Below are 143,690 nucleotides of genomic sequence, written 5' to 3' on the forward strand. Positions count from 1 at the left end.
TCAAGTTCACTAGTATACTTTTTCAGCAAAAAAGAAAAAAGAAAAAAAAAAAAAACAGTTCACTAGCATACTTAGAAATCAAAAACAAGTTGGTTAGTAAACTTTTCCCAGGACGTGTACTTCAAAGCAACCTTTTGACAACACGGAACGTGGGTAGTGAACCCCTTTGATTTGAACAAAGGTTAAACTGTATTATTTTTCGTTTTTGCTCTGAAAATGTAGTTAAAAAGATCGTTGCATATCGTCTTGCATTTACTAATTACATTGAAAAAAAAATAATTCCCAAAATAAATGACAGAAAATTAAAGTCACCACATCCTAGCATTAACAATCACAAGAAAAATGTCATGCATTCCCGTGGATCTTCAGAAAAAGTTGACCAAGACAGGTCACAGCCATCAAAGGGCTACACTACACATCACGGTCTAACAAAATATTTCTTTTTCTATATAATTTTCAACCTTTTCCAATTTGCTGCAAATTTTCATGTAAGTTTCAAATTATTTGGTCGATTATCAATTTTTTACTTTCTATTTTCTCTTTGCTGAAAAAGAAGAAACGTTCATCAAACGCCACACAAAGGGTTAGAATGCGCCCAAGCAAACAGAGATAATGCTTTTCAATATATAGCTTCAAGCAATAAAAGGGGACTTGAGAAACACAAGCTAATTAAAAATTAAGGGGAAAAAAAAAAAAAAAAAAAAAAGGAGAAGACAGTTCGTCAACCATTCCAAAAACAAGAGACGAGAATTTGCCTAAATAAGAAAAAAAAAAGAAAAAAAAAAAAAACCACAGAATAACAACCCCAAATCAACAAAATGAGAGCACCTTCCCCCGTTAAAAACATTTAGAGGAGAAGTTCTTCCCTAAAATATTTGATTTCTTTTGTTGCCAGTGAAACTATGCTCCTCCTTGCTGTTCGTCATCACGTTTGGGTGCTGCTTCCTTGATCTCATCAGCCCCATCATCCTGATTTCAATTCCAAAATTCAAAACCCAGATTAAATATATATATACATATATATAATATGTTCTTGTAAAAGAAAAAATTACAAGTAAAAAGAGTAAGGTCCAATTTTCAATACCTGCATGTCAGAGGTCCAGAGGGTGAGGTTGTCACGAAGAAGTTGCATGATCAAAGTGCTGTCCTTGTACGACTCCTCGCCCAGAGTGTCCAATTCAGCAATTGCTTCATCAAAGGCCTGGATAGTTTTTTGCAGTAAAACCAAAGTCAGATTTAAATCTAATCTAACATTGGAAATAAGAAAGAAACAAAAACAGAATAAATCAATTGTTTACACCAATTTTCTATGAGCATAATCATGAATAGTTGGGATTCAAAAAGAGGATGAATTTCTAGATTCTGGATACCAAAGCACAAAGATTATATTAACTCGATAGCTTCTTGGATTTCAAGAATTTTCTCAGCCAGCTAGAAAAATTAAGCTGATGATTGATTACCTGTTTAGCAAGATTGCAGGCTCGGTCAGGAGAGTTCAGAATCTCATAGTAAAACACGGAGAAATTGAGAGCCAGTCCAAGACGGATTGGATGTGTAGGTGCCAATTCAGCATTGGCAATATCCTGCACAATGCAATAACAACAATAAATAATCCACATCAAATATGAAGGATTTATTCTCTAAATCATACAGATTAACTCTTAACACAACCCCCACAAATCAGTTACAGGAAAATTTTCGAAAACCAAGCGACATTTACGAAGAAGCAAAATCAGAACACAGATCTGCGTTCGTTTTCTGCAGGCAATACGATCCAAATAAAACAGACTGAGCGAGACTACGAAAAGTTAAACCACAAGCTCACACAGATCCGCATTGCACGAAGAAATTGAAATTCGAATACGCAGACCGTAAAAAACCAAAAGCAAAAATTTCCGATCAAAAAAAAAAAAAAAAAAAAAAAGCCTCACATGCAAAGGTAAGAACAAAACAGACAGAAGCAGGCACATAAAAAATGTTTTATACCTGAGCGGACTTGTAAGCAGTGAGAGTACTCTCAGCGGCCTCTTTGCGTTCGGCTCCGGTCTTGAACTCAGCAAGGTAACGGTGGTAATCGCCCTTCATCTTGAGATAAAAGACCTTGGAGTCGCCGGAGGAGGCGGAAGGGATAAGGCGAGAGTCGAGGAGCTTGAGAATACCATCGCAGATGTTGGAGAGCTCGGTCTCGATCTTAGATCGGTAATCGCGGATCACAGTTACGTGGTCCTCGTTGCCACGGCTCTCCTCCTTCTGCTCGATGGAGGAGATGATCCTCCATGAAGCTCGGCGAGCGCCGATCACGTTCTTGTAAGCGACGGAGAGGAGGTTTCGCTCCTCGACGGTGAGCTCCTCGTTGTCGACGGAGGCCGAAACCTTCTCCATGAACTCCACCATCTCTTCGTAGCGCTCAGCTTGCTCTGCAAGCTTCGCCATGTACACGTTCTCTTCGCGAGGCGAGGGTGCCACGGCCATTGTTGTTTCAGAGAGAGACGAGAGAGAGAGAAAGAGGGATAGATCTGGGGTTGGATTGAGAGAGACAGAAAGAGAGAGAAAGAGAGAGTGGGTTTTTGAAAAGAAAATGGGGAGGTGATTTTGTTTGGGGGTGGTAGTGGAGCGATAATTGCGTCGAGGGTAGCGAGGAGGGGATTTTTGTGGGATGCGATCTGGGCCGTTGGATCGGAGATGATTTTTGCGAGTTGTGCGTGTGGGTGTGCTGTTGTTGTTGTGTTTTTGGCAGGTACAGATGGCAGCTGGCAAACACGGGGGTTTTTTGATTTTCCATTTTTTTTCTTTTTTTGTTTTTATAAAAAAATATATACAAAATTTGAACTTGAATTTGAAACGAATATTATTATTAAAAAGTATGAAGCCAGCCTTTATTTCATTATTTGAATTTTCAGAACCAATTAAGAAGCACAGGCAAGAACCAGAACAGAAAAGAGCTGTTCTCATGAAAAAGTTGAATTGGATGCCCATATGGGCTTGTTTCCACCTTGGATTCGCCGTCATTTTCAATTGGGCTGACCCACTTTAATGGGCTGGACAAAATCTGAGTCGGACTATGAGTGCGTATTATGTGTAATTTTGAAACCAATAGAAATTTAGCTTTTATTTTCAACAATTAAGACGTTAACAAGGTTTTTCTACTTTATAAATTTTGTTATGTATCATATAATTGGTTTTCTTAGATGGTCAATAAAATTGCTTATGCACAGTTTCTATGGCCCGTCTGGAATAAATAGCTTTCTTTTGAAGCTTTTGATTTTTCTTGTGTTGCTTGGTCTCTTGATTGATTGGGACATGTGACTTGTGTTCTAGTTGAGATTTCTTTGAATTATGTTCTAATTTTGTAACTTAATGCTTATGTAAATGTCACTGCTAAGTTCTTCGTTAGTTTGTTAGAAATGAAAGCCATTTTGACCAATAGGGCAATTTTGTCTGGTCGGTGAAGAAACCATGTAAATTATCAAGTCCAAAAGGTTTGTCTCTTTCCTCAAAACTCAATTTTCGTTATTGCACTGTTTTGTAGCTTAACCTGATCTATTTCCTTCAATTTTGAAACTCTTTCTCAAATTCTAATCGGCATGGTAAAAGCCTCTTCAACTTCATGCATGCATAATGAGTAATTAACTGTAGACCTTTTCTTTGATGTTTTTGGGCGTAAATTTTAATATATGATTTTTAACTTTTTCATGCAAAAAAGAGGATTCAATGATTAATTAGTCAAAAGTTGTAAATTTTTTAATTTTAATTAGCCAATCTCAGCTCAAGAATCCACCAAATATGGACCTGCTTCTAGAATTTTGTGGGCAGTTTTTTGTGGGTCTTCCATCGACCGGCTTCCTCTTTGTGTGGTGTAATGCCACATCCTGGTGAGGTGAGGTGTGCTTCTTTCTCCGGCTCATATTCCACATTTCAAATGCAGAATCAAATAAATAAATAAGTGAATTATATAACATCTTATACACCCAAGGGATGGATCAAATGGAAAGAAGCCATCGACCCATCAAACTTGTTCGCTGATCTATTTATCCTTAAAATCTGAACTGATGATATTCATCAGGAGATTTTTTTTGCTTGAGTTAAAAATAATAATAATAATAATAATTATAACATCTTATAACCTAAAGAGAAAATGCCATTGAAAAATTTGGTGATGTTTTTTCAAATTTTTTAAGTCCTTGTCGATTCACTTTTAATAACATTAGACTTTTATGACTAATTCTCTATTAGGAACTACTAATAACCTTTTTAAGAAAGGAAATATATATATTTATATAAATATATAGATATATATATATATATATATATATATATATATTCCATTACACTTCATATTATTGAGACTTTGATTGTTGGTACGTGGAAGAAATCAGCTACATTAATATCTTATTTGAGCTCAGACAGAATATCTAAGAGATACACTCACTTTAAGCCCATCCAAGTGTCCTATAAAATTATAAATTATTAGTAAACGAAATTAATTTAATCAAACGTACAAACGTGGCTAATTTTTAATAAAACTTTGACAGATACAAAACCCGATTCCAGCATCCACTTTGTGCCATCGAGAATGATCGATGATACTTTTCTATGAACTGTAAGAAACTCCATTTGATATTCATAGACCTATAATAGTGATGTCAAAGTTGATTGGACACTTTTCCTTTCTATTATATTGTGTTATTATTCATATCTAAGTCAGCTGGGTCATTCCTAATTAATGAAGTAATCCAAAGAATAAAAGGATATCAAAAGGAGACCATTTGCATGCCAAGAGTGGAAATGTTCGTTCATATATAACACGAATGAAGGAATGTTGATCTCTCAAAAGTCATCTTAAACTATTTCATTTAATTTGAATATAAAATTAGATTATATGTGTCTGTTAGAACATTTCAGTAATTTTTTCTTGGACAAAAATTTCCAAATTCAGATTTTTACCCCTCCGCTATATATAAAAGGAATGTATATGAGCAATAAGGAACTTTGATTGTTCACTATACCATACAATACCTAATTAAAAGAATTAGATTTTCAAAAATTCCATATAAAAATTCCCAATTTAGATTTTCACAAATCACATATTTATATAATTAAAAAAATGTATATTACCAAGTATAGCACTTTGGTTGCTGTTTTCTTTTTTTTTTTTTTTTTTGGTGAATAAGCACTTTGGTAGCTCACTATACCATACAAAACCAAATTTAATTGTATTTTACATATAAATACCAGTTTAGTTTAGGGTATTCCATCAAATTCAGCATTATCATTCACTGCAAATGGTTTGCTTTATGTTGTATGTTTTCTGTTTTCAGCAATGCAAAAGATTTCTTTATTCATCTAAAAAGTACCCTCTTTTATATATTGTATGTCACTTGGTCTGGCAATTTTCAGTAGGAGAGAAGACTTGAAGACTTGTAATGCCTGTAATTACAAGTTGTTACACGAAGAAAATTTGCAGTTTCAAGCTGCCTAAATAAAGTCAGAAACAGGAAAGTTTTCTCCACTTCACAGTTCATACCAAAGGGAAATATCTGATAGGCCTTTTTAAGTTTTAGCCAAGCTCTTGCAATTGAGACCAGAATGGGTTCACTGATTTTGAATCACGTCTTGCGCACACAACCCAACAAAATGCCCCCTTAAAAGCCATTCCGATCATGCCACGTCATATGGAATCCAAACATGTGGACACAGATGCCTGATGTTGACAGGTTTCCACATTGAGTACGTTGTGTCTGGCACTGCACTTGATAATATTTGAAAAACAAGACCTCGTTTGCAAACAAAGCCTTTCAGTCTCTTTGAAAGGATTGGCCTAAACGAAAATTAAAATTTGTTTAGCAAAAAAATGAAACAGCCCGTCAATCTTTTTTTGACCAATGGTGGTAGAGATTAATGTGATAGTTTTATATAATAATAATTATTATTATTATTTCTTTTTAATTTTTAAAACACATCAACATTATTAGGTATCGAACATTCTATTGCCAGTTAATAATGAAAAAGGAACTGTTTTAAAGTTGAAAATCTCTGCTAAAAAATTCATTTACAAATTTTCATATATTGTCCATAATTCTCAGCCCATAATTAATACCATACGTAGGGCAAATGTTGTGTGCAAAAAAAAAAAAAAAAAAAATAATAATAATAATAAAATCAAAGCAAAAAAAATAAAATAAAAATGTTGGTACGTAGTAACTTTGGAAAAGTAGAAACCACATCAATTACAAAGGATAAGCCTCTGCCCATTGTAACATGTAAAAGTCAAAAAGCTTGGCCCCAGGTTTGTTGACGCAGTTTCTAATTCCAAATCTCCGTTTATATTCACAAATTCACAAAACGAAGGATTATAAGGAATTCTGGTGCTGCTCCTTTGTTCCTTATTAGCCATGGACGATTACTGTAATACAATGGAGAAAAGCAAGATACAAACTCTATATGATGCCTGTAATGCCATTTTTTCTCAGAAGGATCTTCCAACTTTCAAACAAATCCAGTGGCTAAAGAAGCTCATCGGTAAATCATTTTCTCTAGCCCTTCCTTATTGTTTTGTTCCTAAACATGTAAATTACTTGATTATATTTAGTGAAAAAGAGCTCAAAATTGAATCCTTTAACATACGCAGACTCATTCGAAGCCATTGATGTTGGGATTGATGAATTGGGATCTTGTGGATCTCCATGTAGAAGCCCAAAGGGATTAATCTGTGGGCAAGACATCTCTATCACTTACATTCACATTCATGAATGTGAGGAATTCTCTGTAAGTAGTAGAAATTAAATCCACATTTTTATTAAATACATAAAAATTAATTACTATTCCGCTTGCATTAATATTTTAATTATTAGTTCGTGGGTTATAATAAATTATGATAAATTCATATATGAGAATGCAGATAGGAGTGTTTTGCATGCCAGCAGGAGTGACATTCCCGCTCCATGATCATCCTGGAATGACAGTCTTTTCCAAACTCCTCTATGGTTCTGTCTACACCAAAGCTTATGATTGGATCAAATCCTACAAATCCTCTGCCTCCCAAAAATGTAATAATCATTTATTTTACATTTTTACCTTAACAATTAAACACAAAATTGGTGGGTGATTATTAATTATATATATATATATGCAGTTGGAGTGGCAAGTAAGGTTATAGATGGAATATGGACCGCGCCTTGTGAGACATCAGTCCTATTTCCAAGAAGTGGTGGAAACATTCATTCATTTACAGCATTGACAAGCTCTGCAGTTTTGGACGTTTTGACTCCACCTTACTCTGAGGAGCTTGGAAGGCCTTCCACTTATTTCTCTGACTACCCCATTGTTTCTCTTCCTGGTAATTAATTAATTAATTGTATTTAATCTTGTAATTTGATTGAATATGGTACTGATCGGATATTTGTGCATCAGGATATGCAATGCTTGAGGAAAGAAGCCTGCCAGATGATCTAGTAGTCATAGGAGCACCATATCTTGGTCCTCTACTTGATGATGGTGATGGTGATGGTGATCGTGATGTTGATGACAGTGGTGGGGATCATAACACTTTGTGAACTTGTACAAAACTTGGCTTTGGCTATACCTTGTTCTCTGTAATATATGTGTATCATATCTAATGCAGTCGTGTAGAAAAAGAGGCTGTGCCTAATGATGTAAAGGGGGATCAGTTTACTTTGTCACGTAGAAGGTAAAATTATCTGTCGAAGATCAATTTGTCAGTAATCCCGACCACCGTTTTATTTATTTATTTGATATTGACCACTGTTTTCAGCTTACCAAGAATTCTAGTGCGTGGCTTTGCTTGTTTTAAGCCTAAGTTTTGTGAAAAACAGGTGGACAATACGTAAACCTTAGGATAACCTAAATTTTATATTTAGAAATACATATATAATGAGGTTCTTTATTTTATTAAACTAAACAAATTTCACTGGAGTCTTAAAACTTAAAAAAAAAAAAAAAACAAAAAAAAAAAAATCAATAACAATATCTCTTTTTATTATTATTAAAATTAAGGTTATTCGAATCTAAAACCTTATACAAGAGATAACCAACTAACATTTTGAATACCTGACAATAGGCTAAAGATCTAGATATCTTATTTTTACAATATAGTCCAAGCTCTAAATGTTATTTGATAACTAATATCCTTTGACAAAATCAAAAAATAAAATAAAATAAAATAAAAGACTAATAGCCTTTTAACATTCTTAAAATTTGAAAGAGATGAATCCATTTGAACATTAGAACCATGGTACATCAATCACCCTACCTTATATGACCCATAGAATTTCTCCGATACCACATAAAAATATAACTACGCTAGGACCTTTTTTTTTTAAGCTACATATATATATATATATATATATATATATATATATATTTGCGCAAGAAGCTTAATTTTATTCGACCCGATCAATATTTGTTTTTCCTTAAGTCTTGCTCAAAATGATACTTTTACGCTATGATTGCCTTTCGGAGAAATAACAAATCTATAATTATTGTTGGACTGGTTATTTTGCACTAATTTGGTATGCAATTAGACGTATACCAAATAAATGTTAATATATACAAGAATTATATATCTAGTTAAGGAATTATACCTTACAAATCTAAGGTGTGTCAACCGATAAACATTTAAATATCTTGAATTTAATAAATTAGGTGTTCCAGACAAAAGGACTCATACAGCAAAACACAGCAAAAGCGTAATTAGTAATCAAACTAATACATGGCTATAGCCTGTAGCAATGAATATACCAAACATATTTAATACCCCAAAAAAAAAAAAAGAAAAATAATTAGAATACTTCCTTTAAAACTTACACTTTAATTTGCTCGACAGTTTAGTCTTAGGCTCTTGGATTAATATATGTGTGAGAAATAACAGAACATGACATATGGTATGACTGCAATTTAAAATCTTAAAATTTGTAGAGATGACTTGTAATTTGAGTCTCTTATTAAAAAAACACAAATATCTTGTTGTTAATATTGTATTGTTCTTATCCTTTTCATAATTTTAATAAATAACACTAAAAATTCCGCTAGTAGAGGCTATGTAAATTTCTTATACATGTATCCCTTCAATTTTATATGTGCTTTTATTTTATTTTTATTTTTGTTTTTGTTGCCTCTATTATTGACAAACAAGAATAGAGAAAAGAGGCTATTAAAAAAAAAAAAAAAAGAATCAAGGAAAGGGTTTTGAATTTATTTTATTTTATTATATTTTTTTTCAAAAGTAAGAGTTTCAAACTTCATGATACCCTGAATTTTTCGTAGATACATTTATATATCTACATAAAGGTTCTACTAGTGAAGTTTTTTAGTTTCTTTGCTGAATGGCTGTGAATTTTTATGATTCATTTTGTATTGATTTCTAATTGTCATAAATGAAGAAGCTTAACTTTTTCATTATTTTATATTTAATATATTCCTCGATAAATGCTGACATTGAAATGTATTAAATTGGTGGGTATAGTGTCTTTAGGCCATTTATTAGGTAGGCAAACTGTTACTGCTGCTTTGGATGGCTACGTATATACGATACTGAACCATCAATACGAGGAATTATAGAAATCCTCCCTTTTAACACTTTTCTTCCTTTTTTTTTATTAATCATTTTTTTTGAAGAAACAACGGTAAAGCCTCTGGAATGTGTCCTAAAGGACACAAAGAAGTCCAAGTAATTTGCCTATTATTCCCAGCAGGGCCTGTCATGCTCCCTTTCTTATGAATTGAAAATTTAAATTCATAAAATAAATTATTTATTTATTTATTTGTTATTTTGTTGATTCTTCAACAAAAAATATTAGATATTTTCGTACGATACAAGTGAAGGTGCAGTGAATCTTTATTGTTAATATATTGGAGATAATTTTTTTTTTAAAAAAAAAAAAATTAAAAAGGGACAAAAGAGAAAACGCGGTGCCATTTTTTTTTTTTTTTCAAAGAAGAAATTAACCAAAAAAAAAAAAAATCTGACATAGGAGAAACACTAATACAAAGACAAAATGTTAATAGTTGAAATGTGAGGGAATGAGCGACAACCAATATGGATGCACTGCGTTTGTACTGCGGCTAAAGCATCAAAAAATTACGACATTGCAAAGGACATATCCTAGATAGTAAACACTACACTTAACAGTTTTGACCAAATTGGGTAGGTAAACTAACTACCTAATCTCCATGCCAAGAACAAATTTACCTGATTTGGGTGCCCTTATGTGTAACATGATTTATAAAAAAATACATTTTTATTTTATTTTATAGAAGTCAATCCAGCTAACCTTTTAGGAGGATGTATTCAATTTAGAATTTGAAGGATTTTAAAAGTCTTTTAAAGTTTTGAGGTATTCAATTTAGATTTTAAATGAGTTCGTACAAATCTAATGATATTCAATTCAGATTTTGATGGATTTTATAAAAGTCCGTTAAAATCTAGATGTATTCAATTAGGAATTTATAGAATTCTTTTAAAATCTGGTGGTATTTAAAAAGTCATTGATTTTAAAAGACTTTAAAAAATGATGGATTTTAATAGGGAAATTGTAAAGAAAATTGTCAATATGAAATCCACCTTTAAATCCAAAGATTTCATTGGATTCTTACAAAATCTTTATGGAGTCTGTAGAATTCCATAACAATCCATTAAATCCTTTAAAGTTTATAATTCATTTTAAATCCATCAAACTCTAAATTAAATACATCCCTCTTAGTTTTGAACTTTCTTTTAATTATGAGAAAAAAAAATATATTCTAAACAAAAGAATGAGCTAAGACACTTTGGACATAATTTAGATGTAACCTTTTTAAATGCTCAACCAAATTTCATATCACACCATGATTGGTTGTTAAGTTGTTATAAATCAGCTTTAAAATCTTCTTTCAACTACGTATAAACAACACTTCCTTCAATTTCGGGCATCATATTTTCTGATCTTCAGTATACCTTGACCACTCCAAGTACAAAAGTATCATATTTACAAAGCCATTAATTTCCCCAAATATCCCAAGTAGCAATATCCTAATATTATTTTTCAATATTCGTTTATTGGCAATATTTACCACAACTTAACCAAAAAAAGGAAATTGCTTCAAATTGCACCATATTTTCTCAATCTCAAATTGACAATCTTTGGCGCTTGGCGATATTAGAATTAGCATATAATTTTTATATATTTTCTTGGAGACAGCATTGAACTTATTACAATTAAAAATAATAATTTCAAAATGCATTCTCAATAATTTTTACTATTAGACTGAACTTATAAATATAGCATAATATTTAATATTGCAGTATAGATATCCAAGTGTACAAAAGAAAAAGGGCTATGGAAGTGGTGAATAGGTCCACCGAACTTTCCCAAACAGGTGGGGGTGTAGAAAAACAGGCACATAGTGAGAGCCTTAGAGGCGGGTGACCATACACAGCCGCCCAAAATTGGCATGTGGCAAAAGTGTGAAGCGTCTATGGCTCAAGTCTTTTCCCTTTGGTGTGCGCAAGAATTTCAGTATGCCATTTCACATTCCCATTCTCATCCTTTTCCTTACGCGTGTCAACTCTCTCACTCTTTACTGCTCCAGCCAGTCACACACTCTTAACTTTAATTTGCCATTTTGGACTTTTTTGCCTCTCTATCTCTCTAAAATGACACTCAAGCCCAAACCAAACCCGGATTCTTGCCTAAACCTCTTGTTTTATTTTTGCTTCTTGTTTTTAGATTTTATGCTCTGTGTCTGTTTTTCAAAGTTCTTAGGAGGAGAACCCTGAAAGTACGGAGAATATAGATAGAAAAAAAAAAAAAAAAAAAAGTAAAAGAAAAGCTAAAAACTTTGTGCTGAAATTGTTAGCTTCTTTCCTGGAGAAATATGGAGCGGTATGAGATTGTCAAAGATATTGGGTCTGGGAATTTTGGGGTTGCTAGGCTGGTCAAAGATAAATGCACAAGGGAGCTTTTTGCTGTTAAGTTCATTGAGAGAGGCCAGAAGGTTTGCTGTTACAATCTCAATCTTATCTTGGAATTTGAATTGCAATTTTTTTTTTTTTTTTTTAATCCCTTGTGGGGGTCATAGATTTGTTTGTTTGGTTAATTTAAGGGGTTTTTCTTTTGGGGTTTTTGCAGATTGATGAGCATGTACAGAGGGAGATTATGAATCACAGGTCACTGAAACATCCCAATATTGTTAGGTTTAAAGAGGTGAGTTTTCAATAATGCCAAACTTTCCAGAACTGCTACTTTTATTTTTATTGTCCTAGAAAATCATGTGACAATTGCCAAATTCTCTGATGCTCCCATTTAACTGTGAATTCAATAATAAGGAAAAAATGGAAAGCTACTCGGTTTCAGTGCTGCTAAGTAACCCTGTCAGAATTCTAAGCTGACACAGAGACTTTATGATTGCCTAATTTATGAGGAGTGTTTCTGTGGTCAATTTCTTGCAGGTCTATCTTACACCAACTCATCTAGCTATTGTAATGGAGTATGCTGCGGGAGGAGAACTCTACGAAAGAATTTGCAATGCTGGCAGATTTAGCGAGGACGAGGTAATGGTGGAGAATTTTGGCAAAAAATTTCGAATACAAGAGAAAATATATTTTAGACTTATTCAGTCATTTGATTTTTGTTTAATTTGTACTTGGAAGACTTCGCTTTATCTCCTGATCACTTACATACATTTTTCTTTTGCTCCAGGCCAGGTTTTTCTTTCAGCAACTAATATCAGGAGTCAGTTATTGCCATTCAATGGTAACAACTTTGTTCTTTTGCTGTTGTCTAACTTTCCAATGCGTTTAGCGACATCTTTTCCTTATGTTCTATGATTCTGAAAAGAATTTACTTATTGCAGCAAATATGTCATAGAGATCTTAAGCTTGAAAATACACTTTTAGATGGCAGTACAGCACCCCGCGTAAAAATATGTGATTTTGGATACTCAAAGGTAAACTGAGTTCAAAGGGACTAAAATACAGAACCAAATTAGAGTTTCAGGTTGATTGGACTTTTGAGTTACTAATTGTTATTCTCTGTTTTGTAGTCATCTGTGCTGCATTCTCAGCCAAAGTCTACTGTTGGAACGCCGGCCTATATTGCACCTGAGGTCCTATCTAAAAAGGAATACGATGGAAAGGTAAGTACAATTTGTTTCCCATTTCATTGGTGTTTTTTATTCTTGTTGCTTAAAGATCATTTCTTTGTGGTAATGTAGCTGATCTTCAAAAGTATAGATTGCAGATGTATGGTCTTGTGGTGTTACCTTATATGTGATGTTGGTTGGAGCTTATCCATTTGAAGATCCTGATGATCCAAGAAACTTCAGAAAAACAATTGGGGTGGGTGATTTTTTTCATCATCTCATACTACTCTGATTTGTGCACCCCCTCTCTTAACAGAACAGAAATAAGATGGAAATACTGCATATGCTTATCTTTGCTTATCGGTTAGTCTGTGGAGTTATAATTAGAATGTTATGGTTTATGGCAGAGAATACTTAGTGTTCACTATGCAATTCCAGATTATGTCCGTGTTTCTATGGAATGTAGGCATCTTCTGTCTCGGATATTTGTGGCAAATCCAGAAAAGGTGAGTTAGCTTTGCATTCGATGTTTGAAGGTCTTAGATGTTAAGAGGTTCACAACAGGATAAAATCTCGGAACAAAAAGCAAAAAAAAAAAAAAAAGTCCAAACTTGTTACATTTAGAAATGTAGGCACCAATCCATTAACTTTGGTATACTTTTAATATGAGTGGGGAAAATGAATATTTTAGGTTCATTGAAATAATTTTCTTCTAATCAGCACAAATGTTGAATATTTAATTTGAAATGCGAGGTTTTAGATGGTACGCGATTTGTATCATTGACACTGATTTTGGATACGTTGTTATTTTTAGAAACAAATTTTTGGTTTTAGCTTTCTTGTCATGATTTCTGATCATCTCTATGCAGAGAATATCTATACCGGAAATCAAAAGTCATCCATGGTTCTTAAAGAACTTGCCTATAGAACTAATGGAAGGTGGAAGCTGGCAGAGCCGCGATGTAAATAACCCACCCCAGAGTCTTGAAGAAGTGCTGTCCATAATACAAGAGGCAAGAATATCTTTAGAGGTCCCCAAGAATGGTGGGAATTTGCTTGGAGGCAGTATGGATCTTGATGATTTGGATATGGAAGCAGACGTTGAAGATATAGAAACAAGTGGTGATTTTGTGTGCCCACTTTGAGGAAAACTGTACATTACCAAAACGTACTCAGCTGAGACACTTGTGTCTGATCTGTATATTTTTTTCCCCTTCTGTATTATCTCTCTCTTCAATTGGGCTGATAAAATGACCCTTATTACGTGTGCTACAAACTTTCATCAAAATCTAATTAGCTGTTTTTTCTTGTTTCAAGGACTTTGAAATAGCTTAATTATTTTCGATGTTGGGTATAGAGTATCAGATAATCCTTGCTTGTATTTATTTAGTATGTGTATATATATATAGATATATATATATATTCAGCAGTCTATACGTGTATTGATAGGAATTATGACATTGAGTCACTTCTAGAAGTAGCTTTAAATCTTATTTTATATTTTTATATGAATATAGTATTTTTGTTGATCTTTCTGCTAAAAGGAAATTCAACAGAATCCCTGACGTGTGGAAGAAACAGACATTTTTAATTTTGTAAATATTAGAAGACAAAAAAATCTCTCTTTTAGAAATGAAGGATGTTAGAAGGTTTGCGTAAGTTGAACAAGTCTCGGTGGCTTGGTTCTGTGCCACCAAGATTTTTCACCAATTGAGGCTTTATTTTACTTAGCTTTTGAGATAAAAATCTGAATCGCTTATAGCTTAGAAAAGTATCTTCTTTAGAAAGGTCTAATTAAGCATGCAAAGTAAAGAATTTGGAGATAAGGAAAATCATTAGAGGTGTGACAATTAATAGAAAGTGGCAATTTCATGACAACCCCATTTGTCACATGTATAACTCAGAGTGTGACAAACATAAGAATTAGTTGTCATGTCATTCTCAATAAAGAAAAGAGACATTCCAGCCACCACTAATAATAGAGTTTGTTTAGGTGACTAATGAGATTTACATCATTTTCAGTACTTTTCAGTTCTGCTATTTTTGACAAGAAAGAGTACTTCAAAAAAAAAATTAAAAATCAATGCTACCTAATTTTCTAGAATTGGAATAGGAACAATTCCCTCAAAAAAAAAAAAAAAAAATCAATGCTACCTAATTTTCTAGAATTGGAATAGGAACAATTCCCTCCTTGAGTTAAACCTATCTTAAGAACTCCTAACTCGATTCTCATGAGTTGGAAATGCATTATAGACAAGGTAGTCATCAAATAAAAGCATTTCTGAAACAAACACATAAACTGTGCGGAACAATTTATTTATTATTATTATTATTTTTTTTGACAATAATTTTGAATTGCCAATGGCAATGGTTATGATTGCATTTCCAAAAAAATCTTGCAAGTTGCAAGACAGACATGGGAATTGTATATGGGAATGGAGGGTAGCCTTGACGCTAGCACGTTTTGTGAGTGGTGGATACTAGAGCTAATAACAGGTGGATCAAAAAGCTCTGTTTTTGTCTATGCTTTTAGATTTAGTTTTAGTTTTATGTTTTTGTGATTTGTTTTTCTTTTTCCCGACAAGTAAATGCCAATTGTCTGTACATGAGTTTCTTGTCGCTAAATTGTGGGGTTGCTTCGTTGTAACTTAAAATATGGTGGTACCTCTAGCTCTGGCTGTCTATACCTGAATGCCACTGTTTGTGCGTGTTCAAGGTCCATATTAAAAACAGGTGGTAGTTTAGCAAAAAGAAAATCATTCAACCCATTACATTTGCAGGTTTGAAAGTTATGATTTGAGTTTTGGCAACATCTGTTATTATCTTAAAAAGTTCCATATCGAATCTCAAATCATAACAAGATCCGATATTATCTCACAAACTTATATATTGAACTTCAAACCAGATGTTTATGATAATACCAAGAATTTTTTATTTTTTATTTTTTCATAAAAAAGGAGTCTATAGTAAGGAATGCAATTAAAAAAACTGCATGCAGATTGGGTCCTTGCATTTGTGCTCATTGGATATGTGGGATGGATCTTCAATTTTATTATAAATTAACACAGAACTTTGTTGATGCACCTCCCACCTTTGGTTTTTTGATTCCTGAGTCCAAGATCCCCGAGTCCATAAAGGGGTCCGAAATGCCACTTTCGTTTACACCAATAGTAGTTCCAAGTCCTTGGCTATTTATATATTGCATATACACTCATCACTGGGGTCAATTTTATCCCTTATCTTGATAACCATAGGCTAGTCGTTTAAATAAGCATAATCAGACAGCAACATAGAGTTCATTGTTGAATTTGATTTATTTCCAAAAGCGAAGGATTTTCATTGTTGAATTTGATTTATGTCCAAAAGCGAAGAATTCATAATTATGTTTCTCCTTCTCTTTTCATTCTCCTTTCTCTTTTATCATGTGAGTGAGTTTTATTTTTCTTGATAAAAATAATGAGATTAATCTTATAAACTATGTGTTAACTCTACCAGGGATAGAGCCACTATGTCTACTGGAATAATCAAATTACATGTTTCTCATTATACATAATTTTAAATTTTGTAAGAAAAAAATTCAAAGAGTAGGAATAAAATTTAAGTTTATCATAAATTAATTAATTAGTGGAAGAGTTATAATTAATTATCATGAAAAAAGTATTAAAAATATATGTAGTAAATTAATGAACTAAGATACCAACGTCGGTTGGTTAAGGTGGTTCGGCACTTGTTCTCTTTAAATAAGGTTTCGGATTCAAATATCGTAAATGGAGAAAATTGACTCTAGGAGAGCTGATTTGGATTAATCGTGGTCTAATGACTATTGAAAAGATGGAATCTTGTAGTTTAGTGATTTCAGAAAAAATAGAATCTACTAGATATCAAAAGTTTAAGATTCAAAAAGAATTAATGAACTAAGATAAAACGAATGAATAGAGGTAGGCCACCAAACAAACAAAATGATGAATGACACTACCAAAGTTTTTGTATTTTTCTTTGAAATCGTACAAAACTCCACCTAGATAGCCAGGAATAGTATAAAAAGTAAAACAAGGAAGAAAATACTATAAAGAGAGAAGTGTTAAAACCATACGACAGAATTAGAACCAAAAAAAAAAAAAAAAAGCAAATTAAAACAATTAATTAAACCTAGATGGAGGATTAAGATTTGTGAGTACGTACCATTAATTAAGAGGGGAATTCTCAGATTACAAGATCATAGTTTTTTTTTTTTTTTTTTTTGGGTGAAGATTACAAGATCACAGTTGATATGTAGGAGCAGAACGGCCTAGTGAGTATTAAACTGAAGAATTAGGGTCCAAAATAGTATCCTAACTTCTTCTTCTTTTTGTTGTTGTTGAAAAAAAATGTTATAATGTTAGAGAGGTTAGTATATCTTCGCAATTTTAGAATGTTGGATCCATTCCTAATAACCCGGCAATTTGCCTTTTTGATTCACAATTCAAGTGTCTTATACCAATCCATTTATTAGCACTTCGGTATATAGTATCCTAATTGGTAATTGAGATAAGAGAGATGAAAGTAAAAATATTATTTTTCTCAGCTCCCAACAAAAATGGGGAAAATACCTACGATATAATGCATCTTCATTTTTTTTTTAAACCCAGACAACCAGCAAGGCCCATATAAAAATAATTTATTCTCAAAATAAAAGCCACTACCAGTTTGTAGTGGAATGCCTTTGGAATTTCATATTTAATATTTCAAAGTTTGGAAAAAGATACCAATTTAGCTCGTCTTTTTTTTTTTTTTTTTTTTTTGGGGGCCACGAACAGAGTACTAAAAATTGTATCTTCATTTGGCATTTCGTATAAAAGTTATTGGATAATGATGCTATTCCATATTTTATATTTAAGGTCACAGTCTTGGTTAAAAATTTAGTCCTAAAGTTGCATGACAACGTTCATAAATAAAAGAGATGAATTTTAGCTTAGTTGCTAGCCAAGTTGGTTTTTCTTTTGCAATAAAGGTTTTTTTTTTTTCTTTTTTTTTCTTTTCAAGTTAATTAGATTTTAGTCCCATTTAATTTCAAGATACTACAATTCCGATTACCAGTTTTAAAATCCATTACACTAGCATTTTATTTTTGGTTTGGTATATATTAAGCCTTCTATAATGCTTATTATAGTTTTTAACCACTAATGCAATCATATAGTATGCATTGTGATCTTTACAAATTGAATTTAATGTTTTTTTTATGTTAAGAAGTATTTGAACATAATTATTGGTTGGTTTATAATGAAAAATTTGATGATAATCGGTTCAATGTGCACTAAATTAATAGATTTCGAAATTAAAAGTCTAAATTGTACTATATTAAAAACAGAGAATAATAAAATGCAATTGACTTTAGTTTTTTAATCATTGGGATTAGGGGAATGATTATACAGTTGATGGTATGAATAGTATATTTTTGGTCATGAATGCTGTAAGCGATGTAATATTGTTTATATTTTAGCAAAAAATAAAAAAAAAAGGATGTAATATTGTTTATAATTTAATTTAAAAAATTACATATTTCCTCTGTAAAAGTATTACCAGCTGATCTGACCCATTTAAAACCATCAACTAAAGCCCAAATTTTAGGAAGTGTTTTGTGTAAATCGACTAGCAAATAAGAGTTGTTCTATATGCATACACCATTGAATAAACGGCATATACCCACAACTCATGATCACTTACAAAAAAAAAGAAAAAAAAAGAAGAAAAAAAATCCAAGTAAAAAATAAAATAAAATTAAACTTCCTATTATAAATTTCCTTTCCTTTTATTACTTTCAAATTTCAATTTTATATTCTCAGGAGGCTACCAAGAGCAGCTGTCTAGCCGGGGAAATAAAACTTTCATTTGGAATTCTGATAATAAATAGGAGTGTATTTATTGTTTTACGAGGGCGTATATGGAACATGAACAATAATGTTTTGGGCCTAAATGGGCCGATACTTCATTAGGCTCTCTGCTCTTACTGCTTTCCAGGCCCTAAGTTAAAATGACGAAAACGCCCCTTTGCCTCATATATATAAAATGAGGAAGAAGATTGTAGCCCAAAACCCTAATCAGAAGGAGCTTTAAGCCGCTAGTGCAAGTGTTCTTATCGGCCGCAGCAAACCTTCTCATTATCGAAGATGAAGGTCCTGCCTCCTTACACTTGAATTTCTCTCACTTTCTCTTTCACATCTGTTTGTGACTGATTCGTCTTGTGCGTTTTTGCAGTTCAACATCGCTGACCCTAAAACGGGATGCCAAAAGAAGCTCGAAATCGACGATGACCAGAAGCTGTAAGTTTTTTTTTTTTTTTTTTTTGTTGGTCTCCAATTGTATATGTGTCTGCTAGTGTATGCAATGGTCAATATCTTATTTTTATTCGATCCAGTTTGGAAATCTTTTGAGTCAGTTTGAAATGTTTGTATGGATACGCAGGAAAATCACTGAACAAACCAGTGTATTTCTTCGGCACCCATTATAATGGATTGAAGAGTGATTGGTCTATGGATGCATTTAGCTATTGAATTTTTAGAGTCTTTCGTTGTCGTGACGTGTTTTTTCTTAACCTTTAATGGCTGTTGTTTTATTCGTTTATGTGTCCACTGAAAGGAGACCTGCAAACCCATTTCATGATTTCGTGAAAAATTGCAATAGCGAAGCTGATGATCCTTTTAATCGAACCTTAGGTTATTATTGTTTAATTATAAATTTTATTATAGCTCTGAATTCTTTTAGTTACAATTCGTTAATAGGTTGCATCAAATCTTGTACCTGTGGAGTAGTATCCTGTGTCAAATGAAAGAGCTTTATTATGCATTGTCTTATGCTTCATGTGCCAAGATTTATCGATTAATCTTTTATTTTATTTTTTTGGTTTTTCTATAGCCGAGCATTTTTTGACAAAAGGATCTCCCAGGAAGTCAGTGGTGATTCTCTTGGGGAGGTATTAAAATCTAGTAATTTGTTGTCCTATGTTTTAACCTTAAACGAGTTGATTGTTTTGTTGAAGATTTTTTTACTGGTTAACAGGAATTTAAGGGCTATGTTTTCAAAATTATGGGAGGCTGTGACAAGCAAGGTTTCCCAATGAAGCAGGGAGTTTTGACCCCTGGTCGTGTCCGCCTCTTGCTTCATAGAGGTTGGTAAAATTCCTTCTTAATTGTAGTTGTACAGTCTTCTATAATTCTATCAAACAAAAGTCTCTAGGTTCTGCACTTGAACAGGATATGGTAATTAACCTTTTTGGATTGTCTGAGCAGGTACTCCTTGCTTCCGTGGTTATGGAAGGCGTGATGGAGAGAGGAGAAGGAAGTCTGTACGTGGGTGCATTGTCAGCCAAGACCTTTCTGTTTTGAACTTGGTAATTGTGAAGAAGGGTGATAATGATCTTCCTGGATTGACCGACACAGAGAAACCTAGGATGAGAGGTCCCAAGAGGGCATCCAAGATTCGCAAGCTCTTTGCTCTCTCGAAGGAGGATGATGTACGGAAGTATGTGAACACTTACCGTAGATCATTTACAACCAAATCTGGTATGGTTCTTATTCTTACCATTCACTAATTGTTGTTCTAAACAGCTTAGCTATGTATTGCTCTTTAAATCCTGTATTCAGGCTGGAATTTGTTTCTGCCATGAGTTCTCATTTAAGATTTTACCCTTTAGAAATTGACTCAGCCTTTCGTCTTTTATCTTGAACTCTGCTTGGTTGGTGTGTTTTTACTTTTATTTTCGATATTCTTTTTTATTTGGCCTTGGAAATATTTTGTTTAATATGGTTGTCTGTTCTGGTAGTAAGCTTCGTGTTCTCACTCTCTCTCTCTCTTATATAGGGAAGAAGGTCAGTAAAGCTCCCAAGATTCAGAGGTTGGTTACTCCCCTGACCTTGCAGAGGAAGAGAGCAAAGATCGCTGAAAAGAAGAAGAGAGTTGCAAAGGCAAAGGCTGAGGCTGTTGAATACCAGAAGCTCCTTGCCACCAGATTGAAGGAGCAAAGAGAACGCCGCAGTGAGAGTTTGGCCAAGAAAAGGTCCAGGCTTTCTGCTGCTTCTAAGCCATCAGTTTCTGCTTAGGTCCATTGAATCATTAGAATATCGTTAAACATGTCTGTCTCTGAATTATTTTTGATATGATTTTCCGTAATTTGAGTTACGAGTACTTGTTGAAAGTACTTAGTGGAACGATGTTGTTAAGTTTATTGGATGTTGAATCTTGACTTGGATCACTTTTTGTTTTCATTAAATGTACGAGGTTTTCTAATGGGAGAGATTTAATGATTTTTGGTATGGTTTTATATCTATAGTAATGCAGTAAAAGATCATTTCATGTGCATTTACGATTTTACAGGGTTGTGGCTTGATCCTTGCCTGTAGTCTAAGCCCTGTTTACGTGCCAAAATATAATTATTTCTGGTTATATTTAGACCGACTTAAACTTTTGGTGGCGTGGAAGTCTCCTTTTTGGTGGGTGTTTTGAACGCAATCTTTTTTCCTTTTAACCCTGAGACATCTTTTACGTCACCTAGGTTAGCAGCGTTTGCAAAACTGTGCTTTACAATCCAGATGCTTGATTTTAGTCTGAATGTCAACAAATAAAAAAGGGAAAGAGAAGAAAAAGGTTCCTTAGTCCGTCTAATAAATATATCAAGTCTGACAACAATGTGATGTTTCTTACAAACTCGGGAGTTTATTTTTCGTCTGTAAGAAGTAGGCATCTGCAAACTTGAATTGACAAACAATCAAATGGTTCATGACACAGGTGGTTTTTTCAATGTGGTATTGTGGTCAATTAACACTCGTTTATCATCAGCTACTACTAACTAAAAATTAATTTGATAACTCCATTAAATATATAAAACACTATATCCTGTGCATCATTTGTCTTCTGGGATTTTTTATAATACACGGATGCCAAGTGATGTCCAGCTTAGGCTTCAAAATGTACCCAAATCCAAGAAGACGGTAGAGATCATAAAGGAAAACCTTTGTAATTATTTAGCTCGCTCCATACTGCAAGTTCAACTTCTTCCCAAGATTCTGCCGTTTTAAGTTCTTCCCATATATCAAAAATAGCTCCCAAGATATTCTCTTTATGCAAAATACAGTAGCACCTGTGGACATGGAAAAATTTAAACCAAGGGGTGAGACATAAAAGTTGCAATACTGATATAACAGCGATAGTATTGATATGGGTAAGAAACACACACATACACATCTATAATTTCAATAAAACAGTCAACAGGAGCTGACGAGAGATATACTTGTTAATAAACTTTAAGAAACTACGCCAGATTAAATCCAACAAGTGCGCTTAAACAATTTCATACACATCATTAATCAGGGAATCTCTTTGCTTAGTTTACTCGACAAGAAAAAGATTCATTCAACAAGCTCTTGCATTCGAGCATAAAAGGAACAAGTAAACAAGTGACTTAGAAAAATTTATTTACATCCAAATTTATGTTCGTTGGTTTATGTTAACTAGACTGTTAAAAACTGTCAAAAAAGGGTAACAAAATTTCACAGGTACTACAAGGACTGCAGCGGCCAATATTAACAAGAAACAAGCGGGTAAGACAATGAACAAGCACAGTTGGAGAGCATTACTTACATGGCATGATACGAAAGGCGATTGAATTTGTCACTGTTATCCATTAAATTGTGCTGGGATGATGTTCTCACCAAAGGAAGTTTATAACTTTCTAAGAATCGCTTCAAGAGATGGGGATCACCTCTAAAAACATCCAAGTAAATGGGTATCAAGTCATAAATGGGGTCGCCTGCAAAATAAAAAAGGAAAAGAAAATCAATAAAGTTTGTCAAAATAATGATAGATCTAATGTGGTATTCTAACTAAATCATTTCATTTTCTTGAGGTCTTTCTTTGCGACTCAAATTGACTACTTACAAATTAGTACAAAAGAAATAGCATTTCAAATGCAGTAAATGTTTGCATTTTTTTCATCAGCGACAAGACCTAATAGGTCAAAACTAAAATTGATAATAAGAGGCAGCTTTTAACAAGCATCCATCACTTGTATGTTTGCATTTTTTTCATCAGCGGCAAGACCTAATAGGTCAAAACTAAAATTGATAATAAGAGGCAGCTTTTGACAAGCATCCATCACAGACAATTGCCTTGTATTATTTTATAAAAGACAAAGTAGACAAACATGCCAAAAGATGAATGTTAAACTCCAACTGATATATGCACCAAAATCTCATATCTCCAAAGTCCGAAAACATTTCCACTTTTAATTATCTATGCATCTTCCTTTAACCATGTAAAAGAAAATATAGAAAAGGAAACACGTTGCACCTACAGGGACACCTGATAGATACGGATAACAGAAAAGTCAAAAGCAAAAGATATTGCCCACAAACCAATGGCACCATGACATGTTTGCATAGAAAGATGGCAGCCATAGCAGAAAGAATATATAAATGCACCAACCATTGATGCAGTGCTATAGTCAACCTCAAAAGAGTTACAAATTCCATTACAAATTCTACAATCAAATTTAAGTATAGATCCTACCATATGTCATCAGGATTTTAGTAAAGTCAATGTCAATAATGACAGAGAAGCCCAAACAATTAATATTGTCAGTATAGACCATAACCAGAATAATATTTAAAGAAATCAAAACGCTAACCTAAAGAAAGGTCGCTGAAATCAAGAATGTGGCTAGGATGCCATGATTTTCCCTCTATAGTGTTACCACAACCATTCAAAGAACCATCGTTTTGCATGTGATCATCTTCGATGGATCCACTAAAGCAAGAGCTATTAGCATATGGCTCCATATGAATGTTGTCATCCATTATATCAGAGTGCACCCAGCAGAAAGGCTTACAAACTTTGCTTCCTTCATTTTCATCCTGAAACCAATTAAGTTGAAGACATTACAAATCACACTATACTCATTAATCAAACAGTACTTTTTTAACAAAGTAATGATAATCACATATATAGATGTGGAAGATACCTCAAACACATAAAGCAACTTGGCAAGATCATTTGGGATGTACTCATCAACTTTCTCAATTAGTGTGCTAGGTATTGGATCTCCCCTACAAAGTTCAAATTCAAAGCTTCAGAGGCATTACAATATTATTTTTCACAACTGAAACTTTATTTTAGCAATATCACCACTAGTAATATAATAAAGAATAAGTGGTAGTTATAATAGAAAACAAATCTGCAATACTAGTGATAAGCAACCTTGCAGATCTGAGCTCAAATATATAACATACATGCAAACATCCATTAAGCCAGCTAAACATTAAGGACTTTCTTAGATAAATTAAGCTGCAACAGAAGCTATTAAAGTCAAGAGAAGACAGAGATAGAGAAAGAAGAAGAAGAAGAAACATTAACTAATGGCTTTCTTAGATGATACTCACTTGAAGCTACTTGACAATGAGCAAAAAATAAAATAAAATGAAATAAAGTTACCACAGGACATGTCTTCTAATGACAACTGGTATGTGTATTTGACACTAAATACCAATTTATAGTCCACCAGAATCTGATATCTGTTCCAGAATTTTTCCTTTTCTTCAAGTAAGTTCGTATGAGGAAAAGAAATTAAATAATAAACATTTCTCTTCCCAGAAAAGTCGTAAAATAATCTTTTTTCTCATCCTTTTCTCTGTCCATGATTATTCTATGATATTAAGCAGGTCATGGATAAGTACTAAAATCCATCCACATAGACAAAAACTAAACTCCAGAACGTGTTCCCATGTCTATTAACTTTATATGACAGAAGAGAAACTATTTAATATCTGTAGTAACCTTGTCATAAATAAGCCTAGTTGAAAATATTTAACACAAGTAATACTCCTGTATAACAGGTTTAGAGGTACCATTTACTCAAGCGACTCAAGACATCCTTCTTCATCCTCATTAAAGTTCTGATGAAGGTATCCCATTCAGTTGGTATGCTTGATTTATAGGGCACAGCCTTCATAAAACCATTTTCTGATTGCTGTTCAATGTCTGAGAAAGTTGGAATACTACAAGGTGGATGGGGCAAGAGATGAAGGTTTCGTAGCTGCTCTCCCAAAAAGGAAGCTAAACTAAGCACATCATCCCATAATAGTCTCTCTCTCCTGTAAAAATAACTCAAATAAGCCAAAGGCAAGTTGGAGAATTATGATACTCCTCACAGATTTGGAATTCAAAACCTTGAACTGAAACAATAAACTTGAACACTAGATACTTACAACTGAGCAAATATTTTTCCTTTGCACCGTTTTGTTATTATATATGGCCATACCCTTGTAAATCTAGCAGAATTATTGGATTCATACATTGATATTCCAGCTTTTCTATATTCAAAATGTTTCTTGCTCCATATTCCTAAAGGAAAACCATCTACTTTGCACTTCTCTGGAAGAAAATTGCACTTAGCAATCACATCAGGAACACTGCTGCCATCCCAAGGGACAATTTTGTAAGATCCATTCTCACAATAAAGTATCCCACTTGCCAAAACTTGAGGAATGTGATTTTGCAGAGGAGAGTTGGCTTTACGTAGTAGACTGTAAAATTCAAGCTGTAAAAATGCACCACATAGATTAGATAAATGTAAAAAAGGTAGTCAGACCAAGCAAAAATTAAGACAATACCTCAGTGCCTAAACCATAAAATGAGGCTTCTGGCCCGTCTTCAACAAAAATTTTGATCACACAGTCAGACATGAGATACACCTACAGTGAACAATTATAACATGTCAATGTTACCACAAATAGACATGTAAATTTTGGAAAACCATGATAGTATTGCAGAACTTACAGGATTGCTACCCGTGCCAACAGGAAGCCTCTCAAATTCTGTAGGGGAAGGCAGGTTGTGGAAGGCAGAAATTTGTACTAGGCACTCCAACCACCTACCTGCATTTAGTGCAAGACTTGCTCCCTGCCGTATTACAAGCATAACAAAATTTTAAAAAATAATAATAATAACAAAACAAAATAAAATAAGGAAAATAAAAGCAAGAAAACATCACTTCAGTGTTTTTAAACAGGCAAGTTTGCATAACTAGTGAAGATAAATGCCATTAAGACAGAGGCAAAGAATAAACCTCTTTAGTCATAACTTTCATAAGAAAAAGATCTAATATACATGTTTTACAAAGATTCTGTATAATTTATTCCTATAAGGGAATAGATACAATGATTTGGACTACGAAGTCCACTGTCAGAAAGCTGCTAATCTAGCTACCAATGAAGGAACCAAGAATTATTTGTAGGTCAAGCTTCCTTAGCTATATATCACTACTTCTTTGTATCGGTTCAATATCCAAATTAAAAAGCATAGGCTAACAACAAAGTGAAATACCTTCCATATTAGCTCTCTCATTCCTGGTTTTCCAACCCAAAGCTTGTAAAGCCATTCTCTCATTTCACGTTGTCCCATGCAATTACCTGAGCTCCAAGGAAAGTTGTAGTGATCTCTCTCCTTATCCAGAAACATGGACAAGAAATTGATATCATAAGAAAAACCTTCTTTCCATAAATTATAATATTTAGAGACAGTATCCATAGCACTTCCAGATTTTAAATCCTCTCCTGGTTTTAGAATTTTGACCCTTTTCTCTTTCCTTGTCAGGTCTGAGTAACTCAAACCATCTTCATCATAGGATATATTCTCTTTGACGTCGTCAAAACTGCCTCCATCAAGTGCAAGCAATCCTGCCCGGCAAACTCCCTTATGAAGATAACCAGGTGCCATGTCCAAGCATACAAATTCAAAGTTTCTGGAATTTACAAAGTTTTGTGTAACAGCAATAGTTGTTTCCAGATTTAGGACACAATGCCACCATCCACTAGGAACAAAAATCGTCTCCCCTGGCATTTGGGTACACTCAATGGGCTTATCTTCATCAGGAAGGAGTGGATAAAAATCTAACCACCACTGGATACACGTACGAGGAACCAATAAGCATAACTTGAAAGAAATGCAATACAAAATCAGAGAAAATCAGAACGGACAAGAATGAATGGATGGAATACCTGTAATGAAGATGGACTCTCAATATTGACATCACCATCTTCATCATTTACATGTACTGTGACACCTGCTGGTACTTTTCCTGGAGGATATAATGCCCACCTGTAAAAAAAAATTCCAAATTCCTCCTAGATATAAGCTGTCTTACATAACAAAAGAAAAAACATAAAGAAATAAACTTTGCATAATTGATTGTGCATGGGTTTTGGTTCTATAACATAAAAGGACATTTTTGCAGTTGAATGGTAAAGGAGAAGATTGGATCAAATTGTCTGCATAGTCTTTGGTCTGAGCTATATAAAGAGTAATTGCTTACCAATATCCTCATTAGTTAGCAATAGCATGATAATTTAATATATCCCATCTAAAATTGAGTGTCCCAAATACAAGAAGCAAGACCAGTTGACTTGATTTAAACCAAAACCTAGCCTCAGCCTTTGGCTTTAGTGCAAAGCTATAGGCAGCCTAGTAGCCTTTCATTACTATATATCCTGATTGAAGATAGTAAACATAATAGTACCAAAACTTAGCATGTAAGAGAACAATCAAGCAGAAAACGAGGCCATTTACTTATTTTCCAACACCAACTTTTCTTCTCTGAAAATTGTTTCAGGCAAAAAAAGGGAAAATGTAAAAGTAGTTCAACTAAAAGCTATTTAGTAATTATCTGAGAGGAGCCTGGACTATAAAGGTGTAAAACAAAGTAAATTCTCACATTGCAAATGACACATTTACCAGCAGGGAAAGTTTGTACCAGAATATGTTACAACTCTAAATCATGTTCAACACGAGAGATGCAAAACACAGATTGCTGGTGCTTTTACATTAGTCTGATATTACCTTTTACGGCCACATAGAAGTGTATTCCAGGCGCTGGTAAGAGCTGGATCAACATGCCAAGAGGCACCAGACCTCTCTGGACCAATAATGAGCCATCTAAATGGTGGTCGTTGATCTCTATCAAGGATATCAAAAAAGTCCTCTTGAAATAGATGAGGTACACTGTAATCCTTCAATAAACCTGGTGCAATTTCCCCAAACTGCATAAGTGGGCAAAAAAAAATTTGCATAAGCATTAGATTTTTTAAAAAAAAGAAGAAATTTATAAACAACTTTATGTCTCTAATAAGCACCTTGTCATCAAAAATATATAGGGGATCCTCGTCATGCTGAAGTTTCATGTATGAGACATAATCCTTGAATTTCATCAAAATTTTACTAGAAATTCTCTGAGAAATCTTGAATTCTGTATCTCCATAATTCAGCAATAAATGCTCAACTGTCCATGTATGCCTTGCAGGCCAGGCATCAGCCAATTCAGTAAGCAAAACCTGTTATATAGTTCAACAGCAACTGGTTACAACAGGATAAGGCACGTAGTTATGATGATTTCACAATTTTCCACTTATAAAAGTTCAGAATACGAGAAGACCATCCATTATAAGGAAAGGAAAACTGAAACATCAAAGATATCAATCAGGTATAACATTGTGTTTCCCAACTCTTTTCATTTTATTCATCATCAGGGAAAGAACCCCCCAAAATAATTTCTCGTTCATTTTGAAATTCAAGAGAGCATTTTCGCTTCACATAGTAATGGTCAAAACTCAAAAACTAGTCTATCAATTCAATTTGAACGGAAAAGGCCACAACTCTTTGTAACAATGCGGTGAGAGCAGAAGTAGTGGTAACACCAAATTTCACAAGGAGGGTAATGATATTTCTAGATGCAAAAGCAGTAGCATACCCAAAGCATTGATAAAAGTAATAATATTCCATATCCAAAGGAACTGCTTTTGAAGCTGTTCTGCCATGAAAAGGCAGTAGGAGAGGTAAAATTAGGTATTGTTCCACGGTGCTAGAATGATCATAAGAGCAGTGGAAAAGTGGTGAAAGAGGTAAGAGTATTGTGGTAATAATGGGGTGGTGAAGGAATATAGTAAGAAAAGCCACTGTTGATTTTGGCATTGTGCCACAATGGCGGTGTTGTATTTTAGCACTGAAGGTGGAGGTGGGGATGCAGGCCAATTTCCTTGGTGGTCCACATGTAAATGTGGCATATTTAGGGTCATGGACGTGTGGCAATAAAGATGACAATGACATAGTGATGCAGAGGAATCAGCCATAGAGAATTTTCCATACTAAATAGAAGCCAAACAATTTTTTTTATTGAATTTTCTGCCATATGCCAACTGCCACACACTTCTAATAATATGTTCAGAATATCCAACTCTGACAAATAGGAAGAAAAATCACTATCTACTAAAACAATGTGATGGCATAAACTAATTTGGAAGAAAAGAGAAGCATTACTAACACCATCTAGATTCAGTCTAAATCATTGAATCCGAAAATAAAACAGAATTACTATACCGGTTTCTTCCCATCATACTCGCGATGAAACCCTTGCAAAGGAGGGTCTTTCTTTCTTTCCACGTTACCGTTGTCAAAACTAAAAGTATCCAGTGTGGTATAGCACCTGTACAATCTTCTATGCAAAAACCAAGAACTGAATCCTGCACGAAATAAATAGAAAATGAGCCATGAAATCATTAATAACAATGAATTTTCAGTAATTTCTTTTTCTCTAGATGAGAGAAACAAAAACTTCAATAAATGATATATCATAAAAAAGAGAGTTTTCTAGCAGGAAATTTAGTTAATATACATTACCGTCAAATTGCAGCGGTTTTCGGCACAGTTCTTTGCTTTCGCTAGGTGGATGCTCACTGCTTCCAAAATGGAACAGAAATAAAAACTTTGCAACTCGCAAGAAATAGAAAAAATCAACCAATGACACCAGCAAAAGAAAGACTATAGTGTTTGTGCTTATCATAGAGTGAGAAACATACAAATGCAATGCTGTTTTCTTCCAGGAGCCTTTGTATTGAAGTGGACCTTTTAGTTTTACTTTCTGAAGGCATAAAGTCATCCAGAGCGGTTCTTCATTGCACAATATGTACATCACACTGCAGCATATTCAACATAACATATATATATATTCATAAAAAGAAAAAAGCAAAAAATTATATAATTCAGCTACAAAAACAGAAAACCACATCAATTTCCACATTGCAGCTTCCAATGCATCACGTTTTAGATGCACATCAAAAGCTATTAGCAATCCAATTCCTTATAAATGCGATTCAAACAGTCTTCGGGCCAACAAAAAAAAAAAAAAAGAAATCGCAGTTGAAATCGAAAATGGAAGTCGGAAATTGAATATGGTGGATTGGATTTGGAAGCACCTGCTAACACAAGCAAGGCGAGCCACATCCCGAGGAGAGAGGTATTCTAAGATGGCACAGATGAGTTCGTCGGTAAGTACTCGGAGGTCTCCGAGAGCGCCCGGCCGGCGATCCGTCGGCCCTATCGGCTGGACTTCCGACATATCTATATTGCAATCAGATGGAAATCGATAATTGAATCAGAAACTATCTAACTATTTCTATCGAGTCTGTGTGCGTGCTGTGCATGAAATTCTCTTAAAAGACATTTGATATGCCGCCTCTTTTCCATACGCGCGTCGACCGTGTATTTGAAGGCCGCGGTTAGACCGTGTTCGCAGATTGCCTACGCTACCCGTTTTTCCCTTTCCTTTCCTGTCCATTTTTTTTTTTATAAAAAAAAGTATATATATTTAGGATTTCTTGTTTCAAAATAAATAAATAAATAAAAATACAGAATCTCTTTTTTCTTTTATAAAATATTGTTTTTATTTTTCAAGCAAAATCTAATGTTATTATCTATAAAAACAAAAAGTAAAGTCTATGGCTTGATTCAATTTCCCAATGACTCTGGTGTTTGGGATTTTTGATACATTTTTAATAAAAAATGAAGAAGTATTTTTCACAATACTAAAATAATTCATAAAGTATGATTTTTAATATATTATCATTTAAATATATAAAATAATTTTATATAATATTTTTAATAGCTAAAATAACAAAAATTTATAAAATCTTCAGTAAGTAAAAAAAAAAAAAAACACTTTTTTCCCAATAAATTACTTACAAATCAAATATCATTCCATAAAAATTTTTTACAACACGATTGCGAGAGAATGATATTCATGGTAATTTTAAAAAATTTTCTTTATAGTTTAAATATTTTTAAACAATAAAAAAACGTATTAATTGGAATATTCAATTTCAAAATAATGAATATTTTTAAAGATATTCAGGACATATTTAGTTATATAATTCTAAATATATTTATGGTATTCGAATTTAAAGAATTTCAATAGTATATTTTTAAATGGATTTGAATTGTATATTTCTAAATATATTTAAAATATTTATATTTAAAAATATTTAATAATATAATTATAAATATATTTAATACATTCAATGATATACTACTTTTTAACATATGAAATGTTTAATTGTTTATTTATGATAAAAAATTATATTTATTTAATAAATATTTTTAATAATAATTTTAAATATAAATAAAAATATAAATTTGTAATAAATCTGTAGAATACTTTCATAGATCAGCTACAACTTTTCTAATAAATATTAATAAGCAATTTACACAAGGAGGATTAAATTCTCAATGACTGCATTTTTTTCTTTTTTTGTTTATAATTAATTTCAATTGGCATTGTCATGGTATATCAGCCCCTTTTTCATTTTTTCCCAACAAAAATAGGCATAAATTAGGAAAAATTACTTGCAGAATAGAATATGAGAGAGACATCCAACTCTCAACTTAACGAGCTAAAAATTTATTAAAAGAACACAGGGAATGTAAAACTAAACTAAGCAAATCAGAAATGCCGATGTCCTAACATATCATCCAAAAAATGTCTAGTACAAATATCAGAGAGGTGGAAAGACCACGTTATATCAGCAGCCGTCATGGCTGCCTTAGAAAGAGCATCTGTCGTATCACCGTCGTCATACTGTCTTCTTTAACAATAGCATTATTATGTCATATCACTGTCTTCTTTAAAAATGGCATTATTATTATTGTGGTTTCCTAAACACTGTTAAACGACCCCTAAAACATTTTTTCTTTTCGTAATTTTATTCTTAAACTTTCAATTTTTTGAACACCATTCATCTTTTTGCTTAACTCTGTAAGTTTTCCTCTGCTAAACGCACATGAATAGCATGTTAATCCGTTTTAAAGGGCAATTGAGATCTTTTCACATATAACCACAACAAAATTTGAAAATAATAAGTGAAACAGAATTATTTATATATTGACGACATAATTATAATTATCTAATTTTGAAAAACAGAAAATTGACTGCGAAGCCAACGATGATCTTCTCCCCCCCCCCCCCCGGGGGGCAAGAGCTAAAATTTTGTTTTCTCGCATTTTCTCTAGAAACAAACGAAAAGCGAACAACAAGATGGACCAAGCCTGGAGTGTTTCTTTCATTCATACTAAAATTACTGGAAATAATTGCAAAAAAATCATGCTATATGTTCTTGATTTTGTCCTTTAATGTATAAATTTTTAAAAAAAGTTAAAATTATAGACAGATGAGCATATTTCTATGCATGGGAGAGCAATTGGCAATTGCACTAACACGGCGATACTGGTGACCTGCATAAGGAACTTCCGCAAGAACAGAGGACCGATTTCTGGCATTCTCAAAGGCTTTGTGGGCCTCCGCACCGCCCTTTTCACCTACCTCTGCTCCGCGCTCTTCCACGACAACCCTTCCAGCTTCCTCCTCATGCTCTCCTTCGCAACCCTCGCCATCTGCTTCACCGCCATGCTCTTCCTCTGTGAAATCCCTCCCTCCGACTCCGCCGCCGATGTCAACGTGGAGCCCCGCTTCTTCTACCTCTTCAGCGCCGTCGTCGTTGCTGTCGCTCTTTTCCTCCTCGCTTACGATTTCGTATCCAAATAAGGCATCCTCTTCTCCCGGAATGTCGCCGCCGTCCTGCTCGTGGCTTCGCCGCTGGTGATTCCTGCCTATGCATTCCTCAGGACCTGGTCCTCAAATTGGGTCGGGTCGAGTCATGGTTCGGAGGTGGAGGGCCCGGTAGATGAGCGGCTGCTGAAGCAGGAAATTGCGTCAGACACTTAGCACAAGCCGGAGTTTCGGCGAGGAATGGGGAGGAGGTGAGGCGAAAGTCGCCGGTGATCGGAGAAGAGCAACGATTGTGGAGGCGATGAAGAGCATCGATTTTTGCATCTCGTTCGTGTCGTTTCTAGGTGGGGTCAGGAACGGTTTGGCGGTGATGAACAATATGGGTCAGAATGGACTGGCTCTGGGATAGGCGGACGTTTCGATGTTTGTTTCTCTCACGAGTCAATATTCCTCCATCACATCACACGTGACATCTTATCTCGTGGCTATAATAATGGTTATGTGAAAAGATTTCAATTGCTTTTAAAAACTGTTTCATGTGCGATCCATTTGCATTTAAGGGAGAAAAGATTACAAATAATTAGATAATTTATTTAATTAAAATTAAAAGATAAAATTATATTTAAAAAAATAAATTAAATTAAATTCAAAAAAAAAAAAGTTAAATTAATTTTTTAATAGAATTTTCAGAATGATATATATTTGCAATGATCAATTTTACATGTTAATTTTTATATATTTATTTTCTACCGGTTCATAAATTTTTCTTCTTAAAATTCATCCAAACAAAAAAAAAATTTGATTTTTTTAAAAAATTTCAGATTACTATGACAACCGTTTTCAACTGTAAAATTTTTTCTTTTTTTTTTTTTTTTTTTTTTTTTAAGAATTCGAATCTCACCCAATAATAGGAAAATCAACAGAATAGTTAATACCAGCTCAAAAATACACTACTTGCCATTATAAATGCTTCCCTTTATTCCTTTTTGGGATGAAAAGTCTCAAACCATTACTTCCAGTATACATACAGCACACATCATAAATTTACTCTAAAAATCCAGTAAATTATATATTAATACAGCAACTAATAATTTTGGGGAGAAATAAAAAAGAAAGAAAAAATAAAAACACGAAAGACCATTTCAGCAGTCTTAAAAGCCAATCTACAGCCCTAAAGCGACAAGAGTTGCTGTGAACTGATCCTTCGTTTTCTAAGGCGCTCAGCAATGATAAAGGCAAGCTCAAGAGACTGAGATGCATTAAGCCTAGGATCACAGTGAGTGTGGTAGCGGGAGCTCAAGTCATCAAATGTCACAGTGCGAGATCCTCCAATGCATTCGGTCACATTCTGGCCTGTCATCTCCAGATGAACTCCTCCAGGATGACTTCCTTCTTGCTCATGCACGTCAAAGAATGCTCTCACCTCAGCCTGCACATGTACAAATGGCACTGTAATGATACTGGCTTTATTTTTTTAACAACTGCATAACCTAAATAGTATGCAACTTTTTTTAAGTAATCCAAATAATAACAATCAAATGTATCACAAATGGAAAAATTATCGACTCTTGCGCTAAAACTAAAAGTACATTTATGGCTTCTTATACTAAAGTACTCAGAATGCAAGAAAGTTAAGGACTCTTGTGCTGGAAAGCTCAAGAGATTTCTATGCTTCATTAAGTTCACAAAATATCTCCATCAACAGGGAAACTATCATCCATGATCAAGCAAAAAACATTCCGTTCAATGGAATTGGTATATAATCCTAAGAAGGGCCTAAACTTTGTGATCTTATAAAACTTAGTAAAGCTATGAATGCCTACTACTACTACTACTCAGTAAAGTTAATCTAGTTGCCAACCTCATGAATGCTCAAATGCCAATCATCAAACTATCTATAAAAGTTTTAGACATATGGACAATTTTCGCCTTCTCTTAATTGCAAGGATACAATGGTAACCTGGTCAATTTACTAAAAAGCAGCATCTAGTGATATAAATTGATGTTCAGTGAAATAGAACCAAAAATAATGCAGGAAAGCTAGTTAAGCTAGGCATGAAAACAAGACTTAATAAGTGGATTCTAAATCAAAACTTAAAAGACAATTGAAAACCACATGATTCTAAATCAAAACTTAAAAGACAATTAAAAACCACATGCAAAAATCAAAACTTAAAAGACAATTAAAAACCACATGCAAGTGGAACAGCTGCTATGTCCACCTTGCGTTTAAACTAACAAACTTTTGCACTGCTCGGACACTCTACTTCAGTGCCACATGTTCTAGATTTAAATGAACATTAATTGTCATTTATACCGATAAAGACAAATCTTATCCCCATCTTTCTATTCTCTATACCATGCAACACTTCATCCAGAAAGGGATTTTTTTCATCCATATGTTACAAAAAGACAAAAGAGGCGGTTCCGTTATATGAAGCATTCAGACATTGGTTACCAGAATAGAGTTCCCACGCATAGAAAAGAAGTAAAAGATAACTATCATACCCTGATGGCATCGAAGGGGCGTGTTTTGAGACCACAGGGAGCCTTGATGGTATTCCCATGCATAGGATCACTAACCCATGTGACAATTTGCCCAGCTCTGCGAACTGCCCTAATAAGATGGGGAAGCTTCACTCTCATGTTCTCTGCTCCCATTCTTGCGATGACTGTTATCCTCCCTGGTTTGTTCTGAGGATTCAAAATCTCAATGAGCTTGACTAGGTCATTGGGATTCATCTTATCACTCACCTGCATCAAAGAGAGTGATCAAGTGTCAGTTTCCTAAAATATAATTGCTTAACAAAGTCTTGCACATTAAATGACTAAAGAACACATATCCAAGATACAACAAGGATTACAATGATGATCTCCTTAAATATTATTGATTTGTAAAGATAATTAGACGAACAGGAATTATTAAAAAACATGTCAATTACCTTAATACCCAAGGGATTAGCAACTCCTCTCAGAAACTCAACATGGGCACCATCTAGTTGCCTGGTACGTTCACCTACCCAAAGCATGTGAGCAGAGCAATCATAGTAAAGGCCAGAAGTTGAATCCAATCTCGTAAGCGATTGCTCATATGGCAAGAGCAAGCACTCATGAGAGGTCCAAAATTCAGTAGTTGTCATGATTGGATGGTCTACGGTGAGCCCAGCTGCAGCCATGAATCCAAGAGCCTCATCAACCCGGTGAGCTAGTTCCCGGTACCTGCCATTCCAAAACCAGGTACCCACACAATCAAATTTATGTTTCAAAGCTTAGATCCTATGAAATGATAACGGTTCAATTAAGTTATAATTATCATGTAATATTTGAAGCAAAAAACTGCAAACTTAATAAAGTGATATAGACTTGGATGCTGTCAATTTTCAAGGTTCTATTATTATTGTTCAAACAATTAGAAACCATCCCATATGCGCATATTCTGCAAGGACAAATCATTACCCACACAATATAAAAAGGGGCACAAGGATTTTGCCCAAAAAACAAGCTTTGCTAGAGAATAGGGAACCAAAAAAAAAAAAAAAACAAAGAAACCTTGCTCATAGATTACGATCGAGGGTATTTAAGGCATAAATTTTATCACACAGTGTAACCACCATAATTTGAAACTATAATCAAAATATTTTCTGAGATTTTTCACCAGATGCAATGAAAACAAACCAAGTCTCTGACTCACCTATCTCCCTGCTCGCTGTGCTCGGTGAAATCCAGATTCCACTGGGTGACCCTCTGCATAGCCGCATATCCTCCAGTGGCGAAAGCTCTCAGAAGGTTCAGAGTAGCCGCAGATTGACAGTAGGCTCTAATCAACCTTTGAGGGTCTGGAATCCTCGATTTCGCATCGAAGGCATCTCCGTTTACGTTGTCACCTCTGTAACTGGGAAGCTTCACACCATCCTTCTCCTCAAAAGGATCCGATCTCGGCTTCGCAAATTGACCGGCCATTCTTCCCACCTAAACCACCAATCGCAACAGACCCATATTCACGATTTAGTACAATCTTAATCTAAAAAGCAAAAAAATAAAAAATAAAAAAAAAAACCCAGAAAACTTCCAAAAAAATCAAACAAACACCTTAATGACGGGCATTTGACCTCCAAACATCAAAACAGCACCCATCTGAAGGAGAATCCTGAAAGTGTCACGAATGTTATTGGCATTGAACTCCTTGAAACTCTCAGCGCAGTCTCCCCCCTGAAGAAGAAAAGCGTTTCCCAAGGCGGCTTCTCCCAAACGCTCCTCCAAGTTCCTGGCCTCTCCGGCGAAAACTATAGGAGGGAAAGCTTCGAGCGTCTTCAGAACCGTCTCAAGGTCTTCCTTATCAGGATATTCAGGCAACTGCAGCGCCTTCTTTGTTTTCCAGCTGTCCAAGGTCCATTTACCAGAAACCGCATTGTTGGTCGACGTAGTCGTCGTCGTCGAAGAAGAAGAAGAAGAAGACACCGTCGGACTCTGCTGCTTCGTGGGCTTATCAGAGACAACAGGGTTCTTAGCAGGTTCGGCGGCGTGGACCGCGACGATGGGGCCGAGAGACTTGGGCTTATTGATGGGGTTGGTAGAGAAAGATGGTTGGTGAGATTTAGAAGAAGATAACAGAGACTGACCCTGAATCAAAGATTTGGCGGAGACCACGGAAGTAGAGCCTGTGAGAGCCATTATTGTTTAATTGGGTATCCCTTAAAAATTCCTTCCCTCTATACCACAGAATGAGTAACAGAGAGATAGAGATCTCAAAGGTACCTGAGGAGGCTTTGAAGGACAAGGCAAGGGTTTTATAAGGAAATGACAGCCCAATGCCACTTATGTTTTTGAGGGTTTCGGTGGGAGAGAGAGACAGAGAGAGACACGGTCACGCGGGGTAGGGGAAACAAGGGAGAGGGTGTGTCTGGTAGAGACGTCGCGGTGGTAGTTGAGGCCTGAGCTTGGGTATTATCGAAATTTTGATGCATTTCGAGGGTGTTTCTGGGGAATTTTTGTTTCTGAATTTAGGGGATGGAGTCAAATTCATTGATCGTTTCTCACGGCTCTACCCACCTACTACTACTACCACCACCATTACTAATCGAGCCATGTGAAGCCGAGCCGATACTAGCCGAATAAACCGGTTTTTTTTTTTTTTTTTTTGGGGGCTGTTTCTTAGTGATAAAAACCACTTTCGCCTCACGGAGAAAATAAACGTGCTTTTTTTTTATTATTTTGTTTTTAAGTAAACTTGTTATACCGGCTGACAACAACGGGCTGTGAAAACCCGCACGTGAGAAATTATAACAACATAGAGACGGAAATAAATTATGGTTCAACAAAAAAGAAAAAAGAAAAACTAATTAAACACGAAAAAAAAAAAATCCTAAAATTTTATAAGAAAATAACAATTCTGCTAATGATTCTGATTGAAATGGACATGAAAAACTGATAAGCGGTGGTGGCGGATGTAATGCATATTTACAAGAAAGTGAGTGAAAGATAATGATTCACTGTCTTTTGGGTAAAATATTTTATTGGTGAGACATTGCATCAATATGCTAAATTTCTGACAAATATTTTATTAATAGTTGATATATCCTAAAATCAAGGCAGTGAATATAAGAAAAAAAAGAAAAAAAAAAAGAATGCTAGTTTAATTTGTCATCTCAGATTCATGTATAGAATGATTTTTTTTATAAATAGAAATATATATTTATAAAATTTAAAAAAATAAATATTTATGTTATATGTTTAAGTTATTATTCTAAATTATATTTAATATTTATTTTTTATAAATATTGTTTTAAAAAAAATAAATTTAATAAAAGTTAATGAAATATGTAATTTTAATTAGGATAATTAATTTTGATTTGAATATATTTTACATATAATCAGAATATTTATCTTTCAAATAAACAAATAGTAAAGAATAATAATTTTGAACTTCTTAAAATGAATAATTATTTTTCAAATAAAAAATAAGTATTTTTATGAAATAATTATTTTGAAATTTAAAATATATCAAATATAGTAATAGTCAATTCTATGAAATATTTATTTTATTCTTACATCTATTTTGCATATTAATTATGCCCTTAATCCGGTTTTTACTTTTTAAAATAATTTATTCAGTTATTTATTGAATTTTTAACTTTTTTTTCTTATTTATCTTCATAATTCTAAAACTTGTAAATTTTATACAAAATGCTGATTTTTTAATTTTTTGAACAAATGCAAAATGCTGGTTAAATTATTAGCTTTTGCAAAATTATACTTTATAGTTCTCCCAAAAAAAAAAAAAAAAAACTCATTCTTTTTAATTCTTTCGTTGATATAAAGTTCCAATAGAACCACATATACCATTTTCTTTTTGGGTAAAAAACTACATGCACCAAAATTTTATTTTTACTCTTTTTTTTTTTTTTAATTAACGCTGCATGCACCAAATTGTTCACAAAGTAATTGACAAAACAAAATGTTGTTATTTTTATGAGTTTAAAATTTAATATAAACTAAGACAGATAAGTGAACTTATAAAATTTATTATAAGCATCAATTCGGGTTTAGGTTGGATTCACTTGGCCCACATCCGAATCTGACGGGAAGAAATACAATGTAAGGTGGGGGGGGGGGGGGGTAGAGTAAAACTCGATGAGCAAGAAAATTAGTTGATTATTATCAAGTGGCGTCGAATTTCTCATTATTTAATTTTATCCAATCCAGTTGTCACTCCTAATATAAGTTAATAATGCAATGACATATTCATTTGGCAACAACTAAATACGTATAATTTTCATAAAGTATTCATCAAAATGTTCTAGGAGAATTTTTTGTTCAAGGTGTAATTGGGGTTGCTAGGTCCCGGATGATCTATGTGTAGCTTTTACATTTTGGGGCAAGTGGATCCTTCCCTATTCTAACTCCCAAAAAACAAATATATATATATATATATATATATATATATTTATTAAAAAATATATTTTATCAGAATAAATAGCATTTTTGATAAAGTTATTTCATTCATAAAAATAACCAAAGGAACAAACATTAAATATAATTGAATTTTCTACCGAGGTGGTGAGGGATTCTACTCATAAATTACTCGTTATGTTAATTCTGTTGCGGTTTGTTTGTTCTTTTAGTGTGAATTAATTATATCTCCAAAACTATATATGTGTCCGTACGAAGAGGTTTTTTGGGTTGAAATCCGTACGAAGAGTATTGGTTGTGAAATATTACAAATTTTGATAAAAAATAATTTATGAAAATATAATAAGGTGTGCTTAATGAAACAAGATAAGCATAAAGTAAGTGAGTATTCTTTCAAACAATTTGAAGGGAATTTATCCCTAAAAGTTGTTTATATATATATATGTATATAATAAATTACACAAATTTGATTTTGTTAGCTTCTGATTTTTATTAATTAGGAACAGTCTTATCAATTATTGACTGAAGGAGCTGAAGGAGGTAGCTACATAAGTATACTGCTGTAAACCTAATCTACCAACCAACTTATATGCATATACCATATAGTTGAAAATTAATAAGTAATGCTGGAAAAAGTGGCAATGATGACATCCAGGCAAAAGAATCAAGAGTAAAAGTACTACCACCTTCAAGTAAAAGATATCAATGTATACCATATTGGAAATCTAATGCAGGATGAATCTGATATAAATTAGCTAGTAATGGAGTTCATATCAATCTCAAAACAATAACCTTTTAATCAAAAGCATTTCAGGAGCAGCACATATAACAATGATAACAAATGTCAATTGGGTTAGATATATATATATATATATTATAATGCGATTTATTCGTATGTAAATATGCACTAAAATTAATATTTTTTAAAAAAATATCGATTTTGCTGTATACAGTGTTGTATATATACACAGCAAAATTAATATGTTTTTTAAAACACGTATGCGCATGTATATGTGAATTCGTATGCATATGGATCGTATCGTAGCCTTATTATATATATATATATAAAAGAAAAAGAAAAACAAAGTGTACTTGTTTACTTTTAATTAATTTTTTTTACCTCATTTTACATAAAACAAACACTAGTTGATATCATTTACTGATTATAAATAAATTCATTGTGGACCATGCAAAGGCCCTAATTGATCTTCGTAAAAAAATACATACTATTTTTATACGCCAAAGGCTTCATAATGAATCAATCATATGTTGAAGCGGAGTTAATTTGATATCCTAAATATGATTGATTTGGGGAATATATGTTAGGTTTATTCAATATTCGCTAAATTAATGTATTTAACTTTTTAACATAATATATACAAGAGTAAAAGAATCAGCCAAACAGATCACTTGCTAGTTGCTACAATGCTTTTTTTTTTTTTTTTTCTGAACAAACAGGAACAGTTGACGTTAAATCATCGCCTTCGAACACTTGTCTTCAGTTTATAAATAAAATCTCACCTTGACTTTGATCGTCGGAATTCAGACTATTCAGTCTTTTAGTCTTCATTGACACGAGGGAGAGATGACCTCTATTAAAACAACTATTTCGAGAAATAAAACTTATTTACCAAGTTATTTGCTATTTTTTTAAGACACCAACAAACTTTTTTTTAAAATTTATTTATTTAAAATTTTCAATAAACAAATTTGCTTGCTTCTAAACCCAATTCGAATAACACAAACGTTGTTCTAAGTAAAAAAAGTAAAAATAAAATAATCATGTACATAAAAATAAAATAATCATGTACACGGATTTGAAGATTCCACCAAAAAAATAAAAACAATGGGTTGAGTGACTTAATTTTATCTTAGAATACATATGAATTCCAAGACTTAATTTTCTTCCGGTAATGAGTAGAGTGACTTTAAAATCTTGGTCCAACAATTGTAAAAGTGACAGGTTCCCATAAGTAGTGACTTCACAAATGCTCACAAATTAGCACATATATGATTTTCAGAAAAATTAAAATAAAATAAAATAAAAAATAGTAGATATGATATGAGTATGACCCACAGGCCAGCAACCACAAAATTAATAAATAATTAAAGCCGAGCCAAGGCCAAAGGCCGCAGCCGAAGCATGCATATATATAATATAAATAAAAACCACAACAAAGCACAAGTTTACCTAACAAGTTATATAGCTTTATGTAGTCACAAAGCCTTGTTCAATGTCCATGGAACTAAAAAAGAGTGTCCAAAAGCAATTTACTGCTGGAAGGCGGAAGCTATAGAAGATTAAATACATTCCTTTCTTTTAAGCAGAGCAAACTCTTGTTTTAGATTTCAGAGTGTTTGGGTTTGTTTTCAACGTTGTTGGGTTAAACCTAAAACTCCTTTTTAAGAAAAATATATTAGAAATAATAAATAATAATCGTAATGATAATCTAGTCCAAGTCACCCATCTACCCCCTTCCACTTCCCACACTCTCCTCCTACCACCATCTGAAAAGGAAAATGCATAGGAGGAAAAAATAAAAATAAAAAATAACTCTCATTTTCAATGGACGCGTGTCGGTTGCATCAGTACATGACATGGCATATTTCTGTTTTTCTTCTATTTGTTTTTTGACAATGTTATATATATTAAATTTTTTTTATTAAAATTTTGATAATTAATTATATAATAGTTTTTAATAGTGTTAAATTTATATTGTTTTATATAAATAAATAAATTATTTAAAAATTATTAAATTATAAATATTAAAATTTTAATAAAAAAATTTAATCATTTTAAATTTATTCTTTTTCATTCTAGTGATTAATTTCATAAGTTAGGTGAGAGACCGGTGTTGATGATTAGGTGCGGCTGTGTGCTATTGATTTGCGTGTGTGATTGGTTAAAGTTGAGGAATTTTCTAAAAGAAGGGATTGACTTGTGATGATAACTTTGAAAATCATGGTATATTGACCACTTGGGAAGGCATATACTCTATAAAATATACACTGATGTCTCAGGAGACGCCTACCGTGTTCCTTTTTTTCCCACCAAATCATAAAAAGACGACTCCTATGAATTCTATTTTATCCTGTTTTAGATATTTATTCATCTATTTCCATTTATCGAAAAAATATATATTTTTAAAAATATAAAGTTCCAAGAGCTTGGTTAGATTTCTATTTTCTTGTGTTTAATTTTTCCAAAAAGTATGCGAGTATGAGTAGTCTATGCTTTTATGAGTAGTCTATGCTTTCTTGTCTTTTAAATAGACTAATGACAATATGCAGCACATTCTTTAGTCTAAAGTAGGAGGCATTAGAATTGAATCAAATTAATTTAATGGAAAGTGTAATTTTAATCATGTTGCTGATCAACCAACTTTAAATTCGTCCTATTTTTCTATGTGTTTCCTTTAATTTAGAAAAATTAATATTTTTTTTAAATCTACCAAAGAACATATCATTGATTTTCATTAAACTAACAAGCAAATCCAACTATCTTTCTCTCAAACAACCACCAAAGATACCCACAGCTTAGATGTCCGAACTTCTATATGTGACCTGTTAGTCAACCTAAACCCGAGGCACTATTCACCAAAAAAATAAAAATAAAAATCCCTAGGCATTAATTATTCGCACCCACCATCTCTGTTCCTAAAAAAACAAAAACAAAAAATGATACAATTTTCTTTATTCTTTTGGGGTGTTACAGAATTCAATGAGGTTCGTTGACTTTTGTTTATTTTATTTTATTTTTTATGATTTCTACAACGGTGCCGGGCCTCATCCCCGTACCTTGCCGCTCCATCCTATCCTACATTTCGATTTTTCTTTTTAACCGAACTGTAGCGGAGATTCCTCAATGGCGTACCTTGCCCCTCCTATCATATAATTAAAAAAAAAGAGTATATTTTTCAAATTATTTTTAACAAAAATGTATATATATATATATATATATGATATTTTCATAAAATATATTTATATTTACTAATATAATGAAAATGTATTCATATTTACTAATATAGTTATATTTAAATATGAAAAAATATAATCAAATAAAATTGATTTATTTAGTAAATCACTTGCACTTACAATTGAGAGGTGGTATGTTTAAAACATTAAGATGAAAGAAAATTATTATAAATGTTAAAAATAACATATAAAAAAAATAAAAAAATAAATAAATATATATATATATATATATATAAATGTAAATGTTATTAATAATATATATATAAATGGGTGGTAAATGTAAAGCCCAATCCTTGACTCGATTCCTTGTTTTATCAGGGGGTTTAGAAGTGGTTCCTTATGGATATCGGGATCGCATGCAAATTGTTATCGGTAATCATTTAGGATAATTTGTTCTCTTCAATATTTCAAACTTATAATTTTAATATGTAAATGTGAAAGACATTATCAACTAAATTAATCTTCTTTAATTAGTAAATTCTTTGGTTGACTTGGATGTTATTTATAACTAATCAAAATATAGAAAAGTTCTTTAAAAAAACTTGAGAAAAAAAGCTAATCAAAGTTAATTTTTAGATATATTAGCCATAAAATTATATCAATAATTCAATATTTTCCAAAACGCATGAATGATACGGGACTTCAAGTTTAATCATAATAATAATAATAAAGATATGGGAACTTCAATTATATAAAATGTTGAAGAGAAGTTTTCATGATACTCGGGATAACAAGGGGTTAAAATTACTTTAAATTTTGTTATATTTTTGAAAATTTTTAGGAGTACGCTTAATTGATTAATAATTTTGATTTCAAGTAATTGAATCGATTTTGATAGAAATTATTTCAAACTAGAACCAATTCCAATTATGAATAACGCCAATCTTCCATAAAGTATATGCGGAACTACTATTCGTTTGCTATGCATGATGGTAATTATCGATAAAGTCACACAAACTCTCTCTTTATATGATCAAACAAACAAAATTTATTAATATCAAATAAATCATCATAAAAAAACAAATATTATTTTTAGAAATTTCAAGAATAATATGGAAAACTTATGTTAATCCATAAAGCTACACAATATTTTCTTATCGATTATCATTTTTTTATTCCAATACTTTTATTATTCTATGAACTGAGCATTAGAGAGTTGAATGCATGAAAAAATTCAAAGAAAGAAGCAATTTGAAAGTCGCTATGTGTCTTTGACCAAAGACAATAATCCACTTTTTTTTTTTTTTTTTTTAAGTGCAATTAATAACCAATTCCATTAAACTCCAAAAACAAATTGGCTTCGGATGGGGCGCTATTGCTTTTTGAAAAATTTATTTTCCCAGTCACGACGAAATGATCTGCAGGACCAGATTAAGCTATCATGCTGTTTACATATTATAAACAAGTGTTGGCTTTCCCCAAAAAATAAAAAAATAAAAAAATGCGAATAAGGGAGAAGATGCTACTAAATAAATTTATAACTTTTTTTTATAGTTGGGACTATCCGCAATTTACAAAAAATAAATTGGGACTCTTGGAATTTCTCTTTTTCGACCAAAAAACAAAAAAATTGAGACTCTTCGATTATATACAAAATATTTGGTTGCTTTGTTGTGGGTTAAATACATCCGCAAATTTAACGCAGAATCACATCCTTAAAATAGGGTCCTCATAGCACCCACATCCAATTTGGGTTTCTAAATTTTGTTCCAATGGGCCGGCCCAACTTAATGTCTATGTCCAAACTTGCTTCAACTCCAGATTCTTCAAGCCCAATATCATAGCCACCTAGGTGATTGGTGATTTTTTTTGGGTAAATTGACGATGATGATTTGTGTGAAAACATATATAATTAAAGCACAAAAAAAAAGAAAAAAAGAGGGTGCTTACGTAATAAAAGTATAAGTGTCAATTTAGGCAGAAAGTAGATGTATTTTTTATCATTAATAGGAACATTATCAAATAAATAAGTAGATGTGTTCATAGCTGACATATTTTTGACAACATTTAAATAATATATTTGACAAAATATATATATATATATATATAAATGCAAGTTGAAAATCAACCCGTATTGGCAAATACTAATTGTAATTGATAAAATTTATTTTCCCCTTGAATAAATGAGGATATTATGATTGCAATAGAAGATTACTATCTTATAAATAAATTAAACAAACGGATTTTTTTTTAATTTTTTTTTTATTATTACAATAAAAGATGATAATAAGTTTCTCATAAGCTTGGGTAGTAGTTTTACATGTTCTTATGATAATAGAGTTTGTGATCGAGTAGCTCAAGAGCTCGGTCGTCATGCTTTAGCTTTACAGTCATGTATAGCCTGAATGGATGAACGATCAGATTGGCTCTATTTTTCAATTCAGGAAGATGTTTGTTCTAGTTAGTTTCTTATATTTCTTTTAATAAAAATAAAAAATAAAAAAATTACAATAAGCAATGATGTTTACATAATTTTTAATATTTTCGTGAAACACAACCTATTAAAAACAAGTCAACCAAACTCTTTAACCTATTAAAAACTAACTCTTTAACATTTCAAAACTAGTTTTCAAAAATTAAAGGGTTAGGTGTATTTTTACAGTCTATATTTTAGCCATCTTACACATTAAGTTTTAATTTTTAAACATTTTATATTAAATCTTTAATTTACAATTTGTTTTACATTATTTGAGTTTATATGGTTTGATTTTTTTTTTTTTTTTAATTTCCATCTTCAATTTTCCTTCCCTTCACTAGTTGAACTTTTTTTTTTTTTTTTCGGGTGCAACAGAGAATGAGTTAAGTTTGATAACTTATGAAAAGTTTTTTGGTTTTCCTTTGTTGTTTTGGCTTTTTTTTTTTAAAAAGAAGATGACTTGCAAGTTGCTATGTAAATGCCTAATCCCATTAACTTTCCACCAGTCAATTTAAAAAATAAATTTGAAGATTTAATTGACATGAAATCAACGCAAATTAAGATTTCAATGTGAAATCTTTTAAATTTAAAAGCTTAATGTGCCATGTGATGACAAAGAGTTATAAGATACAAGTAACCCAAAATTAAATAATGTAAACCCCTTTTTTTTTTCCCTCTATCTTGTTAACATTTTTCACTAACTTTTAATTTTATAGAACACATTTTTAATTAAATAAATTATTTTCAGTTTGCATACCAAAAACACCACTTTATATATATAAGTCTTTTGAGTGAATATATTTTATAAGTCATTTTAAAAAATCATATAAAATGAATAATCACATAAACAATTTATGAAAGAATGAATCAAAGGCACAATAAAATAGTGTATGCATTTTATATGGACCCGCGTTGGGTCATCGAGCTGCTCCGTCCGACATTAACAGGCTTTAATTTTTTTTTTTATTATTATTTTTGTTTTGTCTTGTTTTGTTTTTCAAAGCTTTCGAAAGTGTTAAAGATTTTAATTTTTGGTGGGGTCACTGCTCTAAGTGTTTTTTTTTTTTTTGGTCTACAGTGGGTCGCTTCTCTCGGTTGGTTTTGCACCCTCTTTTGCTTCAATTTTTTTTGGCAGCTATTATTTCTTTTATAGCATAACAAGATTCGACAACCAAAAAAAAAAAATAGCATACCAAGATTCGATAAAAAATATTTATTTATTTATTTTAAATCTTAAAAACATTTTAATTACACTAGTATTTGACAGAATCTTCCCAAGTTTTTGCACATGTTTATAAGCATATCATTTTAATTTGCTGTTTTGAAAAACGAAGGCATTATAGAGATTAAGGTTTAAAATATTTGATATTTTTTTAATATTTTTATTTTTTGAAAATATTGAAATAAAATTTAAGTTCGATATGAAAATTGATAGAATTTCTATAATATCTATTGAAATTTTTGAAATTTTTGAAAAATTTCCAAGGAAATTTTCATAAAATATTTATACCAAATCCTTAATAATTTGGTAAAAAATCTATAATTTTCATAGAGATTTACAAAATTTCCATGAAATTTCCACTGAAATTTTGAAAATATACGATATTTTAAAATTTTTTTTAAAAAAATTCATAAATATTATTGATATTTAGTAAAACTTTTTATCAAATTAACTTTAATGATAATTTTTTTACTTTTTAATTGCTTTTTAGACATTTAGTGATATAAGCAAAATAAAATAAATTCAATTAAATAACATTAGTAAGTTCTACTTATTTATTGAATATCAATAAAGTAAAAATACAAAAATTGTGGATTATATTTTTGAACCTTGGAAATATTAATATTTGAAACTATAATGGAAGATGATGATGACGAAGGCAATCAAATGTACTGATGGATTAGAGATGTTTATTTAGATGATCATGAAGGGAATTATGATCGAAAAATTGCTCAACAAGCTGAAAAAGAGAGAATAAATGTTCAAAAAGTGATTGCTGAAAAAATAAATTCTAGTAGTGGTGATTTATTTTAAACGCTTATGAGAGAGTCAACTAGAACTATTAGTGCTTCAGCTTCATCAGGTGGTACACATTCACAATTTTAGACTCTTAGTAGTCACTCTAGCTCCAGTGGTGATGAAGATAACTTCAATAAATTATCTGAATTAGAAGTTAAAAAAGATAGTGGCCAAAGGGAATCATCAAATTAAGAAGTTGGATTAAGCCCAATTACTGGTGACCAATATTACACATATGTAACACAAAATGAAGATCATGGGAGTAGAGATACAGGTTAAGGATTCGATACTGTTGAAAAAGAATATTTACGTGAAGAAAAATCTATAATAGAGATATCACAACAAGAAAAATATTCAATTTCTACAAATTTTGGATCTAGGAAGGTTGGAAGTTATTTTTATAATTCTTATTAAATGGATATGTATGGAATGTTATCAAGTAGTAATTCATGGGTACCGTCTCAAACTCAACCATCAGAGAGTAGTAGTTATGCACATAGTTAACCAATAATGCAATATGGTTGTCATATTAATAATTATATGCAAAATTATTTGGGAGATATATATTTTCATAACTATTTTTCACATTTCATATCTCAAAATCAAAATGAAAAAGAAACCGATAATTTTCAACCACCAAGAAGTTCTATGTGGTATTAAGATGACATTTATGAACTACAATATAATTATAATAATTGTTTTGTATATTTTAGTTAATAAATAATTTTACCATATATGTATTTTTTGATATATTTTTATTAATAATAATTCATCTATGGTCATTAATACTTATTATAATTCAATTTATTAAGAAGAATATAATATCCATTCAATATTTTAGTAAGTTTTATAATCAATTTGCTAATCAATTGATTAAATAAGTTAATTTTAAAGTTTCAATAAAAATTTCCACTTTTTAAAACAAATTTTCATCATTTTTTATAACTTTTTTATCGATATTCAATATTTTTCGGTATTTCCATGGAAAGTTTCGTATTTTAAATTTTTAATATTTCCATCGATATCGATTTTTTGAACTTTAATAGGGATAAGGTCCATCAAATGGTCTTTATACAAAAAGAAAGAAAGTAGACAAATTAGTTTTGGAGTTTAAAACCTTTTATTTTTATTTTTTATGTTCTCTTCATTTATATAAAGACTACAATCAAACAATATTTTTTTTTCTTAAATTTTAAATCTATCCCAACTTTCTTTTCACTAATTTTAGTTTCGTATTTACCATTTTTTAATTTACAGTGTAATTTTTTTTAATAGGCTTTTTATAATTGAAAACTATTGGTTGAATTCTATGCATGGCATATGAGTCAATATATGTGTGGGTTGCTTTTAAACCCTCAAAGATTTTTTATCAAATGTAGTATTTAGTATTCCTATATATTTTAGATTCTTCAATAATTTATCATTTTCAAAAATTAAAATTTGAGGATCAGCTCGAAATATAGTTTATTAGATTTTCTTTTTAGCATCATCAAAATTTTAAAATTAAAATTATTATTATATTTTTAAATTAATAATAAAATTTCTTTTTACCTATTTATATATAGTATTATTAATATATATATATATATATATTAGACAAATAATCATTCATATCTATTTTGATTATTATATACAATTAAAATAGTTAAGTAGAATTTTTATCAAACATTCATATTCTAATTTCGTAACTTTTATCAATTTTAAAATTAATCAAATTCTTAAAAAAAACTAATTATTACTTCAATTAAGCTTTTCTAATTCTTTTATTACCTACAATAATCCTATACTAAGCCTTAATTTTAGAAATAATCATAAAAAAATTAAAATAAATTTAATTGAATTTCTCCACCAGGTCCAACATGTATCAAAATCAAGAACATGAAATTGGCTTATAGCTGCATGGTTGTTGTTCATCATCAAATTAGAACTTCATAATCAAAAGAAAAGAACAAAAAAAAATAAAAATAAATTGGGAGATGTAGGAAAGTGCAATGGGATAGTAGATCAACCTGGTGATGATTATAACTTCTTTTACCCTGTGGCAGTAGCTCAGGACCACCATATATGAAACACTTTCTAAACTGGACCCCTCTACAGTTTTCCTCTAGATGGACATGGAATAACCAATTGTTTCTGATACCATCTTCCCCTTTCCATACAAAGAGAACAAGGCAAATTGGGTCACTGTCTTTCTCTACCTTTTCATTTTATCCCTCTTTCTCCATTTTTCTGTTCTTCCACTCGCTAAGCAAACAAGGTTCATACTCTATGACTGTTAGCCCTTTTTTTTTTTTTTTTTTTTTTTAAAGAAAAAAGTGAGTTAAATGACTCAGTTCTATTCTGGGGACCACAGTGGTAGGATTTGAATTTATATTATATGTTTGTGGGTATATATTCCCATTCTTACTCCTCAAATACACAACAAAAGCCCAACCTTCTAGTCCTGTGGTCAAGTGGATGAGTTGTGTCCACCATGTTATACAGGTTCGAGAAGAGGCAGGCACAAACAAAACAAAAGTTCAACCAAATTTATGAGAGCACAGTGCTTCAATATTTGGTGGACAGGTACTGTGAAGTCTGAATTTTCATAAGTAGCTCTAGCCAGCTATTCCAGTTAGCCGTGTCTGCAAGCTACTTCATTACTTTTCAAAGGAAAATTGCCATTACCAAAGTGAAGGAAATAAAAAAATTCAAAATTTGGAGGTGTTGTTTGGCATAACTTTCCCTTTTACTTTTTTGGGATTAATTATTTAAACACCACTAAAAACAGTTTCTTCAAAAAACCACACTAACAGGCTAAATAGGTCAAAATGGGTTTTGCCTAAATTCAGCTGGTTTACGTCAAAAACTCATGAATGAAATCTAACAGGGTTCCCCACGTGCTGACGTGCAACTCCTGCAGTTGTTTCTTGGAGCTCCCAAAATTTCATGCCCAAATAATCAAATTTCTTTGCAAGTTTATATATAATATATATACTTTACAAAATATTTGGTATTGACAATCATATTGGTCCAACAAAAATCTCATAGAATGGGGATTTTTGAGTACAAGATCCTAAGACTTAAATCACATGGAATCATGTGAGTCGGTAAGTAGGTAGAATAAAATATATTTACAGCTAACTACCAAACAAAAGTCTCAGAGAACAAATATATTCTTGCCGACCACCACCAGTTTGATGAGCAGCTCCAAACCATATCTCTGTAAGCCTTCTCTCTCTAATGTTGGATCAGTTTTCTTATACTTCATTTTCCTAACTGGGTACAGAAACAGGTCCCAGGGTCGAACCTATTTATCAGTCATTGACAAACCAAAAAGAAGAACAAGTGGGGATACCGAAGAAAGGCAGAGTTTTACCCAAAAAAACAGAAAAAGGAAAAAAGAAAGAAAAGAGTAGATGGGTTTCGAACCTTTTCATACATTAATGTCAATTCAAATTTTTTGTTTGTCACGGGAATGGATATGTATAGCATTTTTACTGGTGTTTGTGTACAAACTTTTCAACTCCATATGCATCATTTACCTCTCGTGAAAAGATAGCGCTTCTTTACAAAACCAAAGTGAGACATCATGTAGATAAACAATTTTGTATTTGAACAGTGAATTAATTTAATGATTCCTCCTGAAACACCACAGCATTCAGCAAAGCTAGTATTTCTCAATTCTCAGCCATTTATGCAAAAAAGAAAAATAAAATAAAATTAAGAGGTAATTCAAAGTGGTATCTTTTAGTAGGATCAACAAGACAGGTTTCTCATTTATTATTGTCTATTATGGCTCATGATGAAGCTATGATGGGACCTTGGAGGAGTAGAGTTTTCTACAAATCTGCAGTGAAGTGAAGGCCATGAAAATTACATCTCAACTCCACTGTTTAATGTCTGAAAAACATCAATTTCGTACTAATCATTTCAAACATAATGTTCAAAATCGTATAAAACAGTTGCCTTGTAGGTAATTCAAGATTCTAAACCTATCTTGGTACATTGTGCTTCCAATGATTAATTATTACTGAGCCTTTTTATGTTTTAGTTCAGTTTGTTTGTTGCTGTTTTGAAGCCTGACAACACCCAAGTTTGCAATCTTAATTTTACTAATGGAAATGGCATTCTCTATGAGCAATACCTATTAAAATTTATGTGCCCTTACATGAGAAAATGAATATGTATTACTAATAGAAGTTGGAAACAACATATCAAACTTCCACTCCATGAAAACATTTACATCCATAGAACATATAGAAGTTCTAAAGCAGAAGCATCAGCAGCTACATACACGAAATTAAAAAAAACCAAAAAAAAAAAAAAAAAAAAAAACAAAACGAAAAAAAAACAAAATACCCAAACAGCTTGACAAAGAGAGAAACATAACTTTCTTATGGAGATGGAGGCCAACCATAATCGCCTGCATCATCGTCTATACCTTCATAGAACCTCAGCTCAAGCTCCTCCAGTCTTCCCTCGTAGTCCCACATCCCAGCATAACTCTCATCATCAGAGTAGCCTTCCATTTCACCCGCGACAAATTGCCAAGCCAAGTAATCAGAAGATGCATCGGACAAATCTGAGGAATCATCCCAGTCATTCCTCTCATAGTAGTCAACAACAAGGGGGCCTAAAACTTTCAGTTTGGGGTACTTATCCTCGAGAAACCTGTCTTCAAGTGCTACACTCCAACACCCTCTCAAATCCAAAAATTCAAGCTGGGGACAACCAGAGAGTATCCGAAGAATACTCTCTGTGGTGATAAGATGGTAAGCCATCTCAAGGTGCTTGAGTTTAGGCATTGTGGTAGCGATTGCATGAGCCTCGTCGTCACGCAAAGGCTTACCTGCTGTATCCAATGGATGCATATTCCGGCATAGCCCACTAAGCCATTTGCAATTCTTCCCTATGGCCTCTAAACCATGAGAACTAAGTTTACTGCAGTAGCTGACATCAAGGAAAGTGATGGAGGAAAATTTTCCAGCAACCTGCTCAACTATTGAATCGCTGATCTCGCTTCTTGGCAACCGCAATGTCTGAAGCGAACCAGCACTTTCAGAACCAACAAAACAAGACACACATGGCAACAATGTCAATTGCTCCAATCATCCACAATGACAGACCTCGTTAACCAATAAGCTATTTGCTACTTAAAAAAGTCGAAATGGACTAATATTTCAATTCACTTTCTAGCTTGAATTGGTCTAGCTAACTACAAAGCATACATATTATACGTAGGATATGTTTCTATAGAATAATAGTAATTGGGGTTTTACATGTCATGAAAAGTTAATGATAAACAAATTGGACTTGTGCTTACTGTTCTGCAATGAAGGAAAAGAGCGCATCCTCATGGAGACCCGAAACAGAGAGCTTACGGATTGATCCGCAACTTCTCGTAATCAACATTCGAAGCATTCGATCGAGGAGATCAAGCCGGCACCTATTACTCCATTCCTCAATATTTATCTCTTGCCAGCAATAGGGTCCCATCACTGCTTTGCCCCACGACTTGCAAACTCTGGGGATCACTGTCAGTATTTCTTGGAGAGAAAGTTTACTGAAAATTAGCCCCAATGCATCTGGAATCAATTCGTCCCATTGCCGGAAATCACTACCCTCTTCCATCTTTTTCTTCAGAAGCCTCTTTTTTTTTTTTTTTTTTTTTTTCAGTTCAGATACGAGAAAAACCCAATTTCACAGAAATTCCCTGCCATTTAAATTGGAAAAAAAAAATTATGGAAATCCATTTCTCTATATAAAAAGATTTGTGGGTTTCATCAAGTATGATACATATGGGCAGAAATTTACAAAGAAGATCTATGACTATTTTTAGCGGCCATATTTTATTAATATATATATATATATGTATATATCATTCTAAACCAATAGAAAACAAAATAAAGTAAAAAATGACCAAAAATGTTAATAAAAGAAAGCGCAAGACCAACACAAGAATTAAAAAAGAACTCCATTATAAGAAATATTTATACAAGGTAAGCACTTTCCTGGGATATATGTGAACATAAGCAGAAAAAAGAAACAAATTTTCTAAACTTTTTTTTTTTTTTTTTTTTGGATAATACCAAAGCAAGGGACAGAAACTGCGGCAGTACAAAAGAAGAAAAAGAAATCAAAGAATTTTTAACTCTAGAAACGAGAATACAAGCAAAACCAGTAATACTTTAGGCGAAATAGATTTACAGATCTCAGCAACAGAGAAGATTAGTCAGCGGAGAAATTAACACAAATAAGGAAAATAATGAAATTAAAACAAATAAGGGAAATAAATAGAGCCTCGAAGATAGTATGAATGCAAAGAGATTACCATCAGATGGAAGAATGCAGTAAATGGAAAACCCAGCAAAGATTCAAAAACCCACAAGCTCAAAGAAAGAAGATGTGCATAGTTAAAGATATTGCATGTCTATAAACAGAGCATACCGTTTCTAATCAACAACTTCAGAGTCTGTATAAAGTTTAAAAAAAAAAAAAAAATCAAAATTTTCGTTCGGTTGCACTGAAAACTCGGTGAAAATGAAAGAAATTCAACTTCTAAGACTTGGGTATTCCATAATTTCAGAACCCAGAAGTAGAGAAAAAAGCAATGAACTTTGCACCAGAACAACAATACCATCCAGCTGCTTTGGAATAAAAACAGAAAGAAAGAAAGAAAAAGAAAAAGAAGAACAAGAACAAGAAGAAAAATTCAACATTAAAACATAGCTAAAGGTTAATTCCTTCACTGTCAGCTCAGTTTTTCAAGCAAGTTCAAGGAGAGTACAGATAAAAATGAAATAAGAAAAAATAAAAATAAAAATAACACACACACACACACACACACAAAAAAATAAAAATAAAAATGAAAACTGAATACACCGAAAGCAAGGGAGATAGTTTCGCTTTTAGAATTTGGATTACGCAAAAGACTCACCGGTTTATCCGCCAGAAAGGCAGGGGAGGGAGAGACACTTGAGAGAGAAAGACAAAGAGAAATTAGAAGTTAGGAAAGAAAGCAGGGAAAGCTACAAAACTAGACACATCTGCCCACCTACCCACAAAGCTTCAATGCAACCAACAAGAAGGACGACAAAGGTGAAAGAAAAAAATTAACACAAAAGCGTAAAAAGGAAAAACAAAAATGCTTACGGGAAGGTTAAATTAAAAACTTAGAGAGAGAGAGAGAGTGTGTGTGTGTGTGTGTGTGTGTGTGTGTATAACACCCAAAGTCCAAACTTGGGGAAGAATAAATGAATAGTGTGAAAATAAAATTAAACAGAAATAGGGGTGGGGTTTAAAATGTGTTACTTTTTTTTTTTTTTGGATAGAAATTTAAATTGTGTTACTGAGAAAACTGCCAAAATGGGGTTTTAATGAAAGTTTTTATTTAGCATCAGTATCTCTATACATTTAATGGTATATCTGAAAGATAGGATGTGAGGTGACCAGGCCAGTACTAAATTCAGAGAAAACAAAAAACAAAAAACAAAAAAATGAAAAGAAAGTCTTCTCAGTGGGATGCGTGGTGTGGGGAAGAGAGGCACCGACACGAGTCGGTGGCTTAGAGGAGGAACAGTGGGGTGGTAAAGGCTTAAAAATGAATTTAAAAAAAAAAACTGAAAACCAGGCTCTACCAGTTTGCAGTCCTTTGCATTACAATGCGCATGTGAATTGTGATGTTTGCGAAAATTTTTGACATTTTTCCAACACTCTTTGAATGTTTGAAAAACTTTTAATCATTCATAACTCTTCCTATTGACCATAGTTAATTCCAGAGTTTGAACCCCAGGTTCCAAAGCTATCTTATTATCATTATTAGTTTGGTTTTTGACTGGTTTTGAAAAATGGGTTTTTTTTTTTTTTTTTTGGTTGGATTTTTAACATTTATGGCATTTAATTATTAAACATTTCCATTTTGATTTTTTTTTCTTACAATTTAATCCTTAAAATTCAGGTTTCGATACACCCCATATATATATATATATATAATTTTTTAAGAGTTTCAAAAAAAAAAAAGTTACAAGCACTTATTATAATAATAAAATATAAACAAAATTACAAAATAAAACACTATATTGTGCAAAATTAATAGTCTTAATACACTATACGTTTAAAAACTGCTAAAAGTAGAGATTAAAAAATGATTTGGGAACCAAAGTGTTAAAAATTAAAGTTAAAAGACTAAAATGTAATAAAAAAATAAAATAAAAATCGGGTATTAAAATAGAAAAGATCAAGGGTTATAGGTTGTAAGTACACTTTATCTTTTATTATTTATTATTTTGGAGAAAAATGTATCATGTACATATATATTTATATATATATTTTCTTTTAATATTGATATTATGAGTGAATTGGAGTACCTAGCACCCGCGGATTGGCAAAAGGGAAATGGATTTGGGGAAGGCAAAGTTCTCGAGAATCACCTGTCAAAATTTCAATAATGGTCTGAAGTGTAAAGTGCTAGGTTACAGTTTACAGAGTTTTCTTTAAGCATAATAATTCCAGCTGTGCCCTACCTTTTTTTTTTTTTTTACTGGGTTTCACTTCTTTTGGAGCAGCAGGTTTTTGCAAGCTTACTAGGTTACAACAATAGAGCCAAGGTTTTCATTCAATGGGATGTGCTAGGTTTATTAACCACAACCAATTGTACCTACCAATCTCCCAACACCATAATAAATGTTTCCACTTATAACATCATATTCACCAATTGGTTTTTTTTTTTTTTTGTCTTTTTTCTTTTATATATATATATATATATATTTTATATAAACATTAGCCTCTTTCAGATATTTTATATTTGCCCTGTTCTATGAGTCCCTTGTAAAACTAAAAGAAGTTTTACTCAACTCCATGTAATAATATAATAAAAAAAAGTGAGAAAAGAATATAATTTTATATTTATTTAACAAAATTTGGTTTACGTAGTGGAGTTTGAATTCTATGTAAAAAGGAATAAAAACAAAAGAAAAATAATAATTCTTACATATCTTTATAAAATACTTAAAATTGTTTGCAATTCTATCACTGTGTTTATTTTTTCTTTCGTTCATGTATAATTTTATTTTGATCAAACAATGAAATTTGAAAATGTTCATGTCTTTTTCTCGGTAGTTTCCAAACACCAATTCTTTTATTTATTTATTTTTATTTTTATTTTTGCCTAGATCCAAACACCAAATTAATATACACATATATGTATATATATATATAAATTAATAAATAAATTTAGAGTAAACTCAAGTGAATTTTTTTTTAAAGATTTTGTGTGTTTTCTGCAGTAACCGTTCATGTATTAATTGAAAGTCCGTATCTGACAAAAACACTCAGCTCCATAACAGTCACAGAGGCTTCATAATAATTTAAGATTTTCTTTTTCGCAAATAATTGAAGAATATTGTACTGAATTTTTTGATAATTGCCGCGAAACTTACCTTTAAGCTGCTATATGTCGGTTTGTATGTCTGAATTGAAATATAATAATCTCTATCTCCATCTAAATCCGGTCCTTGGTTATGATCCTGTAGAAGATAATATTATTTACGTTGATAAAAAAAATTAGTTTTCACCCCAAAAAAAAAAAAAAACAAAAAGTAAAAGAATATTAGCTGATCATTTTCACTTTATCAATGTCACGAATTCCTTTAGTTTAGAATCTTAAAGTTAGACTAAACATAAAGCTTTTTTAGGTAAAGCTTTGATACATAATTTTTCAGTGTAATTACATTTTACTCCTTGATTATGTTTTCTTTTGCATTATACTTTAAAAAATCCTCACATATTATTTTATTATTGAATTAGTCTAATTGATTATGGAAGTTTATGTAAATAAAAAAAATTAGGGCTACAATGTTAGAGATTGTTTTTTTTTGGTGAATAATGTTAAAGAGTTTGTTTTGTTATATTAATCTTTAAGAAAAAACAATATTTCAAGAGGTAATTTGATGAATATTCTAATTTGAAGATAAAGCGCAAAATATGGTATGGTTCAAGAGCGAAAGATATGTACCCTTTACTTTTAAAGTATCATTATTCAGTTTCTAAAAGAATCACAGGCCTTAGACAACTTCTACAATTATAATCTCAAGAAAAAAAAAATATTATTAGTGGAACCAATTTTGTGTTGTCAGTTTTATAACATTAGAAAATATAGCCTTTCAAATTTGATTTCTATTGCAATGCCATCTTTTTTGCACCTTTTTGAATGATCTCTCTTCCTCTCCCGGATGAGAAACTAAAAACTCTTTTTTTTTTTTTTTTTTTTGGTTGGGGGGGGGGGGGGGGGGGGGGGGGGACGTCAAATGATTAAAACATGTTGGTGAAAGATGCCAAAAAGGACCTACTGGTTGATTCCTGCTATATATTCCTCAAGTCTAACTAATTCGAACTTAATAATCAGATTACCCAAATACAAAATCTGATCTCTACATGCTTATATTACTGCCATCCAAACCATATAAATTGGTTAAAAGGAGACAGTTTTATAAAACCACTAGATCTAAAATCTAACATATAAACTATTCAAGCCTCAACACTACTTAAGAGGAAACTATCCAGTTTCATCATTTTTTTTTTTTCGGAGAAACTAAATTCAAACACAAACATTGACACTGACTCTGTAACCAATTAAACGCAAGTACAAAATATTCATTAAAAAAAAAAAAAGTACACAAAGCAAGAGAAAAAACCAGTGGATTAGGCAATTATAAGATCCAGTCATTTGTAAATTTAAGATTTTGGGTTAATCAGATTCGGAAAAATAAAAGAAGAAGAAGAAGAAGAAGTGTGAAGAAGGGAGGGGCAGAGTGGTCAGTCACAAGTTGGAGGTAGTCAGAGAGTACTTATTTCCCACAAGGACAGTAAAAGACGATAGGACTGTCCTTTTTATTCCTTTTCCTGTATGTGCAATTTATGCGTGTGGCAGTATCAATATTGACCCTCCCCCTCTCACTCACCATATGACCCTGGACCCCAAACCCCCACCATTAACCATTTTTAGAGAGAGCTACTACCCATCCAAAATAGATAAAAGATAAAAAGTAAAATAAAAAAATAACCAGAGGAGAGAAAGCGAAGAAAGGAAAGCTGGAAACCATCTAATTCCACAGCTTGGGTTTGATGGTAAGGCAGCCTTAGCAATTTGAGCCTCCATATACCCCCTTCTACCATGAGATGGTGGCTTTTAAATCACCATATCAATATACAATTGAGATTTCTCAATGCCTATTGCTATAATTCTCAGAAATTGTAATATTACTTCTTCTCCTTTTGAAGAGTGATATAAAGAGAGAATCTTGATCCATATATATACAGTAATTGTACATACAAATTAGTCTTTATATGGACCATATCTAAATTGATATTTAAAAAAAAACATATTAATTTTATCGTATATACTATGTACACATACACAACTAAATCGATGCTTTTTTTTTTTTAAGCATAGACTTAGATATAACCTCCATACAATCGGTCTGCATCTTAGAAGTTTCTTACATATGTATATATATATGTTTAGAACTAAACTTTGATCAATTTTACTAGCATAAACTAGCATAAACTATCAACAACAATATTAATTGCGCTTATTTTTAAAGGATGCGAGGAATGTATATCATCGTTTATCATTATTATTTTTTATCTATGGAATGAAGGGGAATTCAACACTCAAGAAAATGGACAATCGTTGAATATCTCTAAATAATGCATATTTCATTAATTTTATTCTTTAAAATGAGAAATGAGATATGATGCTGTTTAAAAGAAACAAAATTAAAATTTACTGTAAACATAAATTAAATATTTTATTGATATAAAAATACTATATAATTCAAAAGCCCAATATTTCTTTTTTTCGCTCTTTCTTGCCTAGAAGTCACAAATAAAGTTACCGTGGCCATTCATAACCTATGTATTTGCGTCCATCCAACTTAGAGAAAGAAGAAACTCGCACTTTTCTCCCACTCTTTTCATGTTTCCCAACTTCTTTCAGAATATATTCAAAACTCAAAAAAATGCAGTGATATCACATCATAACTGCATACTCTGTAAACCATAAGAGCAACCAATGTATATTAACTAGCAGAAGCACTCCAATCTAAAAATTCTGTACTCTTATGAAGCCCTGTAGAAAATACTCTCTTGTTTCTAGCCTTCCATGGAAGAAAACCCACATATTACTCCCTGAAAAGGAAGGAAGGAAGAATAGTCACTTCAAGAATAGAAGGATGAAAGCTACGATTATCCATCACTTTAGCCAAGCAAACATCCAGATGCATTTGTTATCCAATCATGATAGAATCGGACAAAAGCAATACATGCAATACCAGAAAGCTACTCTACCACGTTTATGAAACAATTTCTAAAGTTGTTGTGTCAAGTCCAATCAAAATAGTTGAGCACAACGCAAATAGAAGTCTAATCAAAATAATAATATGATAGCGACAATTAATTCAGGACCAGTACTCTCTACCTGATATGTGTGCACAGCCCTGCATTTTCAACAAAAATATTTTGATAATCAGTTACCAAAATTATCTGCGTAAAGTGCTAATAGTACTAGGGTTATTTGCCCATGTTACCGAAAATAGTTAAAAGGGCAGGGTTCTACACAAGCAGTGGCTCCAAAAAACTCACTAGAATCCATAACTCTAAGATGACATTGGTAATGGCTACAATGGCTTGTCTTTCAAAATCTTCACCGCTGGTCTCATATGACCTAAACTGCTTCCCATCTTGGGTAACGTTTTTAAGCCACACAGCAGTTGAAATAGTAGTGTGCAAAGTTTGTTCCCAGACCTTTAACGCATACTTAACAGCAGTGTCAATCTGAATAACTAATTCTAAAATCCAGTACGATAGTCTTATGATAACAAAAGGTATCAGTTCAGATAAGAAGCCTACTCCTAAAAAGTTCTATCCCACAAAACATATTACAGGCTTTGAGCATGGGACTTTTCAGAACTGATTGCCTAAACATTCATATTCCACCTTTTTACACGATACGACAACATAAAATCTTTGGCTCACTCATAACTGCAAGTCAACATAAACTTAAAAGTTCAGTTCTGTTTCTGCAGAGGCAATTTAAATGTCCATATAAAGCAATAACGGAAATAGATGGATTTGCTACAATCGGCTCTCTATAGCTATCATCCATATCACACAGGCTTCTAAACGAGATAAAGAAAGAGTCACCACAATATGCGACATTGGAAGAAGGCAAAAGGCATACAAATAAATCAGGCAACAAAGCTGTAACCTAGACATCATGAGAAGGAGAATGTGTGTGAAAGACATATTTGCAGATTGGGAGCCACAACGGTTAACAAAAATTCAAAAAAGAACCAAACATTCAACTTATACCAATATTAAAGAATAGTTATTTTCATATTTAATCTGCCATTCCAAGTCTAGTTGCCTTCACTAGATGTGGAGCCAAACCAAGTTCTTAACTCCTCTACTTCTGAGGCTGCTAAGGCAAATTGTTTTCCTAACACAAAACAGCCGCAGAGCTGCTCAGCCAGATAAAGGAATGATCTAAGTCGAGTTGACTTCAAACAGCAGATGTAAACTGCAACAACGCTCGAACAATACCACTAGGCCAAATTAGAAAATCAGAGACAGAAACGCATCCAGCTCATAGATGTACTAGAATATTACTATCTATTCTAATTCTTTGTTTCTTAATAAGTTTTTTCCTCAGAATAAATTAAACTGCCGACACTTACTACCACTGCAAAAACCATTTTCAAATAAGTCATCTACACTTTTGGAAATGATTTCTAAACAATCCCGATTCCCAACTGATTAAACACGACCAAATGGCATACTATAACACCTCGCACATTAATAAGAACTCACATAACTCGGTACCAATTTTAATATTTAAAACGAAGCAAGAAAAATTCAACAAGCCCAAGATTTCATATTCATACATGTTAAACTCAATCTGACAAAAAGATAAATTAAATAGGGTTTGGTCATACTTAAGAGAAAAAAAAAGACAACAATTACCATCTAATGAGCCAGCCAAAGAGAAAATGCTGCATAATGGGGACTTTCTCCAAGACCTCAACTTTATACATCTTAAGCAACCCACTATTCACTTTGTTCCATGTAGGTACCCCACTGATATCATCTAGCAGCGGCGAGTGCTCGGAAAACGGACCCTTCTTCACCTTCCTTATGAACGAAATTCCCGCTAGGTAAAGATACTCGTTCGAGAAATTCTCCAAAATATCCTCATTGTGAATCGACTTGGGCTTCATGTACTTGTGGCCGATCAACTGCGACGAACCGAATATGAAAGGCATAAAATGGTAGTCGTCCAGACCCCAAACGCCGTGCGACCCAGCTGGCTCCAAGCTATAAACCAACTGCAATTTCCTCATCAAATCCAAGTACTTCACGAACACTCTGGCCACCACGGCATGGTAATCTTCCTCCTTGATCACCCCCATCCTCGCAAGGCAATACAACCACGCAGCGAAATTGGTCTCGTGGCCCGTACCGAAATCGATACGGCTCGAGTTCCCGAAGCTATCGGTGAAGTACGGAACAATCTCGATCGTAGAGGATTGGAGATCATCAGGAAGGAATTGGAGCATCAGGGCCTCGCTGTTTTCCACCAAACGGGCATGCCATGTCCTGTAGGCGACGTTTCCGTAGCGAGAGGCTAGTTGGGCAGGTGGGATTTCGTCGACCCATTGGATTAGGGTTTGGAGAATGGAAAGCAGAGTGTCTATGGTGGAAGATTGGTGACATGGGTCGGAGATCTTATGGCCGCGAATCGACTCCGAAAGCGCGACGACGAAGCCCAGGAAGTTCTTCCCGGAATCCGAATCGTGGAAATGGCGGATATCATCGGGAGATTGGATTCTCTTGGATGGGGTTTGGAAGTGGAAAGGTGGGGTAACGACAGGAACCTTCTGGGCTTGCGGGACGGGTGCGAGGATGATTGCTTGCTGGGTGTTATTGTTTGGAGGGAGATTGATGGCCGGGGCTCTGATGGGTCGGTAATTGGGTGGCGGAGAGCCTTCCGACCACGACGGGGGTGGGGCAGCGAAGGCGGTGGGGGCTCCGCACTTGCAACAGGTCGGGACGTTAATGGTGTCGGAGGAGGGTGATCGAGGAGAGTGTGTTTCGGGGGAATTTGGGCAGTTGTCCGGGTGGTGGTGATGGTGATGGTGATCCTGATCCATTATTGTATTTTATTAAGAGTGGCGCAGCAAGTTGGAGAAGGAAGAAATGGAGGCTGTCAAAAAAATGGCACAGTTATTCATCAGAGGTTTCTAGATGAAAATTAATGTGGACTTGTATGCCATGGGCCTCTCTCACATTTTAGCCCTTTTGAAGATTTTAGAATCCTGATGGCCCATCTAAATCTATGGATTGTCCTGTCCTCATTCATTCCCTTGAGGAAATTTGTTAAACTTTTAAGGGAACGATACCAAAATGCATAAAACAATAAAAATTATAAAAGAAAAAAAAGAAGAAGGATGAGATGGAAAATTTCACTATTAAAACTTTAAAAACTACCAAACTTCCTTTATTTTCCTCTTTTTCTTGTAAGTCATTGTTTCCAGTTAGACGCTTTAATGTAGCCGCATGACAGCCATTTTGTCAATCTTAGCAATCAACCCTGGATGGTGAGTAATTTTCTCCATGGGTTATGGGTAACAAAAAACTAATAACGTGTAAGACATTCTGGGACTGCTTATTAAATTGGGGAATTTAGCCCAATATCCTTATTTAAAACTTGTTAATGAAACTGCTTATTAAATTGGGGAATTTAACCTAATATCCTTATTTGAAACGTGTTAATGAAATCTACCCACTTTGATTGAATTTTTTTTGTTTTACCCTTTCATTTTCATATATTCCCAGATTATCCTTTTCAAATATCAAAAAGGAAAAATCAAGCCCTAAACGGAGCATGACGAAGAAGGAGAGGAAGAGAAAGTGAGAAAGAATGGCAAAATGACTTGGGATGACCAAAGAGTTCTTCAGGAGGAGGGATGGAAGTCAATAATCATGGTTTAGATGGTTTCTTCCTTGTCGAATCTAAGATGAAAGTGTAGGGATTAAAGTGTGGAACTGAAAGCCTATCTAGAAATTTGCAGGTGATGTATGCTTTGTCGCTAGACAAGTCAAATCTGGCTGTTTCAAAGTATCAGGCTGAGTGCATGGATGCTAAAGGATTAGTAGAACCAAACCATCAAACTCTAGAGGTAAGTTGCTGTGAAATATGTTTATATAACTTATATTCTTAATTTTATTTTATTTTTCTAAAAATAATTAATTTCACATCAAGATTCAATGTTTTGGAACTTCTAAATTACTCCTTCATTCATAGTTTGTCACAATTAAACAAAAGATAATGGCAGTACCTGGTTTTTGCTTGAATTATTCACTTCCTTATTTGGTAGGCCGATAATTCTCAAGGAAAATACTTTATAAAGGAATATGACTTTGTAAACTGTAATGTCTTTTTTTTTTTTTTTTTTGGAAGCTATTTGGCACATGTTGAGAGAAGTATTTTATAATTCAAATTTGTCCCCAAAAAAAAAATAAAAAAATCCCAAGTTTCATTATCTTAGATTTTTAAAATTTTTGTTCCTTTTTATATTTTCCATGCATCAAATACTAACGAATTTTCAAAATCAATTTTTGGAAAATGATTCCTCATTGAAATAATGTAATAAACATTTTAGTTTGTTATTCATACAAGCAAAACATTTTCCTTAAGATTTCTTATTGGACTACTAAAAAAAAAATTATAATGGAGTGAATTATTTATCATTCTTGTGTTGTAAATTAAAGTGCTTAGAGTTTGGATGTTTATCTCTAGGCAATATATCTTTTATTTGAATTTCTTATGGATTATTTGAATAGAATGGCTTCAACCATTTGAAGGTTTCTAAATTAAAAATGGAAAGTTAAAAGGACATTTCTTTTTCCTTGACCCATAATTTCTATGGCTCTAAAAGTTTCTTGACTAGATAATGGAAGACAGCTAAATGTTAATGTAGACCATGTTGTGATTATATACCTTAAATTAATAATAAATAAAAAGTTACAATGTTGATAATGATTTATGTTAAGTTTTACATAGCTTTCTAGACAAAATGCTTGCTAGTTTGTTTTCAGAATTTATAATGATAAAAACTAGGGCTTGAGGTTTTGTTTATTTGCCATAAATGTTTGGCATGTTCATCTTATAGTTCATCCAACAAAGAAAAGTATGAAAGCATTACCATCAATGGGTCCTAATATGTTGCTGGATGTTACCTTGCGGAAAGATGCCCAGCTTCAAATATTATGCAAACTTAATGAACCTAAAATATCCTAGCCTTGACAGGATTTAGTCTCTCAAACAATAATTTAAAGTTAAATACAAATTCTCTATTATTGTAATAAAAGCATTAAAACAATCTTTGGCTGTTTTCTTCTATACATGGAAATTAAATTTACAACCAATGGAGTACCAAAAAAAAAAAAAATGATAATGAATGTAAATGACCATAAATTTTCTTGCTCCCTATCTATTTGAGAAGATTTTAACAAGAAAAATTTGCATGTGTTTGAAGTCATGAACTGCCTCTGATAGTTACTAAAAACTAAACAGACAATTTATGTTGGTGTTGCTTGTCTTGGGACAATTTTGTTTGGTTACCATCTCGGATACAATTTACTCTAGCAATTAATTTAATTTTAATATTAAAGTAAGAGGTAGTACTGCATAATATTTATTACAGGATACATGATATAATTACAAATCTCAAGTCCTTGTTACTTTTTTCTTTAGACGCAACCTTCCAAGCCTTTTAATATAAACTTATTTCGTGCATGAGGTTTACCATAGTGTTCTTGTTTATTTGCTGTAGGGTTGTCAACGTCTCTCTTGAGTACCCTTTCAAGGATCTTGGGATTGCTAAAAACATTATATTACAAAGCTTGAGCAATAATTCTTACCTTTGTTTTTTGTATTTGGTTTTTCCCTTTTCTAGTTGTTTTGTTTTTTTAATCACAATTTTCCTTTTCTTATTAGAATTTAGAACAGCTTATATATCATATTAAATGAAGTAAAGTGCAAGAAACATTTATCATTTTACATTTCTAGTTGAAATTCGAGATATATTTATTCTAATTCTGATATACTTTTCTTCCATTTGATGTTCTTACCTACCAGAAGGATCACAATGATAACTAGTGTACCTGCTGGAAGTGGCAAACTGAACTATGGAGTGAGTGACTTCAAGGAAAAATGTTGTAGAAGATCTTCATGGATCACCAGCATGACTTTTAGCATATGCATACATAAAGAAATTTCATGATATGCTACGGATCTTAGTACTAAAAATAGTTTACATGTACTAAATCTTACTAGCTGGGGGTATGTTATAGATTAAATCTTAAGCTGGATGTGTGTTTAGTTTATCCACTTAATCATGCTATATAACAACTATGCAATGTTCTATATATGTTATTAGTAGTCCTATTGATGATGGTGTGCTTTTATATTTTGCTTATGCTATCTTAGTAGTCCGTTGGAAAAAATATTAACATAGATGCATTGAAGAAATGTATTAGTACAAGACAATGGTCTCATATATATTATGAAATAATTGCAATAACAATTATGGATAGGATTGCCTAAAGGTGATATATAAACCTATTCTTTCATCTTGTACTTTAATTGGTAAAAAAGTAAATTTATGCCCCTGTTTTTTATTTCTTTCATGCACAGACTATATATATATATATATATTATATGCATCGGTAACAATGGGTTATAATGTTTTTTCAAAGGATAATTCATGGGCTTGGTTTATCTTAGGATTGCATTTTTCATCTTGCCATGGCATAATAAGTTACTGTGGAGATTGGTGGCTCAAAAAAGGAGGTATAATATTAAACCAAAAATATATTTCAATGAACTTTACACAACTTTATTATCAATTAAAGATGTGAATATTTGAAATATATTTCTATTTCATTCACATTTACATACTTTTTAGTCATGATTCTTTCAAGAAAAAAGGTATATATTAAATCATAATTTTAGTTCTTGGGTTGCTGCAAATACATATCGATGGCAGAATATGATGATCACATATTAGAAAATTTTAAGGTCTATTTCATTTTTCTACATTAAGCCCACTCAAACTATCCCACTTGCAAATTTTGATGATCCAATTGGAAATTTCTCCAATAATCATCAAGAAGATTATATATTTTGGAGTTAATATTCTTTGCCTTGTGGTATTGGATAAGAGTCAGACATTATAATCCATTTGTTACTCAAATTAATATTCATATGTTTTGTACATTGAAAAACATTTAATATTTTTGTGGTTAGGTTGAGATACTAGTTTTGTACATTTGAAATTTGACTCCTAACAAATTCTGCAAAATGCCTGCACCTCAGTTGAAGAATTTTGAAGGTCTTTTATCGACTGCAGTAAACTCTTGTGAGTGGATTATTTAAATTCTGCATAGAGCAGGTAATTCACCAGAAGAATTCTGATAGCAGTTATATTTCTTGGTGATAATATACCTAAAACAAATTTGGAAAAGGAAGGTGTATTTGCTATATGATAATAACAATTCCGATACATAGCTGCATTAGCCATTCCTTACGATAGTTACTTGGTTACATGGATGACTTTCTTTGTTTGTTTTTCCTTTTATAAACAAAGAATCTGACGATAGTTGCTCTCTTTCTTTGTTTGACAGGTTCAACTTAAAGAAGCTCACATACGAAGAAAGGAAGAACCAATTAATTGAAGGATTGACTAAATTTGGGCAGTGGCATAAATTTTCAAAGGTACATAGCCTAAATTTTTCTCCCTAGTTTTGTCTTTATTTTTGATGAAGTATGGAAGAATGTGAATTTTTTATGTTGAGGAACGTGGATTTTGTATGCTGGAAGAATTATATGTTGTGTTTTTTTGTATGCTAGAAGTATGGAGATTGAAGACTGAATTGTGGAGAATAGAAATTGAAGTTTTGGAAGAATTCTATGTTTTGTTTGGTTTTTTAATTGTATATTCTATTTAACTTGAAGTTTTATTTTGTTTATTTGCATTATAAGGGCATATGAATGGTGACATTGATATATTCTCCGTCAACTAGCTAAAGCAAAATTCTAAGTGAATTAGCTCATAATGTATATCACGTGTGCAATATCTTTGTCCCTAAAATTCATATTTATGTAGACTCACATATAATGTGCATCATAGTTTTGTTCACATATTGTTTAATATATTATGTAAGTTGTTTCATATATTCAAAGTCTAAATACACTACTATATCTTGGTTGTTTACTTTTTTTTTTTCAAAAAAAAAAATAAAAATTTAAAGCATATTATTCTCCTAATGCAGCTCTCTTATGTTAACTATGATTTGGAGGAAATGGATTTTATTATGTCCATGAGATAAAATAACTTGATGACCTTTTACTTTATTCTTTTATATGACATTCTCTAAATTATTACCATGTAGTTTTGTATGTTATCGATGTTTGATTTGTTTACCTAAAGAGCTTTCCTTTTATGTTGTCTAACCATATACTATAAACTTTTCTTTAGGAACATGGATACAACCTTTTTTCTTTGGGGACATGTTTACAACCTTTCTTTATCATAGTGTTGGGAATGAGGAGTGTACTTGATTAGGCTGGTAAAATTTTTGTCTGAAAGTCTTTACACACTTTTCAATTTATTAGAGTTGATTTTCTCTAGATTGCATCATTCATTCCATAAGCACCCTTATTTGGTAGTCACTGAAGCATATTATTCATTTAAATTTGACAGATAATGCACATGTCGTATAGAGAAACCTGGCTTTCCTTGTGTCCATGCAATTGCAGCATGTAAGTATCAACATATTTCTCAAGGAGAGAAGCATCATCAATATAGATGCGGGAGGTGCAAACAGATTGGTCACAGCAGCCGATCATGCTCAGCCGCCATATCTTTTGATAGCACTGCCAGCCAACAGCACCATTCAACTGAAGGACCATAAATAGCTCTACGCTATATTAAGACAATGGGGGCATGTTATGTGGTATGCATGTGTTATGCAATGTAGTAAGGAATGCAATTAGTAGCTCAACCGCGTAACGTGTGTTTTGGCATCATAGATGTTGGTTTTCTGTTGTTTTGTTGGAAAAAGTCATCTGTCGTATTGTATTGATGGAATATCAATAACTTTAGATAGAAAAAAACTCCAAAAGTTCGGAAAAAGTTCTCAAATTGGCAAAAATATTTGGTTACCGTAGGTTTCATCGGTAATTACCAAAACCCTTGTGGTAATCATATTTTCTCAATTTTTTGGCCCCCACAAGTTTCCTAATGTGTGTTAAATGCAAAAACATGTAAAATATACATTCTTCAATGATCCTAAAGAGAAAAAACCCCAAAAGTTCTCAAATTGGCACAAAAATTTGATTACTGTAGGGCCTTCGATAATTACCGATGAAACCTACGGTAATCAATTTATACTTGCTGGAAAAATTATCGTAGAAATTATCAGTAATTACCGAAACTTTTATGATAATCACATTCGGCAACTTTTTTGGCCCCCACAAGTCCTTTAATGTGTGTTCAATGCAACAACATGAAAAATATACATTCTTCAATGATCCTAAGGAGAAAAAACCCCAAAAGTTCTGAAAAAGTTCTCAAATTGGCACAAAAATTTGATTACCGTAGGACCTTCGGTAATTACCGATGAAACCTATAGTAATCAATTTATACTTGCTGGAAAAATTACCGTAGAAATCATCGGTAATTACCGAAACCCCTGTGGTAATCACATTCGACAACTTTTTTGGCCCCCACAAGTCCCCTAATATGTGTTAAATGCAAGAACATGCAAAATATATATTCTTCAATGATCCTAAGGAAAAAAAACCCTAAAAGTTCTGAAAAAGTTTTCAAATTGGCACAAAAATTTGATTACCTAGGGCCTTCGGTAATTATCGATGAAACTTACGGTAATCAGTTTATACTTGCTGGAAAAATTACCAAAGGTTTCATCGATAAATATAAAAACTTCTGTGGTAATCATATTTTACCAATTTTTTGGCCCCCACAAGTCCCCTTATGTGTGTTAAATGCAAAAACATACAAAATATACATTCTTCAATGATCCTAAGGAGAAAAAAAACTTAAAATTTCTGAAAAAAATTTTAAATTAGCAAAAAATTTTGATTGCCGTAGGGCCTTCGGTAATTTTTTCAGCAAGTATAAATTGCTTACCGTAGGTTTCATCGGTAATTATCGAAGGCCCTATGGTAATCAAATTTTTGTGCCAATTTGAGAACTTTTTCAGAACTTTTAGGGCTTTCTCTCCTTAGGATCATTGAAGAATGTATATTTTGCATATTTTTGCATTTAATACACATTAGGGGACTTGTGGGGGCCAAAAAATTGGTAAAATGTGATTACCACAGAGGTTTCGGTAATTATCGATGAAACCTTCGGTGATGTTTCCGGCAAGTATAAATTGATTACCATAGGTTTCATCGGTAATTACCAAAGGCCCTATGGTAATCAAATTTTTGTACCAATTTGAGAACCTTTTCAAAACTTTTGGGATTTTTTCTCCTTAGGATCATTGAAGAATGTATATTTTGAATGTTTTTGTATTTAACACACATCAGAGGACTTGTGGGGGCCAAAAAATTGGTAAAATGTGATAACCATATGGGTTTTGGTAATTATCGATGAAACCTACGGTAATTTTTTCAGCAACTACAAATTGATTACCGTAGGTTTCATTGGTAATTACCGAAGGCCCTACGGTAATCCAGAACCAAAGGATGTTGCTCACCATTAAAACAACAATTTAAGATCTACCAAAACCATCATGTGGACCAGAATTGAAATCTAGAACCAAAGGACTAATTAGGAAGCAAAACATATTCTGAGCTATGGCTCCTAAAGCCCCAAAGAGAACATTCAATTGGTTCTCCAACCTCCTTGATGCAGATTTTTCAAAAGAAACCTTGGCGAGCAACGTGAAAAACTTAAAAACACCCACAAATCCTAGTAGAATCAGAACAAAATTGCCATTTGCTAAAGACCTAGATTCTTCCAATCCACCATTCAAGTATTTCTGAAGCAACAAAGAAGAAATAACCACAAGCGAGAAGGTAAAAATATTCCGATACTCGTAGAAATAAAGGCGAGATTGAAGATGGGCATCGTCGAGCATTAGCCTAAAGATCTGAGCATTGCTTTCATCGAACTCAAACTTGTTGTCCTTGGATTTGGTCCTCTTTCTAATCTCAGCATTGGTTTTGGATGAAAACCCAGAAGCTGAATCGAAGGAGCCACAAAAGATTTTCTTGTATTAGATCTAAAATAAAGGACATCCAGGTCTTTTAAAATTTTTTTAAGGGTTTAATGGATATTAAAGGGAAAAATAAAAAAATTCATCAATGCAAGGATATATATCGTCATGGCCCTTCTAAAGAGGGCATTGGGCCAAATTCCCCTATTAAATTTGTAAACTTCATTGGGCCTCAAATAGATAGGCTGAGGTCCAAGTTTGGTGGAAAGGGGATGGGCTAGTTCTATAAAGCCTAGCTAACAAAATATTGGATTACATTCATGTTTAACCATAAATACCCAAAGAGAAAAAAATAGGGGAATTTGGCCCAATGGCCTTATAGGGATGAGCTTAACGATTTTTACTCCTTCATTCGATTTTTTTTTTCTACCCTTTCAGTTTTTAATAATCCCAAAATACCGTCATATCCAAATTAAATATTTTTACTTTTTTTTTCCTGTTTTTTCTTTCTTTTCTTCACCTGACTTTTCTCTTCTCCTTCATCACCCTTCCCCCAAAGCTGGCTCATCTCTTCTCATTCATCAAGCTTTTTTCACTTTGTTGCCCTTTTGCCAAACAGCCCCATTTCATCTCTCCGGTCACCAAGTATTCAAGGTCTAAAATGTATCATAAGAGAAGACTTTGGGCTATCAAGGACAAAAAAGGCGGCATTTTCCCTCGCCATGATCCGAAGCCTGCCATAGAGAACCCACCTCAGAAACCTCCCAAGTTCTACACTGCTGATGACGTTAAGAAACTACTTGTCAACAAGTGCAAGCACAAGCCCACCAAGCTCAGGTTCAATTCCAAAATGGTTTTTTTTTTTTTTAATAATGTATTTAATGCGTTTTGGCTACATGTTATTTGAGTTTCATTGTTTTGTTAATTGGGTCTGTGAACTTTTCAGGACGAGTATTACTCCAGGGACGGTGTTGATTGTGTTGGCTGGGAGATTTAAAAGGAAGAGAGTTGTATTCTTGAAGCAACTTTCATCTGGCTTGCTTCCGGTGAGTAAGACTTTTTTTTTTTTTTTTTGGTGGCTTCCAATAAATTTCCAAATGGTCTTGCTTTTGTTTTTGTTTTTTTGTGTTTATTTTCCCCTGATTAGAAATGAGTATTCAATTGCTATAAATAGGAATTAAATTATGTGTTTTTATTTTTTATTTTTTATTTTTTATTTTATATTTATTCATTTCGACTATTCTTAACAGTTCGGTTCAAAATTTTCTTTCCTAGATAGTGGAATGTGCATTTTTGAATTGAAATTACCATATGCAAGTCCTCTCTTTAATAGACATGTTGTTGATCTATTACAATTGCTATTATATGTCTTGCAAAATTATGGAAATGCTAATTTGCAAGAATGAAGGTTCTTTTTCAACCATTTTGTGGGATCATATTGTTTTTCTCTTTCCAATGAGGATAATGGACAACAGTTGCATCTATTTCTTTTTCCTTTTTATGCTTCCACCCTGCATTTAGGAGATGAAAACCAAAAACCATTTCATATTTTTTCTTCTATGGTAACAACTACATGCTTTTATCTAGATGTATTTCACAAGATAATTCCATTATGCTTTATGTATTAGTGAAATTTAGCTGCTTTTAGTCATTGATATGTTTGCTCCTTTCAGATTTTTAGCTAATTTGTGGTTTGTTCGAAATTTTGCATCATATTATTCTTGACTGGATTGCATTGATATTTATGTACATATCTGGTTAATATTCAGCCAAATATCTCTTGCTGGTTCCTCTTGAAGTTTTAGTTTTGAACTTTCTTTCCAGGCAAGACCAATCCATATGTTATTTTAAGCCTAGGGGACCAAGTCATACGCAGCAAAAAGAATAGCGAAACCACAGTCATTGGACCTCCTGGTGAACCAATTTGGAATCAGGTAAAGGTCCTTGTAATTCTGCTTCGACGTCTGTGTTTAAATGAAGTTGTAAAATTTTTTCTAAATGATCATATATGTTTATATATATATATATGTGCTTGTTGGCAGGATACAAGCAACTATAGAACATTGTCTGGTCATATGCATCTTCTATCAAGTCATATAAGATATTTGGTGATGTAATGGTGTTTGATACCACTCATTGCTTGACTGCATTTGATATGCCACTGGGGACATGGGTTGGAATGAATAATTATGGTATGCCTTGCTTCTTTGGTTGCTTGCTTCAACGAGAAGAAAATCTAAGGTCTTTTTTATGGGCATTGAAGGTAATAGAGCGAAAATAGAATACAATACAAATATATTCTATTAGTCATTTTATGTAGAAAGGAAGTGGGTTTATTGGTGGTTTTGTGTAGAAATTATGATGATACAAATTTTCGGTAATTATGATAATATAAATTTTTTTGTTAGTCAAACCATCTATTGTATGGTTTGTGGGTGTAATTGCTGAAGCAGCAGGTGTAATTGCTGTTTTGAAGGATAAGACGTAAGGTTGGTCATGCTCATGACTAAATTTTATATTTATTACTCATATAACTTTATGGAACTAGGTTAATTGATCTCTAGACAAGCATGTATTCTATCAAACTGTTCTAATAGTATCATCATCACTTTCTTATTCCCTTCTCTTTCTATTACGAAGAGAAAACTAATTTTTACTTACACATTTGTTATGTCATTTAATTTTATTTTTCTAAAGCCTAGTTGACAAGTAATCTGTTTTGCTATTTGTATCTTTGTAAAAGTCATAAACTTCATATTTAATCTGATTATTGTTACATTTTACGCTTTGATATGTTATTTTGCAGTTGGGCTAGACATTGTTGATTAATATTTATCATTCTCTTGTTTCATTTTGATATGTTATTTTGCAGTTGGGTTAAATATTATTGATTAATATTTATCATTCTCTTATTTTTCATTGGATATATTTTAGTGTTGACAAGTTATGGAAGCTTTTGTCTGACAAGGATGCATACCATCAATTTTTACTTTCACTCAATCAAGTTAGAATTCAAAATAATGCACGTACGTAAGCATTTTCTCTCAGTTGGGAATCTGCCTGTAGTACTTAAGTACATAAAGTGCATGCATCAACCCCATTTTAAAACGCTTGTTAGTGAATATTTGGTATTGTGCTAATACAATGACTTTTGTGCTTGATTTATATGGTTTATTAATGAGCATGGTGGTTTATGCCTTCCCAATATATAGTAGTTTCGCTATTGTGATACTTAAGTCTATGTTCTTATTATTTTTCCTAGATATTTTTTTGCAATTTGACAATTATCAGCTTAGAGATGAAATTCACAAAGAAAGACTGCAGCTAGCGAGTTATTCTTTTCTTGTTATCTACTAGTTTTTGCGATATTAGTCATGCACAATTGGATTACGCATGGAGATATCTACTAGATTTTTTTTTAATTATATATATATATATATATCAGTCGAGCACAATTGAATTATGCATAGAGAAACAGATCCTGAATTTATTTAAACTTACAGGGAGAACTTGGAAAAGGAATCGCGCATTATGGAGCTCAGAAATCAGCTAATATTTATCTTGCTTTCTTTAGGTGGTGTCAAAATTATTGTATTGATTGTGAAACATTTTCTCCTGTTTGTATGGTACACGGTGCAGAATTATGAGAACAATAGAGTTGGCTACTGCAAAGGAGAAGCTACATGAGCTTGAGAGAAAAAAGGAAGAAATGTTAAGGTTTGGTTCCCCTGCTTCCCTTCTCCAAAGGCTTCAAGGTATAGAATATGATAATTTATAGTTGGAAATTTGAATTACGTAGTTTCTTTGTGCTCAAGCTTAAGTTTCTTTGTGTTGTTTTGTACATAGTGGCTGTGCTTAAACACGAAAGAATTAATGTGGAGAAGCCAAATTTGATAATAAGCTACTTTATCTTAATTACCTTTAACCTTTATTTTACTGGTGTTTGTATGCAGACACAATGAACATGACAGATGAGGAATCTGAAAATCTGCACAAGCAGCTTTTTGTGCAAATATACAAGAAGCTTCGCACCACTTAAGCGAGCACTCATTCATCTTGCAGCTAAAACAAATTCACTCAGTTGAATTGATATTATAGAAAGATATATACTTGGAACACATTGAAATCTTACTTCTAGTTTCAATGCATTGGCTAGATAAACGTGATTGTCTATGTATTATTTGGTTAAATATTTTCTCTTTGCTAGTATATCAGTTTTGACAGCACCTGTTCATGTACGTTCAACATTCATCGTGGTATGGTATTATATAGTTACAAGTTTATCATTTTTTGCCATAATTACATTTACATTTATGATTTTTAACTTGAAAATATTGACGGACGTAGTCTATGCTTTTTAGGCTTTATTTGAAACTAAAACTAGCCTTTCATTATGATGCACTGCTTCTACTTGTTTTTTCTTTGATTGGACAGTAATCTCATATTGGCTAATCTGATTATGAATCGACATAAATGTGAGTATACCTTCAATGTAAAAAGCTCAAAGCAGTTCCGTGTTTAAGGAATAATACCACTTTAAACAATTACACCATGGATTTAATACTAACACAGCCTTTTGTAGGAGTTGTAATATTCTCTAGTTTTTTTATTCATAAAACACTTATACATTTTTCGCTTGCTAATTCAAATTTAGTTTTTAGTTTTTCTACATGATTCTCATGTCAAGATGAAGTGTAAGAACCCAATTTCATTATTAAATTCTCCATATTGTTTGAGAAGTGGAAAAGCAAGAAATAAGAAGGATGAGAATTTAAATGGATGGTAATTGAGTTCTCAAATATTGGCTCTCTATTTTGAGACGATTTGAACTTGTTTGAATGGTATGCATTGAAATTTAGTTAGTTTTAGATTGGAGACTATTCCTAGCTTGAAAGCTTCTTCCAATCTCTTTTAAAATGCGACTCCATGGTAGTATGTCCATAAGAGAGTAGTCAGGAGGGAATTGATTGTGCAGTTGTGGAAAATATTTAAATAAATGGATATGAAAGATGAATAAATGGAACCATTTCCCATTTCTCATTAACTGTCGAATAAAGAGGAAAATATTTAAACAAATTATCTTACCATCTCCCATTTCTCATCTACCCTCGTTAACTTCTATCCCTCTCTCTTCCTCTCCCTGCTACCACATTCAATGAATCCTGTGTGTCTCCCTCTCTCTTTCTCTTTTGTTGGTTACGTACCTTTCTGCCTTTCTTCACACTGACCAACCATTGCAGAAAATACAATACCACCTTCAGTGTAGTTCAGTCTTCTTGCATACCCCCAACCTTTTGTGATAACAAAAGACTGAAAATCTTCATTGTGGAGCTCATAGACTTCAAAAATATATAATTAAAGTATACGTTCGTGTGCAGCAGAGTTAAAGATTTTTGGTATGTGTATATATATATATGTACATATACGTATATATTTTTCCCTTATATTGGATTCATTGTTTGTCACATTTTGACATGATATAAAAGTGCAAGTTATATGTTGGTTTGATTTTATGTACAACAAACCATAAATGGTTTGGAAATTTCCATTTGAAAATTACAACCTTTGTTCGTTACATACGGTCCATCTGTAATTACGAAACACTTGGTTGTTGGAAAATTTAACGGTGGTTCCATTTGTAATTAACGACATTCTATCGGTATATTTAATTTTTCTATTTTTTGAAAGCAAACCACCTCAATCGAATTTGACAACTTTGATAATGTTATTGTATATGAAGAACATGCTAAATGTAACTATATTTATGATCGTGAACAAAATAATCCACAAATCACCACAATGTCAACATTGCATCCATTCAAGCTAATGTTATGTTATGATTTAGCACATGTGTCACAAACTTGACATCTTATTCTACTTGATCCACTATGTCTGTCAGGAGTTATGTGGAATGAACTTTTTTCTCTTTAGGGTGAAAGGAACTGGTGGAAGATTATTCACTCAATTGTATTTATGTTGTCAGCATATTATGATATGAAGAAGCTCTTTTACTTTATGCTTCTATTCAAAATTTTAAGGACCACAAGGACCACACCTGTTGTGGTTTGGATTATTGGTAGGTCCATGGTAGGAGCCGCATTTGATGATTATTATCTTCTTGGGGACATATTAAATGTTTTCTATAAGAAGTCTACTTACTATTGATGTTTTGTGATATCTAAATATCCACAGTTATAGTCTTTAGTTAACTTTTAATGCTTTTATTATGTGATTACTGTGTTTAATATTATATTGGTTTTGTTATAATTTAGCAGTTTTTTTTCCTTGCGTTAGAAGGCTTGGTCTGCTATAATTATCATGAGGAGGAAGGGCAATACTAGAGTTTGTAATGTTTTTGAGCTGTTTTGTCTACAGACATGATTGAAGAATTAATCAACAAGGGGCATGAACTTCGAAATAATGCAGCTGCAATGCAAACTCCTGTTACTAATTGGTTGGAAAATATCATGCAAGAGCACTCAAATAATGGCAGAGGCTTACGTGTTATTCCATTGAACTTATATGGGTTTCAAATTGTTGGCTATGGCGTGTTCATTGGAGTAGTCAACTTAGAAAATAAGACGTGCTCATGCAAGGAATTCGACATTTTGATGGATTTCCTTGTATCCATGCAATTGCAGCATGTAAGCATCGACATATTTCTCCATATATCCTTTGCTCGGCGCATTACTCAGTTGACTCACTCCGTGACACATATTCAAAAACCATATATCCACTTGGAGATTAATGTCAGTGGCATGCTTGAGATGATTTCATAAACGAGCTTGTACTTCCACCTAAGATTGGCAAACAATCAGGAAGACCAAGAAAGAAGAGGATTCAATCTCAAGGAAAGGAGCGTCTTCAATATAGATGCGGGAGATGCAAACAGATTGGTCATAGCAGCCGATTATGCTTGGCCACTGTACCTCTTGATAGCACTACCAACCAACAGCACCATTCAACCAAAGGACCATAAATTGCTCTACACTATATTAAGACAATGGGGGCATGTTATGCGGTATGCATGTGTTATGCAATGTAGTAAGGAATGCAATTAGTAGCTCAACCGCTAACATGTGTTTTGGCATAATAGATGTTGGTTGTATGTGTTGTTTTGTTGGCAAAGTCATCTGTCATATTGTGCTTTTAAAATATCATTCTGTGCTCAGTTTTTCATAGGTTTCTTACTGTTTCACAGATGCTATTACTACCCAATGGTAATTACTGATGCATCGTCGATAATTGACATATGTCCACTATTGTAAAAGAATCACCACAATTCCATCCGACAACTTCAATCATGTGTGTTTCCACCAAGAACATGCTAAATCTAGCTTTATTAATGATAACTATTGGCAAAGTAAGAGAAAAAACGATAGTAATAAGTGAAAGCATTCAATTTGTAGTTGCTGGAAAAGTTACCGTAGGTTTCATTGGTAATTACCAAAACCCCTATGGTAATCACATTTGACCCAATTTTTTGCCCCCACAAGTCTTCTAATGTGCGTTAAATGCAAAAACATGCAAAATATACATTCTTCAATGATCCTAAAGAGAAAAAAACCCAAACGTTCTGAAAAAGTTCTCAAATTGGCACAAAAATTTGATTACCATAGGACCTTCGGTAATTACCGATGAAACCTACAGTAATCAATTTATAGTTGCTGGAAAAATTTCTGTAGGTTTCATCGGTAATTATAGAAACCCCTATGGTAATCATATTTTACCAATTTTTTGGCCCCCACAAGTCCCTTAATGTGTGTTGAATGCAAAAACATGAAAAATATACATTTTTCAATGATCCTATAGAGAAAAAACCCCAAAAGTTCTAAAAAAGTTCTCAAATTGGCACAAAAATTTGATTACCATAGGACCTTTGGTAATTACCGATGAAACCTACAGTAATCAATTTGTAGTTGCTGGAAAAATTTCCGTAGGTTTCATCGGTAATTATAGAAACCCCTATGGTAATCATATTTTACCAATTTTTTGGCCCCCACAAGTCCCTTAATGTGTGTTGAATGCAAAAACATGGAAAATATACATTTTTCAATGATCCTATAGAGAAAAAATCCCAAAAATTCTGAAAAAGTTCTCAAATTGGCACAAAAATTTGATTACCGTAGGGCCTTCGATAATTGCCGATAAAACCTACGGTAATCAATTTATAATTACTGGAAAAATTACCGTAGATTTTATCGATAATTACTGAAACCTCTATGGTTATCACATTTTACCAATTTTTTGGCCCTCACAAGTCCCTTAATGTGTGTTAAATGCAACAACATGCAAAATATACATTTTTCAATGATCTTAAGGAGAAAAAATTCCAAAAGTTCTGAAAAAGTTCCCAAATTGGCATAAAAATTTGATTACCATAAGGCCTTCGGTAATTACAGATGAAACCTACGTAATCAATTTGTCCTTACTTGCAAAATTACCGTAGGTTTCATCAGTAATTACCGAAACCTGTATGGTAATCACATTTTACCAATTTTTTGGCCCCCATAAGTCCCCTAATGTGTGTTAAATGCAAAAACACACAAAATATACATTCTTCAATGATCCTAAAAAGAAAAAACCCCAAAAGTTTTGAAAAAGTTCTTAAATTGGCACAAAAATTTGATTACTATAGGGCCTTTGATAACTACGATGAAACCTATGGTAATCAATTTGTAGTTGCTGGAAAAATTACTGTAGGTTTCATCGGTAATTACTGAAACCTCTATGGTTATCACTTTTTACCAATTTTTTGGCCCCCACAAGTCGCCTAATGTGTATTAAATGCAACAACATGCAAAATACATTCTTCAATGATTCTAAGGAGAAAAACCCCAAAAGTTCTAAGAAAGTTCTCAAATTGGCATAAAAATTTTATTGCCATAGGATCTTTGGTAATTACCGATGAAACTTGCGATAGTCAATTTGTAGTTGCTGGAAAAATTACCGTATGTTTCATCGGTAATTACCGAAACCCCTATGATAATCACATTTTATCAATTTTTTGGCCCCCACAAGTCCCTTAATGTGTGTTAAATGCAAAAACATGCAAAATATACATTTTTCAATGATCCTAAAGAGAAAAAACCCCAAAAGTTTTAAAAAAAGTTCTCAAATTGGCATAAAAATTTGATTACCATAGGGCTTTCGGTAATTACCGATGAAACCTATGGTAATCAATTTGTTGTTGCTGGAAAAATTACCACAGGTTTCATCGATAATTACCAAAACCCCTATGGTTATCACATTTTATCAATTTTTTGGCCCCCACAAGTCCCCTAATGTGTGTTAAATGCAACAACATGCAAAATATACATTCTTCAATGATCCTAAGGAGTAAAAAACCCCAAAATTTCTGAAAAAGTTCTCAAATTGGCACAAAAAGTGGCCTAACATTGTCTCATCTAATGAGACACAAAGAGATATATATCTTGTATAGAGTGTTGAGCCTCTGCTCAAGCCCAATTGCCCAGGCTCAATTGAGATTTCAATATAAAATTAATTGGTTCTGGATTGAAACCTTTCTTTGACCAAGATAAGTGTGCTTGGGCAAAGGCTGTAAACTCTTTACAAATGGTATTATCTGGTGGATGGACTAATGAATTGAATGGTTGTAGGCCATATGGTGATCCAGATGGAGGAAAATTCTTCGCTTAACTGTCAAAACTTGATGATAGAAATTTGTGTAAATGTGGAGACTCCTTAATAAACCACGTACAACTTCTCTCTCTCTAACCAATGTCCCACCTCCCACACTTCAAATCCAATTTCCTCTTTCTCTTACCAGTAACTCTTTAGTTTAACAGCTTTGCCCCAATTATTTTTAGCTGTCAGCTTTGTAAAAACAGAGGCTCGCATGGTGAAGAATAAGAAGAAGATGAGATATTGGAAGTTTCCAGAACTCCTAGGTTAATATAGGCAAGTGTGGCACATGCTTCCTTATCCCACGCGACCCTACTCTATACACACTCTTCTTTTACTCTTCCTTCTACAAGAGTTGTCAAACTTGTTATTGGCTTTACTTCGGCAATTTCTCTTTGTTTATCTCTGAGATTCTTCAATGGTGTCCACTTTCGTCTCACTTCCAAGACCTTTAATATGCAAACCCAACTCTCCTTTCTCTAACCAGTAATTATTATTTGATAATAAGCACTTGGAAATTATTGCCTTCGAATTTTTGGTTTACTTATCATTTATGTTTGAATGGCTTGTTTGCTGTGGATAAGCTTGAAAAGAAACTCATTGAGAACCTCTGCAATTTCTAAGAAATGGGAACCCACTAAGGTATCTTTCTTTTTTGTTTAGTGGAATACAGGACACATGGGGAAGTAAGTTCCTTCTTTCCATTCCTTGGGAATGGTGTCCATGCTACTAAATCCCCCATTAGAAGGGCCATAACAATATATACCCATTCATTGGTAAACTTTTTTGTTTTACCCTTTAATATCCATTACACCCTTAAAAAAATTTTGAAAGACCTATATGTCCTTTATTTTAGATTTAATATAAGGAAAACTTTTGTGGCTCCTCCGATTCGGCTTCTGGGTTCTCATCCAAAACCAATGCTGAGATTAGAAAGAGGACCAAATCCAAGGACAACAAGTTTGAGTTCGATGAAAGCAGATCTTGAGGCTAATGCTCGATGATGCCCATCTTCAATCTTGTCTTTATTTCTACAAGTATCCAAATGCTTTACCTTCTCGCTTGTGGTTATTTCTTCTCTATTGCTTCAGAAATACTTGAATGGTGGATCAGGAGAATCAAGGTCTTTAACAAATGGCGGTTTTGTTCCGGAAAAATTACTAACGGTTCAATCGGCAATTACCAAAACCCTATAGGTAATTAAAATTTGACCATTTTTTCAAAGAAAATCACCACAGTTCAATCTGACAACTTCGATAATATGTGTTTCCACCAAGAACATGCTAAATCTAACTTTATTAATGATCCTTAACAATACAATCCACAAAAAGTTTGGAAAAAGTTAGACAATTACACTCAAAGTTGATTAACGGCGGGTCCATCGATAATTATTGATGTAACTGCCTGTAATCTGTACTAGGAGTGCGAATGTTTGCTGAAAAAATTACCGCGGATCCATCGGTAATTACCAAAACACCATCGATAATTTAAATTTGACCATTTTGTCAAAGCAAATCACCACAATTCAATCCGACAACTTTAATAATGTGTGTTTCCACCAAGAACATGCTAAATCTAACTTTATTAATGATGCTCAACAAAAGAATCCATAAAATGATCGGAAAAAGTGAAAATTTCAAATAAAGTTGATTACCGATGGTGCATCGGTAATTACCGATACACCATCGGTAATTTCAATTTGTCATTTTTTTAAAAAATCAAATCATCACAATTCAATCCATGCCATTGAAAAAAATGACAAATGGAAATTATCGATGGGGTATCGATAATTACTGATGAAACCATTGGCATCGATAATTACCGATGCACCATCGGTAATCAACTTTATTTGAAATTTTCCCACTTTTTTCGATCTTTTAATGGGTTCTTTTATTGAGAATCGTTAATAAAGTTAGATTTAGCTGTTCTTAGTGGAAACACACATTATCGAAGTTGTCGGATTGAATTGTGGTGATTTGCTTTAAACAAATGGTCAAATTTAAATTACCAACAGGGTTTCAGAAATTATCGATGGACCCATCGGTAATTTTTCCAGCAAGCATTGGGACTCCTAATATGGATTACCGATAGTTGCATCAGTAATTACTGATGACCGTCGGTAATCAACTTTGGATGAAATTTTCTAACTTTTTTCAAACTTTTTTGTGGATTGTATTGTTGAGGATAATTAATAAAGATATATTTTGCTTATTCTTGGTGGAAACACACATTATCGAAGTTGTTGGAATGAAAAAATATGCAAATTGTAAGTACCGATGGGGTTTCGATAATTACCAATGAAACCGTCTTCATCGGTAATTACCGATACCCCATCGGTAATTTTAATTTGTCATTTTTTTTTTAATAACACGGATTGAATTATGATGATTTGAAATACATGACAAATTGAAATTACCGATGAGAATTGTGATGATTTGCTTTGAAAATACATGACAAATTGAAATTACCGATGAGGCATCGGTAACTATCGATACACCATCGGTAATCAACTTTATTTGAAAATTTTTCACTTTTTTCGATCTTTTTGTGAATTCTTTTGTTGAGGATCATTAATAAAGTTAGATTTAGCATGTTATTAGTGGAGCCATACATTATCTAAGTTGTTGGATGGAATTGTGGAGATTTCCTTTGAAAAAATGGACAATTGTAAATTACTGATAGTGCATCGATAATTACCGAAGGAAACGTCAGTAATTTTTGGCAAACACATGGACTTGTACATAATAGTTCTAGCCATACAATTTTTTTTTTTTTTTTTGTTGACAGCAAATGATCAAATATACCTTATATGTTGAAAAGGCTAAAATATAAATATAAATATTTAGACAAACATACGTATATAGGATATAAATATAAATACTACCAACAACATAGTGGCCAAAAAAGCAAAATTTGAAATTTAGCATTATAATTAAAGAAGAGAAAGAATACAGTAGAATATATATCTTTCTTTTGATACATTGAGCTTTTCTTTAAGAAGGTAACTTTGATACACAAAAGGTTGTATAAAAATAAAAGTTGCTCAAATATACATCATGTGCTATAGTTAGTTAATGCTTCGAAACCAAAATCAAAATGTTTGCAAAGTGAATGTAAATGAACATCTATAATTAGATAGTCCAGTCATCCAATAAAGCTCAAATATACAAAGAATTACATATGATTACTCTCACAAGACAATTAGTTTTCAGTATGAATTGTGCACTAAATTCCACTATTAAAAGTGAAACAACATCGGAAATGGATAACTTGCTCTAAAATAAATATTTTTTAACAATTGTGTTGGTAATTTTTTTTTTCTTTTCACCTAGAATGAGTAAACTAACCCATAGTAGAAACCAAGGCATGCACCAAAGTAGAAAGCAACCATGAATCACTATGAACTGCAACTAGTGACAACCAATCCTTTTTTTGCATCCCATCCCTAGCGTGATTTATACATAAGGTTGATTCTGGAAGCTCAGGAGGCACTTACTTAACAGATAGATTAACTTCCCATGTCTCGTTTGGAAGTCCATAGAGACACAAATTCTCTTTCTCTATAAGCACAAGAAATAAGAGCATAGTCAATTAAAACCATAGAAAAGCCTTAATCTTACATCCATTAAGTAACACTTCAAATAAGTAGAGACTCAAAACTAGAACAACGTTTATGTTGATAAAAAGAATATAAAAACAAAAATAAATATATGAAAACACACACTAAGGAATGACATATCATCATATACTTAGCTTAAACAGATAATATGGCCATAATATTTTCTATTAACTTGCTTATATAATATATAGATTGATTCATTGAATAGTAACAACAGAAATGACCCCCAACCCTTCAATGTTGTAATGATAGTGTATTTACACCTAAATTTATGAATCCAACTTCATAAAATCACGAATTACATTCAAAATCTTATAAGATAACACAATACACATTCTTTATCTAATTTTAACTTATCTTTCATATATATACAACAATAATAGATATCATATTGAAATATCAAAATCAAAACTAAACAGGCCATGTTACAATAACGGGATCAAACACTTGGTTCCAAATTGTATTACTCAACATAATGAGTAAGTCTACCATTATGTTGAACTGGGAATTCACGTTTCCAATCTACAAGATGATACAGAAAATTTAAAACCTTTTGTCTAGATAAATTTCAAACCTTCTGTCCTCTAAGCATACAAACCTTGGATGTTAATGTACCAAATCACCAAACTAGGAGTTAAACCAAAGCACATTTGATCTTTCACAAATATATATACATATAACATGCACATATCAACACAAAAACACACATATATACGTAAAGTGCTTCCCTGTAGATATAGTTATAAACCGCATATTGGTACTTTAGAAATTTGAGGAAGTCAATATACTTTTTAAGTAATAATTCATATTTAAAACTGATTATAAAGTACACGAAAACAAGTAAATGACAAATGATAAAAGACCAACCAGCAACCACTAAGAAAGGATTAAACAACAATTTCAAAGTCTATGCCACAAACAAAACTAGCTAAGACTGCACATTTCCTCTGTCCATGTGGACTTGTGGACCAACAATGAAGGATGCAGCAAAAGAAGAAAAAAGTAAGCTAATCAGCTAACATAAAACAAAAAAATAGAAGAAAACTGGAAAAGCTTGTGTTTTGGATTCTAGAAATACTTATGTAGTGGAAATATTGCTGTGTACAATTTCATTTAGTCAGAACAGGATCCCATGGCTATTCATCTTAGATAAAGAGAGAGTGAGAGGGAAAAATATCATGTGGAGAAGAAGGAAAACAAATGGAATGGAGCAACAACAAAAAACTTAAAAATAAAAATAAAAATAGATAACAAAAAGAGAGGTCCGGAACCACAACCACCTAGCTTCTAGCTTAGTTACACCCTCTGCTTCTCTCCTTGGTGACTACTGCTTGTTCCCTATCTTGAAGAAAACCCAAACCCTCTCTCTCTCACTCTCTCTCACTCTCTCTCTCTCTCTCTTTCCACTTCTTGCTCCCCATCTTGATGGTCCACCATGTCACTATCACCCAATTTCAAAATGAAGTCCATTCTATAAAAGTAAAATTTATCAACAATTGTTTATCCAATCATCCTTAAAAGCTACACAATATTTATCTTACAGCACAATCTATACTCACTAAAGCTTCCATAGCCAAGCAAAATCCCAACTAAACTGCAACTGAATTATACAAAATTAAAACCACTGACCTTGTTAGAAAATCAAGTAAAGCATCAAGTTCTCATTAATGGTCACTTCAAGTAACCAATAGCAATACTACATCCAGGACAGCATTCGAACTATACTAGACAAATCAGATTTCTACTTTTGACCTTTTTGTACAAGCAATTAAATGGACTATAACTGCTAACATAATCAAGAGCTTTAAAATCACATAAACTAAAAACTAACAAAAACAAAATGAACTGTTTATATGGTTTGCAAAACAAGTATTTACATAGAAAAAGAAGAAAATAAGCAGAACAAGTATTCATACAGAAAGAAGAAGAAAATATGCAACCTCGTATGTGACACTGACACCGGTAGATGCAAGCTACCGTAGACTAACTGATGACACAGTACCATTGCCTGACAAGATGCAAAGAGCTCTTGGCCTTTGTTGCACATAAAATAATAGTTTTGCTACAATGTCCTACAATGACCCAAAACAATAAATGAAAAAAAAATAAAAATGAAAACCTATAATATAGATAACAAAAACCTCAGAAAAACAATCAAATTACAATTAGTAAAGCATAGATCACTTTCTCATCACTGGCATAGAAAATCAATCAAGTTACAATTACTCCGTTTCTAAGAAGATGTGGATGAACCCTATGTGAGGTTAGGAGGAGTAGACATGGGTGACAATCCCAAAGAAACAGGCCCATCAAGACCATATTTTCTAGGCCTCCCCCTTTTCTTCTTGACATGCTAACTAGAGGGCATCCCCCGAGACGAACCCTAGATTTCAAATCTAGGGTTTTGACAGGGGAAAAAAAATTACAAAGAGGTGGTGGAAAAGAAAGGAAAAAAAATAAAATAAAAAAGATAAAGAAGTGAGGAAAAAACAAAAGAAAAGGAAAAAAAAAAAAAGAAAAGAAAAGACTAGTAAAACGTTGATGAAGGAGAAGAGAAGAGCTGGATTTTGACAGGGGAAAAGAAAGAGAAAAAAATAAAATAAAAAAGAAAAAGAAGTGAGAAAAAGACAAAAGAAAGGAAGAAAAAAAGAAGAAGAAGTAAAATGTTGATGAAGGAGAAGAGAAGAGCTAGGTTTTGACAAGGGAAAAGAAATTGCAGAGAGGTGGTGGAAAAGAAAGGAAAAAAGAATAAAATAAAAAAGAAAAGGAAGTGAGGAAAAGACCAAAGAAAGGAAAAAAAAAAAAAAAGAAGTAAAACGTTGATGAAGAAGAAGAGAAGAGCTTGGTTTTGACAGGGGAAAAGAAATTGCAGAGAGGTAGTGGAAAAAAAAGGAAAAAAATAAAATAAAAAAGAAAAAGAAATGAGGAAAAAACAAAAGAAAGGAAGAAAAAACAAAAAACAAAAAAAAAAAAAAGAAGTAAAACATCGATGAAAGAGAAAAGAAGAGCTGAGTTTTACCCGGGAGAAAAGAAATTGCAGAGAAGTGGTGGAAAAGAAAGGAAAAAATTAAAAATAAGTTTAATTTTGATACAATGATATTTTAGGAATATTAAAAAATGAGGAATAAAACAAAAAGATGGAAAAAGAATAGATATAAATCATTAAGCTCTTGTACAAAGGGGCAACGGGCCAAATTTCCCAAAAACATATCATTGTTCGAACAATTCATTAAAATCATTAAGAAAAACAACCCAACAGACTTTTAATGATTCATTTCACAGTCTAAACATCCCTTCTTTCCCTATTCTTTCCTGCACATAAGAAGAGAAAAAATCCAACAGAACCTTGAAACCTATAAGCAGGAAGGAGAACTTAACACATGAAAGAAAAAAAAAAAAATATATATATATATATATATATACACCAAAACCTTGTTGGAGAGTTATACATACAACAGCCTATGAAGAATAACAAGTGGTTGATCATCAAGACTCATACAGAACTCCTGGCTTTCTCCTTAACCCCCTTGCATGGTTTCAAACAGAAAATGATACTAGATGATTGACGAAATTGAAAATTTAACGACTTTGGCTAAATTTTTCAAGTCTTCTACAAAGCTTAATGAGTAGTTGGCGGCAGATTTTAGGAGATGTGCAGGGTCCAGACATGAAATAAATGACATTACCGAGAGCCTTGTGTAAATTACATCTTCACGCAGCTGCTTAGGAAGAGAGCTTGCATACATTGACCCATACCTACAGAAAAGCTTACACACTTGAAACAAAAACCTTTTGAATGAGGGGAAATGAAATAAAATATCACAACTCATGCAGGGCTAGTAAACTTGAAAGTGATTAGTAGACCGTCGTGCTTAGCAAAATCCAGTAAATTAGTCCCTTGGTGGAGTTGGGTAGCAAAGGTAAATAGCAGCATATTAACTGTTTAAAAGGTGAATAAGATGGATGCAATGACCATGAGAGAAGGGATCAAACCACGAAGCATTTCTGCTCACGGGGACAAGATACAGTTTTATGCAACAATGAATTCAAAAAAATAAAAAAATAAAAAATATGCTGATAAACACAACTTACAAGTTTTTTGAAACCTTAGTCTTGCAACAATATGTATAGCATAGCACTAATAGAAGATGAATTAGAAATAATGTGTATATGATGCGGTAATTATCGTTTTCCAAGGTTAATTTTTTGCATTAAAACCTCTGGACTTGTTAAACAATCTGATTTGAGCACGTAAGCTGGAAACAGCAAAAATGTAGAAGCACAAAGTGTTGTTGCATGCTGATGCCTAGCTAACTGTTACACAACTCGTAGAATATAGAAAAATAACCCTATGCACAAAGAAAATCATGAATCGATACCCAGCAATAGAGCCTTCTGCTCGAAGTTGTAGAGCTCATAGGGTTCCCAATGCAACTGCTCGTTTAACTGCAGGATGTGAAGATATCTCACCCACCATTTTTTCATCCCACAACTGCAAGTTAAATTAACATTTAAGGATAAAGGATTAATAACAAAAATATCTCATGTATTCTATGTCAAATCTCAATGTGGTCTCAGGACATATTGTTAATTCCAGTTTTGGTGTTTGACTAAACTATGACATATTTTTAATTCCAGTTTTGGTGTTTGACTAAACTATGACATATTGTTAATTCCAGTTTTGGTGTTTTCCAAGTATGAAATTCAAAGCACATTAAATTACACTTTTTGCAATTCATTATAGGTTGAGATTAGTATTTTATTAGAAAGGGCTGGAGTTCTGAACATCTCGCCGGTTTATGATCAATGCAATTATATCTAGTGAATAAAAGCTTCAGACCTGAAATACTCCATCACACCGCAACCAACTGGGTAGGCATGTCAAACAAGTACAAGTGGACCACAAGAACAAATAATTCACATACCTCCTTAAGCAAACTTCCTCCAGAAGTGATATTATTATTTGCCTGAGGATATGTAAACCACTTTATTGACTTAGCAGCTGCTGTGCACGTGTCTGTGCAAAAGGGCCATCAGCTACACATACAGTATACACATTAACATACATGTATCATTTCAATTTTGATAACACTCAGATATACACAAGCAAATTATAAAATCATATAAAAAAATCTGTGGTATAGGAATAAAATCATATTTGCATTTTGAAACTGATATTTATAGTGTTTAGTCAACAGAAAATGAAACTTAAACAAGATTCTGAAAAATGTTTAATATTATTGGCTTCTCTCTGTTGGCAGAGAAGGGACTTCTTTTCTGAAACATTACTCAACCATTCTCTAAAGAAATGTTTGAACATTAAAGTCAAAAATAGGTTTTAAAAAGCCATCCAAAGATGGCCTTAACTCAATCCAGTATTAAAAGTTACCTTGGAGTCTCCAAGAAATGAATCAAATACAGCACTTGTAGCCAGTGTGGCAGCTAAGGGTTTGGCTCCACCTGTCATCAGCTTCGCAAAGCAGGCTATATCGGATACACAATTAAATAGTTCAACTGCAGTCTGTTAAATTTCCAATCAATTGTTAACATTCTTTGAGACAAAATGAAGAAGAGGAAGAAAGCTGGAGATTCAGGAAACTTGACCTCTGTTCCCAGGCGCCAGAAACCAGTAAAGACCTCATCAAAAGTAATTGGCATATTTTTGTTCCGGAAATGATTAACAACAACTCGCTGGAAAAGTGGATCAACCATATGCATTCTTCCAGCAGCTTGGATAACTATAGAAGAATTTCCAAACATCAGATGATGTGATTACCAAAATCAGATTGGAAAAGCATGCATTATAATAGTAAAATATTAAAATCTTTTTAAGTTTAAGAATCTCAGCCCAATCTGAAATTAAAATAGCAAATACATGGCAGGCATGCATATTTACTGTTTCGTTGAAGCAATATACCAAATATTCTAAGCTTTCAAATCTTCGGTGCCATGAACGATCATATAGGTGTTCATGTACCAATTTTACCAAATTTCCTATAAGATAATGAACTAGTTAAGGAAACACCATATGACAATTCATAGAAACAAAGACAAGAAAATAAGCTCATCACACAGGCTTCTAAAGCGAAGTACATCAAAGAAATAAAAGAAACAACAAACAAGTGAGGGCCCCAGAAAGGCCAAAAACCTGAGGACCAGACAATTTAATGCACCAAATCTCACATATAGGATAGATATACAGAATAAGGAGGTCTGTCATGGGAACTAATTGTCCCTCTTTCATATTTAAGAGTTGAACAAATTATTCATCATGTCAAAAGAAACAAGCTTTTTTTAAATAGAAAATAAAATCATCTACAGCATATAGGGTAAAATATAATTGTAACAAATATAACAGAAAAGGGAAAAAAAAGTTATTAAAATCAAATGTCTTGCCTGGCTCCAAAATCAAAGCTCCAATAATCCCTTTTGATTCAGGATATCGATCTAATGTATCTGATATATATATATATATATATATATGATGGATATATGTCTGCAAGATTTGACTTATCCCTTCTCAAATTGAAAACTTCACTTCTTGAATTGAACAACGCAATAATGTTAATTTATGTAAGAAGATGGAACATTACAACATTTAAACAAATAAAAATTTGATAAAAATAAAAAGTACCAACTTGTGTTTCCATATTTCAAACTGTGAGATTGCAATCCTTCAGGTAAGGAAAGATTGCATTTATTGTTGCACAAAAAGACAGTAGAAGGATCCAAAAAAAGTCCTCTTCCAGTTTACCTGCAGTGAAAATTCATAATTTTACACTCAACAAAGAAAGTTTCTTGCCCATTATTACTCTTTCCCATCCTGAGACAAAAAACAGAAATATAAATAAACTATCACTTAGCAAAAAAGTTGAGACATAAAATAAACACCAAAGCAGAACTATAGTTTTTCTGATACACAATTTTGTCACACATTTATATGATTGTTGAAGGAACCTGTATAAGATGATGGTGCTTATGCTTCCATAGCACCCAAAGTATCACCATGATAGGATCCATTAAGAGCTAGGACCTGAAATAATAAACCCAACCCAAAATATGTTTACAAGTTTCAAAAGTTAAAAATTATCACACTAACTTTTAAAAATGCACTACATATTTCTATTGGTGTAACATCTATGACATTGAAGGCAGTAACTAGAAACTCCACCTTCAAAGGCTAGGGTTATCCCAGGGCAAACAGAAAGTATGACCACCAAAGATGGATCCATAAGTAAAAGGAAAAGTAGGTATTATGATATTTTAACCAAACCATGGGAAACTTTACATTACCTTAACATTTAGGTACTAAAGAATATGTGCATACTGCAAAATGCATAAAAAATGACACAAACATAATTCTAATATTTAAATAATAGGGCCCCAGCTAAAAGTATATGCTATAAGAAGAAGATGCTAGTTAAGTAAATCTACAATAGTATGAAATGCATAAAAAAATGCATAAAAAATGACACAAGCTTTCTTGGAGGTTAATATGAAATGCAACCTATTAATCAAGAGCAATATAAGGATTAACATTGCCCACCATTAGCTGAGCTCGTCTTTGAATTGAGTCGTCATTCAAAAGATCAGAAATGCTGCCATGATTAAAAGTGAATTTACGAAATACCATTTTGAGTGCAATTTCAATTTGCTGTAGAACCATTATCTGAAAAATATGTCCGAGAAGCCCAGCCTGCAAAAAGCAACCAAAAAATAAAACAGTTGATACAACAAACAGTTTTTCATAAAATCATAACCCACACATTCCTTCCAAGGCCCCAACCATTGACAATATCTCTTGTTTACCCCAGGACGCAATATAAAATAACTGAAAGAGTCAAAACGCTCAAATAAAAATCTATAAATCACACAAGAAGCCTTGAAAAAGTGGATACATAACACATAGCGAATGAGCGGGAGTGGACCTTATTTGCATTGCATAAATTATAAGAAAAATATACGAAAGCTACTAACCTTTTCCAACATCTTCAAGCAAAAGTTCAGCACATTCTAAGGCTGGTTCATTCACATTCTCAAGAAACATTACATGCCAAAATCTTGTAGCAGCATAACCCATATCCCTTGCAGGCTCAGCCTGAAACCACCTAAACGAAAAAATCACATTAAGAAAGAAGTTCAGAGGTTTTATTTTTTTGTTCTATGTTGAGTACATTAGCAGCATAAACTATAAAATTACACAAGTTAACCGTAAACTCTTCACATGCATATAATAATGTGAAGAACGAATATGCTAAATTCAGTGATATAGATAATAAGGTGTTTTATCCCTCCAAAAAATAAAATCCATGTTAACAATGCTTTATCGGCTAAGAACTATGCGTTCGCTCTAATGCATTAGACAGTCTCAACTTAAACAAAATGCAAGAACAACGATTTTTTAATCACCAAAAGGATACTCATAAGGATGACCTGTAAAGTAGCATCGGGTCCTTGAGTCCACCAACTAGCACATGCATCAAATTGTTGAGTCAAGACATCATTGTTTACCGGTAAGTGAATAAAAAACAAGATTAGAATGGCATGACACAAGCCAGTCAATTACTAAACAATTTACCAGCTTGAAAGAAAGCATTAAGTATATACATAAAAATGGCACGCCAAAAACTAAGCAAAATGAACTCAGAAATGAGATCAGTATGTAAATGTATGAGATCAGTATGTAAATATATATTGTTCCACAAATCTGCAACCATTGTATCAAATCATCAAGTACCTTTTTTTAACAGGTAACACATAACATGCATAGATTAAAAGTGAAGGGGGAAAAACAAAGAAAAGACAGTGACCGAATTAACACAAAAATCTTATAATTAATAACCCAAAACACATCCAAAGATACAAACCTTGAAGACTGCAAAATTCTCACCTCAGCCTGAATCAATTACCATAACACCTTCTTCTGGTGCTAATTTGTGCTGAGTGAATGGCCACCAGACAACCTCCCCTGCCTTCTTAGGCATGTCATACAATCTCTTTGACACGCGCTCCGAGTATGATGAGAGCATTATTTGAAAAAGCGAATCGAATACACTGTGTGTTTGGAGCAGTTATTCAAAGAAGCTTGAGAAACAACTCTGTGTTTGGTTCCCTGCATTGCTCTGCTGAATATATGTTGTTGAGTTAGCGTCTTTCATTGTTTTCTGTGTCCTTTGTTTGTTGTCCGATTAATTGTAATCGGCTAGCCCACATCCTGTGTCAATGGGTAGCCAATCTCAAAGCTTCAGTGGCGACTAGGTGGTGTTTAGTTGATGTGATGGAGAAGAGAATGGAATGGTATGTCCCGCTTCAGCGCAACTTTCTTTCTTTCCTTTTGACTAACGTCCCACTTCAAGTTTCCGCATGAGTTTTGTCCACCACGTGTCCTTCTTCTTTTATTGTTTTTATTTATTTTAGATTATTTTCCACGTGTTATTTTATAGTTCATGGGCTTTTTCATTTTTGGATCTCCTACCGTAGCCCATGTCGTTAAGAGTAGCTTATAGCATTAAACAAAGGCAGAACGAACGGGGTTTAGCATTTGCCTACTCTATCTTTCAAATTTGTACTATTATTATCCTTTGGATTTTAAAAAATATAGACCATAATCACAAAATGTTAACTTTGTTACCCTTTTTTTTTTTTTTTTTTTTTATTAATATCATATGGGTATAAAGAGGCGAAGTACCATTGTGGTAATTGAGACAGGCGAGTACGTGTTGATGAACGAAAGCCTGTAGATTTCGTCTTGGCTATTCTAACGTTTAGTTTAGGTAGGCCTGACATTTAACTTTATGAGTTTTGATCAGGCCATGTTATGGTAAAACAAGGCCCACCAATTTGACTGTGAGCAAGCCCACTTGACCATGTGGTATGGCATCCCCCACGCCGTCAAGTTGTGCTCACTGACAGTATGAACCTTATATATGGTAAGCTTGCATTATATTTGTTAACGTATTTGATATCATTCCTCTTCGTGCTTTATTACTGATATTGGTGGTTTAAATTACACTCAAAAACAGTTTAGCGGGTACGAATAATTAAAAACTAAACACTTATATGAGAATGTGAAAAATCAGTTCACAAAAATAAAAAAGGAGAATGTACACCTTCTAAATTATGATCCTTTTTTATATAAAATAATAATAATAATAATAATAAAATAAAATGAAATATTTTTTTAAGAAAAAATGCAGTAAAAATTAAAGCCCGGACCGGAAGGAGACACATAAATATATTGGGAGTGGGGAAGATTGTGACGGAAAGCACCGCAATGAGTGATGAGTTTGAGAATGTCAAAGGGTCGGCAAGCTGACAAACCAACACCAAACGCAATAAGGCACGGTTACCGAGCATGTGAACCCCGAATGGTGGTCGGCGCATTGCTGTTGACATTGGGAGCATGCATCAATTATGAATGAATGTGTATGCCCAGTCCACTCACTGTTTCCGCGTGTGGTCTGTGGAGTGGGTGCATCTTCAAACGCGAACTTGGCGTCCAAGTTGCCTATCCTCTCAACTGCACCAACGGATGACTTATGGATAGGGTTGGCTTTTGTGCAAAAAAGCTTATTTTATATGGTTAATTATAGTAGGGTTTGGTGCATTTTCTAGCAAAACAAAAGAACACACACACACACACACACACACACACACACACATATATATACATATATATATATATACACACAACCATGGATGATAATATTTAGTTTATATTGCAAGTAATAGTAAAAAATATTTACAAAAAAAATAACAATAGTAAAAATTAATATGGAATGATATAGTATATTTAATTATTATTTTGTTTGACACAGCATTTTAAATTGTTAAAACAATTTTTCTAAAGTGTTTTAGATCTTAAAAAACATTTAATAATTAAAGTCACTGAAGAATAACTTTTTTATAAAATATTTTTAGAAGGAAAAAAAATAAAAAAATAAAAATAGAAGTAAAAACTATGCTCAACAATACCTATGTGTAGTGCATACTCTCTTATGTGTGATTATTGGATGTCTTTGACAATTTGTTTAGTGTTTACCCAAAACTAATAGGTGGGAGAGGGTAACCCGTTTATAAAATTCTATAATCTGCAATTTCTTTTTAATATTCAATTTTCAATTTGGTTAACCCACAAAAATTTCAAATTGTTTAATCATTTGGATATTTATCAAGTTCTTATCCTGTAAAAGTTAAACTTAAGGATATATATTTTTTTTGACGAAATTGGTTAACTCAGTGATAAAGCATTCATATTTGTACTCATGAGAATATAAACTCGAATCATATGGGAAACAGAAAAAATAGGTAGTTTGTATTTAGATAATTTATTAAAATATATATATATATATATTTTTTAATTTTTAAGTACTCAAAACTTTTACATGACACTATGACAGTTCACATACTGCTGTAAAATAGAAGTTGGTATACATTTTTATGGGTTTCATTTGACTATGTGTGAGGAAAACATAGGACATGAGATTTAGGATACACCACTACTTGGAACTTTCAATAGAGAGACCAACGTTTTTCAAAATATATGATGTTGCCAGGAAACTCCATTTACAAGCATATTCATCCTTCCATCCATTGTAATTGCCATTTACTAAAATTATTATCACAATAATAATTCCTTACACGTTTATTTATTGCATATTTAATAGATGTAACATATCCATTATTACATAAAATGAAAATAACTTATAATAAATTACATAAATTAATGCAACTTCAAAATTATTTGAAAAAAAAATCTACATATTTTTGTAATAAATATAGTGATAATCATAAATGAAAATTATATCATGCTGATATGTATAATTCTAATTTACCTTCTAATTTATTAGACCATATGCTTTTTTTTAATATGTTTTTGTTTTGAACTTAGAATCAGTATCGTTTTATACATACTTTAATAGTTGGCAGCAGTATAACATTGCTGTTGAAATCATATGCAAAGATTTGAGAACAAGATTAATAAAAATACGAATAAAAGATATTTCTTTTTATCATTAAGAATAAAAATATAATTGAATATGACGACAGAGACAAATGTAACGAAAAATTAGCATTTTCATTTATTGGTTGGATACAAACGAATAATCATAAAAAGAATATATATATATATATATATATGTATATATAAATACTATCTATGCATATTGAGATTTTTAATTATACACGATGTGTAAGCACGTCCTCATACTCTGTTAAACCAAAGTGGAACAAGTTGACGTGGAAGGGTCAAACAGAGCCGGAAGCAAATATTTCCTTCCATTAGAACCATGAGCGTTGTAGCTAGCACCCGATGTGGGGTCCACGAGAAGATTTCCAGGGTATCCAGGATAAGCCCCTTTGGCATAGATCCCAGGACAAGCAGAGGCAGCCTCCAAAGGAGCCTCTTTAGGACCCTGATAGTATCCATTTCCAAATGGGTTCGTAACGGTCCCGGCCAATAGGCTAGCCAAGTTTATCACAATCCCATCCACACCCACATCGTTGTTTGGTGAAACCAACGCTGGAGTCTGTGGGCCGTAAATGGGCTGGTGGAATGGCCAAGCGCACTGACCGGGGCACTGAGTCTCCGAGTTACCGACCCAGATATAAGCGAACTTATTGTAGCTCTTCCCTCTGATTGAAGTGGGTGTGACGGAAGATCCGTGCCTCCCGCAAGTACTGGAGCAAAACCCATCCACGGTGACGTTGGATGATGTCAATACCACGTTAATGGAGTCTTTCTGGCCTCCTTTGGATGCCAATTGTACAATTTGCTGACTGGTGAGCGATTTTCCCAGAGAATACTTGTCGTCGATTATCTGCGAACCCAATTGGAGAGAAAGAGAGTAGGATTTCTTGGACTTGGAATTGACCAGATGGTAGTATTTTTCGATAGATTTCCACCATGTGGTAACGGAGGGCTGTTCTTGCTTCGGTGTAGAAGAAGAAACGGAGGTAATGAAATCTGAAACAATGGCTTTTTGGGAGGGCTTGAAATTGCCGTACCAAATAAGGTTGATGGAAATTTTGCCACCGAGAAGAGGCCCATTATGGTACTGGAAGAGCAAAGGCTGGTCTGACTCTGACTCTGCCAGATTTCTTGCAGCAGAGCTGAAATGGAGTAAAGAAACGAAGAGTACAAAATGGAGGAACAAATCAGTGAAGGCCATGATAAAATGTATTAATTTGTGAAAGAAAGTCAATGAAGAGAGATAGAAAGAAGGTTTAGAGGGTTTGAGTGCGATGAAGAAGTAGTGAGAGGTGGATATATTTATACTTTGGTTGAGAAGGTAGAAGAAGCTGCTGAGAAAGAGAGTCATAAAGTTGAAAATTAGCGAGTAAGATAACGAAATTAGCATTGCCAGCGGGGATACCGTGTTGCATAAATAAATAATTAAATTTGTTTATTTTTTTTTTTTTTATGAGCGTGTGATAGTCGAATTTAAATAAAGACAGTGTATGGCCAGCTATGGCGAATTACGACCATTGAGAAACCAATAAAAAGTATGAGAAAAAGGGGATAATGACAAAACTTGATTGCTGTTTTGAAAGGCTTTATCTAGGGACGGGACACTAAGTATAGATTGGGGCAACAAAGACCTGCCCAAAAGACAGTCGCGACGAGCTTAATTAGTACTTATCCCCATAGATATATTGGTTGCTAGATTTACAAATTAGCACATAGAATATAAACTTCTCTCATATCCATTGCAGTAGAGGCCAATAAAGAATTGGTTTGGAAATGAATTATATCAATTTGGTTGGGCAATACTAAAATAATTGATAGACCATGCAATCAAAGTTTCATCTTCCTTTTCCTATTTTTTAGTCGGTTTTTAATTAAATGTCGTTATAAAAAATGAGTGGACTCCAGCATGTAAGTAATTATTTCATCTATCCATAAGATATTGCTAAGGTCTTCTAGATTTTCTTTTAAGATTGTATCATGACAAAGGTGATAATTTCCTTCTGCTACCGTCCAAAAAGAAAGTTGAAGTTTTATTTAGAAGTTTGTTTCGATCCAGAAATATTTTTAGAATTTCATTAAATATTTGTGGCCTAAATCTTTAACACTACTCAAAAAACAAAAAATAAAATAAAAATAAATATATATATATATATGGAAATTTTATGGTGAGGGCAGTTCGCATGAAGACCGCAGTATTAATAACGGTTTTTTATAGTATTAACGATGATTTTTTAAAAAATCATCACCAATACTATAAAAAAACTATCACCAATATTGGTCATTTTCAATCTTAAACGCAATAACTTTAAATTTATCAAATTGAACGAGGATAAAGTTTTGTCATTTGCCTAATTAGAATTTTATATTTAAATAGTTAATTGAGGTATGATCTTTTTTATATTTAGCACATCAACACATTTAAAAATGATGTTGGAAAACATGTTCCCAACAGAAACATAATTCTCTATATACATTTTGGAATTAACAAATTTTTTATCAAATTATGTCTACATATTAATATAATGGTTGAAAAAATCATATAAGTTAAAATTAAGTAAATACACTAGATAAGCATAAACCAGCACAAACTAAATAAAAATTGTCACATTATTTTTCATGGCATTGGATAAATAAGTTTTGTATCTCTTACTATTATTGATATAATATAAGATTGGAAAAATATTATGTATGCCTGAAAAGCTTAAAAACGCTTGCAAACAAAGCAAAGGTATGAAGGTGGAGCAGGAGGCATTTGAGTGAATGATAAGAAGTGGTGGGGTTGGGTGGGTTGCCTGTGCGACATTCTGATTGCGTGTCATGGGTGGCGCTGTATGTATGTATGTATGTGTGGCATCTTGGCAGATTTGCAATGCAAAGTCATCAGTCATGTCTGAGTATTGTTTGGAATTATGGGTTTGCGGGGTCTTTAACTTCTCGGAATAAATTGGACAGTGGAGCTCCAAAATCCGTTTGACCCGTCTCAAATTAATTGGCCTTTCCCGGTTGGTGGGATGCAAACTTCACACGGTTTTATTATTCTTTTTGAAACCCACCCAGCTCCATCGCTGACTTCAAAATCTGGATCATTAATTTTCGAACTTTAATAAATCGGACCATTGGAAAAAAAAATAGTAATACATGCATGTTAAAAAGTTGAAACATTTTTTCTTGGATCAAAGTGACAATTAATAGTTGACCAACAAAAAAGTGATAGCAAACAATACTACACATTACCAATAGCCATGATAGCTAATCCAAGTTTGTTAATCTAAATTTTTAGAGCATATATATAAGCCAGATTAGCATTATTAGAAAAAAATATAAATTAAATAAAAATTTATATTTTGAAATCAGTGTTAATAAAATCAAAAATTTTAAAAATTTTGCGTTCGAAATTTAATAATTCTATCCAAAATAAAAAATAAATATAAAAACCGACAAAAGCAAAAAAAAACAAAAAAAAAATATCTACATTTGAAAGAAATATTAAAAAATATATAAATCAAATAAAAATTTATATTTTATAAATTTAAATTTTTAAAATAAATAATAATTTATCAAACATGAACTTTATGATCAAAAGGATCTTATTCCCTTCCCTATTTTTTCCCCATTTCAACCAAAGAAAAAGGAAGAGAATTAGTTATGCCATTGCTATCGAGCTAGATGTGATATACAGGAAGCTGGCTCTTGAAAGCTTGGTCGTATAAAAATATCTCGAGTAATCCGAAGGCGCTATTGAATCTATGGCTAGCTGTTACTAAAATTTTTTAGATGTCAACGGTTTTGATTTGAAAGACGAAGGATACTTGAGCGATGTTCAATTTGTACTTTTGTAGTGAAAAACTTGGATACCCATCAAACATCAAATTCAATGGCTCCAACGCCACGTAAAAAGCGTTACTTTTTATATGTAAATAAATGGAAAAAAAACGAAAAATTAACAAATGCGGTTGATAATATAATTTTAAATTCACATTATGCTCCAACGCCACGTAAAAAGCGTTACTTTTTATATGTAAATAAATGGAAAAAAAACAAAAAATTAACAAATGCGGTTGATAATATAATTTTAAATTCACATTATATATATATATATATATATATATCCTCTGATCCTTTATTAGTTTACCATTGCAAACCTACGTTTGAGGATTGAAAGGAACCCTGTTTAGTGTATAAAAAATAATAGAAAAAAAAAATGCTAGTCAGTATATAGAATCATCCTAGATTATCATTTGATCACTTGGCAATTTAACCGATCGTCCAAAAATATTTATTTTTTTAAATAAAATTTTTATAATAAAAGATTATTATGAAATGCTGATATTAAATAATTATCATGTCAACAATGATTTTATTCATAATCTTCATTATAACTAAGATAAATATAACAAAACTCGCAAAGGAAATGAAAGAGAATGAAAAGAGAAAAATGTAATGAAATTCTCAATCTTATTACTCAAATGGAATAATGAAATAAAGAATAATTAAACAAAGAATTTAATCTCTCTACCATCGTTTTACAGCCTACATACATATATTATAATTTTTATACATAAACGTGTAAGCACGTCGCAGCAACGAGATGGAACTAGTGTCTCCTCCGATCAAACACTCAAACAAGAGGAGAACAAGTTGAAGTTGAAGGGTCAAACAGAGCCGGGAGCAAATATTTCCTCCCATTAGAACCATGAGCATTGTAGCTGGCACCAGTCATAGGGTCCACCAGAAGGTCACCGGCATAGCCAGGGTATGCTCCTTTAGCATATATTCCAGTACAAGCAGAGGCAGCCTCTAATGGAGCCTCCTTAGGACCCTGGTAATACCCATTTCCAAATGGGTTCGTTACAGTCCCAGCCAATAGGCTAGCCAAGTTGATCACTATCCCATCCACACCTACATCGTTGTTTGGCGCAACCAGCGGCGCAGTCTGTGGGCCGTAAATTGGCTGGTGGAATGGCCAAGCGCATTGACCGGGGCACTGAGTCTCCGAGTTACCGACCCAGATGTAAGCGAACTTATTGTAGCTCCTCCCTCTGATGGAAGCTGGTGTGGTGGACGATCCGTGCCTCCCGCAACTACTAGAGCAAAACCCATCGACGGTGATGTCGGATGATGTCAATACCACATTAATGGCATTTTCCTGACCGCCTTTGGATGCCAATTTTACGATTTGCTGATTGCTGAGCGATTTTCCAAGTGAGTACTTGTCGTCCACGATTTGGGAACCCAGATGCAGGGAAAGAGAGGACGATTTCTTGGACTTGGAGCTGACTAGATGGTAGTAATTTTCGATGGATTTCCACCAGGTGGCAACAGAGGGCTGTTGTTGTTGCTGTTGTGGTGGTGGTGGTGGTGTTGTTGGGTTAGAAGAAGAAAGTGAGGTGATGAAATCGGAAACGATGGCTCGTTGGGAGGGCTTGAAATTTCCATACCAAATTAGGTTGATGGAGATTTTGCCAGTGAGAAGAGGGCCATTGTGGTACTGAAACAACAATGGTTGCCCGGATTGCTCTGACTCTGCAGCCAAATTCCTAGCAGCAGAGCTAAAATGGAGCAGAGAGATAAACAGGGCTAGCTTTAGAAGCTGATGAGCGGAAGCTACAGAGGCCATTCGGATGAGTTTTTGTGGAATTGAGAGAGAATTAGTAAACAACTAAACAAGTCAGTTCTTTGTGCGGGCTGAGGGTTGAGTGAGGAATTAAAAGGAGTGGAGGTGGTTATATATACAATGCCTTGGTGACTAAGAAACTGCGAAGAAAGAGAGGAAAAGGTGACAACAAACAAAAAGGAAAAAAAGAATTAAACCGAAAAAAGGAAAATGCTTTAATGCCAGCAGGCAGAACGCGTTGAAATGAATGCGGGTGAGAGAGAGAGAGAGAGAGAGCTGGTTTCGCTTTCAACCGAATCTATGACTATCTGACAGGGTTTAGCCAGCTAAGGTGGTATTAGTGACAAAAGGACAGCCCACCGAGGATGAGAAACGACAAATGTGTCAGCCTCCCCTTTTGTTTTTTTTGAGGGAACGGAACAGTGTGGCACATATCCTCCTCCTACAACGCAAAACTTTTACTTTTTGCACATTGCATGTTGCGGCAGGCATATGTGGCGAAGGGTATGTATACAGTGATTTGTAATTTTCTATTTCTTATATATAAAGTCGTAATGCTTATTTTATTTTATTTTTTTCTTTATTAATTTCAAATTGTACATGTGTTTGTTATACGCTCCACCAATAGGTCTTTGCACAAGAAGAAAATGTTTTTTCTTTGTTTTTCTCTCCCGAATTTTTGTAAGTACTAACAAACGACAAACTAGTGAAAAGGAAAACATGTGAATTCGCACTAAAACGGAGTGAGTGAGAGTTCTTTAATAAACATTTTTTATTATAGACTTTGACTTTAGAAATTTGAAAGAAAATCTGTCCATTTAACATATATTTATAGTTTTTGTTAAGAGATCAAAAACTTTGTCGAAATGGATTGCAAGTCAAAATGTTTACTGTACCTGTTTTGATTCATAATGATGAATTTTGTCAAAATGATTCATAATTATGAATTTTGATCTTAATTATGAATTTTGTTCCTTTTTAGAACCTTATAGAGGCTAATCGGTTGGACATCTCATGCCTTATCCAAATGGGATGTTAGATCAAAACTTAATGGGATTTTTCTTCCATGAGACGTTTCCTTAATTTTGCCATCATTGTTTTCTCCAAGTCGTTCAGGCTTTTGGATTTTGTTGTTTATCCTTTTCTTTATTGGAAGTTTTACCAAAATATAAATGGTTAATTTTAAGAATGTACATAGAAATTGTTGTTAAAATTTGATGATTGATCATCGACTATATATCACTTAGGAACTAAGTATTCTTATTAGTTAGACGTTCCAATCATGACCATAATATCACGGAAAGAACTAGTCTTTAATTGTAATCTTTTTCATGGTGTTATGCATATTTATGGTTCTGGTTCATAGAATTCACACTTTTTATTTGCCGTCCATTGATACAATATTAATTGACTGCGGTTATCTAGTAAATGAGTCCAATAAATGGACGATGCCAGAGTTATAGTAAATAGATGGGCGGCAACCTTGGTATTCTTCAATACCGCCCCAATAGGTTCTGTGAAGCTATGCCATTGCCAATTTATATTACGTATTATTTTATAGTTTTATAGGTGTTTTAAGAATACATTTTTATTTTTTAATTAAAAAAGAGTAAATTTTGATTTTTATTTGGATCAATTTTTAAAATGATAAAACATCTCTTTTAAGAAATAAGTCATGTTATATTTTTTAAACTTTCTAGGACTTAATTTAAATTGCAAAAAATTGCAATTGCCCAAATTGATTAGGCCGAAACACTGTTATGTCTGTTGGAGCAGCGACACGCTGAATACAAATTGCAAAGCTCAAAGCTTCAAGCCATTGTACTGGGAGATGTCAGGAGTGTTTTAATTCGCTCAACGGTCGACTCTCTTTTTAAATGCTTACACAATTTTTCATAAATTTTTGCGATCCAGCTGACAGATGAAACAGGATACTTGATCTTCAATTATATAACGTCAGCTGATATTATCTTGTTTAATTAATATACATATCCTTTTAAACCCACATTTTGCAATCAGTATTAATCTCATTTACTACAGAACACCGAATGTCAGTTTCAAATACCAAGAAAAAAATATGCACAATTGAGGTACTGCAGAGTCTTGAATTTGAAAAAAAAAAAGCAAACCAAACCAATTTGCTTTTTCTATTATTATTAATCCGCATAAGCAAATCCAATAAACAAAATAAATGAATTTATCTGTTTTCTACATAGGTATACAATACATTAATCTACTAATACTTGGTAAAATACTACTACCCCGATTACATTCCCAAATCTCCATTAAATCCTCAAACCAAAGTTGAACAAGTTGATGTAGAAGGGTCATACAAAGCCGGAAGCAAGTATTTCCTTCCATTACCACCATTTGCATTGTAACTAGCACCAGTAGTACGATCCACCAAAAGGCTCCCAGCATAACCAGGATAAGCCCCTTTGCCGTAAACTCCAGGACAAGCCGATGCAGCCTCCAATGGAGCCTCAGCAGGACCTTGGAAGAAGCCATTTCCAAATGGGTTTGTAGCTGTACCGGCCAAAAGGCTAGCCAAGTTGATGATCATACCGTCCAGACCCACATCGTTGTTTGGTGCAATCAATGGCTTAGTCTGGGGTCCATAGATTGGCTGATGGAATGGCCAAGCGCATTGTCCCGGACACTGTGTCTCTGAGTTCCCAACCCAAATGTAAGCGAACTTGTAGTTCTTGCCCTTGATGTGACCTGTTTTTGAACCCAAAGCAGAACCATGAGTTCCACATCGGCTAAGGCAAAAGCCTTCCACGGCTACATCGGAGGATGTCAGAACCACATTGATTGCGTTTCCCTGATCACCCTTCGAAGCCAACTTTACAATGTGCTCGTTGGTGATAGATTTCCCCAAAGAGTAGCTCTCTTCGAGTATTTGCTTGCCCAAAGACAAAGTGAGAGAAGAGGATTTTTTAGAACTTATATGGTAGTACTTCTCAGTGGTTTTCCACCAGGTTGCAACCGAAGGCTGGTTACTGTTTGATGAAGAAGATGAAGTGAGAGAGGTAATGAAATCAGAGACAATGGCTCTCTGGGACGGCTTGAATTTGCCGTACCAAATGAGATTGATTGAGATTTTGCCAGAGAGAAGTGGGCCGTTATGGTATTTCAAGAGCTGGGTTTGGTCTTGTACAAGCTCTTTGAGATTCCTAGTAGCAGAAGAGATTTGGGAGAGAAGTGGACTATCATGGTAATTTAAGAGCTGGGGTTGGTATTGTACAAGCTCATTGAGCTTCCTAGTAGCAAAAGAGATCTGGAAGAAGAAAGAGATAACAAAGAGCAGCTTTAGTATTGAAACAGAGAGAGCCATTTTTGAAAATAGAAGTTTAGAGAGAGATATCAAGGAGAAAAGAAAAATCTTAGAAATTTTCACTAGATGCTAGCTGAGATGGCTTGGCAACTGTGTGTGAATTGATAAGTAAAGCAGTGGGAGATCCTATTTATAGAGCTGAGATGGAAGGCCTTTGTGTTACATTGTTAACTTAAAATATTAAATTAATGTGTTTGCGAGAGGCCGCTAGGAAATTGGACAGTATAAAAGCAAGAAAGATGGTTTGCCATATTTGCAAGTTGAGGGACTTTTTAGCCAGTAAGTAAGAAAAAATGAAAAAGCGACCCAAACGGTACTATCCAAGCGCGTTCCTTTTAATTTTTGAAAAAGCAAAAAGATTTTTCCTCCACGCATTTACCTTGTACATTGTTGGCACGCTCTAAACAAAGGTTTTTAAATCCACAGGAGCGTGAACGATACGCTTAATATGAGGGTGTTGTCGTTTTATTCGGAACAAAATGTGTTTTACAGCAGAGGGACTAGTTCCTTTCTGGAAGTAAGTGAGGCTTTTTTTTTTTTTTTTTACTTTTTTTTTTGAACTAGAAAACAAAAGCTTTGACAGCTTAGTTACAGAATGCAGGAGTTATTGATTTACCAAAATATCCTGATTCATGGGTCGGAGAGTGGGTAAGAGTAGGGGGTATTATGGGAAGATAGTCAGATGAGCGTTCGGAGTATATAGGGAAGTGTGGACTTTAAGCCAACCTGACAGAGGTAATCAGTGAATGGCAATGAGAGTAGGAATAAGAATCCGAGGTGGTTCAGCACGTGACGATTACGCGCGTAGACACAAAAGGCTCGTGAGATAGTCATCTACAGCTGGATCACGCTAACAACACGTCACGCTTATGATGGCCCACAATAATACCTGCTGCGAAATAATAACATTTCTATTTTTTTCAATAGAGTTGGTTGCTGGATGTTACTGGACTTTGCCAGACTGACATCCAAATAAGTAGGACTTTAGGGAGGTCCATACCCGTTTACTATCATACTGAGGCATTCAATGCCTTAAAATAATGTTATCTTTTTAGCTTCTAAGTGTAAAATAATCTTAATTTATAGAATTTAATTGTATTTAACTCATATTTGTACAGATTAATTAAGGTCTTTTACCAGTTGGCACTTTAAAATTCTCACATAGAGCTTTTTCTTTTTTTTTTTTTTTTTTACTTAAAATATTTTAAGGAAAAACTAGAGTAATGTGTGTGAGAAGATTGTGATGTGGATCCAACTTTTTAATTTATTTAAAATCTTATACATTTTTTTTTTCTAAGAAATAAGTCTTAAACAGTTAAAACACGTGAATTTTAACCAAAATTTTGCAACTTAATTAAAGTTTTATAAAAGTTTTGGTCCAGATTATGTGATTTTGTTGATGGCCTTCATAAAGGTGGGCCTGAATATGATGGTGTCGTTCTCTTCCTTTTTCCTGTTTTTTTCCCCCACATTTTATAGGACAGATAAATTAGGAATAGTAAGGACAAGTTGTTACTTTAGTAAAAATAAATAAATAAATAAATAAGGACAAGTTGTTACTTTCTTGTCACAATATAGATGATTAAAGCAGGAACTAGCCACCCCCTTTGCCCAATTGGTTAGGCTCTTTATTTTCCTTCTAAATTCATTCCCTTTATCTCTTATCCTTCTGGTAGCTTGTAATATCCTTAAATATTTGCATTGCCAACAGAAAAAAAAATAATAATAAATAAATAAAAAAAGGTCCTTAATTGTCTGGGGTCATTAAATTGTAACAACTGTAAATTGGTAGTTATTTAAACTCAGTTAATTTATTTACCAAGAAAACCTCCAGTTAATTTGTACATACATGCATTATACTTTCAGTCAAAGGTTTCCAATTTGAATCCCTACATTTAAAATTAATATAATATTATATATATATATATATATATATATATTGGATGCATGCATGTGACTGTGAATTTAATGAAATAATTATATAATTTAATTAACGAAATATTATCCTAGACAGGTTATTCAGAAAAATCCGTGATATTCGTGCAATCATTGTCAACTCTTAGGACTATCAATGCCCAATATTCTGTAAAATTAATATTTCGTGTTGGAAATTCTTGTGAAATATGATCAATTTAGACATTAAATTGACTTGCCGTCTTTTCTATTGGGTATATATAATTTTTTCTTCAGCTTTTGTTTTTTCTTCTGTTTTTCAAAAATATTCCATGAGGGAGTTATTCAAAAAAACCATATATATATATATATGTCAATCTTTAGGATCTTAGCTAGGCAGAACCTTATGAACATCGTTAATAGTTAAAATTGTTCATCATTTTTAAATGACGGAGAACCTATAGCAGCTACTCTCCATCCGTGAATCGAACATTTAGCGTTTTGTCCGTGATTTGCATAAACTCGATTCTTCGTGACAATTTTTTTTTTTTTTTTTCTAGATAATGAACCATTGCTATATAATACTAATTTATACTATATTCTAATTATATTAATCGTTTCATTTGGTAACTCAAAGTTAGGAAATAGGTCTACTATCTACTGGCTTCAAAATAATTAGAAATTAAGAACTAGGATCAGGATCATGTACGAATTTCTTTAAAAGCAAGGTAGAGTGAAGAAACATTATATATATATACATGTATGTATGTATATATTCCAGTTAATTAAAAAAATGGATCACATTAAGCTACATATGAAATAGCTTTGCATGGTCAATAAAGTACCCAGAACCTAATTTCACGAGCTTTGAAGGAACTAATATATTTAATTAGCAATAAACACAAGGCACACAGAGAAATTAAGACTAATAATTAAACTATGGCTATTTGTTAATCCAATATTATCAATTCATAATGCTCTGCAAGTCGTCCACTTGCAATGTCCTAAAGTCTTGATAGACACGCCAAAAAAATATAATTAAAAAAATACAAAATTCCCTGACCTTGTTTGAAAATTAATTAAGGAAAGATATTATATATAGCTGCCTTGTTTCATTCCTGCACACATGTTTGTGGCCAGTGAAGCTGTACTGCGTAGCACTAGTTCTTTTTATTTTGTAGCAGCATGGGCGAGGTCCCTCGTATCTAACCTCACTTTTTTCTAATCAAATGCTTTCATTCATTAAACATTGCAATAAGATTATATATTATAGCTCTCCTTTTCTTTATTATTATTATTATTATTATTTTTTTACAGAAAGAGCTTCAGCTTTAATTAATTAATTATCATGTGCATATCCTTCTTGGATTCTCTAATTTGTCTCTCTATTCTAAAAGCCTCATAGCTGTACTTGTCCTCGTGTTTCCAATATTTTTATCACATCCACAGATGGTGGCCAACCAAGAACATATTGTCAAAAAACCAATGAATTTATGCAGGCAAAGAGTTTGAGTTTGAATCCCATATTGCTAATACAAAAAAATTAGTTTCTTAATTTTACATAATAAATTATTGATTAGCAGATAACTAGACATAAAAATTTTATTTTATTTTTTCCCTTACAATCGAACAGTTTGGACTTGAAAACTGATACTATATATATATATATATATACACAAAACAAGTTGACACTTTTAATTAAATTTGGGGACATCCCAAATTTTGAAGGTATAGATATTTTGGTTAATGGTGTATGTTAATCAAAATACCAGCATGATATTACAGCCGATATGGTTGTTGCTCGCTTTGACTCGCAGTGTTCGACAAATTGTCATTCATTTCATTAAATTTATCAACTGTGAGACGGCATGGAAAGACGTACTAGTGGTGCTTTTAGCTATAACATTATCATACTAGAATCCTGGCCCACTGGATATATAGGCCCATTAAGTATACGCATCAACTCTAGCAAAGCACTGACGATGAAAAATAATAATAAAAAACTGTTTTATTAATTATTTATCCAAAAAAATATTTTTCAAAAAAATAAAGAAAAATAAAATATTTTTTTTAGACGAAATTCCATAATAATTGTGGAAGAACAGTGACATTTGAAAAGAGAAGTTAACCCCTGTTTGTTTTAGCTTTTGAAAAGTTGATTTGTAAACTAAAAATGTTTTCAATTTTAAAAGAGCTTTTAACTAAAACCAGAATAGTGTAGGTTTTTTTAAAAAGCTATGTTGAAGGAAAAGAATAAGAAGAAGAAGCAAAAGTTATTCCTAACATAAACTTTAAAACAAATAATGATGATGCCACCTTTCATTGTTTTTTTCAGAAAAAATTCCGCAAATGTTATTAGAGAATATATAAATTTGTTTTTAGAATTTTGAATAACCAAATATGGTATTGTATTGTTAGATTCATAATTGTTGCACTGTTGGATCAATTAGCCAGTATTTTTTATTTTTGATAGGCAATCAGCTAGTATTTTTATCTTTGGTAAATAAATTTAATGACCATTTAGTTTTATATAAATATATACATGTAACCTTCTGAACACAATAACAAATAAAAATGCTCACAACAGCTCTCGATCTATGCATATGACTCTAACCAAATATAAGGACAAATTTAAATCGGTTTTATGAGTTGCATTTTAAATTCTAAATTAGTCATGATCTAATTGCAAATATTATGAAATCAAAAGATTATAAAGTTTGGTTGCTGCGTTTTGAAAGATTCATCTTACATAGTCACTAAATAAAATACACATTTGAGAAATTATTTTCCCAATTCTAAACCAATTCTTCACAATCCTATAAATGATAAATTTACCGAAAAATTATATATTTACCAAACACACTTCACTTACCTAACTTCTCCTTATTTAATCAAAATTAATTTAGCCAGTATCCAAAAAAAAAAAAAAAAATCCAGTTATTAAATCAGTGTTGGGTGGCCAAAATCATCAAAAAAAATATCATCTGAATTTTTATTTTTTATTTTTAAAAAAAAAAAGAAAAAAGAAAAAGGAAGAAGAAGAAAAAATTGAACGAGAGAGATACAGAATTGGGGATCTATATGCCTTTGGACTTCAATGGAGTTCTCTATAGATCTTGAAGTCATTTCTTTTTATTGAATGGAGTTCTCATATAATTATTCCGAGATGCTCCTAAAATACGGGCAGCGTGCGGGTTAAGTTATTTTATCTTGGGACAAGGCTTTAATACGCAAATATATATATATATATATATATGCATATACAGAGCTAGTTCGTGTCTAGTGAATTGAAAATTGAATAGAGGAGTACTCAACTTTCTCTTCTCGGATGCCACCAACTCCCTATGAGAGCCAGCAGAGGATTATTAGGCTGTCTCATATATAGCCGATGTCTTAGCGTTTGTAGCTATGCTTGCAAACAGGGTTGCCCAATGCTAACTCTTGCACGAGTGCTCTTTGCTTCTTGCTTTGTTGGATGTCTAACCCTGCTTAATTTCCTTCCATTAATTGTATAAGTTTTTTTTTTTTTTTTTTTTCCTTTTTTATTTTTGGAACTCTTTCTACATATAGAAGTTTCCTAATGGACACGTTATTCAGCTTAAGCTGGAAGTCTAATCCGTAAAAGCGCTGATGAATGCTACCAGGTGCCTATTAGAGCTTCTATGCCCAGTACATAACAATTACTCCCTCTCTCTCTCTCTCTCTCTCTCTCTATATATATATATATATATATGTATAAATAATTCAGATTTTGATAATATATATAAAATAATTCAGATGTTAATTTCTTGTAGTACTCTTGTGCGTTATTGTCCAATGGCTACTATATATAAACTCGGAGAATAATCTAATTTACCATATCTAAAATAAAAAGATGATAAGGATAAAGAATTTTATTATATGGTATATAAATGGCTGGGCATTGATAGAACTTAATCACCCCTTTAATTTAACGGCATTAAGCCGGTGGATGTGGGTTTATATATGAATAGTTATGAACTCCTTCCATCAGCTATACCTGTATATGCTACTAAATAGCAATCAGTTCATTTAATTACAATCATCAGCGAATATTTATACAAAGAAGAATTTATATATATGTATATATATATATATTTATATTAAATGAAGGTAGTGGTGACGAGTGTGGTGACCACACCATGAGGGTATGGAAGTTTGCTTTACGAGATATGGTGTGTGTGACCCCACGAAGGCATGGGTGAGTGGCTAAGTACCTATAACATTATTCTTTCTTTCTAATTCCCTGTCCTGACGAAATTTCTGAAATCCCATACATGAAATTAATGTGCATTGCACTCTTTGTGGTGTATTAGGTAGAAGCTCTTACTCATTCAAGCATGGAGCTGTGGATCTCTAACTAGCTTAGCTGTAGCTACTTCCACTAAGGCATTGGACACCTTCCTATTCTGATTCCTTTACCACCTACAAACAATAATTTCAACCGCCTTTCTATTCTAATCAATAATATAAAGCTACAATATTTTATTTATGTTTGCTCGGGCATTTCCTTTTTTTGTCCTATTTTTCGCTTTTCCTTCTTTCCTGGCATGGGTAAGTAAGAAGGATCCATCATTTTTACATCGGGAAAAAAAAGGAAAAAAAAAAAAAAAAAGGATCCATCACCCGTCTAGAACCTTGAATGTAGCGGCATTCATCATTAATTAATTATGTTGTTTTACAATTGCTACAACAAACCAATTTATAGGATTGTTTACAAAATAATATTGGCATTTTTTTTTTTGTTTGTATTTGAAATTCATTTATCCCTAAATTTTTCTTCCAATAATATATATTGACAAACTATTTTGCCTCATCATTTAATAGGAATCTTTATTTTATTGGGAAGGTGATAAAACAGAAAATTATATATTGCAATTTGTTGATAGACAGGTTTGTTAGTAAAACTTCATTAAAAAAAAATAAAAAAAAAAAATTGTAGTAAAGCATGGTGAGCTGAGCATCGATGGAAGAAAAAGCTCAAACGCTGAGGTATAATTTAGAGTAAAAGAGGAACAAAGTTCACATGCAGCGCATAGTTCACATAATTTAGTATACCATCCGTTTGCATGCCACTTTGGTAGTAGCTACCTAGCTAGCAAACCAATGTTAATTGGCGTCAGCAAGAGCTAAGCTTTATTAGTTCCTAATCTCCATACAAATATAATTATCGATTAATTTAAAGCCTTTCTCAAATTCAAATAGAGATGATAGATTCTCCTTATCTTATCTTTTTTTTCCACATTCTCGTGATCTCTGTATTTTTTTAAACTGCCCTAAAAAAAAAATATTGCTAATGAAAGCTCCAAGGCAACCCCCCACCCGCTCAGTACATGCACCAAATCCAATTCCACCTATATATATACACTCTTACTTCATATCGCTCACTCACTTCAAACAAAACAAATTTTATACTCTTTCTATACATTTCAAATCTCTCTGACAAATGGGTTTCTCGCAATTTTCTAAATTAGCCTATAATTTTCTTGTTTATTTTGTACTTTCGAGCTTATTAACTAATTCGTGTCTCAGTGCTAGAAAACTAACCTCACTGTACAAACCACCACCAATGGCTCTAAAATACCATAATGGTGCTTTGCTCCAAGGAGACCTTCCCATTTCTATTCTCTGGTATGGAAATTTCTCACCGCCTCAGAAATCCATTGTTGCTGACTTTTTTCTCTCTCTCCATTCTTCTTCTAAACCACAGTTATTATCCGATCATCATCAGCCTTCAGTCTCAAGCTGGTGGAATACCATTCAAACCTACTTACAAAAAGCTGGCAAAAAACCAAGCCGGATTGTTTTATCAAACCAGTTCTCGGATAAGAACTGCTCTCTCGGTAAATTCTTGAAGAAGTCCCAAATTTCCGAGTTGGCTCACCGGGTCAACTCGAAACCCGGCGGGTTGACTCTGGTTTTGACCAGCCGAGACGTGGCAGTTGAGGGATTCTGCGTGAGCAATTGCGGGTTTCACGGGTCGGATAGGAAATTGAAATCCGTTTTCATTTGGGTCGGAAACTCGGTTGATCAGTGTCCGGGTCAATGCGCTTGGCCATTTCACCAACCCATTTACGGACCACAGACTGAGCCGCTTGGAGCACCCAACGGGGACGTGGGCGTGGATGGCATGGTCGTAAATATTGCGAGCCTTCTGGCCGGAACCGTGACCAACCCGTTTGGGAATGGATATTATTTGGGTCCGGCTGACGCACCGCTTGAAGCGGCGTCGGCTTGTCCTGGTGTGTACGGAAAGGGGGCGTATCCGGGTTATGCTGGGAAGGTTTTAGTGGATTCAAGCTCCGGAGGGAGCTATAATGCGCTGGGTGCCAAGGGGAGGAAGTACCTATTGCCTGGATTGTTTGACCCATCTACTTCAGAGTGTTCAACGGTTGTGTGAGAGGGAAGTGCTGTTATAGAGACACGTGTGCCTTAGAGTTGTTGCTCGTGCATATATGTGTTTTTTTTTTTTTTTTTTTTTTTTTTTTACCTCCTCGCTCAATGGTTGTATATATATGTTGTGTTACTAATTTAACCAAAAAAAAAAAAAAAAAAAAGGAAAAAAAGTGGTGTTACACAATACTCAACTTTCTTTTTTTTGGCCAAAATACATCTTAATATCTATTATTCCCACAAAATTACATTTAAAGGTTGTATAAAATTTTTTAACATTTCATATTTTTTATTTTCAAATCTGTTAAAAATTAACAGCTTCTATTAGAAAAAATCACATGTCCCGTTAAAAATTAACAGCTTCAGTTAGAAAGGATCGCATGTAATTCAGTTACTTTTAAAATTATTATTTTTTTTCTAATTTTTGCAATTAAATTTGAATAAATAAATAAATAAATAAACTTGTTGTGTCGAGCTCTCTCTCTCTCTCTCTTTCTCTCCCTAAACCTCGTCTTTTTTATCTCTCTCTCTTATCCAAGTTCCATACCTAGTAGGAAAAAAAAAGACTTCCCTTCATACTTTCTTCAGATTATTCTGTGTTTACATGGTATAGAGCTAAGGTTTTTCCAAAAATCATTTGTTTATTAGTTATTTCATTTTTGTAGGTATTTTTCTGGGCATTTCGATAACTCATTCATCATCGCCAACCATCTTCTCTAGTGACCACATTCCCAGCGTGTCTACAAATACCGCTATAAGCGCCTGACTCAGCAGCCGATGATCTTTGGGTGTGAAAATAATTAATACGCCATATGTTTATTGGATTTGTGTATCTATATATACAAGTGAATTGGGTAAACATGACTCGTTAACTTAGGATACTGCAGTTAGCCTTCAACTATACGCTAACAGCGGGTAATCGGAAAAATTGATTGTAATTTTTTAATTCCTATTTTTTTTCCCAAATTTAATTGCAATTAAAAAAAAAAAAAAAAACAATTTTAGGGTTTACTCAATTCCATGTGATCCTTTTTGACAAAATATGTTAATTTTTACCAGATTTGGAAATAGAGAGTATGAAATGTTAAAAAATTTTGTACAGCCCTTTAAATGCAGTTTTGTGAAAATATATTTTAGCCTTTTGTTGGCAATGAACTTCTTATCAATGTATGATATATATATTTTTTAAAGTTCTTCTGTGGAATATATGATTGATAGTTGAGAACCTTTTGTTAATGTTCGTGTTTTGTAGTAAAACTTTGTTAAAAAAAATAAATAAATAAAATAAAAAATAAGTTCAAGTCAATAGTTTATTTTGGGACAAGTTTGATCTTAAATTTTACAGCAGGCAGATCAATTTTTTGAACCTTTCAACGTCATCTATGAAATTCACCTAGTGGTGGGCCTTCGGGCTTCGTGGGAAACAACACTACTGGTATCTAAATATGGGCCATAGATATGGGCTGTATCATTTACACATGGTTCTGGGTCCAGACCTACAAATAAAGTGGATAAGTCACATTAAGAAATTAGTCATCATTCCCAATTACGGCATTGAAGAGCACTGTTAACATCCTCATGCCCATATGAACAGGCTAGTGACAATATATATATATATATATATATATTTTTTTTTTCTAGTCTCCAATAGTAATATATATATATATATATATAAATGTTAAGGTGATGATAGGTAACAATCATCTATCATCATTTGATTATTATAATTATTTGTAAACGGATAGTAGTTGCATATAATCAGATTGTTAATTTAAACTTCCAAATAATGAAAGATGCATTTTCCCAAAATCTAACAGTAGTCCAATGGGCTCCTACTACAATGTTTGATTTAACAAAACAAAAGAAAGAGCATTAAGAGGCTTCGTCAACCCGTGCTAAGATTGCAAGGGCAACGATCCTCTTATGTCATGTATTATCCTGGATTGTATTATGTAATAATATGTTTGACAGTTAAAAACACGTGAAGGATATTGTATTACATAATACTTTTCTTTGTTTTTTAACCGAGTGAAAGTGTATTATCTAATACACTACTTTTTTCCTATATAACATAATACCGACCCGCAGCTTCTTCTGGTAAGTCTTCTCATCAATTCTCTCTCACTCTCTCTCTCTCTCTCTCTCTCTCTCTCTCTCTCTCTCTTTTTTCCTCACTCTAATCTAATTTTTTTACTTCTTTCAATCCATCAATTACAAGGGAAAAAGAAGAATTAGGCCTGATTTGTCTTCTCCCAGCCTCTACACATCGCAAGTAAGTCTTCTCATGATCGACTGGGTGCTTACTTCTTTGCTTGCTGATCTATGTGTTGTTTGCTTCTTTGCTTGCTGATTCATGAGAGTGTGTGTGTGAGAGAGAAAGAGAGAAAGAGAGAGAGAGAGATGGAGACCGACCCAAAATCAGCTTAAAACAAATTTGTCCCCCTCAGTCATTACAATAGTTAACACAGTATCAACCCTCTCTTCCAGATCTTCGCTTCTATGGGCCATATCACTCTCCTCGGGAGTTATCCCCCTGACTACACCCTTCTCGGCTTTGTTACCCAGACACTCATCCTGAGCAATCTTTCAGCTTAAAACACGAAAACCCATAAAATCTGCTTGCTGATCCGTGAGAGTGTGTGTGTTTGCTTCTTTGTTTCCTGATTTTTCAGTTTTTTTAACAATTATTTAAACACAATCAGCTTAAAACACAAAAATTGACTCAAAATCAAACTAATGCTTCGATTTGATCAATGTAAATTAGTTTAAACTAAGGGGTGGGTTAAGGCTGACTGGGTTCCTCGAATTGTCTATGAACTCCCTCTGCAATTGTTTTGCCCTTTGGCTTCATTTTCATCCTAAGCTTTTTGACATTGATGACTCTGGTGAAGGTATTGTATAGATATAGTTTAATATGGCAATCCAAGACTTGTCTAATAAAAAATTTTTTCCAATAAAAATGACATGGCTAATAAGGCTGAAAAGAAAGATAAAGTAAAGAACATCCAAGCCTCTATGATGGTAGAAAGCTAACGGTCTTCAGTTTTTTTGTTTTTTTATTATTCCTTCCATTAGTGTTCCTTTGAGTCTTTTGAAGCTCGTAACATAAAGAGGGTGTGAATTTCAAATTGATTTTTTCGTTTCCTTTTTTTTTTGGCCCCATTTATGGAGATTTCTCTACAACCAAACAGAGAATGGTTATGGAAAATTTTGTAATATAAGTTGCTTGTACTTGAGTAGTTTGATTCAAATATGCTGTTAAAATAATTGGATTGGATATTAGTTCGCTTTTTGAAAAGTGGAAGTTCAAATCTTTGTGTTTTCAAGTTGTATAGAAATTTAGACACATAGCATGATTTTAGTTAATTATTTTTTTCACCTTTACAATAATTTTGTTTAATTATTTTATTTATGATAAGATGACTTTAGGTGGTTTTGATATATGTATAAGTGGATCTTCGTTGTGTTGTGAATTGGTTGCTGGCGAGTTTTGGTGGACTTGGTCAAATTAGGCAGTTCATTTATGAAAATACTGTTAATTGAGTATATAAAGTGTTAGAGCAATATAAAGTATTTTATATATATATATATATATATATATGGAAATTCTATGGTGAGGACGGTCCGCATGAAGACTGCAGTATTAGTGATGGTTTTTCATAGTATTAATGACGGTTTCTTAGAAAATCGTCACCAATATTATGAAAAATCGTCACCAATATTATGAAAAACCGTCACCAATATTACGGTTCGCATGAGGAACGTCCGCACTATAAACGGACTGTATATATATATATATATATATATATATATTTTATGTTCAAAACCATTTATTAGGGAGAGAGTAGAGGAGGAATTTTCTTTTAATGGGGGAAACTTGTTGATAGTAGTTGTTTAATACGAGGGGTTTTATTTTTTTTATTTATTTATTTTTGGGTGAATATATGAGCCGCTTGATCTCGGATTAAAAGGATTTGTTGTCTGTCTGAAACAAAGACATAATCTATTCATTTATGTTTTCCACAAAGTGCACAAATTTTACTCAGGTTTTTATAAAAGCGAGTGATTGTCAGGATTTTATGATGGTAAAATAGCTCAACTTTGGACTTGGAAAAGGCCTAGTATCACTTATTTTTTTCTTTTTACATGAAACCTACTTTGTTTTTTGTACTTTTCTTTTTTCCTTTTCGTTTCTTTTCTTTTTTAAGTTTTCTTGACCCAATTTTACATCATAATTCATGCATATGATATAAATGTTAGCCGAATAGCTTTGATCTTTTCTTTTTGGTCTCTGCAACAAAATTAAATAGAGAAATCATAAACTCATCCTCCATTGATGAATTTTAATCAAAATTTAGTCATGCTCCATTGGCTTTTCTTCTCTCTCAAAAATAGGAAAAAAAAAATGATCAACTCCAAACTCATTTTAGATTTTATATTGAAAATTTAAAATGTGGTCGTGTGTATACTTTGATTATACAATTATATAATGGGGCCGTGTCAATTATAGAATTTGAATGGGGCCATGTGTCTATTTTGTATATTTTTACTTTGATTATATAATTATATAATAAGGCCGTGTCAATTATACAATTTGAATGGGGCCATGTGTATATTTTGTATATTTTTACTTTGATTAAACAATTATATAATGGGGCCCTGTCAATTATACAATTTCAATTATAGAAGAATAAATAATATTTATTTTTATATGTTTTATTTTAGTTTTGCCCTATAGTTGAAAAGAACTAATTAATATTGATTCATATATGATTTACTTTAATTTTGTTTTTTAGTTTAGAAGAAATATATAATATTGATTAACTTTTATTTTTCTTATAGATAAATATGGATAAAAAAATAAATTTTGTGTTTCTAATCATAAGATTGTGGCACTTATACTTGATAAAGTTAATGTTGATGATGATGTTGTGGATACTAAAGAGAAAACAAAAGTGTTATAACAATCACATGCTTAGAGATCGAAGTTTTATTAGGCATGAGATGAGATTGAGTTATTTAAATATTATAATAGGCAATAGTGACTTGGAATGTATAAATCAACTTCGAGTGGATAAAATTTTTTTTGGAATATTATGTGAACTACTTCGTAGTGATGGAAGGATAAAGAGAGATGGTATAGTCAAGGTTGTCGAATTGTAACTCGGAACGTGAATCGTTTTGCTAAAATTATGAAACGTATATCGTAAGATACACTTAAAAATAATAGTAATAAAAATAATAAATTATAATAATATCAATTTATCATTAATCAATGCAAATATGATTATTAATTCTAAATTCAATATATAGTTTTTCAAATGGTAGCTACATCTATAAAATAAAATTTTAATAAATACTATTTTTTGAAAATAAAACAATAGAAAAATCTAATTAACTATAAGTAGCAAATAATAACTAATGTCAATCTTCAAATTCAAAAGGATGGATATCATCATTCCCTAATTCATATCAATTCTCCATGTGATAGTTTTGTGCTTCCTCATCATCACTATTATTTTGTCTAATGTCAATTATTTGTTTTCCCTTATCTTTACCGGTAAGATCTCTTGGACCTACAAATAAATAAATATATTTGTTACTATGTTAGTGACTATTTTATAAAAAACAATATACTTAAATTGTTTATATATTACAATTACCTCTCTTTCTTTTTTTGTTGTTTTCTTCTTCTTCAAGTTCAAAACATTCATTGACATCCATCCAAGTTGTATCATCAGGCAAGACTAAATAATCTTTTTAGATAATCCACTCATCATCAAATTCTAAATCTAATAGGCAAATAGGATCATAGGACTCATATTCTAATACTCTTTTCTTACGTCTTGCCTCTAATTAAAGGTTGTACTTTACAAAAACAAGTGCATTTAATCTTTGTTGTTCTAAACGATTTTTTTTCTACGAGTGCACCTATTTAAAATAATAATAATAATAATATTTAAAGTTTACACTACATTATATAAAACATTTATTAATATTTAAATAAAAATATTATACTTGATCAAATATACTCCAATTTCTTTCACATCCAGTGGCACTATAAGTCAAACTAAGAATTCTAATGGCAAGATTTTGAAGCTCCTTACAACTTCCACCAAATGACTCTTGTCATAAAGTTGTAAAAATTAAAAACAAATAAATTTAATGTATAATTTAATTTATATAATCTAAATATAACTAAATTCAATATTTTACCTAGTTGCTTTTTATCTCTCATTTGAATAGCCATATCCATACCAAACATTTTTTTTACATTTCAGAATTGGTCCGATTGTTTATCAATTTTAAGCTTTAAGTCTTGATCTAGACACATTCTTTATATTGTCTCATAAAGTCCAATTTTTACTTCATACTCCACATCAAATTCAGGAGAATATTGAAATCTACATTTCAATTCAAATGGTAATTAATTAAAGTAGAAGAATAATTAAATATAATTAATTAAGTCATAAAAATATTATATTTAATAGATAGATTACTATATAAAATAATAATAAATCATTAAACAATAAATAAAATAAGTTGCACTTTACCTTGGATTAAGAAAATAGGCTGCTGCATGAAGTGGTCTATGAAGTTATAATGCCCATGTTTTATCAATGATATCCCAAATAGGCTTGTAATGCTTTTGAACTTTATTGAAATTAGTTTCAATTTGTTCTTTTGTACAATCCATTGCTTTATAGATATAACTCATGGTAGATTTTAAGTCTCCATCAACAAGCCTCAATACTTTTACCAATGGAAATACACATTTCAAACAATAATTAATTAATGTCCAAAATTTTTTATCACTAAGAATAATATCCATAACCATTGCACCATTTGACTTTTTAGAATAATTGCTTCTTCGCCATTCTTCAGAACCAAACATTGCTTTCAGTCCAATTTTATTCTCTTCCAAACTTCTTAAAGTCAAATAAGAAGTAGCAAAACGAGTCATAATAGTTCTAATTAATTCTATTCCCTTAATATATTTTCTCACTAGGTTCAAAACCCAAGAGTGCCTATAGATATACACTGTAATCTTTCTTGCCTTAGACACTGTATCACTATATATGGGTAAGCTTCCAATATCAGTTAGAATCAAATCTAGACAATATGCTGTACGAGGAGACCAAAATAATTTTTTCCTTTTATCCATAAAAAATTCTCTAGCTTTTACATATGTTGCTGTACTATCTATCACTAATTGAACTACATTATCTTCACCAATTTCATCTACTACAGAATTAAGAAGCTCAAATAAATTCTGTGCAGTTTTAAATATCCTTGATGTATCAATACTTTTTAGAAACACAATCCCTTTTGAACTATTCACTAAAAAATTAGTAATAGATCTATTTTTTCCATCTGTCCAAGCATCTGACATGAGTGTGCGTCCTGTTTTTTTCCATTCAACTCTATATTTTTTTCTAGTAGTTCCTTATTAGTTGTTTCTACTTGTTTTTTCAAATATTTAATCCTTATTTCATGATAAGATGGGGGTTTCAAACCTGGACCAAGTGAAGATACTGAATCCACATAGCTGTAAAATAAGGACTTTTCACTAAATTAAAAGAGAGAGCATTTGCATAAAAAATCTACAAATATCTGAACTAACATTATCTCTATCTTCTTTTTTCCACAAAGTATTTAAGGTGGTAGTTGCTGATTTTTTACTACTTTTCATAAAAGCATCTATCATCAATTTTTTTTTATCATGTCCATCTTTCTCACTGTCACAAAAAGCATCTCCATCCTTTTTTTTTTTTTGTTTATTTCTATCTATTAGTTGCTTTAAAAAATCACGAATATCATTAGGAACTTTCATACATGGGAACACATCTTTTTGTATACCGGCTAAATGATTTTTTATTCTAAAAATGCCTTCCCAATAATAATTTCCACTATGTATATATTTCAATCTCAATCTATTATCTTTTTCTTCCTCTATTTTTTCACAATGATACCCAGTTGGATCATTATTTTTTCCTTTCTTTTTATCTACCATGTAAAATGTTGACGTACCAGAAATATCGGAGGCTGATAGTGATTCGCACTTTACTAATACTTAGATAAATTAGGTTTACATGCTTATATTTATACATCACTTTTTTATTTTATTATTTATTTATAATATTAAATCCTTGGATTTGCATGTGGCCATATCATAACATTATATCTTAATAAATAATAAAAAAAAACTAAAGATTTTTATTCACCGGCCCATCTTATCAATTTATGATCATCATTTTAACCAATAAACAACCAAATAATAATAATATTTCTTTATTATTTTATTTATTCAATTTATTCACTTACGAATCATGATCATATTAATCAATTTATTATTTGTTTAAGTTTTCTACACTTTAACCAATAAATTCACAAAAAGACCCAAAAAAAAAAAACATTTTAACCAATAAAAATTAAAAAGAAAACAAATAAAATAATAATAATTTTTCTTCATCCCTGCCATCTTCATCTTCTTCCCCTTCTTCCCCTTTTTGCATCATCTTCTTCTCAGGGTCTTCTAATTCTTCTCTACTTTTTCAATAAATCATCATTATCTTCTTCTCTTCTCTATCTTCTCCGATTATCACTGTCTTCCTCTCCAGTCTCCACTTCTCAAATAGAGTTTGTTGGAGATATTTTGCATTTGGAGGACTAAAATAAATTGAAAAACAGGAAAAAAGCGCAGAAAATTTGAAACGGTGAATCTGCAATTCGTTCAAATCATGCAATTCAATCAAAGAAACGGACGATTCACCTTCAAATCGATTCAAATAAACGATTTGAATCATTTTACATGAAAAACGATACGAATCGTCCGATCTGTATTGCGAATCGTCTGATTCCAACAACATTGGCTATAATATCCTTAGATGAGCAAATGTGTATGTTCTTACATATACTTGCTCACCATGTGAAGAATTGTACAGTTGACAATAGATTTAAGAGATCGGGGAAACAATTAGTAGGTATTTCAATTTCATGTTACATGGTGTATTACGGTTGCAAAGTAAATTACTTCATGTTCTAGACCCAGTTCCTGAAAATTGTACTGATGATAGATGGAGTTGGTTTAAGGTAAGCTAGTAAAAGTTGTTTATAGCTTCAATCTCTAAGCATTTTTAACATATTTGCACTATGTTGTTTATATACTAATTATTTATATTTTACATAAAATTGTTTGGAAGCATTGGATGTAATTTATATTAAGGTTCGTGTGTCCGAACATGATAAACTAAGTTACCGAACCAGAAAAGGAGAATTTGCAACCAATATTTTAGGGGTTTGTTCCCGTAACATGAAGTTTATCTTTGTTTTACCCGGGTGGGAAGATTCTACTTCTGATTCTAGAGTATTTAAGGATTCAGTAATTAGATCGAACGGGTTAAAAATCCCCATAGGTATATAAAGATTTGTATAATTTATTTGTTAGAATAATAAAATAAAAAACACATACAAAACCTAATGCTTTTCTTCATAATATAGGAAATTATTACCTTGTTGATGGTGGATTCACAAATGGAGAGGGATTTCTTGCACCTTATAGAGGAATCCGATAGCATTTATTAGAATGGAGGGAGGGTGGTCAACCTACTAATCTTGCGAAGTAATTTAATATGGAACATGCTTTACCAAGGTTTGTTATAGAAGGATGTTTTGGATTACTTAAGATGCGATGGGGCATTTTAAAGAGTCCAGCATTTTACCCTATTAAAACTTCATGATGAATAATTACTGCATGTTGCTTATTACATAACCTTATTAGAGGTGAAATGTCTGCCGATCCAATAAATTGTACAAATTTAGAAAACGAAGAAAGTGAGGGATTAGGCACAATTGGTACAGTTGAATCTTCAAATTAATGGTCAACTTTGAGGGATAACTTAGCAAGTCAAACGTATAAAGAATAGAGAGAGAATAGACACCATTAAATTGTATTTCAATGTTTGACATCTAGTGATGAAATAATTGTTTTGATATGTTAACATTATGTATATTTTTACTATAATTTGTTGTAAATGTGTTTAAAATTATTAATATGCATATATATATATATATATATATATATATAGAGGAATGATGGAACAAAGTAGTCAATCAAAATCAAGACGATTATAGAGTAAGGCTGAAGAAGATGCTTTGTTATATATACTTGAAAATGTAGTAACATCTAGATTTCGATGTGATAATGGATCTTTTAAACTTGGAACAATGGTCCATGTTGAGAAGGCTTTGGAAGCACAATTTTCTAATTCGGGGATAAAAGCAAATCCTCATATTGATTTAAGATTGAGACATTGGAAACAATAATACGGAATTGTTTTTGACAGGCTTAATACAAGAAATTTGCATGGAATGATGTGCTCAAATATATTGAGGTAGATAGCGATAAGGCATGGGATAATTATGTTAAGGTTTAACTTAAGGCTATAAATAACTTTATTTGATACTATATTTATATTGTAACAATATAATTAATTTTAGTTTCTTGTATTGTAGCATAACAAGAATGCTGAAGGAAGGAGAGGAAAACAATTTGCTATATTTGATAGATTGGCCAATATCTTTGGGAAAGATAGAGCAATTGAAAAGGCAGCTGAAACTCCCATTGATATGGTTGAAGAGGTAAATAGAGAAGATGATAATATAAATGCTATTGACATGGAAGAGAGCTCTCCAACTTTAGTGCAAAATAGATCAATTGCTACTTCAACCCATAAAAGGAAAAAGAGAGCAGATTGTAACAATGTAGAGGACGTTTTATTGACTTCATTTCAGTAAATGTTTGACAAACCATTGATCAATTGAAGGTGATAGCAGATACACTAGTGAAAAGTCATGAAGATCGATCTGATATTTCTAATAAACTAAAAGATATGAGACTATCTGTTGAGGATCAATTGGATTTGTTTGGTATTATAGTACATAAACCTCATAATCTTACTATGTTTAGGTCCACTCATGGTCCAGTTAGATAAATGTTTGTGAGGAGGTTACTTAGCCAATTGAGAGGAGGTTCATCAAGCTTAGATGACTAACTTTGTTATATTGCTTTGTGGTTGCATTCTATAAACTTTATTTAGTTGTAGTTTAGATTATGTAAACCTTATTTATCAGAGTGTTTTGTATTTAGTATCGACTATGTTAATTTTTATTTGATTATATGTGGTTTGGTGTTATGATTGAACTCATATGTTTGAAAAATTATGTACAATGGTATTATGTTGTATTGTTACAACTATATATATATATATTAAATTGATTTGTATTGTAAAATATAATTTTATTTTATTTTATATTTACAGATTGCATATTGCGCATAGAACTGTTTATGTTGTTTTTAAAAGTCGAAGGATAGGAATTTGGAATTTATCACTCATGGTCTGAATGTAAATAACAAGTTAATGGATTCAGAAAAAACATATATACGTTATATTCTTTACTTGAAGAAGCTCAGGACGAGTATGTATTATATCTTCAACATGAAAGAGAAACTCCTTCAAATATATGCTTTAATGAGAATGATGAATTTTACCAAATTTATAAAAATATCTATAGTGAATGGAAAATCTTTCTTATTTGATGTATTGTAGGAATAATAATAATGAGGATAGTTACAAAATTATTAAACTAATGATATGTTGTTTGATATATAATATGTATTAGAGATATTAATTATTAAATATGATGAAAATTTTTTATTTTTATTTAAATCCCAAGTTAGTAATTTTTTATTTTTTTCAAAATTTTATTTTATTTTTTTAAAATAAAAATAATATAAAAAAATAAAATATTTTTATAATATTTATTTTTTAATAATAATAATTTCTATCGTACATAATTATGCATAGTAAATGACTTTCACAACAACCTTATTAAGAAGTCCCATCATAATAAATGAACTTTCATAAGAGGTGTGCTGAGATATTTTATACATTGGCCAGGATATTCAGGAAAATATCCCACCAAGTCACCGTTAATAAGAACCATCATCATAAATGAAAGATTATCAAACTTTTTGGCTTTTTCTTAACGAAAAGACTGTCAAAACTTAGTGGCAGCGATGAGCTCAGAGTCAGCAGAGAAAAGCAACGAGCCGATGCCTTTCATGTCTACTAGGATAAAATCGAGCTGTCAAATGTCACAAAAAAATGGACCAGTTGCACGTACTAAAATTTCGCGTGCGGATCAAAATGTTGCCAACTTATCTACGGTCATTTTTTTATTATATTATTTTTATTCTATTTCAGTGTGGCAATTAGACTAGCAGGTTTAGGTTGAAAAGGTTAATTTTTTTTTTCCTTTGAAAATAATATAATTTTATTATAGCATAGCAAAAGATATTATATTTCAATGCATAAATGGAAATAACCATTTAGGATCTTTTTCCATCTAAAATTTATAATAATCCAATATATCGAGCAAGTTGGTGAATCACTTGATTAGTTTCATGTGAAAAAATACCTAAGAAAACGAAGTACAACTATTTTACAACCTTTCAATATCCTCAATGAAAAAAAAAGAAAAAAAGAAAAACTAAAATCTGGTAAAAGAGATATTAAATAATCGAGAATCACTTCCAATTTCACCACCATGAAAAGTTTAATTATTATGGTTTTGTAAACTAATCTTTATCTGGTGCTATTTATATAAATTAAAACATTTTACACATTCTATAAATTTAATATTTTATCATCAAAAGTTTCAAAAAGTTTTTCTTTTTTCAATTATTCAACTGGGGATTCAATCAGATTCAATTAGAACGAGTTGAGGTTTACTGTTGATATAGCGGTGGTGGGTTATTCTTATTCTTATTATTATTATTATAATTTTAAAATATCTTAGGCTTCCGTTGTTGAACCTTTTTCTAATTTTATATTACAATAAAGGAGGAATTGATGTTTGAAAGGAATGGGCTAGATGAGAACAAGTCGGTTGATTATCAATGTAAATTACTAGCAAAAGGAGAAACAAAATTTGTCGTTTGGTCTCTTTTTTTCGTGCTACATGATCAACGGTGGCTTTCTTTTGTAAATGAAGTCAAAGAAAAGGTATAAAAGTTAATCAAAGAAAACAATGGAATAAAGCTTTTGAAATTGCCAATTAACATGTGTGCAAGAACAGATGAAGTCGGCCCAATCGGAGGGTTGAGATGGACTTGGATTCAAAGTGTTTGTCGGTCAACAGCCCAATTGTCGTAGAATGAATTTGAAAACGACAAAAACAAGTTGAAATTTAATGTGGTGGATTGATCGAGATTTCCTTCTCCATATTATTTTATATCATATATTCATCATAACCGCGTGGTCAGCTTTCTTGACGGAAATGGGCCTTTTTTACTGGCAAAAAAAACAGTTTATTATTATTATTATTATTTATTTATTTTTGCTTGAATTGCTGCAAATGGACTTCTATCAACGAAAACGACCAGCTAATAACTGCATTAAAGTCCACTTAATTTATGATCGCAAAATCTTTAAATTACCATATATTTTAAATTTTCTACTTATTTATTTATTTTTTTGTTTCATAATAATTTTCTAATTGTCCCTGAACAGTTATTTACCTTTTTCTATAACGTTTCTGTATGAATATATACAACATAATGATACTTTTTTATTTACACGTTTGTTTCCTTCTCACTGTTTGAAATCTATTTAAAATTTTAACCAAGAAAAAAAAAGACAAAAATCAATAATTTGAAAGTAATATCGGCATAGGCAAATAAAAACACTTATATATATATATATATATATGTTTCAATAATAATAGGAAAAAGATGTGGTACATTCACCCAAAAAAAAAGAAGGAAAAAAAGATGTGGTACTGAACGGTGCCTTAAATCGGGGGTATGGGCGACGTATTAATGGTGCAATAAATGTCGACTATATTAGGAAACAGACAGTACTGAATTGAAGATAATCAAAAGAAAGCCATCCATTTTTTGATAAATCGTTTATCATCTATTTGCTATTGCATATTTATAAAAATTAATACCCTACCAGATAATCCATTTATATTGAAAAGGCCCTTACGCCCTGCTAAGTTTAATATTATTTTGTCACGAATCAGACTTCTGTCTTTTCATCGTTATTTTCTGTTCAGAAAGAAATAATAAAGAAAAAGAAAAAAAAACTTTTTTCCGTTCAATTATGAGTTCACTCCTTACGTCATGATCAAAACCATACAAAAACATTGCATCTAAGCAAACACACTAAATTAATTACTAATACTTAAATTATTTTTTTCATTAGGCTTCAGCTAAGACGTCACCGTATAACCTTTAACAAAAGACAAGAACCTTTTTCTTTTTTTTTTCATTCTCTTTTGATTAAAAAAAATAATAATAAATTTAGAGAGATGGAAACTAGTCTTTACAATCTTGAATGATGGATCCACCGGCATAGAGTTCCACATCCGGTGAAACTGATGGTGGAACTCTCAAACCTCTGCCTAAGGAAACTCTTACTTAGCCCATTCAACCAGATGGCAAGAGCCTTCTTTATATCTAAAAGAGTTGGTTGGTTAGAAAAAATAATAATAAAAGAAAAGAAAAAGTGTTCAAAGCAGCATTTGCCTTCTCCTATCTTTCAAGTATCTCCTACCTTAAAATATGGAAGAGCAATCAAAGTAAAACATCTATTAGACACTTTTCAATCATAAGAAAAATGCAATTTGACATAATGATGATCACTAGCAGCAGACCATTGATGTATTCATCACATCAGCAAAACGCGTATCATATCCCACTTTGTAGGATAATTGACCAAATGGTAATACTCTATTTCCACCGATAAAATAACATATTTACCGAAGAAAAATAAAAAAACAAATAAAATAATATAAAATATATATTTTCATGGAATTCACCCCAAACAAGTTTCAGGCCGTTTGTCTTACTTGATTATGAAACAAATAAACCACAATTATTTTGACGGTAAGAGTGACAGTTCTTACTTGATTATGAAACAAATAAACTACAATTATTTTGACGATAAGAGTGACAGTGAAGACATTTTTGGGGCTACTCGCAGTATGATTTGTTTGACTTTTTATTTTATTTCATTTATAAATTTAAAAAAAATTTCAAAGAAAAGTCTGACCATATCGTTTTGGGGCTATAAAAACCAAAGATGTGCACACATCTCGTCATACCAATCCATATTCTCCATTGTTCCTGATCCTAAGTGAAAAAGCTAGAATTCTAAAAACACATTTCTTTTCCTGTATAAGCTTTTTCGGTAAAGAGAAAGAATAATGGGTTCCCTTACCATTATAGAGAAGCCTCATGCAGTGTGCATACCATACCCAGCTCAAGGCCACATAAACCCAATGCTCAAATTTGCCAAACTCCTCCATTCCGAAGGCTTTGATATCACCTTTGTCAACACCGAGTTCAACCACAAACGCCTCCTTAAATCTAGAGGTCTCAATGCCCTTGATGGCCTCCCTTCCTTCAGGTTTCGAACCATTCCCGATGGCCTGCCTCCGACCGACGTGGAAGCCACTCAAGACATACCTTCTCTGTGTGAATCAACTAGAAAAAACTGCTTAGCTCCCTTTAGAAGCCTTCTTTCCAACCTCAATTCCTCCCCCGATGTCCCTCTTGTCTCGTGCATAATTTCTGATGGTGTCATGAGCTTCACTCTTGATGCAGCTGAAGAACTTGGTATTCCCGAAGTTCTTTTCTGGACAACTAGTGCTTGTGGCTTCATGGCCTATCTTCATTACCATCAACTCATCGAAAAGGGCTTGACACCTCTTAAAGGTACTCTCCAATTAATCACAAAATGGAATTTTGCTCGGAAACTGTTATATTGTCATACCTCTGTTATATTTATGCATATATAATTTTACAGATTTACTATAAAAGGTACTTGAACTTGTTCATAATGTGGACTTTTAAGGTCAAATAACATGTTGCAGAAGCTTCATTTGACAACATGTTACGCACTGTATTATGAAGGAGACATGTGTGTTTTACATCAAAATTTTATAATTTTATTTTGCTATATATATGACGTTGCTTGGTAGAAAATTACCATATGCATATCTATTTTGGTTTCATGTAAGTTTGTTGTATTGATTGCGGTGTTTGATTTGCAGATGCAAGTTTTATAACAAATGGATATTTGGAAACGGTAGTTGATTGGATACCAGGAATGAGAGATATCCGACTGAGGGACATTCCAAGCTTCATAAGAACCACCAATCCAGATGACATTATGCTAGATTTTGTTACGGTCGAATCCGAAAGAGCTAAAAGAGCTACCGCCATCATTTTGAACACCTTCGATGCACTTGAACACGACGTTTTGGATGCACTTGCATCCATTTTACCTCCTGTTTACTCCATTGGACCGCTGCATCTTCTGGTTAATCAGATTACCGACGATGACACGAAGTCGATTGGATCAAACCTATGGAAAGAGGATCAAGAGTGTCTCAAATGGCTGGACACCAAGGAACCAAACTCCGTTGTTTACGTGAACTTTGGAAGTATCACGGTCATGACGGCTGAGCAAATGATAGAGTTCGCATGGGGACTTGTAAGTAGCAACAAAACGTTTCTGTGGATCATTAGGCCTGATCTTGTAGCCGGTGAAACCGCAGTACTTCCTGCGGAGTTTATGGCAAAGACTGAAGAGCGAGGTCTGTTGGCAAGTTGGTGTCCGCAGGAGCAAGTTCTGAACCACCCTGCCATCGGAGGGTTTTTGACTCACAGCGGCTGGAATTCGACGCTGGAGAGCCTGTGTGCAGGAGTGCCGATGCTGTGCTGGCCATTCTTCGCCGAGCAACAGACCAACTGTCGGTACTGCTGCAAAGATTGGGGGATTGGGATGGAGATTGAGAATGATGCTAAAAGAGACGAGATAGAGAGTCTTGTCAGAGAGTTGATGGATGGTGACAAGGGTAAAGAAATGAAGAAGAGAGCTCTGGAATGGAGAAACTTGGCACTGGAGGCTTCTACTTCACCACATGGGTCGTCTTTCTTGAATTTGGAGAGAGTGGTCAAGAGCGTTGATTTATCATCGAAATATTAGAATTTTCTTTCATCTCTATGTATAATTTTTTTTTTTTTTTTTTGGGGGGGGGGGGGTGCTGGAAATCTCTTTGTGTAAGTTATGTTCGACGAGTTCAGTTCTTATCAATCGTGTAACAAGTTTTTTTATTGCCTAAAAATTTAAAAAAAAAGAAAAAAAAAAGAAAAAAAGAAGGGATTTGTCCCTTTGGTTTTTTTTAGCCCTTCAGATTCATCCTGACCAACTGGATTGCTAAACCCAATAACCCACGTTATGAGCTATAACTAACCCATCTAGCTGTTCATCTGGGGGCGACAAAACAGTGCTTTTTTACTTTTACCATGATTCCAAACCTGCCCCACACAAGTCCCAATTTTTTTTGTCTCTAATTGTATCGAAGTGTGATATGATATGTGAAAGTATTAAGTGATGAAAAGACAAAATAATTTAAGTGAAAAGCAAACTATGGTTGCTTCTTCATCAAAATGACACTATATATATCTCGATCGCTGATCACATGGTTGACATTAAAATATGTAGGCTATTTATAACAATAAGTGGGAAGTTTGGTTGAAACCCTAATCTATATGTTTAGTATATGAGATTCCAATTATTTTGATAAACTCTGTTATTATTTTGAATGATCTCGTGTCATAATGTCATATGTTTGGAAAAATTCTATTATTATTTTGGATGGTTTCATGCTGTAATATTGTAAGGTGCAGAATTACAATTTGATGCTATAATACAACTGGGTTTTTTTTTTTCTTTTTCTTTTTCTTTTTTAAAGCTAAAAACCCACGTTTACACTATGTCTACTGTGTATGGGTTGAGTCATGGCTACACATATTAGTCTGACGAAAAAAAGAAAAAAAAACTAATTTATAATTATTTGTACCAATGCCAATTTTTTTTTTTTATAGAAACTGAGGTGTATTGTGAAAATCACCAAAAAGCCTCCAAAGAGGAAGAATTACAAAGAAACACCACATCCAAGCATATCAAGAGCTTGGATATTCAAAATTTCACAAGAGAGGGAAGCTAAATCACTACTTACATTAAAAAACAAGTTTTCGTGAAGGGCTTTCTTGGCTAACAAATTTGCTAGCCTATTAGAAGTCTTAGAGTTCCAAGAAATAAACCAGTTAAAAATAGAGAAGAGGTGTCTGAGAAAAGGGAAGTCATATCTGGTTGACCAGGAGGAGGGGTTGGTCTGGTTATTTATCCCGTTTACTATCGAAGTCGAATATGAAGACCAGTAAATCTTATCCCACTTCAAATTCGCAACCTCCTTAGCTGACAAGCAAGAACCTTGATTCTGCTTCCTCAGGAGAGGTGCAAAACTCCCTCTTCGAACCAACTTGTATAATGTGTCCATTGCTGTCCTTGGCTACAAATGCTAAGCCTGCATTGCCATTAACAAAGGCAGCATCAACATTGATTTTCCTCCATCCTGCTAGGGGAGCCTTCCAACATTCTGTGATCTTTGAAGAGCCATCCTTGACTGAAGCCTTTGAAGCTATGAAATCTTCCACAAGTCAGTTGAAGCGAACGACCACGTCTAAATTAGGAGAAGCATTGGAGAGAATCTTCTCATTCCTGCATTTACAGGCAAAATATAATAGAGTGGAAAGAAAAATAGAGAAGGTCCCTCCCTCCATGTTTTGTGGGCAGGTTCCGGGTCTTGGGTTGATGCAGAGATCCACAAGCTCTTCAACATTAGACACCTCCCAATTGTCTATCATACATCCCCATTTGCTGGCAAAAGCAATCCTTCTAATACAGTGGCATTCTTTGAAAATGTGGAATGCCGTTTCAACTTCAGCATCGTAAAAAATGCAGTATTGCTCACCCTTGCCAAGTTTATTGAAAAGATCCTCTCGGGTAGGAATAACGTTGGCAAGCACTCTCCAAAGAAAGATTTTCAGCCTCTCATGAATTTTAAGCTTCCAGAGATTCCGCCATTTTCCATTGTCAGCTCTCTACTTGTCATCTTCGAACAAAAAGTCATAGCAGCTCTTTACAGAGAAAATTCCTTCCTTATTACCTTGCCAAATAAGCTTGTCTTCACATTGAAAAGGTGGCATCTCTAGCTGTAAGATGGCTTCTACCGACTCCAAATTACATAAGCTGCGGATTGACCTCTCATTCCATGCATGCGAGTTCTCATCCCATAATTCAAATACCCTATGCCAGGTTGCAATATCTGAGCCCTCCTTTGCTGTGGGGATCTTATTAGGGAGACCAAGAAGCCAAAGGTCTGTCCAAGGATCAATAGAAGAACCATTACCCAACCGAAAGCATGAGGCTTTGCGAAGGATCTTCCTGGATTTGACTATCCCTCTCCAAACATTGGAAGTTCTTATCTTCAGGGCATATCCAAAGAAATTTGAGTTAGAAAGGTATTTGGTCCTAAGCAGTCTGGTCTATAAACATTCTTCTTCGCAAGCTATCTTCCAACCGAGTTTGGCGAGAAGAGCCAAATTCATATCCATGAACCTTCTGAATCCCAGCCCTCCCAAATCCTTTGGCTTACATATGTCCTTCCATGCTTTTAGAGCCAAGTAACCTGAGCTCTTAGGATTGGTTTCCCACCAGAAATTGTGCACTAGCCTATCCAGATCCTCACAAATTCCCGAAGGAAGGAGGTGTGTAGACATGGTGTATGTAGGAATGGCTTGAACGATTGACTTAATGAGAGTAACTTTGCCCGCTTTGGAAAGAAGATGTCTGTTCCAACCTTCCAGCCTGCTTTTGACTTTGTCTTTGAGCTTGAAAAACTCCTTAGTCTTGTTCCTTCTCATGACTAGAGAGTTTCCTAGATGGATTGCATTATTTCTTATATCTTTAAACCCCAAAATATCTTTGATCACTTTTCTGTCTTTCTTGGGAGTGACCTTTGAGAAGAGGATATTCGATTTTTCAAAACCGGTCTGCTGTCTAGTCCAACTACAATATCTAGTTAGGCAATCATTGACTGTAAGAGCTTCTTGAGGGTCTGCTCAACACATAATCAACAGGTCGTTTGCATACATCAGGTGAGATATGGCAGGAGCATTACGAGCAATCTGAATGCCGTGAATCCTTCCTTGGTCCTCCTCTCTCCATAGTAAATGAGTTAGAAACTCTGAACTTAGGATGAACAATAGTGGCGACGGTGGGTCTCCTTGCCGGACGCCTCTCTCCGGTTTAAAGGACCTACATCTACCCCCATTCAATAGCAAAGAAAAACTGACCGAACTAATGCAGCTTTGAGTCAACCATCGAAACTCCTAAGAGAATCCCCACACCTCAAAGGCCTTATCAATAAAGTTCCATTCTAATCTATTATAGGCCTTCTTCAAGTCGATTTTGATTAACATCAATCCTTTCTTTCCTTTATGAGTTCGAATTTTATGGACTACTTCATGAGCAATGACAGTATTTTCCGCAATTCACCAGCCTTTGACGAAAGCACCTTAGTTGGGCAAGATGATCCTGTCCATAAGATTGCTAAGTCTTTTTGCCAGAATTTTCGCCACAATCTTGTAGACAAAATTGCACAAGCTGATCGGTCTGAAATGATTGAAGTTCTGAGGTTGATTTGTTTTGGGGATTAACACAATGAATGTTTCATTAGGCGAAAAGGGAATTCTTTTAACTCTGAAGCATTACTGCGTGAACTTAACAACTCTATCCTGCATTGTTCTCCAGTAGCTCCTGAAGAAAATACCCGAAAATCCATCCAAACCAGGGCTCTTTAGAGGGTGAAGGCTCCAAATAGCATCCTTGATTTCCTCAGCTGTGGGGATTCTAATGAGATCCAGATTTTCTTGTCTAGAGATGTAATTTTTTCCCAATAAATTAACCTCTTCTGGGATCCTCGGGAAGTCTAACTTGTACAGCTTTTTGAACTGATTCATGAAGTACATGCCGATCTGGTAAAAAACATAGATCCAATTATGCTCCTCCTTAATGGCATTGATGCGATTCCTTCTCCTTCGAATAAGCAGGCTGGAATGAAAGAATTTAGAATTCCTATCACCTTCTTTTAACCAAACTTCTCTTGATTTCTGACGAAGGATGGATTGCCATCTCTCACGCTGCACTCTCAATTGATCTAGAATATTAGACTCCTTAGCCACATCTTTGAAATCCTCTTGTCGCATCAACTTCAATTCTGCTTCCAACTCCTGAATCAACATAAAATGAGAGACTTATAGAAATTCACATAAGTTTCTTCTTGTTGCTAATAAGAAGAAATTGAGAACTAGAGTTATCAACAAAAAGTCCAAGGGAGACAGTACGTTTTATTGTAAGCCTAGCTAATTTTTCCTGGTGTCATTTTAATTTGCACGTTTTCTTCTTTTGACTTACTTGACAGTTCTATAATTAGTCAGAGTCATACGGGCATCTTCCAAAGACATTGTGGTGTATATCTTTATCTGCAATCGTTTATCAGTTGAATTAAGAGATATCTTCAGTACCCAAGATTGAAGATCTTTACGTATCAAAATAGATACTTACATTATTATTCTATCATTTATTTTATAATAATGTACACTAAAAATATTATTTACTATAAACTTTATTTATATAATCATAAACAATATAATTAAAAAATAATAAATAAATTTTAATTTTTAGACTATTAAATAAAAAGCTCATAAAATCAATGAAATTAAAAAGGGGTTACAATAGAGTTTTTATAAATGGATTTGCTAAAAAATTAACTTCAGAAATGATAAATAATGATTTTTTTTAAATATAAAATATGATTTTTCAAACTTTAAAGTCTCCATGGACTTTCTTCAAATTTGAAAGTGTAAATAAATTTTTCCCAATTATCAAAAACAAAGAATCTAAACAGTGCTAATAATTATTGATGTTTTGGCCATTGGCTAGGAAAAGTCGACATCAAATGACTGGTAATTGTCAAACTTGATATTTCACCATCCAAATATATATATATATATATATATATATATCTATATATATATATATACACGTAACAATTAATTCAGAAGAAAGCTGAGGAAACTAGTAGTCAGCTTTCAAGTAAAATAACATAAAAAGAAGGACCTTGCGAAAAATAACAAAGGAATCCAAGATTAAGTGGATTTGAGGTTGGCCATCATGGTTCGGTATAACTGAATATATGTTGCAAAGTACATGTTGAAAAAAAAAAAGAAAAAAAGTAAGATAGATATTTTGGTATATAGATAATACCAACTTAAGTGTTCAAACTATAATTTATCATTTTTATAAAAAAAATATATTATATCGCATTATTTTTATTAATTTATATAGTTACTAACATAAGAAGATTGTTAATTTTATTTTACAATAGAATACCAAATCTTTTTTTTTTTTTGAGGGAGAAAATACCAGAAGTTCCTATAAAACTTATCTATAAATTTTTTTTTGAAACTAATATTGCGTAATAAATATATTAATATGAATAGTTATCACTAATCACTTCTTACCAATCACTTAATATATAATTAAATTAATTAAGTCTACAATTTTGATAATGTATTATATTCAAGGTTCAAAATATCCAAAATTATTATTATTTTTTATGAATTTTTATCGATATTCGATATTTTTCAATAAATACACTAGAATTTTTATTTTTATTTTTTGATAGAATTCCACTTGTACCTTTAGTTAGTGGCCTAGCCACATTATGCCTAAGCTTTTTTATTTTGTAAAAAATATGTATAGTATTTTTTAGATAATTAAGAAAAAAATAACTTAAATATATATTTGGTTCCCTAAATTTTACATTATGCTTTCCGATATATTGGAGTTTGGTGTGGTTTTTGGTTTCACTTGGTCAAGAGTGTTGTACACAAGTTATTAGTCTTATGCACAGCTTTTAATCTGGTTTTCGGTCTGGTATTTAGGTGATTTTTGTGTTTGTTTTGGTATGGTGATATTGAGGTTTGTTAGGGTTTTAGTTTGGAAGGAAGAAGAAGAAGATGAAGAATAAGATAAGATGTTAAAATAGGCCACACAAACTAGACAGCACAATTTATCATTTCATTTCATTCATTTGTTGCATTTTAGAATTCAAAAATTTCACATTTTCCACTCCAAATTCCAATACATAACCCTTTCAATCACCAGCTTACATGTGAGTGTACAAATATGGCAAAGATTGGTGGGACTTTGAACTTCAAAATACTGTCTCCTCCAAATCGGGTAATGCTAATTTGACCTGATGGAAGGCTAGGATATCTTCATCCAAATTGCTTGAATGTTGACATGTGGCATATTGAAATATTAAGGATGAAATTTGGAGAAGATCAGGTACAAAAGAATTGGGTAAGGTCTCCAATTTATCTCAAACCCATGGGCCATAACTGCTGGAAATCTCAGCAGTTATGCCAACTTGCAACCTGCATATCTTGGCTTCCCAAGTCCTTTTTAAGTCATTCTTTTTGCTTTATTTTCTTTTACATATGTATTACAACATATCCAAAAATCATAACCTGGTTCCAAAAACCCAGAATATGTCAGCCTAAAAAATGGACCTATGTTGTTGGAAACATAATTTTCAGCATATAGCCATTTTACAAAACAAAATCAATATCCAACAAAGAGACAACTTCTAAGATAAATACAACAAAATTTAGGTATTCAAAAAGACATTAAAAAGAACATAAAACATAGACATAAATATTGTTTTAAGATATTCAACAAAATATTTCTTATAAATAAAAAGAGTGCAAACCTTGGTAAACTTTGGTTTGCACAAAATAACAAGATTACCACTTTTTCAACACGATATACGTTAATACATTTTAAAATTACATTTTTTTGTGGGTTGAATTTTTTATTTTTGTTTTTACATTTGATACCCTATACTATTAAAAATTTACATATTTATCTAAATATGTTCACGTGCTACTTATGTGACATTTATTTACCTCCAAAACTGATTTTTCGTTTTTTTTTTTTTTTTTTTTTTTTTTTTTTTGTTTCTTGAAAAATTCTACTTAAAATACTAAAGGATCTCAATATAGTTCCTAAATTACCATTTTATCTATTTTATTTTTAGATTTTTCTTTTTTTTTCCTTTAGAGCCTCTTTTCTGCTTTTTGTATTCATATTACCTAACAAGGGATGAGTTGCCAACAGCATGAGACTCCCGTTGCTCTATTGATAGTGATTTCTACTTTTTGCCCTTTTAAAAATTTTCAAACAATTTTTTTATTACATGCTCTACGAACGCCACCCTCCTGCTTCTTTTTCTCTCTCTATCCCCTCTATTCTTTCAATGATGATCTTGACCAATCTAAAATGGTTTGAGGAGGTTTTGTATCGAGATTCTAAAGGACATGTTGACGGATAAATTGAAACCCAACATCACATGTCTAAAGGATTAGCCTTGCTCAAAAGCGGGAATTTTATGGATAATAAGTTGCCTTGCAGGTAAAGCATGCATAAATGACAAAATTACCAGAAATATGATGTTGGCAGATCAACTAATAATAGTTTAAAGAAAAGATCCTAATCCTAAAATAAATATAAAAATATAAAAAATAAAAAGAGGGAAGATGAAGTAGTTTTTTTGGTAAATCTAATATTTATGAGACCGTGTATAATTAATTTAAAAATCTAAAAATAAACTTTCTTTTTATCTTTTTCTTTTTTTTGCATTAATTTCTCGTAAATCAAATTTGACAATTAAAACCAACACGAGACTCACCATTTTACTGAAGAAGCAGAATATTCTGTTTTGCTGCCATTAGAGAACAACGATGAAGAAGAAGAAGAGGAGACATTGTAAATCAGAATTTTAGAAGTTGGGATTAATTTCGGAATTTTGTAAATTTGGAAATTGAGAGGTTTTATAAGAACTATCAAATAGTTTGGGAATTGGGTATTGATACTGTAAAATCAAAAAATTTTACCAGTTAATTCTTGAACAATTGCTTGGAACTGAGAACCATTTGTTGGCCTGGAGCATCATAGGGCTAAAAAAAACCTTTATCTTTATGGGTTTCTTCTTTTCTATGATGAGTTTTTTGCTCACAAGGGTCGATTATAATTGTTTCTTCTTATTTTTTCCATCTGCAAAGAGAAATAGAGATCTGAAATGATCGAGAAAGAGGTAAGAGTTCGTTTCTTGTTTTATTTTGTGTTAAGGTATATTTATAAGATTTTTTACGTTCTTTCTTCTTCTCCAACTGTACCAAAACGATTGAGTTTTGTCCTTGGTTTTTTCCCAGATTAATAGCATAAAGCCAAAAAAAATAAAATAAAATAATAAAAATAATACTAAATAAAAGAAAGAAAAAAAAAGCATTTTGGGGTAAATAATGTCTTCTTCTCCAACTAAACCAAAGTGATGAGTTTTTTTTTTCATAATTATTATTATTATTATTATTATTATTTTATTTGTAATAGCATACAATGAAAGAAAAAATAACTGGGGTAAATAATATGTTATGTGAATAGCACATGACCCTTTTTAACTTTACAAGAAAATGTAATTTTAATGGATACTGAAGTGTAATTTTTTCCCTTTATTTATTTATTTTTATTTTTTTATCAAACATCCCACTTTCCTTACATAAATAAGATAGTTGGAAAAAGCAATCCCAAAGAAAAAAATAAATTAAAAAAATGGAAAAAGTAATAATAAGATGGTTGGAATTTAAGACGCGCAATTATCCTCTATGGACCAATATTAAGTTTCCATTATAATCACGTGTTAACATTTATAACGAAATGGACTTTTCAATTTTTTGTTTTTTGGAAATAAATAGACTTTTCAATTTTTCTTTTCTTTTTCTGAGAGAAAGGACTTTTCAATTCAAAGGATGTTTTCTCAACCAACTGAAAACGGATTTAAAAGTAATTATTAATGGATTTTTTCTTTTCAACCGGCTAGAAGCAGGATTAAAAGTTACCTGTATCATAATTACAACACACACACACACACACACACACACACACACACACACACACACAAATTCATATACACATACTTGTTATTTAGTTTTATTTTTTTATCGTTTAAAACAATTTTCTTTATTCCGGTGTTTCTAAATTTAAAATTTCGGTATCAATAAAAATATCAATAGTATAAAATATAAAAATATTTATAAAAACATAAAAAATTATCGAATATTGATAAAAATTTATAAAAAATGATGAAATTTGATGAAAATTTATTTAGAAAAATAGAAATTTTTATTGAAACTTTAGAATTAGCTTATATAATTAATTAATTATCAAATTGATTATTAAAATTGTAAAAATATTGAATGAATATTATATATCTCTTAATCAATTTATTCTTAGTAAGTTTTAATAGCTAAAAATATACTGTTATTAATAAAAAATGTAAAAAATACATAATTAATAAAATTATTTGTTAATTAAGATATATAAAACAATTATCGTAATTAAAGTATATTTTATAAATATAATTTCAATACTATAAAGAGCTTCTAAGTGATTAAGAATTGTTTGTATTTTTCTCATTTTCATTTTAAAATGTAAAATATAAGAAGTAATTATTAAGATATATATGTTTATGATAATTTTGCATGAAGTTATTAATATAATGTCGATATGAATATATGAGAATTAAGTTTGTAAGTATCAAATATCATTGATATCGAAAATTTGAATCTTGATTTGCAAAAAAATATATTTCTTGCATATATTTCAATTTTTGTTTACATTCTAATTTTTATCTATTTTATAATGTTTATATAAATATTAAATTCATTATTGTAAAAAAAATAATAATAGGTAGGTAAACTTATAATTTGTGATATGATTTTCTCTAAGAATATGATAGGTAGACTTGTTTAATGTAATTTTGGAATTTTTTTGTTAAATATGATTTTTTTTTAATTTTTATTTGCCTAGTATTAGAAGACAATTAAAAGGTAAAAAAAAAAAACTATTAGTAATATTAATTTAGCAAAAAGTTTTACTAAATGTCAATAATATTTATAAAATTTTTGATAAAAAATTTAATAAAAAAAGCATAGATATTTTCAAAATTTCTATAAAAATTTAAGGAAGTTTTTAGAAATTTCCATAGAAATTATGAATCTTTTAACCAAATTGTGAAGAATTTGATTGAATATTATAATGAAAATTATAATTTTACATGAAAATTATGAAAAAATATTGAAAGTTTCAGTTTATATTATGAAAATTATATTATTTTCCATTTTCCACTTGAGAGTTAAATTTCCTTTCAGTATGTTTAAAAAATGAAAATTTCACAGAAAGTTTCGATATTTTAATGTATGAGTGTCTCAACATATTAACGACATGCTTTTTAGTCATTGAATTGCATAAATGGTTGATATTTAAAATTATATTTATTAATTATTTAATATGAGTTTGTTTTTTCTAAATAAAATTTTAGTATGATACTAAACCCCTATTAAAAATTTTTTAAATTTTAAATTTTAACTTTTGATGTGATTTAAAGGCTAATAAAAAAAAATCTGATATTAAAGATATATGATAGTCCTATGTTAGCCCATGACTTCTCAGGCATAGATATGAGGGCTTATAACTAAATTAACCTCATTTGATCACACATAAACCGCTCAACTCAATCATAAGAAAGTCTTAATAGCTAAAATGAAACTTGAGACAAAGTGTAGGGTTTCTTATAATTTACCATATACTTTTAAAAAAATTTCATCTAAAATGTATAGTGATATGTAAATATGACAATTATAATTTAACTAATTGTATCTAATATGAAAATATGATAATTTTAAGGAGAAACTGCCATTTTTTTAAGGGTGTATAAGGGGGGTGGTTCTATATATTTTAAATACAAAAAGTTTTCTGTAAAATGAAAGATTTTTTCAAACTTCAAAATGTTTTTTTTTAAAATTATTTTTAATTAATGATTATAGAACCTCAAGAATAAATTAAAAAGCAATCTTGTTTATTGAATCACAAAAATTTAACTAAATTAGATAGAAATGTATCTTCTTCTTTTTTAATTTATTTTTCCTTTAGGTTTTGAAAAATAAAGAAAGAAAGAAAGAAAAAGGTCTCGATGTATTTTTTCTTTTTCAGCTTAAAAAGTTTGATGAAGTTTGTCTTTAAGTTTTATCAAAAAAGAAGGTTAATCATTGAATGAGTGTCGGCCTTAAATTCGATATGCGTGGGTCGATATTATTACTAGAAGTACAATGAAGTTTCCCAACAATTAAAACCAAACTTAATTTGTCTAACAAAAATTTAACCTTTGCTTCCAAACGCTTAAATGAGAATTAGAGTTTTTTTTTTTTTTTTTTAAGTTAATATGTAAAAGAAACGTAGACCAATTCTATTTCTAAAGTTGTTTGGCCTCGATCACACTTTACATGCGCTTAAATAATAATAAAAATTTAGTCTTTTTGGAACAACACATATGACAATAATAATTTGTGATAATTCTCAGGTTTTGGTTCACCTGATACTAGTCAACTTCCCTCAATTAATAATAATAATAATAGTGCAATTGGGCTTCTGATTGGTTTTTCTTTTGTACCAATCCAATATTTTGTCATTCCTGATTAATTATCTTACTGTTTGTATCATCATCAACTCATAAGAACTGCAATCCAAGCAAAACCAGAAAACTGTTCCAAATGTTGAGAGGATATCGACTAATAAGACTTCCAAAAGTTATCTTAAAGAAAAACGTGCACGCATATATAATAGAAAAGCCTTACGTTGAATTCCAAAGAGTCGGTGGCGATTGTCTCCAACCGGTATATTGGATGCATTCCACCTTTTCATTATGTACCCATTTTTTTTCACTTTAAATTTTATAATCACATTAAACTTTTAAAAATAATTTTTATTTGTAAATTGTTAAATTTTGTGGACCAAACAATACAATAAATGGACAAGTAAAGTTTTGACACATCATGAAAGTTGATAGAAGTGATTGATATAAAGAGCCGAAGTATTTTTCAAATGTTAATGTTCATCAACAACGTTCCTGCCCACTAAAAAAATGAAAGGCATGCAAAATTTAAGCAAAAACTAATTGGAAGGAGACAGATGGCAGCAACTATTTGGTGTTAATTTTAGATTCTGAATTGAAGGCTTAATGATAAAATCCTTCCCAATTTATCAAAATAATAATAACAATAATAATAATAATGAAATTGGGCTTCTGATTCTCAATTTTTTTTCTTTTTCAGTACCAATCCAATATTCTGGCCCTCCTGTTTAATTCTCTTACTGCTTGCATCATCATCAGCCCACAAGAACTGCAATCCAAGCAAAGCAAGAATACCATATAATCATTTTCATTTGACTTTAATATTGATCAGTACCAAATTTAGAGAGGATCATCAAGTAATAAGACGTACAAAATCATCTTCCTTAAATGCAATCATGCATGCGTATATATTAGAAAAGCCTTCTGCTTATTTCAAAAAGAGTTGGTGGCGATTGTCTCCAACTTGCTCATGAAGGCATTCCTCATTTCCATAATGTATAAAATTATTATTATTATTATTTTTATTTTTATTTTAATTTTGTCATCACATTAAATTTTTAAAAAATAATTTTTATTCGTTAATTATAATTTTATGCCACCCAACAATACAATAGATTGACAAATAAAGGTTTGACACATCACCAAAATA

The 143,690-nt window shown here is 32.4% G+C and overlaps 14 protein-coding genes, 4 long non-coding RNA genes and 1 pseudogene across 23 annotated transcripts; 9 read left to right on the plus strand and 10 right to left on the minus strand.

Moving 5' to 3' along the window:
* Positions 1 to 590: 590 nt before the first annotated feature.
* On the minus strand, positions 591 to 2,619 carry LOC107420766 (14-3-3-like protein). The gene is made up of 4 exons (XM_016029813.4): positions 1,987 to 2,619; positions 1,461 to 1,583; positions 1,085 to 1,201; positions 591 to 969 (listed from the first exon to the last, which is right to left on the minus strand). Exons 1-4 carry the CDS (start codon positions 2,470 to 2,472, stop codon positions 901 to 903), a joined length of 795 nt encoding a protein of 264 aa, XP_015885299.1. The 5' UTR covers positions 2,473 to 2,619; the 3' UTR covers positions 591 to 900.
* Positions 2,620 to 6,216: 3,597 nt separating this feature from the next.
* Positions 6,217 to 7,782, plus strand: LOC107420750 (plant cysteine oxidase 1-like). The gene is made up of 5 exons (XM_016029787.4): positions 6,217 to 6,519; positions 6,629 to 6,765; positions 6,899 to 7,046; positions 7,133 to 7,336; positions 7,411 to 7,782. The coding sequence occupies exons 1-5, from the start codon at positions 6,393 to 6,395 to the stop codon at positions 7,551 to 7,553; spliced, it is 759 nt and encodes a 252-aa protein (XP_015885273.3). The 5' UTR covers positions 6,217 to 6,392; the 3' UTR covers positions 7,554 to 7,782.
* A 3,852-nt stretch (positions 7,783 to 11,634) lies between these two features.
* Positions 11,635 to 14,393, plus strand: LOC107420764 (serine/threonine-protein kinase SAPK2). Of its 2 annotated transcripts, XM_016029809.4 has the most exons (9): positions 11,637 to 11,991; positions 12,126 to 12,200; positions 12,446 to 12,547; positions 12,696 to 12,749; positions 12,850 to 12,942; positions 13,039 to 13,131; positions 13,229 to 13,333; positions 13,485 to 13,583; positions 13,947 to 14,393. In XM_016029809.4, exons 1-9 carry the CDS (start codon positions 11,872 to 11,874, stop codon positions 14,220 to 14,222), a joined length of 1,017 nt encoding a protein of 338 aa, XP_015885295.1. In that variant the 5' UTR covers positions 11,637 to 11,871; the 3' UTR covers positions 14,223 to 14,393. The 2 variants fall into 2 exon arrangements, with proteins under 2 accessions (XP_015885297.1, XP_015885295.1); XM_016029811.4 differs by lacking the exon at positions 13,485 to 13,583 and having other exon boundaries at positions 11,635 to 11,991.
* Positions 14,394 to 19,105: 4,712 nt separating this feature from the next.
* On the plus strand, positions 19,106 to 21,365 carry LOC107420756 (small ribosomal subunit protein eS6). Its single transcript, XM_016029793.4, has 6 exons — positions 19,106 to 19,229; positions 19,312 to 19,376; positions 19,969 to 20,026; positions 20,113 to 20,221; positions 20,343 to 20,615; positions 20,914 to 21,365. Exons 1-6 carry the CDS (start codon positions 19,224 to 19,226, stop codon positions 21,150 to 21,152), a joined length of 750 nt encoding a protein of 249 aa, XP_015885279.2. The 5' UTR covers positions 19,106 to 19,223; the 3' UTR covers positions 21,153 to 21,365.
* A 319-nt stretch (positions 21,366 to 21,684) lies between these two features.
* Positions 21,685 to 30,713, minus strand: LOC107420754 (lysine-specific demethylase JMJ21). Its single transcript, XM_016029792.4, has 16 exons — positions 30,348 to 30,713; positions 29,952 to 30,068; positions 29,773 to 29,828; positions 29,473 to 29,615; positions 28,233 to 28,430; positions 27,940 to 28,139; positions 27,102 to 27,201; positions 26,428 to 27,003; positions 25,882 to 26,004; positions 25,716 to 25,796; positions 25,311 to 25,642; positions 24,951 to 25,196; positions 24,068 to 24,152; positions 23,735 to 23,960; positions 22,690 to 22,858; positions 21,685 to 22,189 (listed from the first exon to the last, which is right to left on the minus strand). Exons 1-16 carry the CDS (start codon positions 30,488 to 30,490, stop codon positions 22,048 to 22,050), a joined length of 2,937 nt encoding a protein of 978 aa, XP_015885278.3. The 5' UTR covers positions 30,491 to 30,713; the 3' UTR covers positions 21,685 to 22,047.
* Positions 30,714 to 33,886: 3,173 nt separating this feature from the next.
* Positions 33,887 to 37,899, minus strand: LOC107420757 (phospho-2-dehydro-3-deoxyheptonate aldolase 1, chloroplastic). Its single transcript, XM_016029794.4, has 5 exons — positions 37,022 to 37,899; positions 36,624 to 36,901; positions 35,875 to 36,151; positions 35,441 to 35,686; positions 33,887 to 34,361 (listed from the first exon to the last, which is right to left on the minus strand). Exons 1-5 carry the CDS (start codon positions 37,601 to 37,603, stop codon positions 34,104 to 34,106), a joined length of 1,641 nt encoding a protein of 546 aa, XP_015885280.2. The 5' UTR covers positions 37,604 to 37,899; the 3' UTR covers positions 33,887 to 34,103.
* A 14,504-nt stretch (positions 37,900 to 52,403) lies between these two features.
* On the minus strand, positions 52,404 to 55,522 carry LOC107420736 (F-box protein FBW2). Of its 3 annotated transcripts, none has more exons than XM_016029770.4 (3): positions 55,172 to 55,522; positions 53,558 to 53,947; positions 52,404 to 53,289 (listed from the first exon to the last, which is right to left on the minus strand). In XM_016029770.4, the coding sequence occupies exons 2-3, from the start codon at positions 53,863 to 53,865 to the stop codon at positions 52,629 to 52,631; spliced, it is 969 nt and encodes a 322-aa protein (XP_015885256.1). In that variant the 5' UTR covers positions 53,866 to 53,947; positions 55,172 to 55,522; the 3' UTR covers positions 52,404 to 52,628. The 3 variants fall into 3 exon arrangements, with proteins under 3 accessions (XP_015885256.1, XP_060673648.1, XP_015885257.1); XM_060817665.1 differs by lacking the exon at positions 55,172 to 55,522 and adding an exon at positions 54,682 to 55,146; XM_016029771.4 differs by lacking the exon at positions 55,172 to 55,522 and adding an exon at positions 54,566 to 55,146.
* Positions 55,523 to 60,015: 4,493 nt separating this feature from the next.
* Positions 60,016 to 63,529, minus strand: LOC107420767 (uncharacterized). 2 transcript variants are annotated; one of them, XM_016029814.4, is made up of 2 exons: positions 62,254 to 63,528; positions 60,016 to 60,420 (listed from the first exon to the last, which is right to left on the minus strand). In XM_016029814.4, the coding sequence occupies exons 1-2, from the start codon at positions 63,438 to 63,440 to the stop codon at positions 60,414 to 60,416; spliced, it is 1,194 nt and encodes a 397-aa protein (XP_015885300.2). In that variant the 5' UTR covers positions 63,441 to 63,528; the 3' UTR covers positions 60,016 to 60,413. The 2 variants fall into 2 exon arrangements, with proteins under 2 accessions (XP_015885300.2, XP_060673360.1); XM_060817377.1 differs by having other exon boundaries at positions 60,349 to 61,810; positions 62,254 to 63,529.
* Positions 63,530 to 64,145: 616 nt separating this feature from the next.
* Positions 64,146 to 69,431, plus strand: LOC132803848 (uncharacterized). Of its 2 annotated transcripts, XR_009639087.1 has the most exons (4): positions 64,146 to 64,469; positions 66,431 to 68,068; positions 68,832 to 68,922; positions 69,057 to 69,431. It is a non-coding gene; the product is annotated as an uncharacterized LOC132803848 (long non-coding RNA). The 2 variants fall into 2 exon arrangements; XR_009639088.1 differs by lacking the exon at positions 68,832 to 68,922 and having other exon boundaries at positions 69,057 to 69,430.
* A 1,748-nt stretch (positions 69,432 to 71,179) lies between these two features.
* On the plus strand, positions 71,180 to 72,590 carry LOC132803750 (large ribosomal subunit protein eL6z-like; the record flags this gene model as incomplete). Its single annotated transcript, XM_060817263.1, has 3 exons — positions 71,180 to 71,201; positions 72,150 to 72,378; positions 72,488 to 72,590. Coding segments are annotated over exons 1-3 (354 nt in total), but the record flags the coding sequence as incomplete, so codon positions are not given.
* Positions 72,591 to 72,649: 59 nt separating this feature from the next.
* On the plus strand, positions 72,650 to 75,827 carry LOC132803829 (uncharacterized). The gene is made up of 3 exons (XR_009639048.1): positions 72,650 to 73,475; positions 75,045 to 75,296; positions 75,495 to 75,827. It is a non-coding gene; the product is annotated as an uncharacterized LOC132803829 (long non-coding RNA).
* An 8,467-nt stretch (positions 75,828 to 84,294) lies between these two features.
* Positions 84,295 to 93,168, minus strand: LOC107418049 (bifunctional dethiobiotin synthetase/7,8-diamino-pelargonic acid aminotransferase, mitochondrial-like; annotated as a pseudogene).
* A 3,694-nt stretch (positions 93,169 to 96,862) lies between these two features.
* On the minus strand, positions 96,863 to 98,063 carry LOC107418064 (protein PHOSPHATE-INDUCED 1). Its single transcript, XM_016026733.4, has one exon. The coding sequence runs from the start codon at positions 97,972 to 97,974 to the stop codon at positions 97,018 to 97,020; it is 957 nt and encodes a 318-aa protein (XP_015882219.3). The 5' UTR covers positions 97,975 to 98,063; the 3' UTR covers positions 96,863 to 97,017.
* A 3,148-nt stretch (positions 98,064 to 101,211) lies between these two features.
* On the minus strand, positions 101,212 to 102,475 carry LOC107405271 (protein PHOSPHATE-INDUCED 1). Its single transcript, XM_016012303.4, has one exon. It carries the CDS (start codon positions 102,388 to 102,390, stop codon positions 101,392 to 101,394), a length of 999 nt encoding a protein of 332 aa, XP_015867789.3. The 5' UTR covers positions 102,391 to 102,475; the 3' UTR covers positions 101,212 to 101,391.
* A 2,026-nt stretch (positions 102,476 to 104,501) lies between these two features.
* Positions 104,502 to 105,857, minus strand: LOC107418068 (protein PHOSPHATE-INDUCED 1). Its single transcript, XM_016026737.4, has one exon. It carries the CDS (start codon positions 105,722 to 105,724, stop codon positions 104,681 to 104,683), a length of 1,044 nt encoding a protein of 347 aa, XP_015882223.1. The 5' UTR covers positions 105,725 to 105,857; the 3' UTR covers positions 104,502 to 104,680.
* Positions 105,858 to 112,919: 7,062 nt separating this feature from the next.
* On the plus strand, positions 112,920 to 114,271 carry LOC107418075 (protein PHOSPHATE-INDUCED 1). Its single transcript, XM_016026744.4, has one exon. The coding sequence runs from the start codon at positions 113,082 to 113,084 to the stop codon at positions 114,033 to 114,035; it is 954 nt and encodes a 317-aa protein (XP_015882230.2). The 5' UTR covers positions 112,920 to 113,081; the 3' UTR covers positions 114,036 to 114,271.
* Positions 114,272 to 116,130: 1,859 nt separating this feature from the next.
* LOC107403478 (uncharacterized) lies at positions 116,131 to 125,123 on the plus strand. The gene is made up of 2 exons (XR_009639040.1): positions 116,131 to 116,300; positions 124,544 to 125,123. It is a non-coding gene; the product is annotated as an uncharacterized LOC107403478 (long non-coding RNA).
* A 4,061-nt stretch (positions 125,124 to 129,184) lies between these two features.
* LOC107403484 (7-deoxyloganetin glucosyltransferase-like) lies at positions 129,185 to 131,295 on the plus strand. The gene is made up of 2 exons (XM_016010369.4): positions 129,185 to 129,812; positions 130,151 to 131,295. The coding sequence occupies exons 1-2, from the start codon at positions 129,302 to 129,304 to the stop codon at positions 131,086 to 131,088; spliced, it is 1,449 nt and encodes a 482-aa protein (XP_015865855.3). The 5' UTR covers positions 129,185 to 129,301; the 3' UTR covers positions 131,089 to 131,295.
* Positions 131,296 to 137,058: 5,763 nt separating this feature from the next.
* LOC125423021 (uncharacterized) lies at positions 137,059 to 139,291 on the minus strand. The gene is made up of 2 exons (XR_007241555.2): positions 138,764 to 139,291; positions 137,059 to 137,543 (listed from the first exon to the last, which is right to left on the minus strand). It is a non-coding gene; the product is annotated as an uncharacterized LOC125423021 (long non-coding RNA).
* Positions 139,292 to 143,690: the final 4,399 nt, after the last annotated feature.

The sequence above is a fragment of the Ziziphus jujuba genome, chromosome 5 (assembly GCF_031755915.1).
Source record: "Ziziphus jujuba cultivar Dongzao chromosome 5, ASM3175591v1".
In the NCBI taxonomy this organism is placed as follows: Eukaryota; Viridiplantae; Streptophyta; class Magnoliopsida; order Rosales; family Rhamnaceae; genus Ziziphus; species Ziziphus jujuba.

Bases quoted from the DNA above. Each gene is read 5' to 3' on its own strand.
- LOC107418068 (XM_016026737.4), bottom strand. From the start codon at position 105,724: ATGGCTCTCTCTGTTTCAATACTAAAGCTGCTCTTTGTTATCTCTTTC.
- LOC107403484 (XM_016010369.4), top strand. From the start codon at position 129,302: ATGGGTTCCCTTACCATTATAGAGAAGCCTCATGCAGTGTGCATACCA. The intron at 129,813-130,150 runs GTACTCTCCAAT...TTTGATTTGCAG, and splicing joins GGGCTTGACACCTCTTAAAG to ATGCAAGTTTTATAACAAAT.
- LOC107420757 (XM_016029794.4), bottom strand. From the start codon at position 37,603: ATGGCTCTCACAGGCTCTACTTCCGTGGTCTCCGCCAAATCTTTGATT. The intron at 36,902-37,021 runs GTGTTTGTTTGA...TTGGTGGTTTAG, and splicing joins GTCAAATGCCCGTCATTAAG to GTGGGAAGAATGGCCGGTCA. The intron at 36,152-36,623 runs GTGAGTCAGAGA...TTGGAATGGCAG, and splicing joins CACAGCGAGCAGGGAGATAG to GTACCGGGAACTAGCTCACC.
- LOC107418075 (XM_016026744.4), top strand. From the start codon at position 113,082: ATGGGTTTCTCGCAATTTTCTAAATTAGCCTATAATTTTCTTGTTTAT.
- LOC107420750 (XM_016029787.4), top strand. From the start codon at position 6,393: ATGGACGATTACTGTAATACAATGGAGAAAAGCAAGATACAAACTCTA. The intron at 6,520-6,628 runs GTAAATCATTTT...TAACATACGCAG, and splicing joins GTGGCTAAAGAAGCTCATCG to ACTCATTCGAAGCCATTGAT. The intron at 7,047-7,132 runs GTAATAATCATT...ATATATATGCAG, and splicing joins ATCCTCTGCCTCCCAAAAAT to TTGGAGTGGCAAGTAAGGTT.
- LOC107405271 (XM_016012303.4), bottom strand. From the start codon at position 102,390: ATGGCCTCTGTAGCTTCCGCTCATCAGCTTCTAAAGCTAGCCCTGTTT.
- LOC107418064 (XM_016026733.4), bottom strand. From the start codon at position 97,974: ATGGCCTTCACTGATTTGTTCCTCCATTTTGTACTCTTCGTTTCTTTA.
- LOC107420764 (XM_016029809.4), top strand. From the start codon at position 11,872: ATGGAGCGGTATGAGATTGTCAAAGATATTGGGTCTGGGAATTTTGGG. The intron at 12,943-13,038 runs GTAAACTGAGTT...TCTGTTTTGTAG, and splicing joins GTGATTTTGGATACTCAAAG to TCATCTGTGCTGCATTCTCA. The intron at 13,584-13,946 runs GTGAGTTAGCTT...ATCTCTATGCAG, and splicing joins TTGTGGCAAATCCAGAAAAG to AGAATATCTATACCGGAAAT.
- LOC107420767 (XM_060817377.1), bottom strand. From the start codon at position 63,440: ATGGATCAGGATCACCATCACCATCACCACCACCCGGACAACTGCCCA. The intron at 61,811-62,253 runs GTAATTGTTGTC...GCGTTGTTGCAG, and splicing joins TTTGGCTGGCTCATTAGATG to TTTACATCTGCTGTTTGAAG.
- LOC107420754 (XM_016029792.4), bottom strand. From the start codon at position 30,490: ATGTCGGAAGTCCAGCCGATAGGGCCGACGGATCGCCGGCCGGGCGCT. The intron at 27,202-27,939 runs GTAATATCAGAC...TTTTTTTTACAG, and splicing joins CTTCTATGTGGCCGTAAAAG to GTGGGCATTATATCCTCCAG. The intron at 25,643-25,715 runs GTATTGTCTTAA...GCATTTTTACAG, and splicing joins TTTATGGTTTAGGCACTGAG to CTTGAATTTTACAGTCTACT.
- LOC107420766 (XM_016029813.4), bottom strand. From the start codon at position 2,472: ATGGCCGTGGCACCCTCGCCTCGCGAAGAGAACGTGTACATGGCGAAG. The intron at 1,584-1,986 runs GTATAAAACATT...TGCATTGTGCAG, and splicing joins CTGCTTACAAGTCCGCTCAG to GATATTGCCAATGCTGAATT. The intron at 1,202-1,460 runs GTAATCAATCAT...AAAACTATCCAG, and splicing joins CCTGCAATCTTGCTAAACAG to GCCTTTGATGAAGCAATTGC.
- LOC107420736 (XM_016029770.4), bottom strand. From the start codon at position 53,865: ATGGAAGAGGGTAGTGATTTCCGGCAATGGGACGAATTGATTCCAGAT. The intron at 53,290-53,557 runs GTAAGCACAAGT...TGGTTCTGAAAG, and splicing joins TTTTCCTTCATTGCAGAACA to TGCTGGTTCGCTTCAGACAT.
- LOC107420756 (XM_016029793.4), top strand. The intron at 19,377-19,968 runs GTAAGTTTTTTT...GTTTTTCTATAG, and splicing joins ATCGACGATGACCAGAAGCT to CCGAGCATTTTTTGACAAAA. The intron at 20,027-20,112 runs GTATTAAAATCT...ACTGGTTAACAG, and splicing joins GTGGTGATTCTCTTGGGGAG to GAATTTAAGGGCTATGTTTT.